Below are 125,449 nucleotides of genomic sequence, written 5' to 3' on the forward strand. Positions count from 1 at the left end.
GACAATGCTGCATGTATTGCTCAAATGAAAGAAGGATACATCAAAAGTGACAGAACAAAACATATACCCCCAAAGTTCTTTGCCTACACTCAAGAGCTTGAGAAGAATAAAGATATTGATATATGTTATATTCAATCAAGTGAGAACTCATCAGATCTCTTCACAAAGGCACTTCCCACGATGATATTCAGAAATCATATATACAACATTGGGATGCGCAATCTGCGGAATATGTGAAGAATCACTCATGTTAACATGAGGGGGAGTTTACGTGGCTGCACTCTTTTTTTCTTACTATGGTTTTTATCCCACTGGGTTTTTCCTAGTAAGGTTTTTAACGAGGCAGTATAAAACACGTAATGAAGACATTCATCATATCACGATCATCATCACAAGGGGGAGTGTTGAAAAATATTATTATTATTAATATTATGTTGAATATTGAATGTTGAATGTTGAATATTGAGTTGTAAAATGTGAAAAATTAGTGTGTGATGATGTAGATGATGATGTATTTATTTTTGGACTAATCTCAAATGTAGATCTATAAATAGGTCTTCATTTGTGATGAAAAATACAATTGAGTTGAGAGAAAAATATTATAAAGTGTAGAGTTTGATAAATTTTGAGTTTTGGAGTATTTACTTTTTACCTTAAATTTTTACTTTTTCACAACAACAATGACAATCTGTATCTAAATGCTTTTAAAATTAGCCTTTAATTATATTGAAGTCCAATTATATCCTTTAGATAATTTTTTTTTTTAAAAAAACCTTCTATATATACTTGTAATTACTTGTATTTGTATTTACATGCGGATTTATTTTATTTATTTTTTATTTAATTTATATTATTAATAGTAAGACTTTAATAAAATTATAAATTTTTAGTATGAATTAATGTGTGTAAGATTTTTATTTTTTAGAAAAATAAAGTAAATGTCATTCTCATTTTGTAAAATGTGTAATTATCATCATTCAACAACTAAATTTGGTGAAATCATTTTTTGTTCTTTTGAATAAGTTTTTCAAATTAATAATAATAGTCATTCTCGATTATCATACCAAAAAATTATTTAAATGAGCTCACTACAATATAAATATGTTAAACACTCTTATTTCTATTATTAACAATATTGAAAAATAATATACTAGCTTATTAATTACTATTTTCTATTATTCGGTAGATTCCTTAATAAAATTATTATTATTATTTTATGATTAATAATTTATGTCTTATCATTTTGTATTTTACGGAATATATAACTATTAATTTATTTTTAATTTTCTGCATAAATACAACTATTTTTACATCCATTATCAATAATATTATTAATTTATTTATTATTATTTGAATGGTACTATCATATTATTATCATCAAATAATATTTATTAAGAAAATAAATAATTCTTAATGAAATGAGTATGTATTACTTATTTTGAAGTATAAATCTAGTTTTACTAAGTTATAATAGTTTATTGAGACGGATAAAAATGATAATTAAGGAAATGATATTTTAGGATTATTAAATTATAAAAGACTATATTGAATAATATTTAATAAAGAAGGATATTTTTAAAAATAAGTTATTAACATAGGCTAGAATAAGTAATTTCTCTATTAATAATATAATATCATATTGCAAGAGAGTCACATGTTAATCTTTTTTTATCATTTTATAGGAAGCACAAAAATATTCCTATTATTTTCATTAAAAATACAGTAAAAATTCAATAATTAATAATATTGAGATCGTGAAATTTTATTAATTTATTGATATTAATTAATCAATAAATTAATAATTTATTATTTTAAAGATTAATTTTTTTTATTCAACTAACATGAGTTAAAAAGTCGTCGTGTTTCACTAATACTTCCATCATATTATGTGAATTAATGTATAGATAATGGATTACATACATATGTACATTTATATATTAAAAAAATGATACTCATTATTTTTTCAAAATTAAATCATATTCATTGTACTGATTAATCATATTAAATTCACCATATAAACAAAAACAATAATTAAATTAAATTCATGAAAATAAAATTAGAATCATACTTTACTAAATTGTGCTTGTTATTTTTTGTAATTTTAGTGAAAAATAGAAATAGAATCATATTTTATTAATTTATAATATTGATGAGACTGTGAGGAAGATCTTATGAAAAAATTTATGTTATTAATTTATCAAAATTAATTTATAATTTATCAAGTATCAAAAACTAATATTTAATTAACATGGTTCCGCTCAACTATTTTTACCGTGTTTTTCTAACCCGTCTTGCATAATTGGAAAGCAAATCATCTATACATATATACTAGCCACTTTGTTGCATGCATTGCGTGCTAATAATCCATTTTTATAATAAATTTATATTTCAAATAAAACTGCCAAATAAAATTATTATATTATATATTAAATACAAAAATTGGTGAAAAAATAAAAAAAAATAGTTAGATGAAAAACAAAAGAAGAAAAAAATCATAATTGAGGGAAGAAATGATGATTATGTAATTATAGTAAGGTCATTTTCATTATATTCTTTTGCTTTTTTATGAATATTTACATATAAAAATATCATTTCTTTTATTTCACTATTTATTATTATTATTTAATTTTCAGTTAAAAAAATAGACAATAGAAGGCACGCATCGCGTGCATCAGGGTACTGGTATATATATTGAGGGAGATTTTGGTACGTTGGTATGACCTTCCTCATGTTTTTTGCCCTTTAATGCCTATGTAATTACTGAAATATCAGTTTCACTATATTTTTTTTTGTCTTTTATTGATATTTATTTACAAAAAATGTCATTACTTTTATTTCACTATATATATATATATATATTATTTTCAATTAAAAAAATGGATAATAGAAAGCATGCATCGCGTGCGTCCGAGTACTAATATATATTAAAAAAGAGCACTTTAGTTGGTCTCTTGTATGCTCAACAAATTGCACAAAAAAAAACTCATAAAAGTTTCAAATTACAAAAAATATATATCATATTAAAATCAAATATTTTAAAAATAAATGTTATATAATATACATACAACACATAATATGTATGTATTACGTTACACATGCAATACATGTGCGTTACCGCTAGTATATATAAAGAATCTACTCAATAAAAACAAAATGAGACGCTATATTTAGTTGCCAAAATTGCCCTTATATGATATAAATATTACATTATTGTTTTTTCTTTTTTAAAAAAAATCAACATTTAAGTTGCAGTTTAGCCTCTCGATGATTTTTAAAATTATGGTGTGATCAAATAAATATTATCAATTCAAATGACAGTATGACTTTTATTATTTTTTACAACTATGATATTATATTTATTTGAATACAAATAAAATTAATTATAAAAAATAATTCACAAACACGCAACATTGCGTCGATGCACCAGTATTAATAAAGAAATATACTATTTATATACCCACACAAAATATTTATGTATTGTATTGCGTGTGTTTTTCTCATAATATATATAATACATGGAATCATAAATAATAAAGTAACATTTTATTTTTTTTGTTTGATATTTTTATTTTATCATAAATTTAACTATATTATATCATGTTGACATTCAACGAATTCAAGGGGACATGTGTATGGGAGAAATTAGGAAAAGGGTCTTCTTTTCAAGATTAATAATCAGACAGAATTCAAATTTTTTTTACAAAGCAATTCATCGGTCAAACTGGTGTGGCCGTTAATGGGGCCACGAAATGTACTCGCTTGGTATTGGTTGGTTTAATGCCTCATCATCAAATAAAATGAAGGGAATCATTTGGGCCAATCATAGTGTATGAAAATTCTCGGCAGGGTTCGGAAACGTTACGTACAACGTGCCCATTGTCAACTTTTTATTTTATCGTAGATGAATTTTTTTTTGTCACGGTTTTATGAATTTTATATGTGCATGACATGACAGATTAACTTGCTTGTCTAGTGTGGTTTACCTGGCTAACGTAGTTTGCAGGCTATTGCGTTAGTACGAGGGTTTATCCAATGCGCACCAAAAGTAGCGGCTGCGGATTCCCACGTCACAAAAAAAAAAAATACACTAGTATTTTGACAAATTTATGCACTCATTTATTACAATTGTTCTAAAAAAATGAGAACGTACGGAAAATGAAAAGAAAAACTTTGATTCGGAGAAAAAGAGTATTATATATAATTGTCAATATAAGTTTGACTAGATAGACTAAATAAGTATGAACTTTTTAGATAATTTTTTTATGTAATTTAATTTTTTATTTATTTTTAGTTGACTTTTAATTCCTTTAAGAAAATTTTAACATTTAATTTTTTTAGTATAAATATCTGAATTAATGTAAACGTATTAAATTAAAAACATTAAAGATATCGAAAATGTTCTTTTAATGGTCAACTCTTGATAATAAATTTTTAAAAAATAAATTAAAGATTTATACAATTATAATTGACTCCATAGATACATATAATTAGAATTACAAAAAAAAAATAAAAAGGTTTTCACACTTATTTCATAATAAGAGCCTATAAAACTTGAGATCGATCTTGATGTTTTGTCACACTTCAGGTTTTTCGAAAACATATTTTATAACGTCCCACAATATTTTACAGTCAACAAGAAGTACAAAATCACTGTTTGTAAAACAAAATAAAAATACTCATGTAAAAGAGAACATACAAAAAGGAGCATAGACTCCTCCTGCTGGTACATACATTCTCTGCTTTAAACTTCTAAATAAAAAAAACACAAGAAAGAAACACCATCACATGCAGCAACGGCATGTGCAAATCCACAATAGATCTGTGCCATTCTCCTCCAGATCCCCTAGCTAGCTAGCTAGCTAGCACCCGAAAGCGCCTTGGAGTTTCCGGTGTCGGCTTGGTTACGCACCTTGTCATTCAAAAACATCCCAAGGTCCTCTCCCACATTCTTGATCATGGGGGCCAAACTCTGGAACCACTTCTTGTGCACCTCCACGACCTTATCGGCCTCCAGTTTGTCCCTCCTCAGCTTCGTTATAGCAAGATTTGCTTCGATAGTTTGACGACTCAGTTTCTCCACGATCTGAAAGGCCTGGATGTTTTGTCTCTTCAGTTCCTGCACGCCCTGATGATCAGTTTCCGGTAATTTGCGCTTCATCCTCTCCATAGTCACTCTCATCTCAAGATTTTTCCGAGTCATCTCCTTCATAGCCTGGCCGGACTCGATTAGTCTGCGCTTCAGCGTCTCCTCGTTCTGATGAGCTTCAAATAGCTTGCCTCTCATTTGTTCGTTGATTTTCGCGGCTTCGGATCTCTTCTCCCACAGCCTGAAAAGCTCCATGTTCAACTGCGTCACCTTCAAGTCGAAAAACTTGATCTTCTCTTGATACACGTTCAGAGTCTGTTCCTTCTCCGACACTTTACTTTTCAGCTCACAAACAATCTTATCGTTTTCGTTTATCTTAACGATTAAATCTTTCGTCTCCTCTACCAACTTTGTGTTGTTGGCCTTCAAATCTTCGCGTTCCTTTTCGCTCGCATCTAACTTCTCTTCAAGATAGATATCCTCTGGATCCCTTTTAACGCTTTCGATCCCCGGCCTCATTTTCTTTTCGATGTTCATCAGAAGTTTCTGGACATCGTCGAGCCTGTCTTCGCGAACCAAGCGATCGATGAGTTTCACCAGCTGCGGGATTGGTGATGATCTTGAAGGGGTCGTAAGCATCAACTTTCCGGGATTCGATGTGGTCATTTTTATGTTTTCTTGCAGAAAAAACTGAGATGGATTGAAAAAAAATATATATGTAGGTTTAGGGTTTTGGAGAAGGATGAATGTATGCTTTGTGTTGTGTGGATAGAAGCAGTGTTTCACATCAGAATATTCTCTGCATGCATCACTGTGTATGACAGATAGAGAGATGGATGTGCTCCAGAGCCTGCGCCGGAGGGCGATTTATACTGCAGTCGAAGCACCACGCGTCGATGTGGGACCCGCATATGCGAAGGGTGAAACAACTGTAATAATAGTTGGTGGATTATGCGAATCCTTACGCGTAGATTTGCATGATTTTATGTAATAAAAAGATCTAAATTTTTTTTTCATTATGGTTATAAGAGAATCAGGACTTTTAGATTATGCCATCACACCTAATAAAATTTTGTTTTCAAAGAAAAGTTTGGGCACAAATATATGAGATTTGCATCATCTCTATAAAATTGGATTTTTTTTTAAAAAAATTCAATTACATCTACTGTGAAGAAATTGTTTGAATAATGGCAGATATTTTGTATCTCCCCAAATTATTACAAATATGTAGATTAATAGGGATTTTCAAAATGGGAATTGGGAAATAGATAAAGATGGTTAATTTCTATTACTTTAATTTGGTATAAGAACTGAGATGGATTTGAAATCAATGAATTTCAATTATAGTTTTATTATTAACAATGAAAATATATATCATATCTTAAAATTACATCTTACTTATTTACACAGCATTGATACAAAACACAATGAATTTCAAATGACATCATTATTAAATAAACGTAAAATCATTGTAATAAATATAAAATACTATATAAACATGTGGGGTAATGAAATGCTACCCTACCCTACCCTCTAAATGTTCATCAAAAGACGGACATTTATCATTTCATATGGGGTCCATTGACTTTTTTAATGTTATTTCATATTTATTGTTAAAGTAATATTTGCAACCTTTAAAAATAAGTAATAATATGATTTTTTTTTAAACAAATTTGTTAAGAAGAATTTCATAATCACTTATTTTTAGATATTTGCAAACACTACATAAATATTCACCTTTGGATGCACCATTAGGCATCACTTGACTCATTGATATGAGATCGATAATAGATAATATAAGGATGATAAATCAATTTATTTTGATAAGATAATCATGAATGATACCAATCATTTGTATAACTTGAATCAAATGTTAAAAAAATGGATGAGTAGTCAATAAATGTTTTAGGTTACGTTTGTACATGTACTTTAAAAACTTTTTTGGTGTTTTATAAGTGAAAAAAACTTAAAGTATGTATTTGGACTAGATTTATGTAAAATATTTTTTGAAAAATATTTTTTAAAAAAAAGATTCTCCAAATATATTTTTTAAAGAATAATTGAGATCTGTTTTTAGATTTTTTTTAGAATTGATGAAAAAACAATATTATATACTTTTTGAACGATAAAATATTTTTATAGAATATTTGTTCAAACACATATGTATTATTAAATAAACTTTTAAAAATATTTTATACTTCTATAAAAATATTATATAAGTACTTGTTCAAACAGAGTCTTATCCTATATACCAAGCGGTACTTTAGGACACTAGCTACCATAAAGTTGGCATGAAATTCTTTATAAATTAACATGTAAATAGTATATTTGAAGTCTATGGTCTCACTTCTATAAACCACAAACATATATTTGAAATTCATTAATCTAAATATAATCTCTTCTATATTTAATTAGTAAATCTTAATGATTAAAAATCATCGGACATTTTATTCACCAACAATGATAATTTACGTATTATATATTGTTTTATTTGAACACAACAAATAATTAATTCTCTCTCAAAAGAACCCAATAATTTACAAAAATTAATAATGATATGTTTTTCAATGTTTGTGTCGTAAAACTTATACAGTTCTGGATGTGTTCCAACTTCCATGCAAGATAAAACTCGCATAAAGTGACGTTCGAATATTAAACAAATAATTGAAAAAATTATAGTATTAATAAAAACAATTTATATTAAAGTTGTGTTTATTTTTATGATATCTGGCTGTTTGTAGTTGTCAAATAAGATATCACCAAATGTTAAACGAATAGATAGGAGACCATTGAATGACTAATTATAGATTGAACAAATTTACCAGAAGTCAACTACTACTATAGCTTTTTTTTAAAATGTAAATAAATGTGGCTTTTTCTTTCAACCAATTGCATGAACTCCATTGATGACAAATGTACAATTTCAATTGTTTCTAGACACGAAAAAGTTATATATTCAGTTCAAATTGTTTGATTTCATTTTTCCACGATTTATGATAGAATTATGATTTAAAAAATATTATATGCTTGTGGGAACTTTAATGTGAAAATTAACAAATTATATAGATGAAATTTGCATGATTAATATAAAAGTATAATATAATATATATAATATGTATATATATATAATTATGATTACATGGACAACCACCATGGGCAACTACGTGAGCAACAACTGTTATAATTGAAAATAAGTCAAAATAATATAGATAAAACGTTTTATCTAAATATATAATTGAAAAGAACTTCAAAGCGAGATAAAATTTAATTTATATTATAGTAATTAGGACCAGTTATAGTTTGTTAATTAAAAGAAGAATGTGTGTTTCGTTTTCTTTTTAGTTGGAGAAGCTAATTGTTATAATTGAGTTGTTCGGGTCTTCGGGATACTGTTCTTAAAATATTGTAATTTGTAACAACCCTATATTTATTAATAAATTATTAATAAAAGTGGCACTCATGATTATCGAACATATTTTTTTGATAGCAAAATTTCTAGTTTAGCATGAAATATAAACATAATTTTTGAGTAATATGCACCGTGATCACCTACTAATCAAGAGTTTAAACATGTATTAACTTAATTAAATATAATAAAAAATTAACCAGCGAAAACTAAATAGTTTAAACAACCTAAAAGAAAAAAATCCGAAATTATTATACAACCATGCATGTCGAATAAATGTATCAACAATTCAAACCAAATACTAAAAGTCAACACTGGAACCTATGTCCACCACTGCTAGGGGTGAGCAAAATTTCGGTTAAACCGAATTAACCGACCGAACCGAATCAATTCGAAAATTTGATTTGGTTAATTCGAAAATTCGGTTTTCGATTTTCTTAAAAAAAATCGGTTAATTCGGTTAACCGAATTATAGATAATTAAATTTTGATTTTTTTTATTATGCCTTATATATAATTTATAATATATTTTTAATGGGTTTATATTTAATATTTTACTTAATTTTTCATATTTTAATTTTTTTTAAGCTTAATATATTTTTATAATGACAAAAAAATCATATTTAAATTATTAATTTTATAAAAAATTTTATTTTTTTTAAAAAAAATCGGTTAATTCGGTCACCGACCGAATTAACCGATTTTTAATTAGGTTCGGTTAAATCGATTTTAATATAAATTCGATTCGGTTCGGTTAACCAAAAAGAAATTCGGTTAATTCGGTTCGGTTTTTGACCGAATTAACCGAATGCTCACCCTTAACTAGGGGTGTTCACGGTTCGGATAATCGCCAGATCCGAACCGAAACCGAAAATTCGGTTCGATTTTTGGATTTTCGGATTTTCGATTTTTCAGTTCGGTTCGGGGTTTTTTTCGCGGTTAACCGAACCGAACCGAAAAATCGTTTTTTTTTTTTGCTTTTTTTTTTTGTTTTTTTTTTTGAATTTGAATTTTTTTACCAATTAATTAATATGTACATCAATATTGTGTGCCCATAAAATTAATTTTATTGAAAAACTGAAAGAACAAAAGTCATCATTCGTTCTTTAAAAAAAAAAACATAATTGGTTTAATTACTTATCTAATTATTCAAACATACTTGAATTGTGGATTCAACTTGAAAAATGTATTGATTTAGTGATTTTAAAAAATATTGATTTTTGAATATAAATAATTAAAAATTAATGAAGTTATTTTATTATATTATATATACACATATTTGCATTATATGTTACATTATTTTTATAAATTCATAAATTATTATTATTGAAATTAAAAACGTTAGCAATTTTTTTGTACTAAGTGTAGTTATTTTCAAATATATTTTTCGAAGTATTAAATCACAAATATTTGATTTTAACCATTAATTTTTTCCAAATAATTATTCTAATAACTAAAAATATTTAGTTTTTTTTTTTATCAAAAAACCGATTTTTAGAGAAATTTTTTATTTTTTAAAAAAAAAACCGAAAAACCAAAAAACCAAAATAATTTCGGTTAAAAACCGAACCGAACCGCCCAATTTGGTTCGGTTTTCGGTTTGGCTTTTCGGAGAACCGAAATTTCAGTTCGGTTCGATTCGGTCCAAACCACCCGAATGAACACCCCTACCCCTAACCACTGCTGCTATCTCGCAACTATGGTCTCCCTGAGCCTCCTGCTCCATCATGTCTGAGACCTGACCGATGAAATAGGGTGTCCAAAAAAATTCGATGACGTGAGCATAAAACGTTCAACACGAGAATGAGTATACAAATATTATATGAGCATGAATGCAAGTGTACGGGTACCAAGACACTAGGTCAAAAAATCTTGCTCACTGACTCGGGCCACAGGTATATAGTACTCTGTGCCGTCGCACCAAGAGGTGACTCATATATCAAATGTGGATATAAGTGACCTGATCACGAGCCCACGTGTCCAACCATCCACTACACGTGAGCGCCCTACTATCGATTATCTCAAGAGTACAAACTCAATATGTTAATGCATGAAACATAATATCATGATAGGTAATATGGATAAAATCATGTCATATAATAATGCAACACATAATATATGCATACTCAGTCTGGATATCTCGAACAGTATTTTCGTAGTTTAATTCTATCTGGAAAGTTACACCAGCTCTATAATCCAAGCCTCCGTCCGCCGTGAGGCCTTTGCTGTCGAATGCCCCAGAACTTGGGCCAACACTTCTACGACTCCGGAAATACCTCGCCGAAGCCCCGGCCACGCCCAGGAAGGTTGAAAACACCCCCAAAAATTCATAAAAAGAGGGAAGAGCTTTTATTTGGTGCAAGAAATCTAATTATGGATGCCCTATTTATAGGCGGAGATCGGATGATTCGATCCCCTACTTCGGACGATCCGATCTCGCAAGCAAGCCACATTGCAGCATGCACAGTTCAGACACTACGATCTCACCTTCAGATGATCCGAACTCCTGTGTGTCCCAACAGTGATGACACCTCGACAGATGCATGGCCTAACTCAGTTCAGATGATCCGATCTCTGGTTCGGACGACGATCCGAACTCTTCAGAGCTTCCGAACTCCATCGCCTCATGTGAACACTTCTGACCATCCGATCCCTTTAAGCTTTGTAGTGCAGACCATCCGAACTACTTGAGCCCACTAACCATTGTTGGACATTTTGGATCCGATTTCTTGGTTCGTGTAATCATATAAAAATCCATTAATCATGTTTTATTAATTCTAAACATGTTTAGTCAAATTAATCTTGTAAAATGAGACCGAGTTACTATAATTTTAGTATATCTAAGATTTATATATATATATATATATATATATATATATATATATATATATATATATATATATATATATATATATATATATATATATATATATATCAATTGACGCTTCTTCTAGTTAAATAAAATATTCCATTATGAAGAAGATTGCACTTCCATATTTTTAGTGAAGCAATAATGACATTAATAGGTTGGATAAATTGATTATAAAATTTAATTATTATCTGATTTATTAGAGCTTTTAATCATGGGTTCGTGGTCCCAGAACGCCTTTTTAATAAATGACGGACTATAAATGTAATTTAGAAATCAAATGTAAAAATAAACAAATGTTTACATATCTTCAAGGGCTTGTAAATAAATGTAATTAAATGTGAGATGTTTATCATATTTAAATTATATATAACTATGAGATGATTGTATATTTGGATTATTATGGTAATATCCAACTAATATCAATAATATATTTTTTATATTGAGAATGTATATTATATGTATTATTTGATATGTTCGGATTCAAATTTGAAGTTCTTGAGATTTTTTTAAATTTGAGAAATCCTGCAATATTAAAAGATAAGATAGTCCATTTGTTATAGATAATTTTTTATTGTAGATGATTATATTTATATATGTAGATTTAAAATATTTGTGATCAAGATAAATATGTCATTATAATATATGTAAATGTTTGTATTATATTATTTTTCAGGGATAATTGAGTTCAATGAACATTGCACTTGAATATTGACTCACATAAATTCTTCATTCTCTCATTAATTTTTTCTACTCGTATCCCTATTTCCTTTATGATTTATAACACGTTATCAACACGATGCTGTAAATTAAACAACTAAAACTAAAACAATTCTTATTTCACTGATGCTATTAGAATAACACGTGTTGTCAATACTCATATTATGAGAGATATTCATTCATGTTTCAGAAGTAGCATAGTGATAATTATTCGTATATTAGTGCCCTTGAAATCATGAATATGTTGATGACTATAAAGTAGCACAAGATGATTATATTGATAATTTGAATAATTTATAATCATGATATAATATATTGAGAATATAAAAGATACATGATTAGGAGGGAAAATATTTTTTAACTTGTCCATTTTTTTTGTTTTTGGTCCGTTAAATTTTTAAAGTTTTTTTTGATACACTAACTTTTAATTTTTCGTTATTTTGGTCCAACGGATGATGTGATACCGGAAATGTTGACGTGAGATCGAAAAATGCTGACATTTCAAGCTGTGTCACATCAGCAATTGGACAAAATAACCAAAAATTAAATGTTACTGCACTAAACCCAAAATTAAAAATATAATGGACCAAAACCAAAAAATGGATAAGTTAATGGACCAAAAATATATTTTTTCTTGATTATGATATAATATACTGAGAATTTTAGAAATTTATGATAAATATATGATATATGATTTCGTATATTATAAAGCTGAAAAAATCATTATTAATATTTGATATGATATCCAACATCTATAAATATTATTAATATATATATATATATATATATATATATATATTTTTTTTGAAGATATTATGATTTGAGAAATTTGTTACAATTTCTTAAATAATATCGATATGTGATCTAAAAATTTCAGTATAAAAGGTTATTAAAGATATGAGATATATATTTATATTGATTTGATATCGATTCAAACATATATGTCTTTATTGCTTTAAAAAAAAATATTATCTATTATTTATGACAATTTTTATGAAAAATGACTTATTTTCATGATGAATTGCATAACTATTGTTTTTTTTTTAAAAAAAAAATCATGAAAATGCGACAGTTAGATCACAATGATATCAACTGAATTTGAATTAAAACCATTGTCTATATTGGTCTACAACGATGAATTAAGGATGGATGGTAGCTTATGCACGATGATGTGAATGAGTTGATTTATATATGATTAATTTAAATTATTTTATTTTATTATTATTTAACTATTTTATTTTGGTAATAAAGTTTGTATTTTGGTTTAAACAAAATTTTGAAAACTCTAGTACGTATTTTATTTTGATTCACATAGCTCATTTTGATGACATAAAATAATTTAACATTTTGTGAATATACTCCATTAGTCAATATATTGCATGCGATGTTGAATTAATTTATTATGAATTTTGATGATAATGTTTCTGATTTGAGAACTTTATAATTTAAATACAAATTGGGTTGTTAGATATTTATTTCCTAAATTTGAATCGTGGATTTTATATTTTCTAATTTTGATCATTGATTAATTTGACACGTCTTAAAGTTGTTTGATTAAAACTGAATTTTAATTTTAAAGTGATATTATTTGAATGATAAAATATTTTATTACATGCAGTCTTATATGTTTTGAGTATATAAAAACATAAATTTAATGTGAAACAATATTTATTATGTATATATTGAATATTATTGTTAAAGATAAAAGATCTAGTACTTGATAGCCATAAAAATTTGAAAATGTACGTTTAATTTCTCAATTTCAATTAAATATTAATCATTGTATTTTATTAAATCAAAACAAATAGAGAAAGACAATTGTTAAAAGTTGTATAATTAATGTGACACGTTCTTTTAAGTGAATGTGACACTGTCATTGAACACAGTTGACATCTGTGGTTGATTAATTATTCAAAGAAGAATATGGTATCTCATATGAAGCGAGATATGAATTATAAGATTGAAACAAAGTATTGAGATACACGTCAATCGTCATAATCAAGTTTTGTACTAAATGCACATCAGTTTTCTCATATCAATATCGTACTGGAAAGTACGTAAAGTGATTTTATTGATATTCATCAAGAACGATATAAAGTTTGTGGAGGATATTGATGTCTACACAAATTATATTTTTATCGTACATTGATATGAATTATGAAAGATCTAGCTAGAAGATCGTTTGATTACGATGAAAAAAATGATTACATGCTTGATATAATAAAATAATGATAAACATTGACGTATACAGATTTATATTGATTTGATTTTTGATAGTATATTCCAAATCAATAGTTTTATGAGAGTTAATTAAAGAGATCCAAAAGTATCATTGAAACAAACACTTTCAAAGTTTGGCATAATCAATTGGATTGAGCATTCAAATTATATAAATAGTTGACAAACTATTGATATTGCACAAATGTATAAATGAAGAATCCAAAAATTCATGGATAGATAAATATGAAGATTATTGAATAAAAGATCCAGAAAATTATATGAATTATTTTTTATGTTGGAAGTAACATGGATATCATAATCAAGTATTTTGGAAAGTGATATTTTTATGACTCAATTGCTCATTTGTTATTATAGTAAAACAATATTTCCAACACTTAGAAAGAGAACATATGAAAGCTAAAAAAATAATTTTGAGATCGATCCCAAGTGTTATGAAGAGAATATGAAGTTCAAAGTTTAATTTTCAAAATACAATGATCTTGTTTATAAGATTGAATATATTATTCAGCTTCATTAATGTTCAAGTTCAACAATGTATACAAACCCTGATTCGCTCATCAGCTTCATTAATTTTCAAGTGCTTATAAAATCGATCTTGCAGGTCATCCCCACATTCGCGATGTCTTGTTTCAAGATCCCATTCTCCATTAGCAAAGAGATTGAACAATTGTGTGAGACCCCGTTTCTAATCTTCTAAACTCGATTAATTAAACACAAACGAACACGAGGAGCTGCAAAAAAGAAATCAATTTTTTTTAAATCCGAACTACAGGCGCGGGCGCGCCGGAATTTTGCACAATGCAAAATTCCAAGCCCCGGGGAGGCACGGGCGCGCCTCTAGGTGGCGCGGGCGCGCTGCCCCTTCGACCTCCACTGAGAAACACTCCCAAAAAGCAAAACTAAAGCTTGGGAAAGTGCAAAACCATAAACCAACTTAATCATAAACATGCATTGATATATCAGACTGTCAAAATACAATACATGAAGTTCTAGAGTTGTACAATAACCAATCTAGTAGAACATGCATAACTTCTAAGTTCTACAATCAAAATACAATAAGTACAACCGATTTCGAAAAAAAAATCGATTCCTACAATAACGAGGCCTCACTCTATCAACTCGACCACCTAGCCATGCGATCTCTGACTCGATCATGTCCCACCTGCCGTCAAGTACACATACAAACAAAACGACAGCCGGATAATTCGGTGAGAATACAATTCCCAGTAAAAGAGACAAAACATGCATATCAAATAATATATCAAATGCGATATATGAAATAACCAAACAAGAGTTCCAATAGCATGTCAATAACTCCAAATCAATTGCATAAAGTGCAATGCATGTCTTTAAAACAAGGATTATCAAGTCTGGATAATCACAAGGTAAAAGTTCTCTTTTCTCAATTGGGATCCCGAGGACAATATCACCAACACACCGACTCTCTCGATCGAGGTGGATGGTGCATATTTTTCTCCTCTAGACTCTGGGCACATATAGAGAGTGTTTCTCGATAATTGGTAAAAATCTGCTAACCAATGTCACTCAACTATAGTCCACAGAACATCTAACTCTTCTGGGCCTCTCTTGCCCGCAAAACAAAGGTAATTGGCTCAATATGAATGCAATGCAAATCAAAACTCATTCAACTGATTCCAGTAAAACAAATAACATATAATTCAAGTAGCATGCAAGTATGTGATTTTCCCTAGGATACTTGAATCATTCCGGATTCGAGTTAATCGTCCTATTCCATTCCAAAGTCGTCTTTTACCTCTTCTTTGATTGACGTAGCTGAAATCCGGACAAGCTACAAGCACAAAAGGCTCAATCAAACATCATTCGATTCAAGTCAAATAATAAAGTAACCTCGATATCAAACCTCGATCAATTCGTCAACGATTCGAATTCTGTAATTTCTGGACTCCAAAATCTGCAACTGAATCTGAAAGAAGATATAGAAGAATTCCAATGTCAATCCATCCAAATCAACCATTCAAACTCAATTCCAACTCCTAAATCCAAAATCTCATCAATATAAACGATTGATATTCCAAAACTCAAACTGGCGGCATAACGGCTATAACTGATCAAACCGGAAATACAGACAATATAATATCAATCCAATAAACTCAAATCAACCCTCAAACAACCAAAAATGGCTCAAACCCAACAAATCTCCAAAACCCAAATTTCGAATAATCTTCCAAAAATCAAAACAATTCCGAACGACGTCCAAATTCAAAACCGAAAGAGAATAAACAATCAGAACTCTGCCAAGAACAACATACCCAAAACCCAATCGATTCTAACAATATCCAAAAAATGGAAAGTGTCCGATCGAAGATAAACTTACGCTAAAACGGAGTTTTCGTTGCCGTGATCGTTAATCTGCCTTTAGAATTAAATTCCAACGGACGGATCGAGTTCGAAGTGAAATCTGAAAGCTCGAAGGACTAGGGAATCGTCTTCAATGGTGGAGGCGGTTGGATGGGAAGGGAATGGGGTGAAGAAAAGTCAAAAGGGCTTATAAATATCTAACAAAACCCATTTTTGCGTTTTAGTCCCTGAAATTTCCAAGATTTGCAAAAAAGACCTTGATCAAAATCAAGTCGGCTCTTGAACTTTGAAATCTCTAATTAACTCAACTAAGCTTAATTAAGATAAATTCGGAGCGTTACAAATTGTATGCTAAATTTTGTTGGCGTCCTACTGTTGGTAAAAATTTATGAATTGGGCTTCATGGACTGCGTTTGTGTCAACCGAACAGAAAGGAGGGTTTGGATTTCGGAGTTTGATCTAATTCAATAAAGTTTTACTTGCAAAATAGATATGGCGAATAATTCAAAATCCTGGTTCGCTCATGGATCGGATTCTAAAGGCTCGCTACTTTAGAAATAGTGATATTATGGAAGCACAAAAGGGGTCGAATCCATCGTTTATCTGGCAGTCTATAATTTGGAGTCGGGAACTCATAGACAAAGGCCTCCAATGGCGCGTTGGTGATGGGCAAAACATCAATGCATTTAGAGATGTTTGGATACCTGTTTTAAAGGGGAAAAGAAGTCTGGTGCCTCAAAATGCACCTCTGGACACGAAAGTAAAGGAATTTATCTATCCGAATGGAGTGTGGAATGAAGAAGCTCTTAAGGTATCCTTTCTTAAGTTTGAGATGGACATTATTTTAAATATACCCCTTAATCCTCTTGGGGTGTGAATAGGTAGTTTTGGAGATGGGATAGGAAGGTGCAATACTCGGTGAAATCAGTATACCAATTAGCGATGGCCGGTGTGTATGATCCTCCCACTAACAGTTCATCGTACAAACTACGAGGATGGTGAAATCAGTTGTGGAGTCTAAAAATCCCTCCTAAAGTGAAGATTTTTAATTGGCATGCTATCTTAAATCATATCACGACTGAGTTTAATCTAGCCAGGCACGAAGTGCCTACCTCGAGTTGTTGCTTAATGTGTAAATATGCTATTGCTACAATATGCCACTCATTGATGTTCTGCTCGGCTGTAAAAGCAGTTTGGAAAGAGGGCATCTTCTGGTCCTACATTTGTCATAAACGTGATTCTTCCTACTTTGATATTATTTATGATTTGTCATGTTGTTTGTCCGATGAGGATATGGGCTTGTTTTGTGTCACTTCATGGGTTGTTTGGAAAGAACTTTGTCGCCGTAAACATGATGTTTCGGTATGTGAGCAGCCTATACAAGTTAATTGGTTGCAATATCATTTACGAGAGTTTATTAAGGCCAATACTGTTGAGATGCTGATGAGAGTTATTAATGGAGATCAAAGTCAGTTAAGGTGGGTAAAGCCGAGGGTAGAACACTTTAGATTGGATGTAGATGCGGGATTTGATGATTTTTTGGGAAGATATTCGGTCAGGGCTATTATATGCGATCATTCTAGGGGCATCATTGTTGTCATGGTTGAAAAGATCTGTAATCCATGTACTCTATTTGGAGCAGAGCTTTTGGCTATTCTAAAGGGAATGTAACTGTGCAAGCGCCTTTTGATTAACCCGATAGGGATATTTTCGAACTCGTTGGTTGTGGTTCAAGCAGTGACAAATCCAATGGAGTGTCTTGGTATCGAAAACTCCTTAGTAGACCAAATCAAAGTGTTGTTGCTGGACGGGTCCTTTGAAGGCATTCGACATGTTCGACGTCAGGCGATTTCGGTGGTTAATTTGCCAGCTAATTTTGGTTTTCTATTTCTCATGTTGTAAGTTGGGACATTGCTACTGGTTTTTCTTCTTGGTTACAAGACGGTGTTTGGATGAATGATTGATTAATGAAAGTTTTTTATCTCAAAAAAAAAAAAGAGAAACGATACTTTGTAAATTATTATTTTTTTTGAAAAAAAAATAAAAAGAAGAATAAAAGAAGATTGACACCTCACTGATGGGTCCACACATGCTCAAGCTCAATAAGAGCCCGTGCCCAAAAAAACCAAGGATTGAGTCCATCTTTAAGGACTAAGGTAGGCCCATGAGAGTAAGTAGGTGAAACAAAAACAATTTATTTAACACAAAAATTCATGTGAGATTGTCTCACAAGTCAATTTTATGAGACATATTTTTTATTTGGGACATCGATGAAAAAATATTACATTTTATGCCAAAATTTTATTATTTTTTATTATAAATATGAGCAGCGTTGATCCGTCTCATGGATAAAGATCAGTGAGACTATCTAATAAGAGACACACTCTTCATTTAGATAGAAAAAAATCCTACTAGGGCATTGGCACCAAGGAAGGGAGCTCACCCCCAACTGATGATGAAACAACTCGAAGTAATAAAATGCAGAAAATTTTTTTATATATATAAGAATAATAACTATACATATACGCCCATACATATATGTAAATACATGAAAAATAATACTACAAATAAATTATTTTAACAATAACTTAAATAAATAAAAATAAACATTAATAAATAAAAATCTCGAGACATGCAATAATAATTTTTATATGTAACTCCAAAATCCATAACTCATGTATGCGAAATTAATCATAAATAAAGATTCGAAACTTTTTTTAAAAACCCTGATAAAATAACTCAAAACAATAAATAACTCTCTACTGCGACGGTCACGGGATCAACTGCCAATGAACTCGTAGGTTCCCACCACCAGTAGGAGCTACAAAAGAATCATCATGCTCACCTGCACCATATAAGCGTAGTGAACCTAGAGGCTCAACATGTCTAATCCTTTATAACAAGGGTTAAAATAATGCATCACATAATCATACTAATACATATACGTGTGCATGCATGCATGAATAAAAATATTGCATAATCATGACATAAACACCACTGATCCTGATTCTTAAACATAAGCATAACTTGCCATCATACGCATACTTAATATAGTTGAGCATGATATTTTGAAACAGTCTATGGTCTTATCAGTAAGTGTGACTAAATCTGTGCGGACTGATCAATCTCCTGAATTAACGTACGTGGCGGTGATAAATCATCGGCCTCTTACTGGTAGTAAACTACCTCTTAACTTAAATAGTGGATAACCACCTCTGTTCTGTCACACTACTTCAATTTCCATCATAAAAATATTTTATAGCTCAACAAGTACCATAATCATAACATGTAAAATTTCATGAATGCATGCACTGAAAATATGTCCGTAATATATATTTAATTGATTTTCATAATAAATATACTTATACTTAAAAATAACTTTCATGCATAAAAAAAATTAAATATATATTCCGAACTTGGTAATTTTCATGGGTTGGTCCAGACTGCTGATCCCTCACTCTAAGCCCATAAAATCTTAAATAAAAGCTCAATATCAAATAAATTCTTAATTAAAAGTCATTAATCATAAATGGGCCTAAATAAAAACATTTAAGCTCATTAACTTAAACTAAGCCCAAAAATCATATTTTAGTCCAAATAACTTAAACTTAACTGGGCCTAAATAAAAATATTTAAGCCCGTTAACTTAATTATACCCAATAAATCTCTAGACTGGCCCAAAAATTTCACGAAATGGCCCAAAAATTTTCATGGGCTTTCGAGCCCATAAAAATCATTGGGGTTACTTAAATAAATTATTTAAGGCCCAAATAAATTTATTTGGAGGCCTAAATAATTTTTTAATTAATTTAAAAGCCAAAAATACACTTAAACTATTAAATACTTAAAAATTAAAATACCCGAGCCCAGCTAACCAAACCCTGATCCGGACCCAAAAACATTACCCATGACCCGAATACCCTGACCCGAGCCCCAAAAACCAGCCTAGCCCGGTCCAGCCAGAACCTCGCAACCCGATTCCCTCTTTGACCTTGCTCTCAGCCGTGAGCAGCAGGCTTTGTGGCCTGCTGCCGGCCGGATCAGGTCACCCCCTAGCCAAAGCGCCACCCCCACTAGCTAGGCCACCTCTAGAAATTTCCAACAAGCTAAGAAACACTTCAAATCATGCTCTGTAGGTGAAGAACGAACCAAATTATCAGCCCTCATCTGTTCTCGCGCGTGCAGGAGAGCAGTCTTACCAAATCCGTTCGTTCTCCCTACTCCGGCCATATTTTTTTTCCGTAAAACCACTTCTCATTCATAGCCAGCAACTAGAGGTTTCTAATGCATCCAACCTCACCTCAAACCATGGCCTGAGGAAGGAGAACAAACCTCTTTTCCATAGTACCCTTGCACTGCGCGAGTTAATGCATCAGAAAGGAGAACGCTATGGTTCCAGCCTATTACACCTTAAAAATCCGATCTAGCTTGATTCTAAGGAACATGATACACTCTTTCAACTTCGAGCCAGCAGCCTAGATCCTCACCATGATAGAAAACGTGAGATTCATGCAAACAAATATGAAAACATGAGCAATCAAGGTAAAACTCCAAATCTTCAAACCATTTCATGATCTAACATGATGGATCAAAAGTTTTTGATGCATAAGCAATTATGTAGCTTATATGGTGAGAAAAAAGAAGAATTAAACATGCCTTTGTGAAGATTTCAAATCGAAAAACGATATCGATGCGTAGATTGTGACTCGGAACGAACGGATCGCCTTTCCTCTTGATTTTTCTCCAAATTTGTGTGATCTGTATGAAAGGGTGGAGATGGACTGTAAATACGTCGGACAAACAGGAGTTTATTCAGCTATTCTTAAGCTTCGAATTACAGCTTAAAGATGGTCTAAAGTCTCCAAGAACGAAGCTGAATTCCTTGAAGAAAATCAGCAGAAAACAGCAAGCAGAACAGGTTCTGAAAGTGGCTCGACCAGGACACAAACGAGCATCAAAAATAGCGATTCATGGCTCAAATCGAAGCTACGGATGTAAGGAAGAAAACCCTTCAAACGGATCGAAGTTTGGACTCCGTACGAAATATTTATGAGTGAAAACCCTTCAAACGGATCGAAGTTTGGACTCCTAGACCACTCCTTTTAATGTCCAATTAATTTGTTAGTTGTTTGTCTCTTATCCCACACGTCCCCTAATACTAAAAATATAAATATTAACTTACAAAAAGCCTAATGAGAAATATAACTTAATATTAAATCCACAATTTTAAATACTAGACCAAATAATGTAAAGTTTTCCTACAACTTAAATCTTTAAATTTCAAAACAGTCAATCTAAAACCATGCATGTGATCAGGTTGGCCACTTAAATTTCGGGGCGTTACAGATGAGCCCATAGTCATAAGATTACTATGGATGACAAGGAGGACATGATATCCTCAATGAATGCGGCAAGTAGTTGTAGTTTGTAGAAATGTGATAAATGGTGTGGGGGAATGCGATTTGTGAAGTGGGAAAGAAATGAGATTGATGCGGATGAACATAAGTATGGAGCTTGTGCCCTAGCGGGCAAACTCTTAGTTGTTGTATCGTTTATGAGCGAGCTCCTTTCTAATTTCCATTTCCATAAGGAGCCGAGCTCTGGGCTGAGGAGATACGTGATTTACACGTCTGTGGTCTCTTACCAAACACGTGTTCAAAATAATTTTTTAAATATAAATACAGGGTTTGAGAATTTCATTGTGAATTCACTCAATATATTTCTTTAGCTCATTTTACTGTTTCCATGGTTCACGGATTTGACTTAATTGTCGAAGAGAATACGCCAGGACAGTCTCTCCGCCCTTTTTAATTAATACTTTTCTCATTATTTGAGGCTTGCCTTGGTTCCAAAGTCATAACTTGGAACAACTCCTTGGAATGTCAATTCTAATCCCCAGAGGAACATCATCTATTTTTAACTACCAGTATCAAAGAAGAAAGAGTAATTTTAACCTTGAAATCAATAAAAAAAAATATAGACACACTTGAGACTGAAGTCTGAACTCGTATCTCATGTCTGTGGGCCCATGCACATAACTAGCAATAAGCCCAATACCTTGTTTTTTGCAAATTATTTCATTCTTCATTTCTTTATTAAGCAAACGGTTTCGAGTGGAGTTGTTTAGTCCCTTTCAAATTGTCGTCGGAAAAATCCAAACAAGAATAGTCGGTGGTTTATTTCTAATGTAAAACTAAAACCAAAACTCTTCTCAAATTGTTGCACGAATTAATTTTATGAGATAGTTCTCTTACTTGATTCGATTAATAAAAAACTATTATATTTTATGTCAAAATTATTATTTTTCATTCTATATATGGATCGAATCGGACCGTCTCACAGGAAGCTTAACCATTAAATAAATAATCTCTACGATATCAAATAATTTTGAGTATTATTATTATTTATTTATTATTTTTAATTGACTTAATTATTTAATTAACTATCGCTTCTAAGTTCTAACGACATACCAAATTTAATATATCATTCATTTAAATATTATTATTACCTTATCGGAATTATTAAATATTATTATTACCTTATCGAACCATAATTCCTTTCCTATTTTGAAATATTAGTTTTTAAAAGCATATATTGTCGATTGAGAGTTGCCACTATATATACATTTTGATGCCCCGGAAAATTATTTTGACCCGAACCCGTTCATTATGGGTTGGCCTAATTTTGGGATTATTATTATATATCAGGTCCAGCCCAATTTTCTACCAGTTAGGGCATGTCAAGACCTGGGCTGCTTATTACTGGGCTGACTCGAGCTGGGGCCCAATAGGGCTTGGTATGTTTTATAGGTCAAGTGAAACTTGAATACATTGGAGATAAGCTTGACCATTGTACAGATATGAATGAGATATGGATAAACTCAAGGGTGGACCAATGAGTGAAGAGTCCTACTCCATGACATGTTATAATTCGACTAGGTAACTTACTCTATTTTTCCTATAAATACAGGTACTGTTATGGTATTCATTCATTCATTACTTACTTTTACTTTCACGCACTCATATCTCTCAATTTTTGCATTAATCATACCATCTGCCTTCAAGACACTGACTTAGGCATCGGAGGGGTCACGCCAAAAATACTTTCGGCGCCCCTTGACCTAGCTGTTGCTTGTGCAGAACTTGGTGTACCCGACCCGACCTGCTTCACTGGAAATTTGGAGGATTCATTCTACCAGACCGAACCCGAGGTAAAATTTTGACATCATCAATTGGCACCGTCTGTGAGAAATTGAAAAAAAAGAGTTTCGATGGCTGATCAGAATGGAGATCACCCAAATTTAGAGGTACTAGTAGCTCAGGCTATTCAGAGGGCTTTTGCAGAAAGAGCAGGGGCCAATCCACTGCACATTGATCATAATGCCCACCTCGATGAAATCAGAAAGTTAAAGGAGGAGATGGAGCAGTTAAGGAAAAAATAGTCCGGGTACCTAGCTACCACAACAAGAAACATTCCTTTTACTCAGGAGATATTGGACGCCGACCTCCCCAATCAGTTCAAATTGCCTCATATTGGGGAGTATGATGGCAAAGGGGATCCTGAAGACCATTTGGCACGTTTTGAGAATTCAGCTCTGTTGCATAAATATTCTGATCAGATTAAGTGCCGGTCTTTCCTTACTACTCTCATAGGACCAGCCCAGCAATGGTTCAATATGCTACGTCCTGGGGAAATCAAGGAATTCAAGGATTTCAGCAAATCCTTTTTGCATCATTTTGCTAGCAGCAAAAAGCATCCTACCATTACTTTCAGCCTCTTTGCAATCAAGCAACGAGAACATGAAAATTTGAGAGCATACATCCGCAGGTTTAGTGCCTTGGCTCTCGAGGTACCCATGGCTACTCCAGACCTGCTCATCAGTGCCTTCATGCAAGGGTTGAATACAAAAGATTTTCTTAAATCTCTAATAAAGAGGCCGCCAGAAACATATGAAGAATTACTTGCCCGAGCTGAAAAATATGTCAGCATGGAAGAGATACAGGCTTCGCGGGCAGCTGTGAAGAGGGAACGGCCGAAAAGTCCAAAGAACAATAGGGTTCCAAACAATAATTCAGGGATGGGACAGCCATTCCGACCTGCGTTGTTGAGAGAATTCACCTCTTTCACTCCTTTACGCATGAGTAAAGTCCGAGCCCTACAAATTTGTGACGATCGAAAACTCACACAAAGGCCTCCGTGGACGGAAAATGGACCCCGAAACAGGCAATCAGATAAATATTGTCATTTTCATAATGAGTATGGGCATACTACATACGACTGCCGACAATTAGATCAGGAGATTGAGAGGATAATACAACAACATTCTGAAATAAAAAATATATTGATCCGACAAGAGGGGTACCATCCGAACAGGAAACAACGAGGAAGATCGAGACAGAGAGCCAAGACTACTCCTCCTCATGAGGATTTCAATCGCCCAAATCAGGACCAGCCCAGGGATGACCGAGCTCATCAAAGACCGGCTCTGCCTGCTCGGGGAATTATCAATATGATTTCAGGAGGCCCTACTGATGGAGATTCCAATCGAGCTAGGAAAACTAGCAGCCGAAAATTAATAAATATGGAGATTGACAATCAAACTATCAACACTGGCCCGACCCTCTCTTTTGGGCCGGAAGATTTAAAAGGGGTTGCTAACAACCATATGATGCACTGGTAATAAGGGCCATGGTCGCGAATTACGATGTGGCTCGGATATTTGTGGATTCAGGCAGTTCTGTCAATGTTCTATTCCAAGAAGCTATCAATCAAATGGACCTGGGACAGTACAAAATAGAGCCCGTCGTCACATCACTCTTTGGTTTCACGGGTCATGCAATCCGGCCTGTTGGGTTAGTACATCTACCCCTAACTCTTGGGAAAGGCAACGGTCGCAAGACCAGGATTGTGAGCTTTATTATAGTAGACGCTCCGTCTGCCTATAACGCCATACTGGGTAGACCTGCCATGACCACTTTCATGGCCGTCGCATCAGCTCTGCATCAGAAAATTAAGTTCCCAGTGGGTAATGAGGTCGGTGAGGTGCAAGGTGATCAAGTTATTGCACGAAAGTGTTACGTGGAGGAAGTCAGAATAGAGCAAAAAGTAGCCAGGACTGATAATGTTGACAGACCAGGATTTGCTGGCATGGAAAAATTCAACTTGATAGAAGACACATCTGTCACTGCTGAAGAAGAAATTGAAGAAATAATGATCTCCCCTCCTTCGGGGATGGTAAAAATTGCCCGTACCCTTGAAGCAGAGTTGAAGCAACTACTACTGGAATGCTTGCAAAAAAATAAAGACGTCTTCGCGTGGTCAATTTCAGACCTGGTAGGGGTCCATCGGGAAGTAGCAGAGCACAAGCTCAATGTAATGAAGGGTTGTCGCCCTATTATTCAAAAGAAAAGGCACTTCGGTCCTGAAAAAGATGCAGTAATAAAGGAGCAGGTGGACGAGCTACTCAGGGCTGGGCATATTGAAGAAATCCACTTCCCGACCTGGTTGTCTAACATAGTCTTAGTCCCGAAATCTACGGGAAAATGGCGTATGTGTGTAGATTTTCGAGATTTGAATAAAGCATGCCCTAAAGATTGCTACCCCCTGCCTAGAATAGACCAGCTTGTCGATTCCACTGCAGGGCATGAATTTCTTAGCTTTTTGGATGCTTACCAAGGATATCACCAAATTCCCTTGGCAAAAGAGGACAAAGACAAGGTCAGTTTTGTCACATCAGCAGGAACCTATTCCTATGTGGTCATGCCGTTTGGACTCAAAAACGCCGGGGCTACATACCAAAGGTTGATGGATAGAGTATTCGAGCAGCAAATTGGAAAAAATATCGAGGTCTATGTAGATGATATCCTGGTCAAGACCCGAACTGTGGACCAGTTCATTACCGACTTAACTCAAACTTTTCAGACTTTAAAGCACTATCGGCTTAAGCTAAACCCCAGCAAGTGTACCTTCGGAGTCCGAGCTGGAAAGTTTCTGGGTTATATGGTTACAAGAAGGGGAATCGAAGCTAATCCCAAAAAGGTCCAAGTCATCATTACTATGAGCTCCCCCAAGAATATACAGGAAGTACAAAGATTAACAGGAAGAATTACAGCACTGGCCCGGTTTATAAGCAGATCAGCAGATAAAAGCCTCCCTTTCTTTAAGGCACTACGAAAAACGAAAATTTTTGAATGGAATGATGAAAGTGAGAATGCTTTCCAGGACTTGAAAGCTTACTTAAAGCAGTTGCCCGTGCTGAATAAACCTATCCAAGGGGAAGAATTGTTCTTATATCTGGCGGTGACCAACCGAGCAGCCAGTTCAGTCCTAGTCAGGAAGGACGGAATAAATCATCAACCTGTGTACTTTGTGAGTCATGCCTTGAAGGGAGCTGAACTCAACTATTTAACGCAGGAAAAACTAGCCTTAGCTTTAGTTATCACTGCGAGAAAATTGCGTCCTTATTTTTTGTCACACCCCATCACGGTGCTCACCAACAGCGTTCTGGGAAAAATTGCAGCTAATCCAGATGCATCAGGGAGACTTATCGGATGGATTACAGAGTTGAGTGAGTATGACATCAAATTCGAGCCCCGGACAGCCATAAAAGCTCAAGCCCTAGCTGATTTCTTAGCGGAGACAGTACAACTAGAACAAGAAGAATTATGGAAGATTTTCGTAGATGGGTCATCATGTCAGTCCGGGAGCGGAGCTGGAATTGTGATAATCTCACCTTGGGGAAAAGAAACTAATATTTCAATCAGGTTAGACTTCAAGGCCTCAAACAATGAAGAGGAATATGAGGCATTATTGCTTGGGCTCAAAGCAGCACGAAACTTGGGCATCTCCCGAGCTAATCTGTATTCCGATTCCCAATTAGCAATCCAACAGAGCAACGGGAGATTTGAATGTAAAGATGAGAAGATGTTGAGATATATCAAAGCGTTAGACAAAGCCAAAGAAGGGTTCACCGAGTTGAACTTAGAGCTCATCCCCCGGGCTGAAAATATGAAGGCAGACCACTTGGCCCGCTAGCCAGTGCTCTGAGTAACCGATCTGATCCCATTGTCGCAGGTCGGGAACTTGTTTCGCAACTAGAAACTCTGGATGAAATTATAGCTTAGGTACCGGAAGGAGACTGGCGATATGATATGCACAAATATCTAATCAAGAAAGAATTACCGAGTGATAATAAGAAAGCAAAGGAAGTTAAGAGAAGGGCTCTCCGCTTTGTCGTGATCGATCAAATTCTGTTTAAACGATCTTTCTCTCAGCCTTTGTTAAAATGTTTGGGTCCTGATGAGGCCAATTATGTCTTACGAGAAATTCATGAAGGGTCTTGTGGCAGTCACCTGGGCAGTCTGGCCCTAGCTCGAAAAGCACTTTTGGCAGGATTCTTCTGGACAACCATGCGGAAAGACTCAGCAGATCTGGTTAATTCTTGTTATAATTGTCAGAGACATGCTAACCTACAATGGAGACCTGTAGAATACATGAAGGCGGTGGTGGCCGCTTGTCCTTTTGATCAATGGGGAATGGATATTGTGGGGCCATTCCCTGTTAGCACAGGACAAAGAAAATTTTTGTTGGTCACAGTCGATTATTATTCCAAATGGGTTGAAGCCGAGCCCTTAGCCAAAATTACAGAAAATGAAGTGCTCAATTTTATATGGAAAAATATAGTGTGCCGCTTCGGAATCCCTCGCAGGTTGGCATCAGATAATGGGAGACAGTTCTGTGGATCCAAAGTTCGGGCATGGTGCTAGGAAATGAAGATCGAACAAGTTTTCACCTCTGTAGCATACCCGCAAGGGAATGGAAAAGTCGAAGTTACCAACAGAACGATAGTCCAAGCCCTTAAAACACGATTGGATGCAGCCAAGGGCAAGTGGGCAGACGAGCTCCCTTCAGTATTGTGGTCTTACCGAACTACAACTCGATCCGGTACGGGTGAAACCCCTTTCAGCATGGTGTATGGGACTGAAGCTGTTCTCCCAGCAGAGATCGGACAAGAGAGTGCCAGGATCATGGCATACGGCCCAAACAATCAAGAACTGCGAGCAATGAATTTAGATTTACTTGAGGAGCACAGGTCCCGGTCTGAAATTAGGCTCGCAGCCTATCGCAAACGAATGACTCAGGCCTACAACAAAAGAGTATACCCTAAGGTTTTCCAGGAGGGAGATCTGGTTATGCGAAAGATACAACATCCAGGGGAAAGAGGAAAGCTAGAGGCCAAGTATGAAGGCCCATTCAAGGTGATAGGAAAAGCTGGAATAGCTGCATATTACTTGGAAGATGCCCAAGGTAAGAGGGGTAAATGGCCATGGAATGCTCAACACTTGAAAAAAATACTATCCCTAGTAGCTCAGCTCGGGCCTCATCAAGCTATAGCTCCCTAAGCTGGATAACCAGTTAGTCATTCTTTTTGCGTTATTTATTTCTCAATATTTTGCAGAAGTCAGTCCTGGTTTATTTACTTTATGGTCAGTCATGTTTAGCGTCAATTTTTGGAACAATTTAAATGCAAAAGTCAATTTTGTTTTATGGAACTTACCATACAAAGTCCACCTCAGTGGCCCACATCAGTGGAATTCAAAGCCCAGGCAGGTCTGGCACACAAAGTCCACCTCAGTGGAATTCAAAGTCCAGGCAGGTCTGATACTCAAAGTCCACCTCAGTGGCCCACATCAGTGGAATTCAAAGCCCAGGCAGGTTTGGCACTCAAAGTCCACCTCAGTGGCCCACATCAGTGGAATTCAAAGTCCAGGCAGGTCTGGCACACAAAGTCCACCTCAGTGGCCCACATCAGTGGAATTCAAAGTCCAGGCAGGTCTGGCACTCAAAGTCCACCTCAATGGCCCACATCAGTGGAATTCAAAGTTCAGGCAGGTCTGGCACTCAAAGTCCACCTCAGTGGCCCACATCAGTGGAATTCAAAGCCCAGGCAGGTCTGGCACTCAAAGTCCACCTCAGTGGCCCACATCAGTGGAATTCAAAGTCCAGGCAGGTCTGGCACTCAAAGTCCACATCAGTGGCCCACATCAGTGGAATTCAAAGCCCAGGCAGGTCTGGCACTCAAAGTCCACCTCAGTGGCCCATATCAGTGGAATTCCAAGCCCAGACAGGTCTGTCACTCAAAGTCCACCTCAGTGGCCCACATCAGTAGAATTCAAAGTCCAGGCAGGTCTGGCACTCAAAGTCCACCTCAGTGGCCCATATCAGTGGAATTCAAAGTCCAGGCAGGTCTGGCACACAAAGTCCACCTCAGTGGCCCACATCAGTAGAATTCAAAGCCCAGGCAGGCCTGTCACACAAAGTCCACCTCAGTGGCTCACCAGTGGAATTCAAAACCCAGACAGGTCTGGTACTTAAAATTAGTAATGAGCAATACTAACACCCATATTTTGGTGGGTAATTAAAAATCCAAGTATGATTCAATCTCGAGGGTCACAGTAGAGCTTAAAGAGCTTAGAAAAGGTACTAATTTGCATTCAACCAGTGCAGGCACCCTTAAAGGTCGGAATTCAATTCTCACTCATCCAGTCCGGATACATGTAGCTCGGGTTTTAGGGATACACTGGATTAATTATGACTTGATTCAGCCAGTCCGAGTGCATATAGGATGAGTCCTTAAAATTTTTAAGGTTGTGGTTTTGTCATCCAGCCAGTTCGGGTATATTTAGTACGGGCTTTCAGTAATTTACACGGTAAAGTTTGACTCAACTGGAATTCAACCAGTCCGGGTATATGTGTAGGTTGGGCCCTTAAAGGATTTATACTTGATAAATTTTGTGGCTGGATTTTCATGCACATTTATAACAGTAAAACCATGTTAGAAAAGGAGAATTCTTAAATAAACCTGAACTGGGCAAAAACATTCATATGTGAAAGAGTAAACAATGTATCAGCCATACCTGGGCAACAACCGAAATCAATGACCTCGCAGGGTCTACCATTTAGATCATGTTTTTAAACAATATTTATACAAATAATCAAGGGGCGGGGGCGTCCTGTGACTTTGAGCTCTGGTCGGGATCTTCTGGCTTCTCTTGCTCGGCCTCCTCCGAGTCTTCATCAGGCATGTCATCAAGAGCCTTGGTACAATCTAGGAAAATGGCAGGGTGCTCGGCTTCTGAGTACCCATTAGCCCTGAACTGGGCTAAGCACCCCTTGAAACCCTCATCAAAGAAGGTAGCCGCCTTCTCAGATACGGCATTAGCAAAATCGGCGGAATTCAAGAACTCCCTTTTCCCGACCTCCTTCGCAGCCTCAAGTTCCCGAGTCAGGGCCCGTACTTGGTTCTTTAGCTCAATCTTATCCACTTCCAGCTCGACAGTATTTTTATGAGCAGCCTCCAGAGCATCCTGTGTGGATTCAATCTCCACCCTCATCTCGGTCACTTTTTCCTCATGATCAGCCTTTATTTCCCGGGTTTTTCGTGTGAGCTCAGAAATCCGAGCAACGAAGGCCTCCTGGTTCAGGTTGTGTTCCTCCCGGTCTTTGAAAGCTCGGCTGCTGATCTCCCCTCCCCAAGCTAGAGCCTGTGAAAACACAAAGGGTAAAAACCAGCTCGGTACATGACAGCTCAGTATACAAGGTAAGATCGAAAAATGCAATATACCTGCAGGGATGCCAGAGCGAAGTTCTGTTCAGCTTCCAAGGTAGGCACTCCTTGAAGGATTTTTAAATCAGAACGGGAAATCAAGTTCTGCATTATGCCTAGGCACCCTTGGGGGCCGGGCTTCGAGAAAAATGACATCTCTGGGAGGGACCCGAACTCTATTATGGGTTCATTCCCACGGGCTCGGGACGAGGAAACAATGGACGGCTGCTCAAGTTTGGGAAGATTAGTGCTGGGCTTTTCCTTGGTTTTGGAAGCTTTCTTTTTTGACTGTTCAGTGGGAGGAGGTTCGGGATGAGTGCTGGCCTCACTGTCCTCTATTTTCTTCCTCTTCAAGTTCTTCAGTGCAGCTCTGAAGTTGGCAGGCATAGCGGCAGATTTGATCCTGTCGTCTAAAAAAAATAAAAAAAATAAAAATACGGTAAATCAAAGGCATAAGGGGAATCGGTCTAAGATAAGGATAGCACGGGTACAGGGGTACTACCTACATCCCCTTGGATCTCTACTCCCTTTCCACTGAAGCCATAATGACAGAGCAGATCCTCCTCAATCAGGCTCTCAATATCAAAAGTTTGTGCGGACATGGTGTTGATAAAATTGGTAAAGTTCTGAGTAGGCAGGGCTGGGGGTTCAGGACTGGTAAAGTTCATAGCCCAGTTAGACCAGCATTCCCATGGCTGGTTGGGGTTGACAAAAAAGTATCTGTTTGTCCAGCCTTTGTGTGAGCTAGGCTTACCCTTCAAAAAGGGGTATTCGGGTCGCATGGAAATATAGAAGCGGCCCGGGGCGGTTTTTTTAATTTGAAAAAAGTAAATGAAATTTCCTATGTCTAAGGGAATTTGGAAGAAACAAAAAAGTACACCTAATGATAGAATTGAACTAAAAGAGTTCGGGGATAATTGACTCGGGCACACACAAAAGTATTGACATAAATAGGAAACGCAGTTCGGGACTGGAAACCTTAAACCCATCTTGATTTGATCTAGGCTGAAGCTCAAGAAATTAGGGGGGGGGGGTCTGTGAGCCCGGTCTTTACGGCCCGGGATTATAAGATCATAGGTATTGGGCATTCCCGATTTCTCCCTAATGAGGGGACCTAGGTCTGGACTTAGATGGGATGCCAGGACTTCATACCATTGTTTCCCTTTGGCAGATAATCGGGCCTCATCCGACCTGAGTTTGTGCAGTCGCTTTAATTTTTCTATACGAGTCTCCGACAGATCCAGCTCTGAGCTTGGATTATTGGAATCGAAGGGCTCGGGGTTGTTAGAGGGAGAATTGGATGCTTCAAAAAAGGCTACTATTTCCCGAACAGAAGTCTCGTCTGGGGAGGACATATTAATCAACCTAGTGTAAGGACGGTAGGACTTACAGGTGAAAGAGTTGTAGCTCGGGAGTGACACAAACAAGACAGACGCAGTAGTCTGGGTCGAGTGAGCTCTTGAAATTTTTGCAGCGTAACAGTACAAGAGTGAAAAGTGAAAAAACAAAATTTTTACCGCCTAGTATATATAGAGGTGGTGAATCGATCTGGACCGTTGATTTTTAACATGATCTACGGCTTGGGACGGGACAAGCCATGTTTTTTTTTTGGCTTCGGGAAAAGAACCGTCAGAGGACATCTGAGCCGTTCATTAAAAACACATCACGCGGATCCTGATCTGGACCGTCCAAAAGAAACACATTGCATGAATTAAATTCTGAACCGGTCGAATGACACATGCGTAGTTCGGGATCCGAACTGAATTCTTAGTCTAACTTCATTCTTCTTTTAGACCAGTTAGGGAGGTACTATTGATGCCCCGGGAAATTATTTTGACCCGAACCCATTCATTATGAGTTGGCCTAATTTTGGGATTATTATTATATATCAGGTCCAGCCCAGTTTTCTACCTGTTAGGGCATGTCAAGATCTGGGCTGCTTATTACTGGGCTGACTCGAGCTGGGGCCCAATAGGGCTTGGTATGTTTTATAGGTCAAGTGGAACTTGAATACATTGGAGATAAGTTTGACCATTGCACAGATATGAATGAGATAGGGATAAACTCAAGGGTGGACCAATGAGTGAAGAGTCCTACTCCATGACATGTTATAATTCGATTAGGTAACTTACTCTATTTTTCCTATAAATACAGATACTGTTATGGTATTCATTCATTCATTACTCACTTTTACTTTCACGCACTCATATCTCTCAATTTTCGCATTAATCATACCATCTGCCTTCAAGACACTGACTTAGGCATCGGAGGGGTCACGCCGAAAACACTTTCGGCGCCCCTTGACCTAGCTGTTGCTTGTGCAGAACTTGGTGTACCAAACCCGACCTGCTTCACTGGAAATTTGGAGGATCCATTCTACCAAACCGAACCCGAGGTAAAATTTTAACATCATCACATTTGTATATGTAAAATTCACGCACTGAAAAATTTAAATTCTACGATTCAATTGATTTTACGAGAATTTGAGATTATTTTTTCAGAAAGTTTGTTTACATTTTTAGAGGATCAATTTATATCAATTTCTTCAAAACGAGAAATGGTTTCTATTATAGAGAAAATGAAGTATATTAGTCGGCAGATTAATAGCGTGAAATTATTAAATTGATGAATATAAATTTGAATTAAAAAAAACATCCTTTATAATTTAATTTAGGTCAAATTTATGTCCCAAAATTAGGTAGACCTCAATGGTTTTATGTGTAATAATTCATATTTCGAGTGTTTTAGGTGACAAGAGGCCTAGCGGTGCCTAATGGAACACAGCACAATACTACCTTTTTTTGTCTATAATATATATATTTTCAAATAATGAAATAATCCTGTTTCATTTGGGTAATGACAATTAAAAGTGTATTAACCAATTATGAGTCAATTGTGAATAAATCTCTAAATCCAAACCTAACTTTTTTTATAAATTCCTACAATAAAAATTCTTTCTTAAAACTCCCTAGGACCACCAAACTTGGTCAAATCCAATGTTTAATTTTTGTACTCAATTTATGCATTTATGTACTTCATTTATGCAATGTTTGTGCTCAATTATGGTACTTGAATTATCCGCAAAAATGGTATCAAAGCTTTAGGTTTATTATTCAGACTTTATATTATTCGTTAATTCATACTTTTCTTTGTTGAGGAGAAGATTTTTACAAAAAATGACTTCAAATGAAGGTTTGAATCAAGAGAATTTTATTCATATGAAATCCTATAAACAAGTTAATCTATTCACAATAGATTACTTACAACAGGTTGTGATTAATGCTCTCAATTTTAAAGGGATAAAGAAAGATGATTTCTAACTCTCAATTTTTAGAGATTACCCCAGATTCCTCTAAACTCTCCGGAGATCTTAGAGAAATTCAAAAGACGGTACAATATTACAGCAATCAGCTGTATAAAATTGTAGTAACCCGGACTTCATTTTAAGATAATGATATGTTAAACATGATTAAGGGTTGGTAATTAACCAATTCCAGGGCTTAATCAGACTTCAAAATTACCAGATGGATCGCTGCATATAAGGGTGATAGCCAAGTTCCACTTTCCATGCTATGATATGGCATATAATTTTAAATGTGGCAAAACATGATTAAGTATTCCTTATTTGGTAAAAATAAGTGGAAAATCAGTTCCGGAACGTCCGAAAATGGTAGGAAGGGTCCTGGGGGTCTCGGACAGTTCGGAGGCACCGAAATGAGTTCGGACCATCCGAACTCAAAGATCAAGTTCGGACCATCCGAACCTGGGTTCGGAGGATCCGAACCCAGCACTTCGGAGGCTCCGAACCCAGTTCGGAGGTTCCGAACTCCCCCAGACAGCAATGCTAGATGACTAATCCGCGATTTTTGACAAGTGTCGTACATGTAGGTTCGGAGGGTCCGAACCCAGTTCGGAGGCTACGAACTCCGACGGATTTTTGGCTATAAATAGGGCTCTTCGGAGTCATAATTTGAAATATGAATTCCCGAGGTTCCTGCTTCAGTTATATAGTGTGAGTTATACACTTGAGGGCCCTATCGATTATAATAGAGGTTCTGGAATAACCAAGGAGTGGTTATAGTCATCCGGGACTAGCGACTCCAAAGGGCTATCTACGGACGAAGGTATGGTCCGGAAATCTATTTAAGTTTTGGGAGTACTTATTAGCTTAGTTAAGGCTTATAAAATTTATGTAGTGATACGGTGAACTTTTAAATATAGGCTTGGAACCTAGGATCCTACTATACTTGAACTAGCCTAGAGGTACGTACACATTGACTGAGATTGCCAGCGAGTATACATGTTTATATGTTGCATTTATTTGGCATTATTATATGGCATGATATATGATTTACCGCTTTCTATATTCATATGTCATGTGCATATACACGTTGAGCCTATACCTTGTTATACCTGACTATAGAGCCGCTCAGCTCTATACTCGATAGTCTGTCACTGAGAGTACCACGACGGCGGGGGCATTTATGTCTGTCTACTCTGGTGTACTAGACGAGTGTGGTTGCATCCAGAGGTTGATCCGTGCAGTGGCAGCACTCATGTGGCGCGGGTACTGAGCATGACTTTTCAGATGACCCTTTACCAGTCATCATGTTACATGCATTATATACATATGTTTACTCATGTCTATGTACTGGGCGTTAGCGCTCACGTCCTAGTTGTTATCTTGGACACCCTATTCCATGGGGCAGGTCGCAGGATGGACGGAGCCGGTAGTTCGAGGCAGGACTAGGGAGCCGGAGCTTTTCAGGGGAATTTATACAGCAGGATTTGTTTTAGCTGTATAATGTTTACTTTTAAGTTCTTCGATTTGGTTGTATCACTACAGATTTAAGCCTGGATTATGTTACTAAGCTGATATGTAAATTATGGTTAAGTTTCCGCACGTTTTTACTCTGTTAAGTATTTTGCTGTATTAAGTTTAATGCATGCTATTAGTTGTCAGTTAGTAGGTGATTCCATGCAGGGTCACTACAGAAATACCTCGGCAGATTGAATGAATCCTTAAGAAACAAGAAGAAATTCTTGTAACTCTAAAGGATCTTCAAACTAAAATCACAAATCTAAAACAAACTTTTGGTTCTAGAAAAGGAAACACAGGAGGAAGGTTACCACTTTCGCTTGGTACCGAACCTTTGTTACATCAGAAAGGTAAAACCAAAATAGTTCAAAAACCTTTAACTGATGATGAAATAATGATTAATCTTATAAAAGCAATATCAGAAAAAAACACTATCTGATGACTACTTTAGAAAGATTAAATCTCGAAGATCTACAAGATCTTGCGGATTCTTTTGCGAATCTCAAAGTAGTAGATCTAAAAATGAATTCTCCTGAGGGTGAACAACCCATAGGGAATCCCCCAAGATATATGGTTAAAACAGAAGAACCACATAGTGAGTTTCATGTTTGAGAAAATTCACATCCAACAAGAACCAGATCAAGAAGGAGTAAGATACCACTACATCAGACTCCTTATGGAAAAACTGTTTTAGACCCGATACATCCTTATGGGGTTATGTTAAACCTTGATGTTCTGGACTTCAAAAACAGAGAAGATCTCATAGATGATTGGACATCAGCTATGAGAATAGCAGCAGGAACATTAGATCTCAATAAAAAAGGATTCATTAAACTTCTAGAAATGAGTCTAATGGGATCTGTCAAAATCGCTTGGGAGATGACTATGCCAGAAACTAAGGAATCAATCTTAGCAGGAGAATCCCTCAGCGAAATTGAAGGAAGAATGGCCTCCCTATTTAAAGCACAATTCATAGGGATAGACTATTTCAATAATCAAGATACAGAAAAAAAAAAGAGAAGATATACTCAAGCTCTGTATAGCCTCGAATTACATGATATCTGTTTAGTTGATGAATACATTATGTTATTCACTAAATACAGATGAAATTCGGGAGTCGAGGAAAATGTAGCTATTCAACTATTTTTCGCAAAAATGCCAAGTCCTTGGAGAGAAATGCTGATTAAAGAATACGTTCCAGGTAATTTTGATGCATTGGCAAGACGCGCCTCCTTTTTGAAAGGAAAATTGGTAGAATGGTGCCACATGGCAGAATTACAGAAGAACTATAAAAAAATAAGGGGTATAGATAAACGTACACCTTTATGTTGTAAAGAAAATGATCTTCCAACGATCATTAGAAACAGATCACAGGGATTTAAAAGGAAAAAATTCAGAAATAATCTCTATAATAAAAGAATAAAAAGTTCTTGGAAACCAAGAACATTTGGGTCCAAACAAAAGGCCAGATCCTATAGATCGGGTAAAAGAAGTGGACCTACAAGAACATCCCTAGCAACAGACTCATCACAAATCAGGGAAAGAACACCATCTAGAAGAACTTTTAGAAGAACTGTAGTGACCCTGCATGGTATCACCTACTAACTGGCAACTAATAGTATGCATTAAACTTAATACATCAAAATAACTTAACAGAGTAAAATATGCGGAAACAAAACAATAATTTACATATCAGCTTAGTAACATAATCCAGGCTTAAATCTGTAGTGATACAACCAAATTAAAATCTTAAACAGTAAACATTATACAGCTATATCGAATCCTGCTGTATAATAAAATCTTCAAGGCTCCTGCTCCCTAGTCCTACCTTGAACTACCAGCTCCGTCCATCCTGCGACCTGCCCCATGGAATAGGATGTCCAAGATAACAACTAGGACGTGAGCGCTAACGCCCAGTACATAGACATGAGTACACGTAAATATATGATGCATGCAACATGATGACTGGTAACGGGTCATCCGAAAATCATGCTCAGAACCGGCGCCACATGAGTGCTGCCACCGCACGGATCAACCTCTGGGTGCAACCACACTCGTCTAGTACACCAGAGTAGACAGACATAAATGCCCCTGCCGTCGCGGTACTCTCAGTGACAGAATATCGAGTATAGAGCTGAGCGGCTCTATAGTCAGGTATAACAAGGTATAGGCTCAACGTGTATATGCACATGACATATGAATATAGAAAGCGATAAATCATATATCATGCCATATAATAATGCCAAATAAATGCAACATATAAACATGTATACTCGCTGGCAATCTCAGTCAATGTGTACGTACCTCTAGGCTAATTCAAGTATAGTAAGATCCTAGGTTCCAAGCCTATATTCAAAAGTTCACCGTATCACTACATAAATTCTATAAGTCTTAACTAAGCTAATAAGTACTCCCAAAACTTAAATAGATTCTCGGATCATACCTTCGTCCGTAGTTAGCCCTTTGGAGTCGCTAGTCCCGGATGACTATAACCACAACTTGGTTATTCCAGAACCTCTATTATAACCGATAGGGCCTTCAAGTGTATATCTCACACTATATAACTGAAGAAAGAAACTCGGAATTCGTAATTCAGAAATGAATCTGAGAAGCCCTATTTATAAGCAAAATTCCCGGCCAGGATCGAAACTTCCGATTTCAGGATCGGAGCTTCTGATCCAGCTCATTCCATGCATGTGTGACACGTCGGATCGTAACTTCCGATCGGGCGATCGGAGCTTCCGATCTGCTCTACGTTCAACACTTGTCAAAACTTGCGGCTGAGTCATCGAGCATTGCTTGCAGCTGGAGATCGGAACTTTCGTTCCAGGATCGGAGCTTCCAATCTCGGTGCTTCCGCTGAGCTTCCGAAGTGGCTGGGATCGGAGCTTTCGATCCGGCCCAAAGTCAAAAGCCCAAATTCTCTTCCGAAGTCCAATAACACTCCGAAATTACTAACCCTTAATTATGGTTAACATATTATTATCTTAAAATAAAATATGAGTTATTACATTCTCCCCACCTTTAGATTTTTCGTCCGCGAAATAACATCTAAAGATAAAATCAAGATAACAATATGAAATATCAAACCATGTTTTATTACAACAACTGTAATTACATCTTACATGGTAAATCAAAAGTACAAAGCAAACAACTCAGGATAGTCCGCTTGCATATGACTCTCAGTTTCCCAAGTTGCTTCTTCAACGCCTCGGCGCTGCCACTGTACCATCACAAGTGGTATCGTCTTGTTCCGAAGAACTTTCTCCTTCCTGTCTAGGATACAGATTGGTCGTTCAACAAAAGACAGATCTGGCTCTAGCTGAATATCAGTAGACTGAATCACATGAGATTCATCAGCTATATACTGTCGAAGTAACGACACATGAAAAACATTATGTATACTGAAAAGATTTGGCGGTAAAGCCAAACGATATGCAACATCTCCGATCTTTTCCAGTATCTGAAAAGGTCCAATGAAACGAGGAGACAACTTGCCTTTCACGCCGAATCTCATCACCTTCCTGAAAGGTAATACTCAAAGGAACACATATTCACCAGGCTCAAACTGAAGTGGCCTGCGACGAATATTTGCATAACTGGCTTGTCTATCTTGAGCAACTTTGATCCTATGCTTGATCAAATCTATCTTGTCTACAATCTGCTGCACCAATTCAGGACCCTCGACTTGTCGTTCCCCGAATTCATCCCAGAATAACGGAGTACGACACAGTCGATCGTACAATGCCTCGAAAGGTGCCATATCGATACTACGATGATAACTATTATTGTAGGCAAATTCGATCAAAGGTAACTGATCCTGCCAAGATAAGCCAAAATCCATGACAGAAGAACGTAGCATATCCTCCAGCATACGAATCGTCCGTTCTGACTGTCCGTCAGTCTCCGGATGATATGCAGTGCTCAAACTCAGAGTGGTACCCAATGCCTCCTGAAAACTACCCCAAAAACGTGAGGTAAATCGTGGGTCTCTATCACTGACTATGCTCACTGGAATCCCATGTAATCGCACTATCTCCTGTATGTATAAACGTGCCATGCGATCATAAGAATACTCCCGGTTGTAAGGAATAAAATGTGCTGATTTTGTCAAACGGTCAACGACAACCCAGATAGCATCACACTGACGTGTAGTAATAGGTAAGTGGGTAACAAAATCCATAGTTATGTGCTCCCACTTCCATTCGGAAATCTCAAGATTCTGCAGTAATCCACCTGGTCGTCGATGTTCAGCCTTGACCTGTTGACAAACCAAACATCTCGAAATAAATTAATACACACTCCTTTTCATCTCTTTCCACCAGAATCTAGTTCGCAAGTCCTTATACATTTTCATGCTACCAGGATCAACTGATAATCGACTCCTGTGAGCTTGAGAAAGAATATTATTCCTGAGCTCCGCATCATTAGGTACAACCACTCGATTAGATAAGCACAATAAACCATCTGCCTGAAAATGGAATCCAGATATATTAACTCCATTGGCTAGACGTGCCAAACGTTGAGTCTTAACATCAGATATCTGAGCATCTCTGATCCGAGAATACAATGCTGGCTCAGATAGAATAGTATACAATCGAATCCCATTTCTCCCTTTCTTGTGCTTGAGCTAAAACTCAATGAACAGCACTCTTGAATCATATGAGATATTTCATTAGTCTGAAGTGCAGAAAGTCTCACCTGCCGACTCAAGAAATCAGCAGTAAGATTAACAGAACCTGGATGATATTTGATTTCACAATCATAATCCTTCAGAAGATCCATCCAGCGTCTCTGTCGCATATTCAACTCCGCCTGAGTGAATAAATACTTCAAACTCTTGTGATCCGTGAATATCTCAAATTTCTCGCCATAAAGATAATGCCTCCAGATCTTGTCGCAAATACAATGGCGGCCAACTCGAGATCATGCACTGGATAATTATTCTCATGCGTCTTCAACTGTCGAGAAGCATAGGCAATAACATGTCCATGCTGTGTCAGAACACATCCTAACCCCTGACCAGAGGCATCAGTATAGACAACATAACCTCCTGATCCAGAAGGTAGAGCTAGCACAGGTGCAGTAGTAAGACGTCTACGCAGCTCGTGAAATGACTCCTCACAATCCGAGGACCATATGAAGGCAACATCTTTCCATGTAAGCTGTGTCAAAGGCCTTGCCAACTGTGCAAAATTCTCGATGAACCGACGGTAATATCCAGCTAGACCCAAGAAACTACGAATCTCAGAAACCATCGTCGGACGAGACCAGTTCAGCACTGCCTCTATCTTACTAGGATCAACAGATATCCCTTCATTAGAAATCACATGACCGAGAAACACTACCCGATCAAGCCAGAATTCACACTTGCTCAATTTCGCATACAACTGCTTATCTCGTAACGTCTGTAAAACAATCCTTAGATGATGTGCATGCTCATACTTGTCATGAGAATAGACAAGAATATCATCAATGAAGACGATGACAAATCTATCCAGATACGACGTCTACCCTCATGATGACGATGGTGATCATCATGATGATGATGGCGATGATGATGATGACCACCTCCCTGGCCAACACTACCGTGACTCTCGTCAGCCATATCCTGAAAAGAATTGCACATTAAAATCCCAAATGCGCAAGAATTACTCAAAACTAATTCTAAATCCCAAGTACTAATCCCAAAATCTATGCATGCTCTGGTACAAAAATGTAGTGACCCTGCATGGTATCACCTACTAACTGGCAACTAATAGTATGCATTAAACTTAATACAGCAAAATAACTTAACAGAGTAAAATATGCGGAAACAAAATCATAATTTACATATCAGCTTAGTAACATAATCCAGGCTTAAATCTGTAGTGATACAACCAAATTAAAATCTTAAACAGTAAACATTATACAGCTATATCGAATCCTGCTGTATAATAAAATCTTCAAGGCTCCTGCTCCCTAGTCCTGCCTTGAACTACCAGCTCCGTCCATCCTGCGACCTGCCCCATGGAATAGGGTGTCCAAGATAACAACTAGGACGTGAGCGCTAATGCCCAATACATAGACATGAGTACACGTAAATATATGATGCATGCAACATGATGACTGGTAACGGGTCATCCGAAAATCATGCTCAGAAACGGCGCCACATGAGTGCTGCCACCGCATGGATCAACCTTTGGGTGCAACCACACTCGTCTAGTACACCAGAGTAGACAGACATAAATGCCCCCGCCGTCGTGGTACTCTCAGTGACAGACTATCGAGTATAGAGCTGAGCGGCTCTATAGTCAGGTATAACAAGGTATAGGCTCAACGTGTATATGCACATGACATATGAATATAGAAAGCGGTAAATCATATATCATGCCATATAATAATGCCAAATAAATGCAACATATAAACATGTATACTCGCTGGCAATCTCAGTCAATGTGTACGTACCTCTAGGCTAATTCAAATATATTAAGATCCTAGGTTCCAAGCCTATATTCAAAAGTTCACCGTATCACTACATAAATTCTATAAGCCTTAACTAAGCTAATAAGTACTCCCAAAACTTAAATAGATTCCCGGACCATACCTTCGTCCGTAGTTAGCCCTTTGGAGTCGCTAGTCCCGGATGACTATAACCACAACTTGGTTATTCCAGAACCTCTATAATAACCGATAGGGCCTTCAAGTGTATATCTCATACTATATAACTGAAGAAAGAAACTCGGAATTCGTAATTCAGAAATGAATCTGAGAAGCCCTATTTATAGGCAAAATTCCCGGCCAGGATCGGAACTTCCGATTTCAGGATCGAAGCTTCCGATCCAGCTCATTGCATGCATGTGTGACACGTCGGGATCGGAACTTCCGATCGGGCGATTGGAGCTTCCGATCTGCTCTATATTCAACACTTGTCAAAACTCGCGGCTGAGTCATCGAGCACTGCTGGCAGCTGGAGATCGGAACTTCCGTTCCAGGATCGGAGCTTCCGATCCGGCCCAAAGTCAAAAGCCCAAATTCTCTTCCGAAGTCCAATAACACTCCGAAATTACTAACCCTTAATTATGTTTAACATATTATTATCTTAAAATAAAATCTGGGTTACTACAAGAACTCATACAAGAGCAAGTAAAAGTTTCAAAGATTGCAACTGCTGAAAGCATATACGAAGAAGAGATGTTGTTTAGCCAAGAAGAATCTGATGATGAATCAGAATCAGAATCAGAATATCCAATCCGTACGGGGAGAATTATTCAGCGCACTAAAATCCCTAACCCTGGGAACCGGGGTTTCGACATTAAACAAATGAGAGTTTGGCTGGGTTCTTTAGTCCAACAAATATATCTCATAATATGGTCCAAAGGATTATGAGAGAAAATCCAATGTTACAGAAGTACCAAGGATTTTCGGCAGGACAAGTAGAAAGAGTCTTAGGCAACCTAGGGCTTAGACAAAGAAGACATCATTTGATTTACAAAGTATCCATAAGGGAAATGGCAATCCCTTTGGAGTTAACAAGTAATCAAATAGAGATGCAGTTAATTTCTTTTGAAGAAATATGAGAGGAATTGCAAAAGCTGAAAAGTGATGTAGCAAGGACGATGTCTTGGATTCATATTGGAGCAATCTAAATAATGATTAAGGCAACTTTTAAGAAAGAAATAGATTAACTCATAGATATCATAGTATGTGATAAAAGAATGTGGAATATTCAAGATGTTGTACTGGGTACTATCTCAGGAAACCTTTGTGCAGGAAAAATTGTAAAAGTTATTTATCCAAGAATAGCCTACAATTTAGCTGACAGGGACTTTAGTCGAGCCTTCACGTTGCATCAAAACTTCAAGGAAAAAAGACTAATAAAGGAAGGTAATAGACCATATTCTATTACATATCAAATTTCATATGTTCTTTCTAATACTCATCATTCTGAATTATTTATTAAAAATGAGTTCATTGAAATTTCAGAGATCTTTGGGAAAGTTGCTCAAGCAATATACCCGGAAAGAATCGAGTTTCCTTTAATTCAGGAAACAGACATTCAAATTCAAGATAGACCAGTTCTATATAAAGACCTTAAAATAGAACCCCGAAGGTTATCTTTCCAAGAAAACCGAATGACAAGTAGGAGATGGGACAAATCTCCTATTCAAGAAATTCCACCAAAAGAAAAAGAGTTTTCTATAATAGAAAAACTTAGATCTCCAGAAGGATGGAAAGAAGTGAAAATAGTATTCAAAATTACAAGTCATCGGAACCAATTCCCTTGTAACTCGATTTACTATTTGGAACAACATGAAAAAGGAACTTACCAAGGAGTGATAAATATTGGAGAATTGGAAGTTCAAATCTGGGGAATTTCAGGAAAAGAAGTGGATCAGCTCATTCTTGGTCTAGAGTTCCTGGAGGATCATAAACCATGGAAACGCCTTGAAAAGGGAATAGAGTTCATGGCAAAAGAAAAGACTTGGAGGATTCAATAAAAATTCTACGAGATGAAAAACCAAGAGAATCGGATAAGGGACAATCCCTTAATCAAATTCGAGAACTCTGTTCACAAACAGAGAAAGAAGCAACTTTTGAGATTAGTAAATCATGAGCGTGATTTACTAGAACGCATTGAAGATGTAGAAAAGAGTAACAATACTTTACCTACTGAGGTCTTAGAAGTATTAAGGCTATATAGTCTTAATCGGATTACTGACTTACAATGCACTTTACTAAAAATGGCAGGACCATTTAGTAATCCCTTTAAGTAAAATAACAAGTCCTTTCTCCATCTACATTCCAATTGGGATGTTATACGAACAATATAAGGCTGAATACTTTGCAGCTTATATTAACTCGGGAGCAGGAATTTGTACATCAAAAAGATGAGTTTTTCCTGAAGAATGTGAAGAGGACTTGCCAAAAATTACTGGACGAGATTTCTCTCGAAGAATTTTAATTCTTTGCAAAGGAATAAAACAAGCAGAAATCCTTGTGGGAAAAGCAGGTCAAACACTTTGGTACAAGGTAAAGACACCACCAATCTATTTCCATGATACAGGAGCTGATATCCTGTTAGAAAATAACTTCTTACAAATGTTTAAGAAGTACACACAAGACAATGAGTCAAGAAGACTTATGTTCACTACAATTTGTGATCATAAAATTATCGTTCAAAGACTCAAAGTTTCTTTTTATTGACAATTGCCGATAATATTTCGCAGCCAGCGTGGTGATAAATGACAACTTTTTCACCCAAAAATGAAAGATCCAAGAAGGTTTGGAGAAACCATGTTGAAAATAACAACAGAACAAGAACACCGAATAGAGGATATGGAGCTTATCAAGGTAACTCTAAATCACAGAGATATAGAGTTAGAAAATAAGGTATCCCTTGAAGATGTCAAAAAGAGACTCAAAGAAAGTTATAATGAGCATCCTTTTGCATGGTGGGATAGAAATCAACTCAAAGCCAGCCTTACTCTAAAGGAAGGCAAAGAGTATGAATTCGTCAGATATAAGCCTATCCCGATTAACATAACAGATCAAAGGGATATGAGAATGATTATCAAGGAACATATGGACATTGGTCTAATCAAAGAAGGAGTTTCGCCATATAGCATCCCAGGTTTTCTGGTCAGAAATCTGGTAAAATAAAAAGAGGGAAACCCAGGTTAGTTATTAACTACCAAGGTATTAATAAAATCCTGGAGTTTGATGGGTACTTCATACCTAGTAGAAAACACCTAATTAGCTGTGTAAGAAATGCTAGAGTGTTCTCAAAATTTGACTGTAAGTCTGGATTTTACCAGATTCGAATGGAAGAAGGCAGTAAAAAATTCACAGCCTTCTCTACTCCACAAGGACACTATATTTGGGAAGTTATGCCTATGGGATTGGCCAATGCACCCCAAATATTTCAAAGAAAGATGGATAATCTTTTTAAAGATTATTTCAACTTTATGTTTGTTTATATTGATGATATTCTTATAGCATCAAAAAATATAGACGAACATGTTAAACACTTAGAGATTTTCTCTAAAATTTGTAAACTAGAAGGACTCATTTTATCTGAAAAGAAAGCAGTCATAGCAACAAGGAAAATTGAATTTCTTGGTATTGAGATTGATGAAACTGGAATAATTCTACAACCCCATATTGTGGAAAAGGTAAAGAATTTTCCAGATAAACTCAAAGATGTAAACCAACTCCAGAGTTTTGTAGGAGTAGTTAATTTTGCAGGGATGTTCATAAACAACCTAGCAATGTACAGAAAGGTGTTCAGTCCTTTGTTAAAAAAGGATGTCAGGTTTATATGGGCCGATGATCATACTAAAGGGGTAAACCAATTAAAGAAGATATGTAATAATCTCCAAAAAATGGCTATACCCGTAGATGAAGATGATCTGGTATTATTTACGGATGCCAGTGACGAATGGTGGGCTGCTGTCCTTACCAAGATCACCCCGGATGGAGAAATACCATGCAGATACTATAACGGTCTTTTTTCAGAATCTGAGGCCATCAGATGGCATATCAACGAGAAGAAATTTTATGCAGTTAAAAGGGCTTTTGAAAAATGACCATTATTTTTACTTGCTAAAAAATTCATGTTGAAGGTTGATAACACCCAGGTAAAAGCTTTCTTAAGAAATAAGATTGAATCCAAACCTGAGAAAGCCAGGTAATTAAGATGGCAAGCATTATGTCAAAATTATATTTTTGATATTGTTATTATTAAATCTCATGAAAATATTCTTGCAGATTTCTTAACAAGAGATGGAATGCAGTGATGTGGATTCCATCATAAAAATGCAGAGGCATCTCAGGGAACACCTTGGGTTGCTTCAAATCGAGTTCAACCAGTTAGTCATTAATGTTGAAATGGCTGGCAAGTTACAGTAAGCTGATCGGATCAAAATATCTAATCGTATTACTGGATGTATGCAAGCTCAAACTCAACTATGGGCTGCTATTCAAGGGCCAATTGTTAAGGCTATAGAGAAACCATTGGTTTCTCATAAACAGGAAATGTTAAAACCATTGGTTTTACAAGAAGAAAAAATACAGCCACTGGTTGTAGAACAAAAGGTTGAGGATTCCAAAATCCAAGAAACAAGTGCTAATCTATAATCAGCTTTTGATGAATTGGATGAAGCAACAATTGATGAAAAATACTCATCAAGTCAACCCTCCGCCTCTGGGGTAAAAGAGGAAGAGATCAATCTTAGGCCCAACACTGACAAGGGTAAATCTAAGATTGATACTAATCCAGCTATTATTTCTCCATTCCAGGTTTATCAACAAAAGTGGGAAAAATTGAAGACAATGAGTGAAATCAATCTGAACACTTGCAGGGTTGATGTTGCAGGAATATATCCAAGGGTTTGGCTAAAAAACAATGTCAATCCTAAGGATGTAAAGCTCTGGTATGAATTTGGGGTTTTGGCTTCAGTTTATACAACGTCGCCAAGCTTTCCGGAGATATCACAGTTACCAAAATGGATCCAGGAAGCAGTTCAAGAAACATGGGCAAATAATGATCATTTGTCCAGAGGAGATGTGCTAGAATTATATTTCTTCAGTGCAGCTCCAATACCAACAGGGAAAGGATCACACGAACCCTTTCATTTCATCAAGCTAAGGAGACCTGATATGACGAGCCATAAATTTATCAAGGATCCTAAAGCTGAAGAAATACCCTTGGTATCCACTTTTGGAAAAAATGAAATCTCAACCATAAAGGCATGGGGTATTTGGGTCTGTCTCACCGAGATGGACAAAGTCAAATTTTTGTTCAAATTCTACCAGAATTCTGTGAATGGATCGTTCCTGTTAAACACAATGACAGGAAAAACTACAGCCTTCGCGGAAGAACTCTTCGAAAAGAAGAGAAACTTTTTGTGGAACAACAAGCTGTCGGGGAGTAAAAAAACTCGCCGAAAATTTTGTAACATGGCTCACATAGGAAGGTGGTCAGAGGTTATCTGCCCAGAATGTCCTGATCAGAAGGAGCCAGAGTTCGGAAAAACATTCAGACCCCGAACGGATCGAAAAGATTTTTTCAAGACAAGCAAAGGTGGACAGGGACCACCAAAGATGCATTTTTTCAGAGGGCCACTGCAAAAGCAGAATATGCCCCGACAAGAATAAAGAAGACATGTGAGGAGGATAGAGCCGTCCTTTCACCAACAAACGATGCCATCAATAATGGCATAACAAGACAAGGTGAATAATTCATCCACTAGCTAAAGATGCCATTAATAATGGCATAGAAGAACAAGACAAACAGCTGTAAGATTCCCTGAAGTTTCTCGGTGAAACGAGTGGAACCTCAGCTATAAATACAAGCGTTCAAGGAAGCTGAAGACATCGATAATTCCCTTCAGTTTTCTTACAAATAAATTGTTGTAATATTTTTTTTTCTAAGTTTGTAATAAATTTTCTTTTTATGTATTTCAAGTACAAAGCTACCATGAGTAGCTAAACAAGTTATTTTTTCCTCTTCAAAGGAGTTGATTTATGTAATAATATTATGTCTGAATAATTTTTCTAAAGTCTCTTGTTTTTTCATGCTCATATTTTATAATTAAATTCATATATCATACGCCTTAAGGTAGAAAACGAATTAAGGCTGTGCTGGGTGTCGTTGAAGGAGCTTGTGCAGAAACCATCTGTTGCGACTGCGTGGTTGGAGTGTGAGGAGCACTTCGTAAAACTCGGCAGGTATAACCCGACGACACTATGGTCAAAGAGATTTTTGAATTTAATTCATCTTACGGAAGCATGTTGGACCCTAATTCAGAGTATATCGGCTGGAAACCTAACGTAACCGATAGTTCTGCTTTGCCTGAACTGGTTCGATATGTAAAACAATGTCACGTACAAATGATTAAATGCTAAACACTTTGTTAAGACAAATTTGGGGACCATTAGGGAGTTGAAACAAAGAAATTTGAGTGTAGAAATTTAAGAGAAAGAAATGTTTGGGTTTGGGGATTTTAAAATAATTTGTCCTTAAATTATTGTTAAATATTATTTATTTATTTGAAACATTCTTTAGTGTTGTCGGTTAATTAATTATTAACAGTAATATACTATTAGATTATCACGGGACAACAGAGAATCCAACCGTTCCAGTCTCGCGGAGAATGAGCTTAGACTTGAATAGTCTGAGACTTGAAAGTCCTCCGAAATGGTTAAGAAAATGTACGGTTGGAAATCTTGGTGGCGATCTGTTAGCAAGAACAATTTCTTTGTTCTAAAGTTTGGGGCTTCAATTCTTCTAGTGGGTCTTGGATTTGCGCTGCTTTGCAATCGATCCTCGGATTTTTTGTCAGTTTCAGACACCCCTTTTCTTGAAAACGCCGAGGTTTCACCTGCTCCTGTTGTTTCTCTCAATTCCCAAGAAAGTGGAGATCAGATTCCTTCCCAAGGTTAGTTGCCTTTATTTTGGTTTATATGATTTGTTGGTCGAGTACTGTCATTGATCACGAATTGCAATGAATATCAGCGAGCAAGACTCAGGTGTTAACAAAAAGAAAGAAACTTTATTCTTTTTACTACTTGATGAAAGAAATTTGGTGTGAATTAGAGTAAGACCTTTTACATTATTACCTTGACGTATGTTCAGTGGATTGGAAGTATTGGATTTTGCTTCACTTACGAAGTATTTCTTGTTTCTGTTTGTTTGTTGAGTTATTGTGCTATACCAGGTTGATTATTTACCACTATGGTTTATTGGTTTTGTGCTTTCAGTTTTATTTATTATACCAAAATTGTTTACAGGACATGAGGTAAAATCCATTGATAGTTCAGGGAAGTGTAATCTATTTGTTGGGGATTGGATTCCTTATAGGGGAGAACCTCTTTACACGAACAACAGTTGCATCTTCATCGAAGAACACCAAAATTGTATGAAAAATGGGCGGCCAGATGAGAATTATCTTTACTGGAGGTGGAATCCTCTTGGTTGCGAGTTGCCTAAGCTTGAGCCGGAGAGGTTTCTTGAGTTAATGAGGAACAAGAGTTTGGCATTGATTGGTGATTCAATATCTAGAAACCATGTACAATCACTCCTCTGTATGCTCTCGACGGTAAATCTTGATGAACTTGTTGCTATTTTAAACTCTTTTCGTCGAAATGGATCTTGGTATAAATCTAGCCAAAGGCCTAGTATTTTTATCTTGGTTCTACTACGAGGAGCAGCGATGTAATTTTGAGTGCTCTAGCATTCATGTTTACTTTGCATATTTGTAAATAGCTTTGCAATTTGTTTCGTTATCTAATTTTGTATGATCTATTTTTGTTTTCTTGATGTGGTACCTTCCAACACTTATTCTTATCTCTTGCTTGCTTATTTTTCATTTTGAAGCTGAGGCTTTCTTGATTCTTTTTGGTGGGGGAGATTGAGTTGACTTTGGAAACACAATCATAGGCGTTGATTCAGAACAAGTGAAAAAAGTGAAAAATAAAACAATTTAACTGTGTCTTGGATGAGATTTTTTCTTTCCCTGTTCTTTTCCTACTACTTGGTCATAATAATTTAATATGAGGGTATGCACTCATTCCTCAGCTACCTCACATGGGCAGCAGTTATGGTATGTCCTTTTGTAGGTTAGCATGTTGTTGCAGTAATAATTTTAAGTTCCTATCATACAAATCTTGTTCCCTTACACATGTCATCCACCATTCCATTCTATCGTATAGTTTAAGCTTCAATAATGATTGATGATGCGATTATGTTTCATCATTTGCACCAACGAGATCTAACAGACGATGCTAGATGATTATTTCTGTTGTTTATCTTGCAACTTTGTCTAGTCTTTGCTTCTCAAACCTGTTTGAACCAAGTTTAATAATATCAATTGAAGTTGCTCTATGGCTCCTACCTTTTCTTTTTAGGTTGAAAATGCTGTTCAAGTTTACCACGACGAAGAATACAAATCCAGAAGGTGGATCTTCCCCTCGTACAATTTCACTGTTTCCGTTATCTGGTCCCCTTTCCTTGCCAAAGCTCTCATCTTTGAAGACATGAATGGTGTATCCACGTCTGAAATCGAGCTCCATCTTGATGAACTTGACCAAAGCTGGACCAAGCAATTCGATACCTTCGATTACATGATATTTTCTAGTGGCAAATGGTTCATCAAAGGAACAATCTACTACGAAAACAACCACATACTGGGTTGCCACTACTGCCCCAAAAGAAACTTCACTGAGCTCGGGTTCAACTTCGCCTTTCGCAGAGTCATCAAGAACGTCTTTGACTACATCATTCAATCGAAGCACAAGGGCATGATATTTTACCGGACCTTGACACCAGATCACTTTGAGAACGGCCAATGGTTCAGTGGCGGGACGTGCAACAGATCATTACCCTCAAAGGCAGGTGAATTCGAGTTAAATGAGATGGACAAGTATCTGCGTAACATTGAGCTAGGTGAATTTGAGAAGGCGTTGGATAAAGCTTCTGGAAACGGCGTAAATCTTAAACTTTTCGACGTCACCAATCTTTCGTTGTTGAGACCGGATGGGCATCCGGGGCCATACAGATTTTTTCAACCATTCACGAAGGATAAGAACGGTGAAGTTGTAAACGATTGCCTGCATTGGTGCCTGCCTGGCCCTATAGATTATTGGAATGATCTTTTGATGGAAATGGTCAAGGATACCGATGTATGAACATGCGAACACCAATATACATACATCCATCCTCTTATAATGATTCATTCGTTGTATCTTAGGAAATATGAGTAAAGATTCAGTCCCTATCACCTCAAATCAAATTGAGTACAAAATCAATAACGGTAGGCGAGTGTATGAGTTAAGAAAAGCGAAAATGAGAATTCACGAAGAAGGAATAGATGCAGAGAAAGCTGTAATTCATCCCATTTGATGATTGAACGGTACATGTGTTATTTATATCTACAATTACCATGGGTAAAAGAGAGAGTAAATACAAAAAATAGAATCAAATTTGTCTTATGGTTAAACCACACCAGTATAATAGAGGAAAAATCCACAGCTTTCTAGACGATGAACTCATAATCTACTGTCTGAGTGATGACATTCACACAGCCTTTTTCCGCACTCGCTTGTTTGATGGGAAGGCCTAACCGTGTGACTCGGGTTTCACGACTAGTCAAAGAACCAGTTGCATTACCTAAACTAAGAGTAGGTTGATTCGTTGATAGATGAACAAAATCACAAATACAAGATTATAGTTTCGTCGGGACGAGTGCAGAGTCTTTCACACCTAAAAGCCCAAACTATAAAAAGTTAAAAACATCTTTCCAAATCCAATTATTGGTAACTAGCCACAAGTGGTTGGAATCACATCGTGGTTGGAATCACATCGTTATTGACTTGAGCAGCATATTTAGAATATTAAAATGGAAAAACAAATCTAAACGCTACAAACTTTGGAATAACTTTTCTCGGGTCATTTCGATTTGAAACCCGTAATGAGAAAGTGGGCATCCCATTCTCTCCGCCGAAAAACAAATAATATCTTCTTCTCTTGTTTTCTCGCCAATGGATACCTCCTCTTTAGCAGCATCTCTTCAAAGTGAAAACGACGTCGCGTCATCTGCTCTTTTACCAAATACGAGGATGCCATCCCACAGTGATCCCCCTTTCTCAACACCTCCAGGTATGTACAAATTACAATTCAAACTGTTTCTTTAGCATTGGATTTGGATCCAGAAATTCAATTTAGAGTGTCAATTTTTTTTTTTTAACTTTTTGGTACCTTTTAGAGTTTCTTTCTTTCTATTCGATCAAGTGAAACAATCGTATGTGGGATAATAATATGCAGATGGTGTCGTTGGATAGCGATTCTTGATAATTTTATAGCTTTAATGAAAAGAGAGAAAGAAGCACAATAATGGTCTAAAATAAAAACTTCTGCAAAACGTTGTAACAAATCGATTTTACGATGCATATATTCGACTCGAATAGAATATCTCATGAAACCAATTTCTAAAAAGTAAAACTTGTTTACATATCACAAAAGCATTGACTTCAAATTTTATGCCCACTAGTGGTATTACACCCAATTTACCTTTCATGATAACACTTAATAATCGAAAGGATCGTGAGAACGTGTATATAATAAGGAAAAAGATAATGGAGGGGTGGAGCCCACTTCTATTTTAGTAAGTTATTTATTATTATGCATCTTTCAATTAAATTTGTAATTAAATATGAGTTAAGAAGGGTATCTCGATACAAAATAAAAATTCAAAAATTAGTTAAGCACGAAGGATAAGCTTGTAATTTTCTCCTAATTTATCCCTCCACCAGATTTCTTAGTTTGCAGTATTTAGATGCATGCATTTATCTCCATTCCCCCGCACGCATCATTTGGCGGACAGGATTCTTCCTTTACGCCACTGTAATCATTTTTCTGAGAGTATATTTCAATGGCAGAGGTTGCGACGAATGACCCATTTCACGAAATCCGCCGGGAAGACGACGCCGGAGCTGCTTTTGTGTTAGAATCCAAGGGTAATATTAGTTTTTTTTTTCTTCATTACAAATTGCTTCAACGAATGGATGAGCGGGGTGTTTTTCGAAAATTTGTTGGTCGATTTGGATTTGGAACTATATGTTTGAATGATTGAGATTGTATGGTATGAAACAGGGGAATGATGGAAGTCTGTGGTTTCATTATTTTATGCCAGCGGACTTTTACGTGATCGCTGCATAAATTGATTTTATGAGTGAGTTATAGGTGTTATTCGAGATTTTGTGACTCGATTTGAAACCAGAATATGGGGGATTGAATGATTTATTGTATGGTGGTGAACAGGGGAATGGTGGCATGCTGGGTTTCATTTGACGACGGCGATAGTGGGTCCCACGATACTGACTCTGCCATATGCGTTCCGGGGGCTCGGATGGGCGATGGGATTCCTGTGCTTAACTGCCATGGGGGTGGTTACTTTCTACTCCTATTATCTCATGTCGTTGGTGCTTGATCACTGTGAGAAGGCGGGGCGCCGCCATATACGATTCCGGGAGCTGGCTGCAGATGTATTAGGTTAGATTATATAACTTTCTGCATAACTATTTTTTAACTGGGCATTTAATACTTTAAGAAATCGTGAAAACTATTTTTAGCGCTTTGCTGCCTAAACTTACAAGCTGCAGATTCGTGATACCATTTTTTTTATTAAAAAAAATCATATCATAATCGTGGAAAGTTGTTTTTTTTTTTTGTAAGGTGTCAGTGAAGAAAATTTATAGGTAGAAGATTTTAATTGCTGCTTGAAATTTTTGTGGAGGAAGAGGCCAAAATATTTATCATTTGTTTCATGTCAAAGACTCAAAGCACTTCGTTTCACTTTTGAGATGGCAATGTTCCAAAATCTAGAATTCTTTATTTGGATGTGGTAGAGAGGTGCCAATACAATTAATTTTCGTTAGGAAAGACCCATTCACCCTATCACGTTGTCCTGAAATTTTTGTAATGTAAGATCTTCTGTTGCAATATCATTGGATAAAGTAATTGGGAAATTCTTAAGAAAATTCTATGAAGATAGAAAGAAGTATGCTGAATTGTTTGTTTTCTGGTGGTGAAAAAATGTACCTAGATCTCATCTGTACAATACAGTTCCTATATTGAATAAAGAAATTGGTCCAATTTTCTGTAATGTGTTTTTCCACATGATAATCATGGCTTTGTGCCTTGATTTCTGTTAGGATCCGGATGGATGTTCTATTTTGTGATTTTCATTCAAACGGCAATCAATACGGGCATCAGTATTGGAGCTATCCTTCTTGCTGGGGAATGCCTTCAGGTATAGAAATGTAGGTATCAATTTGCTTTATATGAGGCATATAACAGCCAATTCTTTATTATACTCTATAGCTTATAAAAACAAATTTATGCTGGAACTGGTACTACAATTGTTTGCAGTTATCATGGGGAATGGAATTTAATTTACAAAATCATGCATATCTATACAGATTTATAGCTTCATAATCTAAACATTTATATAAAATGCTAGTTTCATTTTTATTTTATTGATATTTACATATTTTATCTACTGCTGGGCAGTGCAGATCATGTATTCGAATCTCTCTCCTAATGGGCCGCTGAAATTATATCATTTCATAGCAATTGTTACAGTAGTTATGATACTCTTGTCTCAATTCCCAAGCTTTCATTCTCTGAGGCACATTAACCTGGGATCACTGCTTCTTAGCTTTGGCTATACTTTTCTCGTGGTTGGTGCTTGTATTAATGCAGGTAAAAAAATTTATGCTCTGTTTTATGTTGAATTCTAGAATGTAGCATATTTTTTACTAGGAATTTGCTGCATATGTAACCAAGGTATGGATAAAATAACCATCGTTTTCTTTAATTGCTATATGGATCTAAGTTTAATTTCTTGAAACACTCGATTCAATTCAATGGATAGATTAGTCATTTGGAAAGTACTTGGACATGTATAATGTTGGCCCAGAGCTTCCACTCTCATGAAAACTGAAACGAATAAATGCATTTAATATAGCTTTTCATGATAAAATTATATGTTGCTGCTAGCTTTTAAATCAACATATCTGGATCATGTTTGTGATCTTACAGTTTCCAATATGATGCAGGCACCTCTAAGAATGCCCCTCCAAAGGACTATTCTTTAGAATCCTCTGAATTATCGAGGGTTTTCAGTGCATTCACTTCTATATCCATATTAGCCGCCATATTCGGAAACGGTATACTACCTGAGATACAGGTAACATTTATTTAGCTCTAGATTTGAATAATTTATGAATTTTCTTCTTGATTCTTGTGTGAAACAATCGTACAAAGGCGAGTCTAATAGCATTTGGAGAGGATGAATGAGGCCCAGCAGAAAACGTTCATGATGAGCATCTTCATAAAACATATTGCTCAAGTTCCCTTATATGATAATTATCATTTTTTCGTAACATTACCTTTTAAACGAATACAGGCAACACTGGCTCCACCAGCCACAGGGAAGATGACGAAAGGCTTAATAATGTGTTATACTGTAATTTTCCTGACCTTCTACTCCGCCGCAGTTTCCGGATATTGGGTTTTCGGGAATAAATCTAACTCAAACATTCTCAAAAGCTTAATGCCGGATGAGGGACCTGCCTTGGCTCCGGTTTGGCTTTTAGGTCTCGCAATTATATGTGTTCTCCTTCAACTTCTTGCCATCGGCCTTGTAAGTTTTACCAATTACCCTCAGTTCTATTTTCTTTATCAAAATCTTTTTCATCATCAAAGTCTTGAAAACCCCCAAGCTATGTCATGATTTTATCTTTTATGTTGTGGCCCTGACAGGTATATTCTCAAGTAGCTTATGAGATGATGGAAAGGAAATCAGCTGACGTGAACAAACCAATATTCTCCAAAAGAAACTTGATCCCGAGGATTATTCTTCGCTCCCTCTATGTGATATTTTGTGGGTTCTTCGCAGCTATGCTACCTTTCTTTGGTGACATCAGTGCTGTCGTAGGGGCCATCGGCTTCATCCCCCTCGATTTCGTCCTACCGATGCTTCTTTACAACATGACTTACAAACCCACAAAATCATCCCCTGCATATTGGATCAACAACTCAATTATCATCATTTTCACATGTGTTGGCTTACTGGGCTCGTTTTCTTCTATAAGAAAGCTGGTCTTAGACGCCAAAGAGTTCAAACTTTTCAGCGATAACGTCGTTGATTGAGTAAGAAATTGAGGTTATTGCTATCTTACTCCTAACGCGAAAGTTATGTTCTCTGTTTTACGTAGGAATTTGTTGTCATCGATGATAATAACGTTCGATATGTGTCATTCGACGAAAGAGCAAGCAACGTGGAGATAATGTGTGCCTTTTTGTCCCAACCTAGTCGGATGGAGTCCATCGCCATGGTCCCGATGGCCGAAGTACATGGTATGTTTATGAGAAGTGTGATCCAATCCATAGATTTGTAGCAAAGTTCGAATCAATCTTGAGGACGAGTAATTTGTATGCCACTTAAATTTTATAAAAGATTTTCCACTTTCAAAAAACAAGCATTTATGAAAGATATACTCTTTTGAAGATTTTCTGTGGCGGGGTCTAATTGTTCTTTCATTTTTTGGTATTTGAAAAATCTTGAATTTTTTTTTTTTTTGAAAAAAAAAACTTTATGAGATATTTTTTTAGATAATAGTATTTGGAGGTATACAAGAATAGGGGACCATAAGAGCGTGCAGACTTGGGGGACTTCTTCCAAAATGCACACCAAATGAATTTCAAAAAACCCGAGACATTTTTTACATGCTCAAAACGATCGAATGTGAACAAGGAATGCATTTGAACACTATTTTGAAAAAAAAAATAAAATTAACAACACCATTTTATAAAAAATAAAAAATTTCAGGGACCACAAACATTTTTCAGTCAATTAATACACAGTGTTTTCCGCAATCATTTAAAAAACATATTTGATTATTTGAAGAAGGTGTGGACCCTATTCAGGGGCAAGTTTCCTTGTAAAAAATTTCCAAGTGTTGCACATAAATTTTCAGAGAACTTAGGAGTTTATCCTTATGAAATATATTTAATATAACAAATGTATGTTAGAATTCATGATTAACAAAACTTGCGATGAAAAAGAAGAATTAATGCAACAATTTGGAAGAAATTTGTCTGGTATCATATGAAGGGGAATAATATTGAGGATAAGCAAAAGTGTTTGTTAGTATTTTAATTTCAGTTGGATTATGAAAAAAGGACAAAAAAAGCTACGTATTCAAACAGCTGTTCATATGAATCTGCTATTCAAACTACATAAAAATGATCCTTTCCAAAGAACAAAAGATGCTCCCACAATCTTTGCTATCCCATCTAAAATTTCCATGTAAATTAACTTACCAAAGTGTTTAACCAAACTCTATCCACAGTGACAACTTAGCTCGAAATATAGAGTAATTCGAAATCGTTTTAAATTACCTTCAATATGTGATATATCTTTCCCACATGAAAAAAATTAAGGATTTAAAATAAGTTTATAATGGGCAACAACTTGAGTTAGTCATTTTCATAAATTGATGACGAATACGAAATATTTGCTATAAAAACCCATTGTGCAGGAGTACGCCTAGGCCGAGGACGTAACACAATACATATCAGCTTTTCACGAATGCATATTTTATAACTTGAAAAAAATTTATCGGTAGTTTCACTTATTTGTGTTTTGACATGAAAGGTTGATAGTACATGGAGATAACCATTTGGTTAAAATATCCTTTGTTTGTTCTTGATTAAAAAAAATTAATTTTCTATAAATCCAACCAAAAAAAGTAAATAAAACTAATACAAGTAAAAAAAAATGTCATAGTATTCTTGGATTCATAAAAATAAAAATAAGACTTTATTATCGATATTAACAATATCGATAAAAAAAACAATTTTTTTAAAATCATGATTCCGAGTCGAATAATGCTAGATGTGCAACCAATATATCGTACAACGATATATACAACAATTATGTCGTGATATTTTGCTATTATCTCGTGAGATTTTGATATGATATCGTGAGATTTTACATTCAATGTATCGTGAAATTTGATAAATTAAATTTTGTACTGATTTTTTTGTGGTGTAAAAATTATTGTAAAAATTTGATTCTACATGCTACTGCTTTTCCGAGTCTCTGACTTGTAGGACAATACGTACATTATCCTAATTCCAAACTCAAACATAAACTCGAACGTTACAAGCCTGTTCAAAGTCTAAGTAGAGCAATCAAGCTCAAGATATTTTGGTTTTCAGTTTTGAACAAAAATGATATTCTGACTTGATTTACATTTGTAGTCAACTATTGTTTAGAAATTTAGTCCCGTTTGCGATCTTTTCCATTTAAAATAGAGTTAGTTTTCTTATGAAACTCACTATATTTATAGTAGAAAATAATATTTTTAACAAAAAAAAATTTATGAGTAGGATCATGTTGAAATTCTGTCTCACCTGTGAATCATACTCATACATTTTTTTAATTACAAAAGTATATAAAAATAAGGATCATAATATGAATCAAATTAATTTTTCTTTGACGTACCAAATTTTGTCCAAAGTCAAGACATCACTTATAAGGCACAATTTTTTTTTTTTTCCGATCGACCTCTTCGACCTTCGTAATAATAGTCCGATATGGTGTACCAAAACCAAATTAAATAATCAATAGATCTGACCAAATATTTATATTATATATATATATATAAATAAATCTAAAGACGTTTGACCAAAGTAAGCGCATTAATTGGGCTCAAATTTATTACTTGCAACACATACTAATATTTATTTATTTTAAATTTGCGTGCTTTTCTTAAACCCAAACAGTCCATAACCGCGTATATTCCGCATATCGTACGTAGGATACTCACAGTTTTGTGGAGAATGAAGCAACTGTCCACTTGTTTAGTTTGCTTATAACGTTTTACTTGTGATAAATGCAAATTAATTTGCTGAATATTGTTCGAATTTTGCAACACATCGTACATATATATATATATATATTTTTGTGAGACAATCTCATGAATCTATATGTATAATAATTGATACACGTCGATCCGATTCATATATAAAATAAAAAATAATATTGTTGAAATGAAAACCATTATATATTTTCATACATCATGTCAAATATGAGATCTGTTTGACAAAATTAACCAATGAAATCGTGGTGCTTTCTATTGTAATCTTGAGAATGAAAATAATTTTCATGTCAACTGACTTGTTCTATCTTGGTTTTGTACAACCGAGTATTCAAGTTCCGTTTTTATTTTTTGACTTAATAACTTTTTTCGATCAAATTTCATCAAAATGTTGATATGACATTAAAAAAAAAATAGAATATCGTAAATATTTGAAATGAAGTATCATCGACATGTTCCATATCATGTGAGTGTCACACCAAATTAACCAGAAATTAGACAAAGATTGCCATGAATAAATATATTGATGCGATTGAGTAGTCGGCCACATAAACCAACAATGCACGAATAATTACGTGATATTAAAATAAAAGAATATAAAATCTGTAATTACTTAATAAAAATATTACTTGTTTAATGAGCACTTGCGCAGCACGTCACATCTGCAGAGCAGAGCCATCGTATCGGTTAAATTAAATTACACGGTGACTAATGCAAAATCAATACGCGATAATATCGTGTTCCCTGTTTGTTTGTGTGTTTTTAACACAATTCATCCCCTTTCCTCACATTTTCTTGGACTCGTGCAATAAAATTTGCTGCATTTTATTTTATTTTTAAAAAAAAATGAAATTGACGATTTTTTTAACTAACATTTTTTACGTGTTTTAATGGAATACGAAATAAAAAGGGTAAAATGCAATAGACATATAACTACGTACTCCTATAATAATGTTCTCTCTCACACACACACACGTTAAATTATGCGCATTATGGTTAAACTTCTTCCACGCCATGTCCTATATCTACCATATCAGCATCTCATTAATGCAAAGTTTACTCGGTGAAACTGACTCGATCACATATTCACGTTCTAGTCAAATGTCAAATTTTACTTCGTCTGAAATGAATTACCAAATGATTTTTTCCGCATGTAACAATCATTTACGTTCATATACTATACTAAAAAAAGTAATTTGTGATAAAATAGATTAATGTTTTACAAATAGTTGGGACTCCGATTCTTGCTATCAATTTCCATAAGATGGGTCTTTTATAGATTACTCAATGCATTTTACTTCCTTATTTTGATTTGCAGATGTTAAAAAGTTAGTGGATTTGAACTTAATTCAACCCCAAAAACTTGCTTAAGGCTTCATTTGGAAGATGTGATTTGAAAGAAAAAGAAGAGAAATGAATTAAAATTTTAAAAAATTGATTGTTTAACATGTTTTTTTAAGGAAGGAAAATAAAGAAAATAAATTTAACTCATTTTCTTTCTTTTCTTTCTTCAACTCTCAAACAAAAAAATACATCATTTTTCTTCTATATGTTTTCCTCGCCTTCTTTTCTTTTCTCTTCTCTTCTTTTGCTTTTCAACTTCAAAACTAAGCCCAAATGAGATATTATTTTTGTCCATATATATAATTTGCAGAAATTTTATCCAATCGATACGAGACAAATAACATCATATTAGGCTGCGTTACTTTAAATGATGGGATTGAGACAATGATAGATTAAAATATGATTACTAAGATAATTTGATAGGATGTAGAGTGGTTATGGACAGGGACGGAGCCAGAAAAATCAAATAGGGGGCGAGATCATGGTTCGCAGTTGCGGTCGCGGAGGCTGTCGTTCCGATTCATGGTTCGCAGTTGCGGTCGCGGAGGCTGTCGTTCCGATTTTATTGGAATTTCACGGAACGGTCGCGGTTATTGTCGCGGAATATTTCTATAATAAAAAATAAATAATTATATAATTTGCTAAAATTTTAATATAAAAAATTACCTAAAACGTTCCGCGACGGCCGCGAAATCCGTGAAATTGCCGTTTCATTCCGCGACGTCCGCGAAATTACCGATATTTTAAAGAAAAACAGTGTTATATTAATCAACCGTTTTCCCCCGTAACTTTGTCGCGACAGCTGCCATTCCTGTTTCAGAATGGCTGTTCCACCCGTTCTGTGATCATTTTTGCGAACCATGAGCTAAATGAACAACACATAAAAGATAATTATAGGACAAAATATTATTTCAACAAAATAAAAAAATCGTAGAACAAAAATTAAATAACTTCGATAAAAAATAAAAATTTCAATGTACAATTTTTATTTTTATTTAATTTAACTTTTTAATCCCTGCCCCCACCACCGACTCCCTCTACCCCTACCCCTTTGTTAAGCCGAAAAATTGAGGGGATTCAGTTGGTTGGATAAAAAAAAAATTTCACTCTTTCACCTTGTAAAGATTTATAATCCCATGAAAAATTTAGGATTAAAAATCATCTGTAAATCCTATCATTAACGGGTCGAAAGATTTATACTCATTTTCAATTTTTCAATGATAGATTAAAGTATTATTATTAAGATAATTTGATAAGATATAGAGTGGTTATAGATACATATTAATATGTTTAGTTGGATGGATAAAAAAAATTCACTCTCTTACCTTGTAAAGATTATAATCCCATGAAAAATTTAAGATTAAAAATCATCGATAAACTTATCATTAACGGGTCAAAAGATTTATATTCATGTTCAATTTTGCAAGTAAACATATGATTAATTGATATTAATTATATAATCCTTTATTTATACAAATAAACATAGATTAATCAATATTAATTATGTAATTTTTCATTTATCAAAACACGTAAACAAAACTTTATTATATTAGCACGAGATTTTAACTACTGCGAGTCTGCGAACATAAAATATGTAATTTTTGAGTGAATAAGCAGAAATTATCCAATACGTGGATTGGTTTAATTTATTGGCTTGTGGCATATATTAGGGAGACGTGAATTTTTGCAGTCTCGTAGCCTTTTTATGCTTGAAAATCTACAGGCTCTCAGGCTCAAACCCACCATAATTAAACTTCACCGGTGCCGCACAAGCTTCGATTCCATCTTCCCCAATCGATCAAAATCTTCTCGATTCTTGGAAAAAAAGGGAGAGAACAAAAGATGGAGAAAATCACGAAAACGAAGCGAGATCAAGCAGAGTCGAAGCATTTGGTGTGGGACTGTGGCAGTTCTCTCTACGATTCGTTCGAGTTGAGATCATTCGAAAAGCAGCTCAGTTCCGCCATAGCTTCCAGAACTCTCTCCATGCCCCACCTAACCGACGGCCACCGCCTCCCTCCTCCTCTTCCTCCGCCGCAGCCGACAAAGAAGAAACCCACATCTAAAATCATACGCTCCGTCCACCGGCTCATGCGGTCGGTTTTCAAACCCAATCACAGCAGCAAGATCAACAACAGCGAAAACGACCCATTCGCCCCAGGATTCGCGCCCAAGGAAGGGTTTTACGTGATTTACGACAAATCCGGCGCACTTTCCACGATCCCAGAAGCCCCGGAGCGTGAAGGGCACTCGCCGGAAATCAAATCTCTGGTCAGAAGAAGTAAATCCGAAAGACTCAGTGGTGCTGCTGCTGTTACTAAATCTGTGGGTGTCTATTGTATGTGATTTTGATTACAGATAAGTTTGATCCCTCCTTCCCCACTGCTCCACACATCTCCTCCCAAAATACTGTTGAAATCTCTCTCTCTCTCTCTCTATATGTATATTTGTGATTTTTGAATTAGCTATATATAAACATGTAATGACCTGCATAAAATTTGCAATTCTCTTTGTGTGCTTTGAATGCAACGATTGAAGATGTTAGGATTAGAAACATGTGCAGATTGCAATACATGGTTTGCGGAATAAAGAATTCATTAAACATAATCTCAGGTCTTGTTGGTGGGTTGGATGAATTTTCTTTGATTTATTTCTTCGGACAAAATTTAATTTCATGTCAATAACAATTACGATAGATTTCAAAGAAATCCGAGATGTTTGTCACTCCACTTTAATGAATTTTAAATTTGTGTGATCCATCATGATGATGGATAGAGTGGAATTAATTATGAAGCCATAATTGTACTTCAATGCTTGGAATTCTTGGTTTTTTATGGATTTCAATTTTGGCATATCGTATATGGCCCTATTAAAAATGGGTATCCTTGGCCAAAATTTGTTGGGAGTATATGGGATTCGAGAGAATTACAAATGCAATGGAATTACATCTTTGTCAATAGGGACATTTATTTATTAATTAATAAAATAGCAATTTTGGGCCAGAATTTGGTGGTTTCATTAATTGCTCACTTATTGTGAGTTAGCCCAACTCGTGCATAGAGCCAATTGATCCACACTTGGACACAGCAAGGAGTGTATACTGATGGATTGGCGGTATTCTTTTTAAATATTTTTGCCCCAAATTTTCAGGGAATCTTTCTACATCGAAGTTGTTTTTATGTAAAAAAAATGACAATATTTGTGGATAAATAGCATAATACTTCGAAATTCTAGAAAATTTACAGATATATCAATAATAAGTTGTTGAAAATAATATTTGATCAAGGGCCAATTTACATCATTCCCAGCAGCATAATTATACCTGTGGGTAATAATGGAAATCTTCGGGTTATATAGGGAGAAGAATTATGGTAAAGGAAAAGTACAATTACATATCCACCAAGTGATTTGTTATATTTTTTTCAAAAAAGAAAAACAATAATGTGATATTTATGAACTCTATGAGGGCAAAAATTTGAATGATTTTCTCCGTACCATAAGATCGACCTCAGTCAGTGACACAGTCAAAAATTTAATTCTTGAGTTTTTAAGATAAAAAATTCAAAACTTCACTGCGAAGTTAAAAGTCGTGCCAGTTCATTGATTGAATTTGTTTTACTTGTATTTTATATGTTATAGTTTATGCATAAACCTCAAAAAATATTCTCCTTAAATTTTTGGATATTTGGCCTATTTTCTATCTCTGAAAAATCGTGATTCCACCACCACTAGACCAGCAGACCAGCAGTTGTGCAAGTACTTTTTGAGCGCTAATTTATATGACAAAATACATTTCCTTTTGATGAAGTTCGAGACGGTATCAGTAATAGTATGACACAGTTATATTTATGAGATAGGTTGACACTACATATATTTATAATAAAAATTAATATTTTGATTTAAAAAATAAAAAATTTCAGAGATTGAATAAAATAAGATATTGGTCTTGATGATTTATGACACAATTTGACTTTCTCTCGGACCCAAGCCTAATGACTCAATCTATTTGGGTCTAACATTATTTAGATATTTATTTAGACACTTTATCAATATCCATAAAGTTTAAAAAGCCGGTGAGAGGTTCAAGTCCATCAAACTCTCCGAATATCTATAATAACTTAAGTTACCTCATTTTTAAGGTACGATCCCTATAGTCACATGCTCTAATTTTCTTGAACTTTTATTGGGTAAATACTGACTGAGCGTCGAAGTGTTTTCGTCGGACAACCCTCGACGCACTCACTTTTTTGTGTGATGTAGGTAACAACTCACGAAATTCATTCTCTGAAATTGTTCGAGTATTAATCCAGCCACCCGAACTTTTACGAATTACCCGGATTTTTTTCAATCGGATAACTTTATTTTTTGGGTACATCACGTCTAAAAAAATAACACGCGAGTATCTCATATACAAAAATTGGGCTAATTGCATTCACACCCTCTGTAAAAAGTCTAAAAGGCATAAAATCCCCTAAGAAATATTAATAGGCTAATGCATCCCTCAGTTTTTTAAAATATAGCACATTTCACCCCTATGTTATACAAACTCGGGCACATTTATACCCTCTCATAGGGGTTTTTATGCTAATTTTTTTAAAACATAGGGTCTAACATGCTATTAATTTTACACAAGGTGTTTTATGTCTTTTAGACTTTTCACAGGGAGTGTGAATGCAATTAGCCCTACAAAAATTTTGTGCTTCCTTTTATATTTCGGTGGAAGGCTGTTTTCGATGTAAAACATGAATCAAACCAAACTGTTGAGCATGGTTCGATTTGAAATATATATTTTAATTACGGGTATTTTAATGTAAAATTAGATGTGAGATTTTGACGATTATGCATTTTTTTTTTCAATAAAGAGAGAACGACCAATAAATACAAAATAAAAAATTATATTATTAAAACGATATAGCCAGAAATTAAATTAATATAAAATATTAAATGAACCTATAATGTCATTCTGATTTAAAAATATACAGTACAATTTTATTTTTTTTAGAGATCAAACAATAATCAACATCTATAACCATGCTATCTTATCATTCAAAATAATAACAAGTTGCAACGAAGAAATGAATGTTCTAATAAATAAATATGGAATAAAGTCATTAGATTTTATTTCTTTAATAATTTCACACAGAAATGGTAAAAAGCTAATTATTCTTATAACTATGTGCACCAAGGGTGATGTTTTTTCATTTAAATTGTCATCAAAATGGGCTCATTCTATGCTTCACCCGATGGATTATAGAAACACCTCCAAAATATTAAGTGCCTTATGTTTTGAACTTCTCGTTTTCAGTCACAATTTGGCCAATAAATAGAATGTGACGGCGTGATGTGATTTGATTATGTTGATATTGATGGTTTTCCATGAAATTTGATTACCTAGCCTTACGTACATATTATGTTGTGTTAAAAAATTTTTTGTTAAAATCATTAAACAATAAACTGATGCCACAATTTTCACACACGTACAAACTCATCCTGAACGATTATTTTTGGAATACAAGTAAAAAATTATTTTTGGTTGTAAAATAAAAAATTGTGAACGATTTATTTTTATAATGAAAAAGGTTTTATCAAGTCTCGTGTCGTGGATTGACCGGCACTTGGCGCCCATGTCAATGGAGATTTTGGGAGCTAATTGCATCCACATCCCATGTGAAAAGTCTAAAAGGCATAAAACATCCTGTGTAAAATTAATAGCATGTTAGATCCTATGTTTTAAAAAAATTAGCATAAAAACCCCTATGAGAGGGTATAAATGTGCCCGAGTTTATATAACATAAAGGTGAAATGTGCTGCATTTTAAAAAAATGAGAAATGCATTAGCCTATTAATATTTCTTATGGGGTTTTATGATTATTAGACTTTACACATGGGAGATTAATGCAATTAGCCCATATTTTGGATAAGAAAATTTGGTTAACTCCTATATGAAAATGTTCCGACCTGGAGTAGCCATTAGCCTCGGGTTAGTCTAATTTTCATCCAGTGTAATTCTCCTTATATTTCAATATCAACATATAAATTATGTGTCCTTCATATTTTAATTAAAATTGACAACATGTGTTAATGATCCAATAACTCTACTTCCACCACACAGAATACTCCAAGTGTAGTATAAAAAAATTCCTATAAACCCCACTTGAAATGAATTAAGCCTAAAATGCTCATAGAGCTTTCTTGATCAGATATAAGATTCCTTAAAAAAAAATCAAGATACATTTGTGATTTTATATATCCTCAAATTATTTATTAAATATTGGCGGCTGAATATTGTAGACAATAAATTATGCTTTTGTAGAAGTGATTAAATTTATAAATTGTAAAAAAGTGAAAAAAAATCAAAAGTTCGTAGTGTTTGATAACAAAAGTGAAAATCTAAAAATCAAAGTTGAGTATTGTTTGATAAAATAAGTGATTATAATGATTTTATAACTAATATTTTTATTAGAATCACTTTTAGAAAATCATAATCATCATATGGCTAGCTTGTGGATTTCAATTAAGTTAAACATAAACTAACACATAATTTAGGTATAAGAAACACATAAAAGTGATTTTTTAAACCAAAATCTAACAATCACTTTTTTTTAGTGATTGCAAATACTCCCTTAAAAGACCTTGATTTGGTGTAATAGTATTGAACAACATTGAAAATGTAATGTGATATACTCCATGATGTATTTGATATGTTGCTTGACTTCATTATATGAAAGTTTTTTTTTTTTAACCAACTATGTCTATATGCTTTAACATAACTGAAAACTTCGTGTTTTTAAGGCCTTTGTGTCATTGTGTTTATAATGCTAAAATTTGTGAATGATGCGCCGCTTATTATATAATATCATATATTAACAAAACATACTTTTATATTAGAGATCGCTACTCTCTTTTTAACATTTTCGCATATATATCATGCATTTTTTTGCTATCATATATGCATATTTGTGTACCATTTTGATGTCATTTGCTTTGAGATAAATGAAATATTTATAATATATGAACGATCAATAATTCCATATATATGGATAATATAATGATTTATAGCTCTGATCATTTATAAAACTTAAATCAAAAGTAGAATGTAATGAATATATGTGATCAATTAATGTTTTATTCTTCATAGTAAATGATGGTAGAATATATAAATATAATATGATTCTGAAAAAATATGAATTTTCAAATATACAAGTTGCGGTATCAGAACCCGAGGTATTATGTGCGTAAGATTTTAAATATGTGTGGTATCACTTATTAATTATTATATGATTACATCTATGCCCGTTTCGCAATCTGGGTTATGTTACGAGTTGTCGTGAAATATTAATAGACCTGTACAAATTCTGTTGTTTTAATTTTTTTAAGAAAAGAAGTAAGCTTCACTCCACCTAAAGGCTAAAACTCCTCTTCTAAATGGACCATATGTGTGTTGATCATGGTGGGCCTTTGTTTTTGAAAAAACAATTTAACGGGCCTAATTTTATGACTGACCCAAGAATCCAATCTTACAATCACGATGTTACAATACAGAGGATGGGCCTTACCTCTTCTTGCTTTATGGGCCTACTTCGCCCAATACAACTGATGGACCTAAACGTGACTGCGATGGGCCGCTCAAAAATCTCGAACGTCGAAAATATTTCGGCTCATTCGATAAAAAATGTCGAGCACAAATCTGTGGTGGTTCATAATTCTTGCTTCAGAGTAACTTTGAGTTTTTTGGGGAAAAAAATGGAAGTTTCTGTTCGAGTTCAGTGTCTGTTGAAGTCTCCCGTGTTAACTGGTTCTTCAATCCTGTGTAAGAATAGAGGTTGGCAAGTAAAGCCTTGGAGCTACAGCAGAGAAACAATTTCAACTCCCAAGAGATATGAATTCAACTGTTTTGGTGAAACTGAAATGGGAAGAAGGATAGTTTATAGGAAAGGAAAACAGATGATTTGTCATGGGTTTTTGTTTCCTGTGGATCCATGGGCACCCAACGTTGATTCTCAGAGCATAGCTTCGCAGCTTTTTGCATTCTCTTTGTTTCCTTACCTGGTATTCTTGTATTTTATCACCAAATCCAAGACTGCTCCAAGACTCACTCTTTTTGGGTTCTATTTCTTGCTTGCTTTTGTTGGTGCCACAAGTAAGCTATTTGATTGGTTTCATGAATTGTGAATTAGTGCTCGGTTTGATATTGATGTTGATTAGATAATGCTTAACATTTTGATTTTTTTTTTAAAATTTCTGATGAATGCTGTAGTATCTGTACGCTCTTATTGAAGATTAGTTTGGTAAACTGAGAGAGTGAATTAATTATCACTTTAGATGGTTTTGGAAAAGTAATGTTAATGCACCTTTCATATATACTTCAACCTTTATTTTTCAGCACTATTCAGTGTGTATTTTATTCTTTTATCTAAAGTACGAAGGGTAATTAGTGTGCACATGGTAAGGAAGGTGGGTATGTTTGGCGCCTCCCTCATCAGTCTTAATGCTGCATTCTTGAAATTGCTTTTCTTTTATATTGATCAAATGGTTGTTTAAATGATAATGGAAGTCTAAGGCTTGTTTGTTGAACTTAATCGTGACTTAGGCTTGTTTGTTGAAAATGATGATTGAGTTCATAAACCGATAGACTCTAAGAGTGACTTCTGGGATTAAGTTCTTATATTTGTATGGCATAAAACTTGATATCCAACCTCGTACTAACTCCTTCGTCTTCTGGTCTTTGCTACATTGCCTCTCACTGAGCAGTACCTGCTGGAATTTATGGTAACTTTCTGCTGCAAAGCATCGTGAAGTTATCTTTTGAAAAAAACTTGCACATTTACTCATTATCGAATTTACGATCTTCACACAGCAAAGGTTCACTATGGAACATCCTTGTCCAATGTCGACTGGTTGCATGGTGGGGCTGAGTCACTGCTTACTCTCACCAACCTGTTCATTGTGTTGGGTCTTAGGGATGCTATTAGAAAAGCTGGAGGCGAAAATGGAAATACATCAGAGTTTGCCTCCAAAGGTAAAGAAGAGGATGAGCCATCAATCTAGGTGATAACAGCAGATTATGGTGCTTTAATAGTCCTCTCCTGTCCATAAGGCAAAATACTCCAGCCTCGGCATTATTTTCATTAATTATCAAGAGAATCTGTACATGTGATTCCTGGCATATAAAGTTCATATCTTTTGTGATTGGCCCAGATGGGTTCGTATTCGCATTGGAATTTCCAATTTGTCTTTTTGTGTTTAATCTCCAAGTATTTGCACTTTTACAGGCAGCTGGATATTGTAAATTTTATACATTGTCTTGGTCTGTATCATCGAGAGTGTATTTTCACTGGTTCATTTTGCCTTTTATATAATTTTACTTGATCTGGAGCTTAAATTCTGAACTGATCATCTTATCTGAGCGACAAGATTATCTAATGATCTTGTTTGTTTCAAAAATCTCATTTGCAACACTATCCTCCTTTTTCTTGTGATTGAATAATATACTGTTTGAGTTTAACTTAAGAGGCTATTCTGGAAGTTTATAGGTTATTGCCGTCTACTTGAACTGCCGGTAAACTCAATTTAGTAACTTAGATGTTTGTTCTTGTTTGTGCTTGATGGAAATTGGAATGACAGAGTTGAAAAGCACTTCTTCTCATAAAACTTATGTAGATTGGCTAGCATCTTTACACATCGATTTAAATTTCTGCAAGATCTATCTATATCTGATTTATAACCGCAAGGATCAATCATCAGATTACAAAACCACTCTATTTCCTCTTATTGTCCATGTTCAAAATTTGAATATGTGAAAAATTCTGGCATGTTGAATGCGAAATTTGGATCTAGATTTGTGGGATCAATCAAGAACTCCATGCCTCCAATTGGAGAATTGGTTGTGGATGTTTGGGCTGAGATTATATCTGCAGTATCAGCCTCTGAATGCTGAACATTAGGAATCCTCACGTGGGTTGATGCTGAGAAATAATTGGATTCTGATGTGGCTGGAGATATTAAATGTTGAGATATTGTGCCCCCTTGGTGGTGGTTTTCATCAAGAAGAGCCGAGGTCGGGAAATAGTGGTTTTCTTCATCATGGAATGCAAATGTTGGTTGAAAGGAGAAGTGGGCAGGCATCTCCTCATTAACCAAGTCCTCGGTGCTGTAGCTGAGGGAATTTTTAAAGTATGGAAGGGCTTCACTGTGTTGGCCCTGAAGATTGTGACCGTAGTTAAGTTTCAGTTCCTGTTTTTCAGGAGATGCTGGCGGTGGAACTGTGTTAGTGGAGGACAGGTTACAAGTATGGCTTCCTTTGTATGTGATATCGAACATGGTCAGGTCGTCATCAGATCTCTGCACTTGCTTTGTCGCCCAGCAATTTTGAACATGACGGTATGTACATCGGTAATAGCTCCTGCAAACGTGGACAAACTCGTGTTATTTTCGTTGTGGTCTAGTGTCTATATCAAATACTAGTCCTTGTACACGCTCGTGTGAGAGGGAAACACAAAAGCAGTGCAGGGATTGTGGTGCCTTATTTTAGTACAGAAAATTTTGATTCTTCAGACTTTTTTTCTTGCATGTTTGTTTCTGGTGTTGTATTTAAAGAACTAGTGGTCTCCATGTCAGAAAAAAGTGTCTACCTCGGATATTTAGCTCCCAAAATGTATTTTTGCCCGTATTTTCGCCAACTAAATCCATCATCGGTAGGCCCTTCGAGTCCATTTTCAGAATCAACTCTCACTCGCTCTGTCCACGTGTGCTGCATCTTTCTGTTACACCAATCAAGAAACAGAGTTAGCACAAAAAAAACACCTTGCAAAAGATTAAGAGTCCCTAATCAATTGTGAGAATTTACCGTTTCTTTGATGCATTCATATTATCCTGATTATCATTCACACTCTTGTTCAAATCTTCACTTCTTAGACTTCCATGCACAGATACCGAAGTCTCCGGTGTACTCAATGTTGCTGCTCCATTTGATCCACCCCACTTGAGGATCAATAAAGCCTTATCATATGAAGACAGTATCTTCTGCAGCATAAAGTCCTGAGCTTCCGACGGGGATGTCGACCACAAATAACTCCGAAGCTGGTTGGTTTTCTCCATCCCCTGTGTTAGTTCGTTGATAAGTGTATTGTATTGCCAGGTTCCAACACTCTCCATATTATCTTGGCTTAATTCAGAGCAATACTAGATTCATACAAGTATTGGATTTGATTCAGAAACTGGACTCAAATTTATTGTGGTGCAAACTTATGTGTGTGCATGTATAATAATGAGAGGAATAGAGAAACTGAAGGATGAAGTAGAAAGAGTGGGGGAATTTGAATTTAAAGAAATCAGAGTTGAAACTTTGACTGAGAAACCGAGTGGATCAGAGTGTGGTCTTAATCATGTTTGTTAGTGTTTAAGTCCATAAGCTGACCATTTCAAACCTTCTACAAGGTGTCCTCTCCTTCATCCATGGACAAGCTTTTCGAGCCCACGAGATTGAGTTGCCATAAAAAATCTTAGTAATGTAGGCGCAAAACAAATTAGATATCCATGTATTTTCTTTAGCCTAAATTTCTGACTTTTTTTTTTTGTTTTTGCATTTTATTTTTTATGTGAAATATGTTTCATTTCTGTACTGATATATTTTAATTCAATCTTTACCACGATTATATGGATATTTGGTTTTAAAAATAATTAACCGAACACAAAAACTTATGGTCATAAGTTAATTTGGTGAGACGAATCTTTTATTTGATCGGACCTATGAAAAAAATATTAATTTTCATGACAAAAGTATAACTTTTTTCTTATGAGACTGACTGAATTATGAGTTAATTGGATTCGATCCGGTAATTAAGATGGATTCAACTTTTGGAAATGCCAGCATCTTGCATTATGCATATGACCCATTTGACACTTCATTTTGAGTGACCAGTCGACATAAACTCGGTAAAACTACACATGTTTTGCGATTGATGGAATTTCTGTAAAAGTGAGGGAAGCTTCACGTTGTGACCGGTTCAAACGCTCAAAAAGAACCAATCATATGTTGTTCGGATAATAATAATAATTCGGTTCTAAATAAGAAAGTGGAGGCAATAATTCAAAGGAGGACAATAGCGAGTAATTAAAAAGTACAGATCAACATCACCATCTTCAAACTACGCGTTTTTTGGGTAATGATTGAGAAAGAGACGATGTCGTATTTCCATTTGAAAAATCACGAGAACACGAAGGAAACTTATGATTAGTATTTATTTAATGAATGAAATTATCATTATTAGTTGCAAAATCCATTGGGGTTTTATAATATACGATGTTTTGCTCATGTCCATGCACAGAAAGTATGTCGAGCTATTTAATTTCTTGCTATAATATTAACATTTGCCTTCTCAACACAGGATTCTTGTACCTCGGACAACCGGTAGATTAGATATTAGTACAAGGACCATCGCACTATATCCAATGGTCTAACTTTTTTTGGCATAAGGAGGCTCGTAAAAATTTATAGATTTTTACATATTCAAATCAATTTTCAATAACTGGATTTAACATTATTACACCACAGTCATATGCTAACATGAACTCGACCCAAATAACCAAATGTTCTCGATTCATGTACCATCTCCATTAGTTTGATTGTTACAGAAATAATAGGGATCCTTGAGTTATGACATAAAATCAAGGAATAACAAATAACTACAACCCTAATATCAGTTACCAACGAAGTATTGCAACTGAAATCAATTATAAAACCCACCAATCCACATAAGATCTTCCAAGAAAGCTTTGATGATTTCTTAGTCATTCGACTCATTCCTAGCTAAAGAGAAGGAAAAAAGTAGACCAGCCACGAGTTTTATTGATAAGATAGTTTAAAACTTCGCACCACCTAGCCAGGAGCTACTTATCAATGCACAGGTAGGAGCGCGATGCCTATATTACCAAAAAATGTTGATGTATGATGGTTGACCATATACCACCTCCCATTCTGGAATTCATAAACGTTGGTCACATTAAACGGATCGTTTTCCATTTCAATATAAGCAGTCATGGTAACCCAAGCCATATCTGTCAGCACCCGAGCTTTTACATCTCGGATTTGGAAATCAGTAACTTGGTCCCAGGCAAATGCTAGCTGCCAGTTTTCCATAACTGCATCATAACTAAAGTAGAGGAAATGAGGAATACATAAAGCTTCTGGATTCCGGCGGGGAAATCTAAAACAATGAGATAATAACAGTCTAACATAACTAGTCATAGTGGGACACAATTCCAAATAGTTTCAATGAAGGAATCACGTGTTGATTTGTCCAACATTTCTTATCCAAATCATGCATATGATCGAGCTATCAACTAAGAATAATCTCCTTGGGACTTTATACCCACGTAGTTATGAGATCAACAGCCACAAGAATCGAGCAATCTAACAAAGATAAATAAGAATCAAGCAAGACGATTTCATTGTTTAACCCCTTGTATATAATAAATCCTGTCATAATCTTCATGATAAGATAACATAACATATTCCGGGAAGATTATTTGTAAAATTATTATTCTAAAACAGAACATATTCCGGGAATGAAAGAAAAAAAACCATAGCTTATGTTTGACGATAGTGTATAATCAATCATATACACATCCAAAAAACGTATATGAACTATCAAATCAAATTCTTCAATGATTTTCCATATTTAATGTTTGAATCCTCGAATTTATGTTACAAGACTCTAAGGTCAAACTCGATGCGAGGTTACAAATTACAAGTATCAATAAAAAAATTTCAACAAAGAGCCAAATACAAAAAATATTATTTTATAATACCCTATCGCAGTGATCAGCAAAATACATCTGTTGGAGTCTAATTTGATGAAATAGTCAGAAGCGAATTTAGAATTCAAATAAAGGCCAGGAACAATGACCAGAGGTATAATTCCATGAACATTTTAAACCATGACAAACAACGTAACTTGAGAAAACTTTGTTTACAAACATGGGAATATAAATCAAATACTAGTGATTAGCATGAATATGAAAAATTTTCATGCAAGAGTAGAAAGCCACATACCCACTGAATAACTCGCCAGTCGCAAGAAAACACTTCACATAATCTGCATTAAGCCAAAACTGGCTCATTGCTGGAAATGACCTTTCTCTAACAATCCTAAAAAACTCAGCATTAATGTTTACTATGGTTCTCGTAGCTGCATAATAAGCTTTCCATCCATTTGGTGGTCTTACATTATGTTGTTCTAAAGTGAAATCCTAGAAGGAAAAAAAATAACAGAATTATCTTACAATTCAGAATGACTGCATGTAATATTTCAGAAATGCAACAATAGAAATTCAATATTTTATCAAGATCAGCATGATGGTCAAGTGTTGTATGAGATTGAAATCCCAAAATTGAAAACATAATAGTATAAGACATTGTAGAGGAATCATGGATCAAAAAAATAATGAAAAAACCATAAATGCTTTCTATCATTGAAAATAATTCAGGAATATATGTACCAATTAAATGGGTATTCATCTTTTTTAGCAATAAAACCATTCTAAATTGCTGTCCCCTCGGAGATGGATCACATCCATTCTAATGAAAACGCCACACTAAGTACATAAGTCATAACAATCAAATGCAGACGCTATTTACGAGACTTCAAGTAATCAAGCCTCAATTTCTAATATGTCAATCTCCCTTCTTGCACTACAAATATCATTTATACTTTACACACCCAAGTCTTATCATGTATCACATGAACTAAAGCTAATACGAGAGTAACCAAAAATTTTCTAACCCCATTGAAGCAAAAAAAAATTGGCATGCTATCTCTCGTCTGATAAACCAGAAACTAAAACACTGTGAGTACTAAGTACAATAGCACACAACTGAATTCTCAACTCAATAATGCCTGGACTGATTATGTGAAAAAAAAAAAGAAAAAAGAAAAGAAAAATATTGACTAAAACAAAAATTTTAAGAATTTAAATGAAAAAACACACCTTATGATATAGGGCCTTCCAAGCATTATCATCATTGGCAGCTTCCCGCATGCGAGAATTCGTCATGGAGAGCCTACAGAGGCTAGGGTAATCCAAGTAACTGAGGGCATGCGTTGTAATCTCTGGCACTAATTGCTCCATCATGGACACCCCTATCTGCTTCTCCACCGCAATCTCCCTATTCTCACTCCCATTCAAAAGCGCCATCATTCTCTCACCTCTATCAATTATTACTTTTCTTGCTTCCAAGTACGGAATCACTAGATTCATAAGAGTGAAAATTGACTTAGTTTAACTGCCCCTCCCGGAAGATTAATAAAACACTCGCGAGGTAGATACAGACCCACAGTCAAGAAGAATTACGAATAAGCCGCAAATAAAACGTTGTAAATCGTAAACTCCATCGTAATTCATGAAATCACAACATCAAAAACGATCGCATTAACTCTCACAATTCATCAAATTAACGAAAAAATACAGGGAATTTCAAAAGTCAAACAAAATTCAGTTACCTTATTGTGGGGAAAAACCTGAGCGAAAGTTGAATTCTATCACCTCTGAAACCCTAATTGAGGGGTCGTGGGTTTGATATATTGGTTTGATATATTATGGAGATGGAAACTATCTGTAGTAAACGGAGTTGGTTACGAGAAGCAAACCCCACAAAGGGGGGGAGTTGGGGAACAGGTCGGATGCACATATATATAACTATGAGGGGTTAATTGGAATTACTATAATTCGTCCAACCCCTCGAACTATCCTTAATTCGCATTTTTCCCCTCTCGTCTCTGTCATCAAAGTTTAGGAATAAATTGAAAAATGAAAATTGATTTGGGTTGGTTTGAGGGGCAACCCGTAAAAACAAAATAAGAAAATAAAAAAAATGTTAAAAATTAAAATTAAATAAATTATATTTCAGAATTTTAGTCAAATAGCGATTTTGAATTTACATGAAACACTCTTCATCTTATCAAACTAACTATATGAGTTTATTGTATTATGGAGATTATTTTTTATACTAATTATCGTGGCACACGTGTTGTGTGCGTTAAATATGAAAATGTCGAAAATGAGACATTTAAAAGTATCTATGTTTATGATTATATATGTATGTTATAAAATATAATTAAGTGAATAAGAGATGTATTGCTACTTAAAAAAATGAATGTATCAAGAGGTTGAAACTTATAAATACACAAAACATAAATAAAAATAAATTCAGAAAAATATAGTGTAAAAAAATATATGGAGTCCGGTGTGCAGGGTCTAAGTAGTGGAGAGGAAGTTTGGAGAGAGATGGAGGTTGTTAGAAGGAGTAAGAAGAAGTGAGGAGAAAGTTTGGAGAGAGATAGTGTATGTAACAGTATAAAAAGAATAAATAGGTGAAAATTCACCATGATACCATAAACAGTTTGTATAAGATGCTTAGACTTAATAATTTAGTAAAAGATTTTATTTTTTTCTTTTATTATTTCAATTTCAAAAATTAATAATTTTTATTTTAAAATTTAAAAACAACATATTTTAGGGGTGGGATCGGGTCGGGACCCGTCCCATAACCATCTTACCCGATTCCCGTCCCGATAGGAATTAAAAAAAATTTTCTTTCGATCTCGTACTCGAAAAGTGTCGGGACCCGAATGTTCGGGATCCCGCATCCCGCCGGGTCGGGAGAAGGTAATCCCGAACAATATTTTTTTAAAAAAAATTATATGAAAATATTTTTTTAAAAAAAAATTATGAAGAAACTCAAACAATTTATTAGTACATTACAAATAAATTAAAATTTCTTTGTATATAACCATTAAAAAATTAAAACATCTTCTTAGTATATTACAAATAAACTAAAACAAATACTTGATTAATACAATAAAAACATATAATTATCATAATAATAAAAAAAGTAAAAATTTATAATTCAATGTTAATATTAAAAATATATATATAAATATAAAAAATAATTATATGATAGATAATTATAAAACAACAAAAAATTATAAAAAAATTATTTTTTAATTAAAAAATATTATTTATATATTCGGGTCGGATCGAAAATTCCGTTGGGCAAAGGTGCCGATGCCGATGCCGATCCCGTAATTGATCGGGTCGGAAAAAAATTCCGATCACTCAGGTCGAAAAAAGTTCGGGACGGAAAAAATTCGGAACGAAAACTGATTGGAAATCGAGAAAGGTCGTGATTTTTCTATTGCCAGCTCTAACATATTTCATTCTTAATTTTTTTAATGTTTTTTTACGGAACACCATCGTGTGGCACGATCCGCTGGTATATAATTCAAAAAGGAAGACAGATATAACGCAAGAGTTTTGGGTTGAATTTTTTGACAAGAAGCCGATCTTCGCTAATATATCATGATAGGGCTACTTGGTCACATTCTTCACCACAATAGACCCCACTTGGCTGCACAAAACTAACTATAAATCAATGGAATGAGCATTGTCAAACTACAGCTGATGAGGATCAAAGTCCATCCTCTAGACTGGAAAGCCGAACCATTAGGCATTGGCGCAATGAAGAATTTCAGGATCCAACCCAAAATTAACTTGATGATCGCAATGCATGCGAAGCAAAAGCTCACGGTTAGCATCGCAAGCTCTTTCTTTTCCAAGCTTGATTGATCATCTGAAACTTTTTCGACCTTTAATCTGCAGAAGGAATTTACACAATGAAGAGTTCGAGCCCATAGAAAAGAACCATAAACAAAGAGATACAGTAACTATAAGTTACAATCTGTACCAACAAATGCTTTTACCAACCTGAGCATGCTATTTTCTGTAGCCAAGTGATCCATTCGACTTGAGACAGCAGTTCTCCAGGACTCAAGATCAAAAATTCCTTGTTCCTAATCAAAAGAAAAGCAAGTCAAAAAACTAAGCGTGCATCAAGTTCGTGATTGTTCCAAAAATTAAGAGTAAATACCATTATTTTTTTCCATTCCAAGAGATCGTTTATCTCCGATTTTCTTTTTTCAATAAGGACAGAAAACTTTGATAACTCTTGGTCAAGTCTGGGCAAAACATCTCCTTGTCCTCTGTTTAGCTCTTTTATGTACTCCTCAAGCACAGATAAGTTCAACTCTAGCAATCTAACCTTTTGTAACAATACCTTAAGGGCTGCATCAGCATGTAATCTGTTGTTTTGATGTTGCCGAGTTTTCAACTTAGGATCCGAATTGCTACCCAAGGTCGTCGGTTTCTTGAGCACATCCAAGTTAATCTTTTTCCCCTCGTGTATAGTTTCAACTTCATCTCTAACAGCCTCGACCACATTACGAGCCACACTATCTACTTCAAGATTGTTAGAACCTTGTTCCAGTGGTTTCAAATGCATCACTGTTGTATTAGGCTTCATCAGTCTATTCGTAGAAGACTCCTCCGAAGAAACAATAAGATCCTCAAGCATCTGTTCTATTGCATCAACACCATACACCTCTACAACACTAAGTGTGCAGTAGAACTCCGACCCATAATGGCTAAGTAAATTCACTTTCAAATATCTAGCCCATTTTGGATCTGGTAGCTTAAAGCATTGAGTATGCTTTACATTTTCCGCGACAAATGTCCCCAAACTATACCATGAATTGGTCGGATATACCAAGCTCCCAGATAACTCAAATTCTTTAAAATTAGAAGAGTAATGCTCAAAATTTGCAATATTGACAGCATCCACCAATGTTTCATCAGCAAGCTCGATGATAAAGAATTTCCCCCCCACTGAACAAGGGTTCCTCAGATACTTATCGTGATCCTTCCCCAATACATTTCTAGCTCCCTTTGCCTCCTTGTTATGAGCAATCACTTTCGCACCCTTTGACTCGGAGGCATAATTATATGCTGTCCCATCAGGCTCGAGCCTGTGGGTGATGTTTAATAGCTGGTGTGGTGAACTCCCACTTTTTTCTTGTCTGGTAATGTTTTTAAACTCATCAAGGTTAGGATAAGTTAACTGAGTTTTCCAATCCTGCGGTTGTTCGTGCGTGCCTTGCTCCGCATCTTCTCGTGGTTCTACTCGACAAGTTAATGAATTATAACCTAAAACAACTGTCAATAATTCCTCTAATTGACTTGTACCTTGGAAGGACACTTCGGGTTTGGAATAACTATCAAATGAACTTGGATCATTACTAATCGTAGCCACATTCAACGTCATCACAACTGCATTTGCCTGGTTCTCGTTATCATCTTCTACAACAGAAGCCATATTGTTGGATAACTTTCCATAATTAACACTAGAGTTATTCACGCTCTCATTATATGCATTGGCATCTCCTGCAATTTTTTCGTTGAACAGAGGGAAACATGATTAATGTTGGAACCATCTGGCAAAACTTGTTCGAGTAATATGTACATAGTAAGTTCTAAAGCACCGAATAGTACAATTGTCAACTATTAATTCAATGGCATTCTTCAAAGTGGTTACCGGCTATCTTTTACAAATTCAAACTCGTGGACTCACCATGATTAGCCTCATCATGGAAATTCATTCAAACAAATGCATCTACCATATTATTTCTTCTTCTTCTTTATATGTGTAAATGTAAACTTCAAAATTAGGCCAGGTGACTCTAGCAAAATTACCCAAAACAAAAAAAAATCCTTAAACAGTATCCAAATTAAGTTTAAACCTTAATTGCTTCCGATAAACGAAGAGTTAAGATTACCAAGATAAGATTCCGAGATGAACAGTGACTACACATATAATCTCCACTATCCAGAGGTTAATGAGACAAATGCAAAATATACACCAAAATGGAAAGAGGGCGTGGCGTATACCAAGGGAAAAAAAACAAGAAACCGGGCATTAAAATGAGGAAAAATATTACACAAGAAACCAGATAAAAATGGGGGAAAAAACAGATTATCAGTGAATGCTCACCTTTGTTTCCATTGGTGAGACCAAATTTAGCATGAAACAAGATAACAGCACACCACACCGTGAAGAACAGAGGAAGAGAGAGCCCGCAATAGCTTCTCCTAATTTTCTTCGCATCGTCCACTTTTTTCACGCAGTCTTTTCGAAACTTGGGATTTGTTTTCGTCGGCTCACCGCAACGAGATTTCTTCATCTCTCATCGTTTTTCCTGTTCAATTCCACGGGCTTTTCATGGCGTTTTCATGCAATAGCGTAGCGATCATTATGCAGCTGATTTTTCAGGTAGGAAGAGGGATGAATAATTCAACACATGTGGTTTCGAATCGTAAATTATTCTTTCTTGCTTCAATCTATTTTCACCACTGTGTGTTCTAGCGTGTTGGTGTGTGTAAATTGTAAGTCATGGCACGCCACATACATAATTGCTCTGCTTTCCTTCCCCACCTACCCATCATAAACTGCCTTATTCTTCCTAACATTCGGTCCATTAGGCCCACACGTGTGCTAATTCAATTCTTAATACTTCATTAATTAAAATAAACTAAAATTTAATGCGAATGTGGATTGGGTTCATTATATAACTTCGATTAAAATTGTGTTTAAAAGTAGGTTGAAGAGTAGGGATGCAAATGAGCCGAACAGTTCGCGAGCTGTTCGGGGCTCGACTTGTTAAAAGTTCGTTTGAGCTCGTTTAATGAGGTTCGTTAAGGCAAACGAACCAAACTCAAGCTTTACAATATTCGGCTCGTTAGCTCGTGAACGTGCTCGTGAACATGTTCGTTAACAAGCTCGTAAGTCATTCCTTAGACGAAAAAATAATAGTATTGATATTTAATTTATAAATTTACACTTTACTTATGAAAAATATTGAAAAATCTATAAAAATTATTTTATTAGAATAAAATTAAAAATTTTAATAATAATATTATATTTTTTTCAAATATATAATTTAGTTTTTAATTAATTTAATGAATATTTAAATTTATAGTTTAAATATATTAAGCTCGTTTAGGCTCGATAAAAGCTCGAATAAGCTCGTGAGCCATGAATATATTCGTTAAATAAGTTCGGGCTTGACTCGATTATAAATGAACCGAGCTTGAAATGTACATGAGATATTTCAAATCTTTTCTCCCAATTTTGAGACAAATGGATATTGTCGAAGGTAAGATGTGAATTCGAAATCAAATTCATCGATCTAAACGACTTCAAATATGTCCTATTTGTTTATTTTATAATTATTATCATTGCAATGAATTTCATATAACTTCAATATTGTATGGATTCAAGATGCACTGTGGTCTGTGATTAGTGTGATCATTGTATTAATAAATAAAATAGGACTGAATTTGAATATAATTTGTTTAATATATCTTAACAATAAAAATGCATTCGAAATCTTGGATTTAAACTCATATAAATTCTAGTGTGTTTGGATGCCTAAAAAATAAAATTTAAAATTGGATTTAGATTTAAAATTGAAATTGAATTTTAAATATATGGAATTGGAATTTCATTTTGGTGTTTGACAGAAAGTTAAAATATATTTTAGAATTTGATAGTATAAATTTTATATAAATGATATTTTGTAAAAATAATTTAAAAGAAAACTTAAAATTTATAATTAACGTATATACATTTATTATTAAAAAATAATTTAATTATTTTTATAAACTCAAATCCCATGAAATCCGACCAGTTTTATAAGGATTTCACTTAGTTAAATGAAATCCCATGAAATCACATCAAATACCAATTCCGTTTTGAAATCCCGTTTTGCCAAACACTAAAACGGTATTTTCAATTTCAAATCACATCAAATCTCATATAAATATGTAATTCCAAACACAGTGAGATTTAGATTTGTGAGAGGATTTCAAATCAATTTATTTAAATACATGAATTTTTGAAATCCATTCAACAAAAATTCATCTAATAAATGAATTTGGAATCTTAGTTTCAAATCCAATTATCCAGCAAGAGTTCAATTTTTTTTTAATAATTATAATTATAATCTGATAATTTCGAGAAGAACTTTACACTCACTCCATTCCATATATATATATTTGATCACCTGCATCCTAGGGTGTAGGAAATTCATGTGCGACCACTAAAAAAAAAAAACACAACCCCGGTACCGGGTTTTAGTGGTCGCACATAAATTTCTTGCGCCCTAGGGTGCAGGTGATCAGATCTGTATATATATATTTTCACGCATATTAAAAAAATTGTTGAAAAAATAAAATTTATAAACAAAATTATCATTTTATCTTTATTTAATGAATATTTTAACAAGATGAAAAAAAATTGTTAAAAATAGCTTATGTATTTAATGATTGAAGGTAAATATATTTAAATATATTAAAAGGTGAAATTAGAGTTGTAAGATAGGTAAATTACATGTTGGTATCATATAGTACTTGAATCCATAAATTTGAGCCGCAAGCGAGAAATCCTTTCCCGAGGCACTATGCAGCTAAGCACAAACTTGCTGTATCACTCGCTGTTATCAAGTGTAGGAAATTAATAGTCTCTGGCCATAACTTTAATGTTGGCGTATATGCTCAGCTGTGTAAAATACAAAAATTAGCTAACCTAGTCAGAATTTCACTAAGCAATCTAATCAACCACCACCAGGGATGCTGAATTCTTGCATTGTGTAAAAATCACGACCCAGGTGCAATGATCTTTAACCTCATAATGTAGGTAAACACGGTCGTTTCCGAGCCTGAACTTAAATGAATCCAGTTTCAGCAGTAATGGCTTCCAGGTTTTCTGCTAAATTTGGGAGGTAAATCATGAAGTTAACATGGTATACTCCAATTCATTCTTCTGCGCTTGCTTCTCTTCAAAGAAGGGAAGGCTCTCTGGATTTCTCTCCTCCAATACCAGACTCGGAGGGGTCTCTGCGGGATAGTTGTCAAGGATAAAATCGATTTCATCCCCACTAATCTCTTTCTGACTAAGAAGAACCTGCAGCACCGGAAAAAAAAATGATAAATTTCTGGATGCTCATTAAACCAGTAGGTAAATATGATAAACCACTCCCGAGGTGGTTGCGTTCCTGTTTTTAGATGGCTGGTTAAAGCATGGATTCGACGATACTGTTTTAATTGTCAGTTCAAAGTTGCACTCAAATACGAATTTTCACTTCTACTTGAATCTTAGATGAACGTAGATATTGAGGGTGCAAGCAGGAGGAGTTGCTTAATTTGTGCTCACCAGTGGCTCGGCTCAAACTCTGTCCTCACAGATCTTGAGTCGGCCTCGAGTAGCTAAGGCATGGATCTAGTTTAGAACGAGTAACTATAGAGCTACAGGAGTCTGAGCTTGATTGATGTTTGTTAGAATCAAACTCCTCGAACTCGAACTCAAGTAACTTGGTAGTAGAACACAGCTCAAATATACCCCTGATTTGAAAGAGCTTATCCATTTTCGTTCTAGCAATTATAAAGCAAACAGAACAGGTCCCTCCACGTCAGCGCAAAAATTGTAAAGCCGTCCAAGCATTTAGCAACAAATTTCTACTCATAAAGAAATACCAAAGAACACTCATTAGCCTATGCTCATTTCACTTCCAGACATTCAAAAGAGAAACTGAGAAACGGAAAGAGGGTGTACTTGATCTGAAAATTCACCGCATACCTTGACAGTTTTAAGCAAAGCTGCATTGTGGCGTCTTAGCAAAGCAACCGTATTTTGATACATATCACGCATCAATTTTTCCGTCCTTTTTGCAACGTCATCATCTAATTTGAAGTTAAAAGGTGGCTCAATCAAATCATAGTCATCATAAAGGGAACCCTCAAAGTCGAGCCGGGGACCAACAAATTTAACCTTCTTTCTCCACGGTGGAGGTTCTCCATGCACGACCATTGGATTCTCCATATCCCATCTTGATAACCAAACAGATAACTTCAATAACAACATAAGAAGCAACATAAAACGAACCAAATGCAGACAGATAGAAGACCTACACTGTGATGATCTTACGAGCAAGCCAAGATGCGTCGGCAAGATAAGAGACTGATGCTTTTGACGTATCCCGCCCAAAAATAACCTCTTCGGCCGCTCTGCCTCCAAGTAACACCTTTATACAAAGACGGTTTTGAACCATTTCATATCTCAATTTGTAATTGATTCAGAGAAAAAATATGCTGAACGAGTCAAACTCAAAGTTTGTACCTGAAGACGGTGCAGTAATTGAGGTCTGCGCTCAAACACATAGCACTCATCATCTAGACGATGAAACACAACTTGAGACAGTGTCTGCATACAGCATTTTAGCATCAACATAAAAAATGAGGAAAAGGCTATTGTCAAAGCACGTGTAGCACCGAAAAATGCATCCCATACAAAAAAACAAAGAAATTCAAAGAATTACATGTCCACGAGGATGAATTGATACGCGATCACAACGCTCGACTTTTGCATTCTCGACACGCCTAAGCAGGTGAGAAGTCAAAGCAGTCCCCACTTCTGCTGTAGCTCTGCGACATTGGCCTTGTTGACTCAGCTCTATTCCGACTCGCTTCGGTCCCACTGTAAGTCGATCAACGGCATTATCCATATCTGACTGAAGAATTGCAGCATGACCTTTCCGCACTGCCACAAGAGCAGCTTCTTGGAGAAGTTGAGCTAGCTTTGCACCTGTCCATCCTGATCAACATAATACAGATGTTGCACAGCAATAAGGAAAGCATCTCTGAAATTCAAATAATAAAAAACTATTAGACATTTTGGTGTGAAACAAGAAAATTCAAATGCATACCTGGCAAGTTGTTCGCATAATTAGACAAATCGACCGTGCTTGACAACTTCACCTTACGAGCATGAACTTTTAAAATTTCCAATCTTCCTTTTGAATTTGGAGGGCGAATTCTGATCTGCATTGTAGAAACATAATCATCATTAATCTTGGATATATAATGCTCGTACAGATATACTAAAGTAACTGAAAAACCTTTGATAGCCCACTACTTGAATTCAAAGGAGCACACCTTACGATCAAATCGGCCAGGACGGAGAAGAGCAGGATCCAGTAAATCCATTCGATTAGTGGCACCCAAAAATATAACACCTTTACCTGTATCAAACCCATCTAATTCTATCAACAGCTGGTTCAGAGTCGTCTCCCTTTCTTGAGTCGCAGCATTATATAGCTGGTCTTTTGACTCACGAAATATCCCTTGCCGCCTGTAGACCAACAAAATTCAAAATCAATCATTTATGTTTTTTTCATTGTACAAAATACAGGAAAACATTATACAGACACCAAATCAATTTTTGGCTTGACATCTATAAGATAGCAAACTGATTGAATAGCAACGATGCTGTAGAACTAATCAACTTTTATTATTCAGTATCTAATGAAGCCAAAAAGTTCACGCCCACTGTAAAACCATATAAGATTAACAAACTCAAATAAATCTAAAACAAATACATAATGCAGCATAAAAAATTGTAGTGTACCTAATAAAACCAATACATGGACATTTTAAGGCGGTCCAAACAAGATAATATCCCTCATCCCTTGTGAGTAAACAAGGAAACTAACAGCGAGACATACAAATATAGTTCTAGGGGAAATTTTCCTCTTACTATTTATTGTCAAACAGAGTATGCATATCACAGTAAATAATTTCATTCAAACTTGAAAGGTATAATTGAGGTACACGTGGATATCCCTGAACTATACCTTGTTGGACAGGAAGAGTGGGAAAGCTGCAGTGGTTTAGGTTTATATTCAACTTAAACAGAGTAAAAGATTTCGATTTTTAACCCTTTACTAGCAAATGTTTAAATGAATACCAGTGGAAAGAACAAGAAGCCTGCTAAAGCATTCATACCTTGTAGCCAGTGCATCAATTTCATCAATAAAAATGACCGATGGTTTATTGACCTGTAACATAAAATCATACATCTCAGATATCAAACTTATAATCTGAAAACCCTAACATTGTCATATATTTTTTTCCTATTCGCATTAATTAACAAATTCCATTTTACCAGCTAAATAATGAGGGCATCCATGGTTGGGTGGTAACATGTGGAAAACAACTATTTCATTTGTATCGGTAAAACCAATTAACTGAATTTAAACCCAAGAGAGGTTACTGACTAGGTATAAGAGTAAGAGTGCCATCAATTCTGACATGATATATGAAACATTTTACCAAATATTTCAACACCAACAATATAGCGTCGTGAAAAGCTAAAGCTTAAGTTACACATACAACATGAAACAAACATTTTTGTCAAAACACATTAACCATAATTAATGCCCAGAAATATTCGCTCTAAAAAAAATTAGAAGTACCAAATAGAACTTGTATTTAAGTCTCGCAACCAAGAAAATCAACAGCCAGATACCTTTGCTCTCTTGAACAAATCCCTGATTCGAGCAGAACCAACACCAACTAACACTTCAACAAATTCTGATCCCGCCATTTGGTAAAAGGGAACGCTGGCTTCACCAGCTATGGCCTTTGCAACTAGTGTCTAGTGACAATTATTGCGTAAACGTAAATCATTTTGTAAACTTTCAATTCTAATGCGCATTCAGAGAAATCCAGCCAAACCTTGCCACATCCAGGAGGGCCCTCGAGAAGAACTCCATGTGGGGGCTTTATCCCCATTTTATCAAATAGTTCAGGATTCTTGAGGTACCTAACCAACTTTTAATGGCCACAAAACGATCAGAAGAAAGAAAATGTAGCATATACAGGAATTATGATGCCTCTGTAAATCACTTCTTATAAATGCCAGAATGAGAAATGCAATAAACGCAAGTGTATATAGACATCATAATATAACAAACAAATGGAAACACATTTGTCAGTGGCAAACAAGTCACCCAAGAAAATGATAGATAGTCTGACAGTTATGAAAGTCAAAAAAGTTTTAATTATACGATAACCTTAAAAAGTCAGTGTGATAACAAGATATTGTCCCCAGCTGGGGCTTCATGAGAAAAAAAGTATATGTAATCACTTTTTTAAGTTGTTCCTGGAAAAGCTCTCACTTAAAACAAACAAAAAACAAAAGCAAAACTAATTGCATTTTAACTAAGGTACAAAATTGCACAATGCACTTCATGTAATGAATATGATACCTCTTGAAGTTCCTCAACAGCTTCCTCGATCCCTGCTACATCATTAAACAATACTCCAGTTGAACCCTGAAGAGAGGTAAGTACATTATACATGAATAAGATCATTATACAAGACAAATCTGGAAAACTGAAAGACGTATACAGGAAGAAAACAAGGAGTTGAACTAACATCAACACGAGCTTGTGGCTTTGACTGAGAAAATTCAATGCCTTGCCATATATCCTACATGTGGTAGAAAAGTTGAGTAAACTGCTTGTGATATATTAATTTGTAAGCCTGCCATAAGAAAATAAAGGAAGCGATGCTCACCCATTTTCTAAAATTTTTAGGTCTTCTAGAAAGTGTAAAACGGACAAGTAGCACCATTGTCAAAAAGACCAACATGATTGGTTTTAGCATTTCAATACTGGCAGACACTCCACCAAAAGTGTAAACTTCATATAATTTTGACGTAATTCCTCCATCACCAAACAAATCAGCAAGATTTTCCCAAACCCTTTCCAAAATTCCAAAGATGAGACCCAAAAATAGCTTGATAAATGGTTTTGTCACCGGCCAGATGACATAGACAGCTGTTGCAAAGACAAAGCTAGTGACAGCAAATACTGCTGAAGCCAAAAACCCACCAACAACAGCTGCAGCAGCAGCCATAGCGGCAGTTAACACTCCAAGTTCAACCATCATTCTGCTTGATATGTTTGATGCTATGGGATGAGGATATTCTGGTAATTTTCCTACAAAGGACTGCACAGGAAGTTCAAGCAGTCAGAAAGGAAAAAGCTAAAAGAGAAAATAAATAATGTATAAGCAAATTCTAACCAAAATTACTATCCTCGTACCCCAGATGTGGAATATTATAAAAGAACTTCCAGCTGACGTGAACATTTCAGAACTCAATTTAAAACAAATAAACAAGCCAACTAATTTGAGAACTAGCACAATCAATTTCATAGTAAAATGATTCTGTTTTATATGGCCTTCTCACACCTATCAAACTATATTTGACTTCTTCCTTGACAACTTCAGACAAAGATATAATCAATTAACTCCAGATTCTTGTAAAACTTAGCACATTTTACGGTGTTTAGTATCTTTTCTCCAAACTAATCAATAAGTTTCACTAAATAGCAGAACCTATAATTATCTTTAGAGTCTTACACTCAACTACAATACAAATATAGACCAAAAATTGCACGAGCAAATGTTAGCTAAGGGAAAACATAAGGAAAACATTTCTTAGCCTCCTACAATTTTGGCCAAAGATAACCACGAATACGATGTTTTAGATTTGATTTATTTGAGGAAAAATTTATATTTGAAAACAAGGACAGATGGACAGACAAGGACAAACGAACAAAGCATGGATACATTCTTGCACTTTTTTGGAATGAAATCAATGAAATTGAGCCTGATACTTGCACACGTTTCTCAAATCAAGTATTATTCCATTCCGCGCTCCTCATTTTCGGATGGCTTCATTGAGTCGGTGTCTTATACCCGTCACAACACACATCTGCCTCAATTAGCATACCATTTCGCACTTTCATGAATCCATGGCAAAATACAAATACAAAAAACAAATGAGAAAAAGAATGCATACCATCATTTGTCTCTCTATTTCGTTGCGAGGTCCAGTGTATGTCTCCAAAAGATCTTTCACTTGGTCCACGCCAAGTCTCATAATCCTATTATTACAATTAAAGAGAAGTCAAGCAAACTATACTTACTATCGATAAGAAAGTGCCAACAATGTTTCATGTGATTAAAATACAGACCATTTAGTTCTATGCAACCTCTTTTCCCCTGGAATTTCTTTCAAATCAACAACAAAATCCCGATACTCGTCGTTATCATAAGAAACACGGCCCTCCTTATAAGTCACCAACTTTACCTTATCACTCTGACTGTACTTCTGAAAATCTTCATAGCTCACTACAGGCAACTCTTTTACATTCTTATCGAACTCTTCTTCTTCAGACAAATTGGCCCCAAATACTTGTTCTGGAACATAAAGCTTCCCCTTGTACTCCCTCAATAAATCCTTCAAATAAACCTCTCCATCAGGGTTTGCTGAGTCACTGCCCTTGACATTCTCTTTATCACTTTGCCCTACCAGAGCCTTCAAATTTAAACTCCTCAGTATCTTCACAACCCTATCACTAAAACCTTTTCTGCTCAGACTCTCCTTCTCTTTCCATGTATACAACCTGTCACCAATCAAGTATTTGGGTTCAATTTGGCTAGGGTTTTCCTTCAAAACCCTTGTTACGAAATCATCCTTCTCAGCGGAAGGACTCGAATCTGAACTAGCTCTCCGGCAAAACACTCTCGGATTGCTACAAATGTGCGGTCTTTCGCGACGTCTGATTGAATATATAAATTTAGTTTGTGTTCTCTGAAATGGGGATATCCCAGGAAAATTATTTAAAGCTGTAAGAGTGCCCAATGAAGCCGAATACATGATATTCTTTTTCCCAGCTAAAAAAAACTGAGCTTGATCAAATTGCAGATTTCACCGAAATCAAAACTTGGCATCCCACTGAACTAGGAATTGAATTGAAAATAGTCATAAATGTAAACTGAGAAAACCGAAACAGCGCCGGATTGATACCATCACCGCAACTTGGAGTGATCTTGCACCATGGGTGAATGGGATGGGATAACATGGGAAACGAAGAACAAGAAATCGTTATTCAAATAAGCGATTCTGTGAATTTTCGCAGGTAGCGCTTTTTTCTTTTTCTTGGTATCGATTAAAATAAAATAAAATTCCCTTGAAATAAAATAAAATATTATTTCCGTAGATGGAAAATATGATTGAACCATTCATTAAATTTAATTTCTTTTCATATTTCTAGAAAATATCAAGTAATTGATATGAAACTTTTCAAATCCAATATCAGTTATTGAATTTAAACTAAAAAGTAAAAACATCTTTTTTTAGCTTTACATATATCTATGCAAATTGTTGTTTCGCACGTTCTTTATTAACATACTAATCGAACTCAGTGGTTAGGAGACATCATGCCCACTTTATTGATTTGATCGATGATTATTGATTGCTATGTATTACAGTATTACTATATATATTTTACGGGTTATTTTATTATCTAATCTCGATCAAATATTTTAAAAAAAAAATTAACCTTTCCGGGTGTTTTTCAAAAATCCCTATATTTATTTTACTCATTAGATTAGAAAATAAATTAGTTTAATTCATGTTTTGGTTTTTTTAGATGATGAGTAGAATGTGATGTGTGTGGGAATTTTATGTTGAAAGTAATTGAAAATCTCTTAATATGAGATATGATTAGGGATATATACAAGTCGAGTCGAGCTCAAGTATGTAATTCGAACGCAGGAATCACTACCCTTGCTGCATGGAAGCAAAAGAAATATATTTTTTTCTCTGTGGTATGTTTGGAGTTATGTTTTTTTTTATCTTTAACTTGTGTGATATATTATATTTAAAAATATTTTTTTTGCACTATTTATACGAAAATAAAGTTTAAAAACATTTGAGACAGTCACATAAATCTATTAGACACACTACTTTGATGTGCCGGTGAGATGTAAGAACCTTCATTAAAAAAAACCCTAGGTTTTAAAACTTTCTTATTTTTCATGTAATCTGTTGCTATTATTATTTTTTTAAAAAAAACTTATAAATATTATTGCGATGAATAGTTCGTTATAAGTTCTTTCAACTAACGAGAAAACTCATCATTCTCCCAAATAAAAGATGAAGAAGAGAAAGAAGCAAAAAAAAAATAAAAATGAGTAACACTCATGTGAGACGGTCTCATCCGTAAAACGGGTCAATCCTACCCATATTTATAATAATAAGTAATACTTTTAACATAAATTGTAATACTATTTAATGGATAACTCATATAAGAGATCAGTTTCATAAAAATGACCCTTGAAACCGTCTCATAGGAGTTTTTGCCAAAAAAATTTATATGCTACGCTATTAGCCAATCTATTCTCGTGCACAAGCTAAAAAATAATAGGTTCCTTCAAAATTTCTCTAATTTTGAAGACACAAACTTCAACCTAACCCAAATCTTTTGCCATTATCAAGTGCGACGATAATTGAGACAAAACTTGATATCAATGGTCTGTTTTTGTTTTTGTTTTTTTCCTTTTCCCTTTTTTATAGTCATAATTAATATCTACAATTACGATATGATCCCATATAAACATAATCAATTCAAATTATAATGTGACATTTCATTATTTTTTACAGTTAATATTAGTCCCAATTTAGTTAATTCAAGAAACAAATAAACTAAGTAATATATGTATATATATACACACAACATTATACATATAATGTCTAAATTATTATATATTATATAACTTAAATAATATTTTAATTTGTATTTATTTTATTTTTCTAGGAATTATTGGTGATAATATTTGTTAAAGTCAGGATTGTAGTTTTTAATGTATAATACAGTATAAATTAAATAAGGTCTATGGTCAGTGGTCACAAATGTGCATGTCGGTCATAATTGTGGCAATTTGTTTAGTCTTCTCGGAAGCGTCCTCCCTCATTAATCATTATTAATATACAGATATCTTTTTTGTGTTATGGATGGACGAATGATATATATGTATAAATATAATAAAATATGATTGATACTCGGAGTAGAAAATCACCTTAGCTTTTCGATGACCTTAATATGAAAGCTCGTCCCTAATCATCTAGGACCAGCTCAGGAGCTTGGGGGCCTCGGGAGCTCGGGAGCCTCAGGAGCTCGGCCAAGCTCCCCTACTATCATTACCAGCTCGGCCTCGGGAGCTCGGCCAAGCTCCACCCCTATGATTACTAGCTCGGGTCGGGAGCTCGGGAGCTCGGTCAAGCTCCCCACCATAATTCCCAGTTCAGGTCGGGAGCTCAGCTCGCGAATTTGGAAGCTCAGCTCAGCCCTGATGTTAGTAGGGAGTTAGCTTGGTAGATTTGTTCGGCAGCCTTGGTGAGCCAGCTAGGATGTTAGCATCAGTGTTTAAGGTGAGTTCAGGGGTTCAGCAACAACTCACTCACCCCTTCCTATGTGACTCCAAGGAGAGTAGCAATATTGAGTCTTATGAATAGTAGTTCAGCTCAGATTAAGTGTATTATTATTTTCTTTATCAGATAAGATTCAGGCGAGATCTTAGCCTAGATATTCGGGATCGTGATCTCGGGATTCTTGGGTTCTTGATAATGAAGGTAGGCATTAAATGCGGAGCTCTCTCCTATAAATACTAGGTTCACTTTTATTATTTAGATCCTAATTCTCACTTGTGCGCACACATCACTCTCTATATTTTGTTATCCTAGCATCTGACTTGAGCGTCGGAGGGGATACGTCGGAGCACCTTCCGGCCCCCCTTAACACTCTTGTTCGTGATTTCAGGTCAGTAGCAGTTCATCTTCTGTTGGAGGAGTTTCATCAGCTCATCCAAGGAGATCACTTTATTGAGGTATATCAATTGGCACCGTTTGTGGGAAATTGAAGTTAAGGCATAGATATGGCAGGAAGAGGAAGAGGAAGAGGTAGAGGAGGAGGAATGAGGAATGTGGCAGACATGGCTGTGGATCAGCTTAGTCAGTTCATCACTCAAATGGTACAAGCAGCCATGGGTCAGAACCCACCACCTCCTCCCCCTCCAACAGGAGGTCAGCCGAACCAAATGGATGCGATGTGGGAGGAGATTAGGAGATTGGGCCGGCAGGTTGGAGGTCAGCCTGGGCCTATGCAGAGGGAGAGCCCCTTTTCTCGAGCTATTTTAGATGAGGAACTCCCTGCAAATTTCAAACAACCTACTTTAGGGGAGTATTATGGGAGTTCAGATCCGAAAGAGCATTTGGGAAGATTTGAAAATGCAGCTCTGTTACATAGATATTCGGATGAAATTAAGTGTCGGCTTTTTTTCATTACTTTAGTGAGATCAGCTCAACAATGGTTCAACCTCTTACAGCCTGGTAGTATCCAAAGTTTCAACGATTTCAGTTCAGCTTTTCTACACCAATATGCGAGTAGTAAAAAATATTTGAAGACTTCCCTCAGTTTGTTTAATCTGAAGCAATCTGAGGTGGAACCCTTGAGGGAGTACGTTCAACGCTTCAACACAGCAGCTCTGGAAGTGCCTGCTGCCACTGGTGACACCTTGGTTAACTCTTTCACTCAAGGGTTGAGGGGAGGAGAGTTTTTCAAATCCTTGGTCAAGAAACCTCCTTTTACTTATGATGAGCTCCTTGGTCGAGCTGAGAAGTATGTGAATTTGGAGGATGCACAGAGACAGAGAAGGCAGGAAGGAACATCTGGAAGTAAGTCAGGAAATAAATCAGGACTAAAGGCAGAAGGTAAAGTGGAAGTTGGGAGAAAGAGGAATGTGGAAGAATCAAGCAGAGGTAAAGGGCCTTATCCTTATGTACCTCTTTCAGTGAGCCTGGAAAAAGCAATGCAGGTATGTGAGGAAAGGCAAGTGCTTGCGAGACCCCGGAATGCTGAAAGAGGCCCGCGTTTGCCTCCATCTAATAAGTTTTGTGATTTTCATCAAGAATATGGGCATTTCACTAATGACTGCCAGAGGCTAGGGGAGGAGGTGCAAAGAATTATTTCTGAGGATGCTCGAATCAGGGCTGAGCTGACTCGGAAAGCAAATCCTCCTCATCAGGGCCGAGCTCCACAATGGAGAAATAAGAGGAATGAAGGCGGGGAAAATCAAGGTGATCGTCAAGGAAGAGCTCCTCAAAACGGTCAAGAAGAGAGGGTTCAGCAAATTGCGAATCACCCTCATAGGGGTATGATCCATATGATTTCAGGGGGCGCTACGGATGGAGATTCAGGAAGGGCTCGCAAAGCTCACGGGCGTAGGTTGTAAAACTTCGAGGTAAATTCTCAGCTCAGCTGTCCCAATGATCCGAACATCAATTTTGGAAGGGAAGATTTAAAAGATGTGGTGATACCTCATAATGATCCTTTATTGGTCATGTTAGAACCTAATGGGGGGGATTTAGGTTCTATTGGCAACTTTAGCAATTTAAAGCAATTATGCAAGTACGCAAGCGGAAGACATAAAACAATCAAATATAAGTGCAGTAAATAAATGCGTAATGTAAATAAAGTAGTAAAAGGGATAAAAGATGTTTATGGAAGTTCGACGATAAATCGTCTACGTCTCCCCTTCTTGGTTAAGATCGATTAACCAAGGATCCACTAGCACTTCAACTCTTGGTCTTGATGGCTCCAAGGATAGCCGTACAACTCAACACGATCACCTCGCCGATACAACTCGAATACTTGGCCTTAAGGGCTCCAAGGATAGCCTCAACACAATACATTTGGCTTCAAACTCAAGTGTTTACAAAGATAGCACAACACACTTGGCTTCACACTCAAATTTTTACAACAATAACACAATCAACTCACAAACTATTTTTACAAACACTCTCAAATATTTGAATATATCACACACATACTTTGATAGAGAAGATAACTTGCAAATAAGAGAAGAAATGAGTTGGGATGTCTCCAAATGACCTTAGAAGACCTCTATTTATAGTTGGCAAAGATTTGAATCTGATTTTGATGCATGGAGCGTGTGTTGGGAAGTCAAGGAGTGACAAAAAGTGTTCGGCGCCGCTGTCCCCTTCAAAAACAGCCCTGTGCGGATTTTGTGGAAAAATCATATCTTTCAATCTAACCGTCGGATTGAGCTCAAATTTTGACAAACGCTTTCAAACATCCTAATCTGCATTCTGAACGGTGGAGATGGGATTTGGAGGAATCAAACATGCCCAGTAAATTCCGGAAGTTGATTCATCATATTTTCGATTCTTATTATGTGCAACACTTTTGCAAAATTCATATCTCACAATCCATCCGTTGGATTGATTTTAAATTTGGACATAAGATTTATAACATCTTGATCTCAAGTTTGATCGGTGAAGATTTGATTTGGATGTCTCAAACACGTCCAGTAATTTTCGGAAGTTGATTCTTCATCCTTCGCTTCATGTTCTGCAGAAATAGGTAGTGCGCAGCTTTTGTGGAAAAATCATAACTCCATATCTAGCCGTTGGATTGACATGAAATTTTTATATAAGTTTGAAAACATACTGATCTTGACTATGACTGGTGGAGATCGGATTCTGAGTTTTCAAACGTTTCCAGTAAATTTTTGAAATTGCCTCTTCATGGTTTCATTCCTTGCAGGAGTAGGTATTGTGCAGCATATTTGAAAAAATCATGTCTCAATATGGCCATTGGATTTCTCTCAAATTTGGACAGAAGATTTTAAACTTCCTCATCTAGATTATGACCGGTGGAGATCGGATTTCAATGCATAAAAAATTCCCAGTAAATTTCTGAAGTTGCTGCTCCATACTTTGGCTTCTTCTTGTCCCTTTCTTCATATCCTCATAACAATGTTTCATGGCATCCACATAACATTGTGTCCATTATATGAGCAATATGAGACTTCATAAATACATTGATAGCTTCAAAATAACTTTCAATAATTTATTTGTCAATAAATCTAATCTGCAAAATCTCACTTTAAATGGTTAGTAACAATTAATCGAGTTTTGTAATCATCAAAACATAATATTACGAGACTTGTTAATGCATTAAAAACATTAATCTCATAACACGAGATTTGTATGCATTTAAGGCGTAACAATCTCCCCCTTTTTGATGATCACAAAACTTGGTTAAATAGGAGAAATAAATGTACAATATTAAATAAACAATTTAAATTTGCACAATATAATTGCATGAATAAAACTCCCCCTAAATTAAACAATTAGCTAATAAGAGAATTAAAAATTTGTTTATCAAATAACCAATTTTATTCTCAATGCATTTAACCGAACTAACTCTCCCCCTTAGTTAAAGTATTTAACCAAACTAATTCTCCCCCTTTTTGTGATAATCAAAAAAACTGGAAAAGTAAATGCAAAACAAGAGAATTGAAATATGATTTCTAAAAAGCAACACAAAAATTTCACATAAAATGTGAGCTTTATAACTTTGAATAAATATAATTAATTTGTATTATCCAACATTAAATTGCTCGAATTTAATATTAAGCTCCCCCTTAATATGATATTAAATTTAAACTTATGTCTACAAGCATTTATAACTCAATCATGCCAAGTTCACCACACAAATGAATAAAATTATTTTCATCTAGTGGTTTTGTAAAAATATCAGCAATTTGATTAGTTGTGTCAACATATTGAAGTTCAACTTCATTTCGTTCGATGTGGTCACGAATAAAATGATGACGAATGTCAATATGTTTGGTGCGTGAATGTTGAATCGGATTCTTTGTAAGACATATGGCGCTAGTGTTGTCACAGAAAATAGGAATTTTTGAAAAAATACACCATAGTCAAGCAATTGATGCTTCATCCAAAGAATTTGCGCACAACAACTACCGGCAGCCATATATTCGGCTTCGGTCGTTGACAATGCAACACAATTTTGTTTCTTTGAAAACCAAGAAACTAAACAATTTTCTAAAAAGAAGCAAGTTCCATTAGTGATTTTCCTGTCCACCTTATATCCACCAAAGTCAGCATCACAGTATGCTTTTAAATCAAAGAAAGAATTTTTCGAATACCACAAGCCGAGATTTGGAGTATTTGAAAGATATTTAAAAATGCATTTTAAGGCGAACAAATGTGATTCCTTTGGACATGATTAAAATCGTGCACACAAGCAAACACTAAACATAATATCCGATCTACTAGCAGTAACATAAATTAAGGAGCCAATCATACTACGAAAGGAAGATTGATCTACAGATTTACCATTTTCATCCTTGTCGAGTCTGATTGCTGTGCTCATCGGTGTGGATGATGATTTTGTGTTCTCCATCCCAAACTTCTTTAGAATCTCCTTGATGTATTTTCTTTGGTTCACAAAAAAACCAATCCTTGCACTGTTTGATTTGCAATCCGAGAAAATAGTTAAGTTCCCCCATCATGCTCATCTCAAAGTGTTCCTGCATAAGCTTGGAGAAATCTTGACAGAGAGTTTCGTTAGTAGAACCAAAAATTATGTCATCAACATAAATTTGCACAATCAATAAATCATCTTTGACATTTTTGGTAAATAAAGTAATGTCAATCTTTCCTCTCGAAAAACCATTTGAAAGAAGGAAAATTGATAGTTTTTCATACCAAGCTCTTGGAGCTTAGTTCAAACCATACAAAGCTTTGTTTAGTCTATACACATGATCAGACAATAATGCATCAACAAAGCCATCAGGTTTTTCAATATAAACTTCCTCTTTTAGTTCACCATTCAAGAATGCACTCTTAACATCCATTTGAAATAACTTGAAATTTTTAGAGCAGGCAAAAGCAAGCAACATGCGAATAGATTCAAGTTGAGCAACAGGGGCATATGCCTCATCATAATCAATGCCTTCTTCTTGACTATATCCTTTAGCTACAAGCCTAGATTTATTTCTAGTGATAGTACCATGCTCATCAATTTTATTCCTAAAGACCCATTTAGTACCAATAATAGATCTATCATGCGGCCTAGGAACAAGATTCCAAACATCATTACGCTTGAATTTATTTAATTCATCTTGCATAGCAATTATCCATGAATCATCTAATAAAGCATCATCAATGCACTTAGGTTCAACATGCAAAACAAAAGCAAAATGATTGCAGATATTATTAAGTGAAGAGCGAGTGGTTACTCCCTTCGAAGGACTACCAATGATAAGATCCATCGGATGATCTTTGTGAAGCGTCCAATCCTTCGGAAGTGGTGTTTCCTCAACAGAAACATCTATATCATTTAAGCTTGATGAAGCCATCTCTTCTTCGAGAAGTTTGATAAGTGCATTTTTTTGTGCATTATTTCATGTTATTTTTATGTCTATTTTATGTGCATTCATATTGCTTTTATGTGTTTTTATGTGTTTTAGTTCATGTGTGTGTATTTCACTCATCGGGTTAATTTTGTAGGAAAATGGATTTTTGAAGAGTGAATTACGGAGCAGCCTTGATCGAAAAATCATATTTAATTTTAGAGAGATCCAAATCCGATCTATACCATTCAGAATGAATTCATGATGTTTTAAAGCTGCTGTCCAAATTTGAGCTCGATCCGACGGCTAGAAATCAAGATATAAATTTTTTAAAATCGTCGCGCGGTGCAGAAAAATTTACTCGCTCGAGCGAGAGTCTATGCTCGCTCGAGCGAGCGAGACGTCCAAAAAAGCATCCGAGACAGAATGTTGCTCGCTCGAGCGAGAGGCTATGCTCGCTCGAGCGAGCAAGATGTGGAAAATCACCTTCGGGCAGAAGATGGCTCGCTCAAGCGAGACCCTATTCTCGCTCGAGCGAGATACGCGTGCAGAGTTTTTTAAAAAGGAAATTCTTGCTCGGGAAGGATACTAACTTTTGAAGACCCTTGGGCATATAAATACCAATCTAATCATCAGAATAAGGGTTCCAGTTCCAGATTTTCAGAGACGGCGGCTACTACAACTTGGGAGAGAAGATTTCTCGTTTCTTCTTCTTTTCTTATTTTTATTTTCAATTCATGATCAAAAACTTTGTTTGAATTATGAAATTGATTTTTGAGTAGTTTTTTCTTTCGATCAAGACCACGTGATTGGGCCAGACAATTTATGTAAAAAACTCGTTTGTTTGTTTGAGATTTTTAGACTTAATTTGAATTTATTGTTTATCGAATTTATATTTGTCTTACAAATTTCTTGGCCAGTTATTTGTTTGCTTGTTAATCGATTCCAAGTCGACAGAGGAGGTCTCGAATTCGATCACTTTGATATTCAACATAGTGTAAAACTGACTAGAAATAGAATTCGGTTTCATTATGCGGTTTAGGTGTTTACTGAATTTTCACAGTTATTCATGCATTCAAATTTGATTAGAATTACGAAAAATTAGTTCATCAATATTTGAATAGGTTTGATTGTTCTAGAAATAGTCCTTCGAACGAATTAGGAAAATTTTCGTGAATTAAGATTAAGTCTGATGTCTTAGATCAACTTCTTGTTACATGAGTTGTCTGGTACCTACGCGAGTCCATGATCGAACTTTTCCCAAATTTGAAGTAATTCAAAGTTTTTTGTTGCGTTTTAATTAATTTAATTTTAATTGAAATTTTATTTATTAGTTAAAAATCTGAATCATCTTTATTCATTAGTCTAGATTAGGTAGAAATAAATATATTTTGGTAATCATTTTTATACAGTCCCTGTGGGTTCGACACTTGGACCTTTGTCCACTATATTATTACTTGACCTGGTACGCTTGCCAGTTGAATTTATTCACACCGATTAACGCGGTCAAAGTTCTACATCATCGTTAGTATTACGAGAAACTATAGACATAAATTCATCAAATATAACATGCATAGATTCTTCAACAAGTAAAGTACGTTTATTAAATACTCTAAAAGCCTTACTTGTGGTAGAATATCCGAGAAAAATACATTTGTCGGATTTGGCATCAAATTTGCCAAGGTTGTCCTTACCGTTATTATGTATGTAGCATTTGGAACCGAAAGCTCGAAAGTATGAAATGTTAGGCTTTCTCCCTCTCCATAATTCATATGGAGTTTTCTTGAGAATTGACCTTATTGATACACGATTGATAATGTAACAGGCAGTGTTCATTGCTTCAGCCCAAAAATATTTTGGTAGAGAATGCTCACATATCATGGTCCTTGCAATCTCCACAAGTGTCCTATTTTTTCTCTCAACGATCCCGTTTTGTTGAGGAGTCCTATGATAAGAAAAATTGTAACCGGTGCCTTTCTCTTCACAAAAATTTGTAAAACTCTCATTTTGAAATTTAGTTCTGTGGTCACTACGGATCTGTTTTATTGAAAGATTTTTCTCATTCTCAACTCGTTTGACAAAAGTTTTAAAATAATCAAAGGCATCATTTTTGTGGGCTAAAAACAGTGTCAACGTGAAACGTGAAAAATCATCCACAATGACAAATGCATAAAGCTTCCCTCCTAGGCTAGCGTTCCTCAAGGGACCACATAGATCTAGGTGAAGAAGTTCAAGGGGCATAGAAGTAGATACAAAATTTTTGCTTTTAAAAGATTTCCTTGTGTGTTTGTCAAGTTGACACGCATCACAAACAAAATCTAATTTTAAATTGAGTTTTGGCATACCAACAACTAAATCAAGTTTAAAAAGTTTTTCAATGGTACTAGGACCAACATGACCTAGTCGTCTATGCCAAAGAATGTTGTCATCAATATTCAAAGATACAAGGCTTTTGATATTTGATAAAGATAAATTATTTAAAGAAACCTTGTATACATTTTCACTTCTATATCCTTTGAAATTTATGGATTTGTCAGATGTGAGTGATATAGTGCAGTGTGGGGGAGTGAATTTGACTTCATAACCTCTATCGCACAATTGAGTTATGCTTAGTAGATTATGCTTAAGCCCTTTCACTAGGAGTACATCATCAATCAAGCAAGATTTAGAAATACCTATTGAGCCGATTCCTTCGATTACTCCTTTGCTGTTGTCTCGAAAGGTGACAGTTCCCTTCTCCTTTGGTTTGACTGATTGGAGTAGCTCCTTGTTCCCTGTCATATGTCTAGAACATCCACTGTCTAGATATCATATGCTAGGAAGAACAGTTTTCCTATTTCCCTACAAGAATTTGATTTTTGGTACTCTTTAGTTCTTATGGGTCCATAGTGTTAGAAAAGAGAGATACAAAATGGACTTCTAAGAGTTCAGTCTCTCATAGCAACATCATCGCCACTTTCCAAAAGTGCTCCCAGTAGTAGGTAGGGCTATGGCCTCTTTAAAAACCTATTTCCTTGGACAGAGCAACGTTCATCAAGAAGACCAGTCGCAAGTCAAGGCAGTTTAAACCGGTCTATGATGAACTCCCTTAGATCATGATCTCATAATGCCAACTGATGAGTTGTTAAGTACTCTTAGGCCTCCATTTCATATAGCTCTTTTGAACATATTGATATTTTAAAGATCTACAATTATGTCTAGCATGACCTATTTTACAACAGTAAGAACATGTAGGGGGTGATCTCATTTTTGCTTTAGCAATAAGGCTAGTAAAGTTTATAGATTTCTTACCATACCCTATTCCACCCTTATCAAAACTACATTTCTGCATGCTAAGTAGATTATTCAATTTATTACTACTAACATTGAATTTATCAAATGATTTTTCTAAGTGAGCTATGTCATCCTTTAATCTTAGGTTCTCATGCCCCTTACTTTCTAATTCATTTTTGAGGTTTCTATTTTTCTTTCTAAGTGACTTAGCCATATCAAACATATATTTATATGCATGTAGTAATTCATCATAGGAAGGTACCTTGTCATCGTCGTCGGAGACGATGTCATCACTTTTAGCCATGAGGCAGATGTTAGCTTCCTACTCGTCATCGTCACTATCGCTCCAAGTGGCTATAAGTGCTTTCTTCTTTCCCTTGTCAACCTTCTTCTTGAGAGGACACTCATTTACATAGTGGCCTTGTTGTTGATAGTTGTAGCAAGTAACTTCCTTGTCCGTCTTCTTTTTAAAGTTGTTTTCTCGCATAAATATTTTGAATTTTCTTGCGAAGAGTGTCATATCATCATCATCTTCTTCTTCGACTTGGGTAGATAAGGCAATCCCCTTTGCCTTGGTATTTTCATTATCCCTCTTTGACTCTTTCCTTGTAGATACTTCCAACTCATGGGTTTTTAGGGTCCCATGGAGTTGATCAAGATCATACGATGCGGTGTCGCCTTTGTTGGACTCAATGATGATCGTCCTCTTGGCATCCCACTCCTTGGGTAAAGGCGCATAGAGCTCTCCTCCAAACTTGCTTGGATGGATATTGCTCTCCAAGTTGAGCTAACTCATTGATGATTTGAGTAAGCCTTCGGAACATTGTGTCAACATCCTCATTGGTTTCCATCTCAAATGTTTCGTATTTTAGTTGGAGTAGATCGATCTTCGTCTCTTTGACTTGATTAGTCCCTTCATGGCATATCTCCAACTTGTCTCATATCTCTTTAGCGGATGAGCACATCGAGATCCGATTGTACTCGTTCATATCTAAGGAACAATGAAGAATATTCATAGCTTTAGCATTTTGAGATATCAATTTCATATCCTCATTTGAAAAGTCGTTCATTCCCTTAGGAATTTTGACTCCCTCAACCTCTTTCGTAGGTATGTAGGGACCTTTCACAGTTACTTTCTAAAGATCATAGTCTACGGATTGGATATATAGGGACATTCGATTTTTCCAATATCCGTAGTTTATGCCGTTGAAAAGAGGAGGACGATTTGTTGATTGCCCTTGAGCATAGTCGCTCGCTAGATTTTCCATAGAGCCTTTTTGAAAATATTTTGTAAAAAGGTGGCTCTGATACCACTTGTTAAAACCTAATGAGGGGGATTTAGGTTCTATTGGCAACTTTAGTAATTTAAAGCAATTATGCAAGTACGCAAGCGGAAGACTTAAAGCAATCAAATATAAGTGCAGTAAATAAATGCGTAATGTAAATAAAGCAGTAAAAGGGATAAGAGATGTTTATGGAAGTTCGACGATAAATCGTCTACGTCTCCCCTTCTTGGTTAAGATCGATTAACCAAGGATCCACTAACACTTCAACTCTTGGCCTTGATGGCTCAAAGGATAGCCGTACAACTCAACACGATCACCTCGCCGATACAACTCGAACACTTGGCCTTAAGGGCTCCAAGGATAGCCTCAACACAATACACTTGGCTTCACACTCAAGTGTTTACAAAGATAGCACAACACACTTGGCTTCACACTCAAGTGTTTACAACAATAGCACAACCAACTCACAAACTATTTTTACAAACACTCTCAAATATTTGAATATATCACACACACACTTTGATAGAGAAGATAGCTTGCAAATGAGAGAAGAAATGAGTTGCGATGTCTCCAAATGACCTTGTAAGGCCTCTATTTATAGTTGGCAAAGATTTGAATCTGATTTTGGTGCATGGAGCGTGTGTTGGGAAGTCAAGGAGTGACAAAAAGTGTTCGGCGCCGCTGTCCCCTTCAAAAACAGCCCTGTGCGGATTTTGTGGAAAAATCATATCTCTCAATCTAACCGTCCGATTGAGCTCAAATTTTGACAAACGCTTTCAAACATCCTAATCTGCATTCTGAACGGTGAAGATGGGATTTGGAGGAATCAAACATGCCCAGTAAATTCCGGAAGTCGATTCATCATATTTTCGCTTCTTATTCTGTGCAACACTTTTGAAAAATTCATATCTCACAATCCACCTGTTGGATTGATTTTAAATTTGTACATAAGGTTTATAACATCCTGATCTTAAGTTTGATTGGTGAAGATTTCATTTGGATGTCTCAAACATGTCCAGTAATTTTCGGAAGTTGATTCTTCATCCTTTGCTTCATGTTCTGCAGAAATAGGTAGTGCGCAGCTTTTGTGTAAAAATCATAACTCCATATCTAGCCGTTGGATTGATATGAAATTTTTATATAAGTTTGAAAACATACTGATCTTGACTATGATTGGTGGGGATTGGATTCTGAGTTTTCAAACGTTTCCAGTAAATTTTTGAATTTGCCTCTTCATGGTTTCGTTTCTGGCAGGAGTAGGTATTGTGCACCATATTTGAAAAAATCATGTCTCAATATGGCCATTGGATTTCTCTCAAATTTGGACAGAAGATTTAAAACTTTCTCATCTAGATTATGACTGGTGGAGATCGGATTTCAATGCATATAAAATTCCCAGTAAATTTCGGAAGTTGCTGCTCCATACTTTGGCTTCTTCTTGTCCCTTTCTTCATATTCTTATAACAATGTTTCATGGCATCCACATAACATTGTGTCCATTATATGAGTAATATGAGAATTCATAAATACATTGATAGCTTCAAAATAACTTCCAATAATTTATTTGTCAATAAATCTAATCTGCAAAATCTCACTTTAAATGGTTAGTAACAATTAACCGAGTTTTGTAATCATCAAAACATAATATTACGAGACTTATTAATGCATTAAAAATATTAATCTCATAACACGAGATTTGTATGCGTTTAAGGCGTAACAAGTCACTTTGACCATAGCCAATTATGATGTGGCTCGCACCTTCGTGGATACTGGGAGCTCGGTGAACATTATCTTCAAAGAGACCCTTGATCAAATGAAATTGGAAGGATTTGAGTTGGATCCAATCACCATGGAGTTGAATGGGTTCACGGGTCATGCTTTACAACCCTTGGGACAAATAGTGCTCCCATTATCTCTTGGAAATGGGGAGCAGAGAGTAACCAAAATGGCTTGTTTCACTGTGGTGGATGCACCATCCTCTTTCAATGGAATATTTGGACTCCCGGCCCTGCGTGATTTCCGAGCCGTGGCATCCACCTATCATCAGAAGTTGAAGTTCCCAAGTGGAAGATAGGCGGGGGTCGTTCGGGGTGATCAAAAGGCAGCTCGGCTGTGTTATGTGAACGAAGTAAAGGTTGATGCCAAGAGAAGTAGGAGGGAGGTAGGAATGGTTTCAATGGGCCGTACACCGAGGATGTTTGGTCAGAAGGTGCTTCTGATGTCTGAAGAAGGCCATGAGAAGGTGGAGTTAAGCCCTGGAGCTCAGATTGTCAAATTAGTTGTTGATCTCAACCCGTCGGTGAAGCAAAGATTGGTTGATTGCTTGAAGAAGAACAAAGACGTTTTTTCTTGGTCTATATCAGAGCTCACAGGGGTTAGTGCAGAAATTATGGTTCATCAACTCAACACTCTTGTGGGAGTACGGCCGATAAAGCAGAAGAAGAGACACTTTGGACCAAAAAAGGATAAGGTCATTAAGAAAGAGGTGGATGAGCTCCTTAAGGCAGGACACATTAGGGAAGTGCAGTTCCCTACTTAGTTATCAAATGTGGTCTTGGTCCCTAAGAGCTCAGGAAAGTGGAGGATGTGTGTTGACTTCAGGGATTTGAATAAAGCATGTCCTAAAGATTGTTATCCACTACCCCGAATTGATCAGCTGGTTGACTCTACAGCAGGTCATCAATACTTGTACTTCATGGATGCGTATCAAGGGTATCACCAAATTCCTTTGGCGGAAGAAGATCAGGACAAAGTGAGTTTTACTACCTCTCATGGAACTTTTTGTTACAAAGTGATGCCCTTTGGTTTGAAGAATGCAGGGGCTACTTATCAGAGGCTCATTGACAGAGTGTTCGCCTCTCAAATTAGCAGAAATGTGGAAGTTTATGTTGATGATATCCTTGTGAAGTCTCAAGATGATGTGGGATTGGTGGCCGATCTTGAGGAGACTTTCTCAACTTTGAGGACTTATCGGGTGAAACTCAATCCGGAGAAGTGTGTATTTGGAGTCAGGAGAGGAAAGTTTTTGGGATACATGGTTACTGAGAGGGGAATTGAGGCTAACCCGGAGAAAGTGCAAGCCATCCAGTCCATGTCTCCTCCTCGCAATTTGCAAGAAGTTCAGAGGTTGGCAGGAAGGATAGCAGCTTTATCCCGATTCATATCAAGATCAGCTCATAGAAGTTTACCTTTCTTCAAGGTGCTTCGTAAAGCCAAGAAATTCGAATGGGATGATGAATGTGAGAAAGCATTTGATAACTTAAAAAATTACTTAGCTGAACTCCCTGTGTTGGCTAAGGCAGTTCCGGGTGAACCATTGTATATCTACTTATCAGCTTTAGAAGGGGCAGTCAGTTCAGTACTTATTCGGCAAGAGGGGAACCACTCAACACCCTATTTATTTCTTCTCACATGCCCTTAAGGGTGCTGAACTCCGATATTCAGAGGTGGAAAAGTTAGCATTAGCTTTGGTTATGACAGCGAGGAAGCTCTGGCCTTACTTCTTATCGCATCCTATTGTGGTGCTAACCAATAGTCCTATTGGGAGAATATTGACTCGAGTTGATATTTCTGGTAGATTGGTAAAGTGGACTACGGAGCTCAGCGAATACGACATCCAATATGAACCCAGGTCAGCCATTAAAGCTCAAGCATTGGCCGATTTCCTGGCCGAGACAAGACATATGGAAGGAGAGGATTTGTGGAAAGTATATGTGGATGGATCTTCTAATAATGAAGGATGTGGAGTGGGGGTTCTTTTGATCTCTCCCCAAGGAGATGAGATTAGATTGGCAGTTAGGTTGGATTTTCGAGCTTCCAACAATGAGTCTGAGTATGAGGCTGTATTAATAGGTCTTCGGGCAGCTAAGCAAGCTGGGGCAGCTCGGGTGCACCTTTAATCTGATTCCCAGTTGGTGTCTCAACATGAGAATGAATCATACGAAATCAAAAATGAAAAGTTGAAGGAATACATGAGGGCGATAGAGGAAGCTCGGGGTCTCTTTGATGAGGTAATGTTTGAACAAATTCCGAGGGAGAGCAATGAAAAAACAGATTATCTTGCCAAGATGGCTAGCTCACTTCATAACTGGAAAAACAGAGAGGTAGTCGTGCAAGTGGAATTAACACCTTCTACTGAGCTCGCACCATTAGCTCAGGAAGAGAGTGACTGGAGAAAAGAGCTCTTGGAATACATGGAGAAGGGCGAGTTACCAAAAGATCCAAAGAAGGCATATCGGTTGAAGCAGAGGAGTCTTCGCTTTGTGGTGATGGAGGGAGTTCTTTATAAAAGGTCATTTTCTGGACCTCTTCTCAAGTGTTTAGGCCCTAAGGAAGCTCATTATGTCCTGAAAGAGATACACGAGGGGTGTTGTGGCAATCACTTGGGGTCTTATTCTCTAGCCCGTAAGGTTCTCTTAGCAGGATATTTTTGGCCTACTATTTTGAAAGGTGTCATAGCTTTGGTGACTTCTTGTGACAGTTGTCAGCGACATAGAAGACTTCAGCATCAGCCAGCAGCGTTAATGAAAGGAATCGTGGCAGCGTGTCCTTTCGATCAGTGGATAATGGATATTGTGGGTCCTTTCCCTCCAGATCCAGCTCAGAAGAAATTCTTGTTGGTCGCTATTGATTACTTCTCTAAGTGGGTGGAGGCGGAGGCCTTGGCTCGAATTACTGAAGGGAAAGTGCTGAAATTTCTATGGAAGAATATAGTATGCAGATTTGGGGTACCTAGGAAGCTTATTTCTGATAATGGAAGACAGTTTCAAGGGGCTCGAGTGCAAGCTTGGTGTAAAGAAATGAAAATTCAGCAAGACTTCACCTCTGTCCATTATCCTCAGAGTAATGGTCAGGTAGAGGTGACTAATAGGTCTTTGGTGCAAAGCTTGAAGACACGCTTGGGGAAAGCCCAGGGAAATTGGGTGGAAGAGCTCCCTAGTGTGTTATGGTCATATCGTATCACACCGAGAATTGAGACTGGAGAGACTCCATTTAGTATGGTGTACGGAAATGAGGCCGTTCTGCCAGCAGAAATTGGAAAATATTCGGCTCGGATCATTTTCTATGATGAGGAAAATGGAAAAAGGAGGATGGAAGACTTATAATTTTTGGATGAAAAGAGAGAAGCTGCTGATATCAGAATGGATGCATACAAGAACAGGATAGCTCGGTCCTATAATCGTCGGGTGCGCATGAAGGGTTTTCAGGTAGGAGATTTGGTGCTCAGGAGAGTTCAGGAGGTGGCTGTAGGGAAGCTCGACCCTAAGTGGGAAGGACCGTATAAGGTGGTGATGAGGCTCAGTTCGGATGCTTTCTACCTGGAAGATTTAAAGGGAAAGATGTTGAAGAGGCCTTGGAGCGCTTACAATTTACGAAAATATTATTCTTAATGTTGCAAGTACAATTTTCCTTTAAGTTGTAATTCATGCAAGTGACATTCTATTTTTATCTATAAGCAGTTACTTTTTTGGAAATATTGATGTAAATGTGCCTCAGCTCATCACCTTAGTCACGCCTCTTAGGCCCCTGACTTTGGTTCAGCTCATCACTTTAGTCACGCCTTTTAAGCCCCTGACTTTGGTTCAGTTCATCACCTTAGTCACGCCTCTTAGGCCCCTGACTCTGGTTCAGCTCATCACCTTAGTCACGCCTCTTAGGCCCCTGAATTTGGTTCAGCTCTCCACCTTAGTCACGCCTCTTAGGCCCCTGACTTTGGTTCAGCTCATCATCTTAGTCACGCCTCTTAGGCCCCTGACTTTGGTTCAGTTCTCCACCTTAGTCACGCCTCTTAGACCCCTGACTTTGGTTCAGCTCATCGCCTTAGTCACGCCTCTTAGGCCCCTGACTTTGGTTCAGCTCATCACCTTAGTCACGCCTCTTAGGCCCCTGACTTTGGTTCAGCTCTCCACCTTAGTCACGTCTCTTAGGCCCCTGACTTTGGTTCAGCTCATCACCTTAGTCACGACTCTTAGGCCCTTGACTTTGGTTCAGCTCATCACCTTAGTCATGCCTTTTAGGCCCCTGACTTTGGTTCAGCTCATCACCTTAGTCACGCCTCTTAGGCCCCTGACTTTGGTTCAACTCTCCACCTTAGTCACGCCTCTTAGGCCCCTGACTTTGGTTCAGCTCATCACTTTAGTCACGCTTCTTAGGCCCCTGACTTTGGTTCAGCTCATCATCTTAGTCACGCTTCTTAGGCCCCTGACTTTGGTTCAGCTCTCCACCTTAGTCACGCCTCTTAGGCCCCTGACTTTGGTTCAGTTCATCACCTTAGTCACGCCTCTTAGGCCCCTGACTTTGGCTCAGCTTACTACCTTAGTCACGCCTCTTAGGCCCATGACTTTGGTTCAGCTCTCTACTTTAGTCACGTCACCTCGACCCTGATTTTTGGGCTCAGCTCAGTTACAGCACTTTGATGTCAGCCCTTAGCTCATTTTAGATACTCAAGTACAAATGGTGTTAGCAGGTTAATTAAACACGCACTTGGTAATTATGAGGGATCACTTCACATTGCTCTCATTTAGATGAGCTGGTAGTCAAGGCAATTTGGCTTGGGAGCTCGGGAGCTCGGGAGCCCATTTAGGCGATCTGAGAACATATGTCAGGTCAGGTAGGAAGTTTGGCTCCTGGCAGCTCAACTCGGCTCTGGAAGCTCAGCTCAGCTCCGGTAGCTCAGCTCGGCTCCTGAAGCTCAGATCAGTTCAACTGTGAGACCTCGTTTCTAATCAACTAAACTTGGACAAACAACCAATTATTTTTTTTTAAAAAAAAAGGCTCGCGCGCCCGCGCCTAAGCTTCGCTAAAACCAGTGCGCCCGCGCCGACGCTGCGCAAAGACCAGCGCGCCCGCGCTCTAAGTAAGAGCGCCCGCGCCCTTACCTCGCAAAGAGGCCGCGCGCCCGCGCCGCCCTCTCGCCCATAAATGTTAAGGCACCGAAATAAACTCAACAAAACCTAAACACTTGCATTAAAAGTATTTGACATGCCAATAACGATACAAGTAAGGTTTAGGGAAGAGAAACATTCAATACGGTAGTACCTACATCGATTCTTGCTTACAAAACAAATACGAGAAGTTCGAATGACTAAACATGTTCGCAAAACATAACTAGGTTGACATGCTGATTCGACTTCTAAACGAGTCTCACTTCTATCTCTTGCTCTGGACGCTAACCAGGTCTATGCTGACTTGATCCTGCCCTTCCTGTTTCCAAGTACACATACAAAACAAAGCAACAGCCGGATAAACCGGTGAGAATGATAATCCTAGTAAAAGCAACATATCAAGTAATACAACCATAAACATGCTTTCAAGACAGCAACACAATCAATAACAACGTAATGAAATGCATGTCTTTAAACCGGGATATCAAATCTGATAAACGAAGGATTGCTGCTGTGCTTTTGGGATCCCGAGGATGAGATCATGGGACGACTCATCGACTCTCCCGATCGAGGTGGTGCCACATATCTCACTCCTCTAGACTTTGAGCAACCATAATGAGTATGCTAGCACTAGGCAATACGACTACGACCTAGGCCACTCAATCATAGTTCCCAAACGTCCAAACAAAAAGGGCGGTTCTGCCCGCTGAATCAACGTAGGCTCAAGATGAATGCATAACAGAAACATAAAACATAAGCCACATAGTCAAAAGCAAATTCAATCAGCAAGACACAAGTTCCTCATGCTAGAACAAGTGTAGATGCAATATGTGATTTGAAAGGGAAACTCGAGAACCAACTGTCCCGAGTATGCTATCCGCTACGATGACTGCTTTTACCTTTCAATGTCGTAGATCCAACTCCGAACAAGCTACAACAAAAGATTGTATCAACAACTATACAACTTAAACAACAAACAACGGTTCAAGGAAATCTCTTTACCGTTCTTCGTCCAACTCTCGACGAACAATGCTGCTAACACAGGGATCGACAAACTCCAACGAATCTGTAGGAATACAAGAGTTGATCAACAACCATGATCACTCACAAGCCAAAGCTTCAATCAATACGAAAATGGTTCGAAATCTCCAAGACTCAAACCGACGGCATAACGACTATAAACTGAACAAACCGAAAACGCAGACAGCAGTTCAATACCGATATAACCTCATAACAATGCCCAAAACAACAATAACAAAACAAACCCATCAATCTCAAAATCCACATTTTTGAAAATGGCTTCCAAAAATCATAACAAATCCGAACGTCGCTCTAATTCAAAACCGACAGATAATAAACGATCTGAACTCTGTTTAGAACAACATACTCGAATCTCAAACGATTCTAACAACATCCAAAAACTAGAATGTATCCGATCGTAGAAAAACTTACGATATAACGGAGCTCTCGCTGCAGTGATCGCTAAACTGCCTTCAGAAATGATTTCTAACGGACGGATCAACCGGAAACCGAGATTGGAAAGCTTGAACTTCACGTTTTACTCTCTAATGGAGGTTGAAGGCGTGGAGGAGGAATGGAGAAGGTGAAGGAGACTACTCCCAAGTCAAACAAGTTGTAGATAATATATCAAACTCACAATTTGCATTTTAGTCCCTAAAAAATCCAATTTTTGCAAAAAGGACCCTAATCAAAATCAAGTCGGCTCGTGAACTCTGTAATCTCCGATTAACTCAAATAAACTCATTTAAGATAAAAACTGGGCGTTACAATTCTCCCCCACTAAGAAGAGATTTCGTCCTCGAAATCAACGAGAACCACAACTCATAAGATAGAATAAAGGACTAAAGACAGTAAGATGAACTCACGTCATCCGAATAAATCCGGAAATCGCTGTCTCATGTCAGATTCTGTCTCTCAAGTCGCTTCCTCGATGCCGTGACGCCTCCACTGTACTTTCACCAATGGAATCAACTTGGTTTTGAGTTGCTTCTTCTTCCGATCAAGGATCTGAATCGGTCGCTCAAAGTAGCTCAGAGTCTCGTCTAACTCGGCTTCGTCAGGCTAAAGAATATGAGAAGGATCTGGATGATACTTTCGCAGCATAGAGACGTGAAAAACGTCGTGAATACCAGATAAAGACGGAGGAAGTGCAATTCGGTAGGCAAGATCGCCTATCTTCTCGAGAATCTCGTACGACCCGATGAATCTCGGAGATAACTTCCCTCTCTTACCGAATCTGACAGTGCCTCTGAACGGAGAAATCTTCAGAAAGACTCGGTCTTCCTGATCAAAACTCAAAGGTCTACGCCTGACATTCGCATACTTTGCCTGTCTATCTTGAGCTGACTTCATTCTGGTCTGAATGATCTTAACCTGCTCTGTCATATCTCTAAGCATCTCCGGTTCCAAATCTGGTGACTCGGACAAATCATCCCAAAACAACGGAGATCGGCACTTTCTACCATACAAAGCCTCAGAAGGCGCCATACCGATACTTGCTTGGAAGCTGTTGTTGTAAGAAAACTCGACAAGAGGTAAAGAATCCTGCCAACTAGTGCCAAAGTCTAGCACTACCGCTCGCAGCATATCCTTTAACGTCTGGATAGTCCGCTCTGACTGTCCATCGGTCTGAGGATGATAAGCTGTACTCAGATGCAATCGAGTACCAAGTGCCCCCGGAAGACTGTGTCAGAAGTGAGAAGTGAATCTAGGATCTCTGTCTGAAACGATCGACTTCGGCACACCATGCAATCTCACAACATTGCTAACATACAACTCAGCCATCTGATCATGATGATACGTCATCCTGTACGGAATAAAACACGCAGACTTTGTCAATCGGTCGATCACTACCCAAATGGCATCGCATCCTCGAACGGATCGTGGTAGCTTCGTGACGAAATCCATGGAAATGTGATCCCACTTCCATTCAAGAATAGATAGACTGTGCAACAGACCTCCTGTTCGCTTCCGTTCTGCTTTTACTTGCTGACAGTTCAAACACCGAGATACAAACCTCGCAACATCGCTCTTCATTCTCTTCCACCAGAACTGGTTCTTCAGGTCGTTGTACATCTTACGACCTTCAGGATGAATACTAAACCGACTGCAATGAGCCTCTCAAAGAATACGCTGTCTCAACTCCAAAATATCAGGCACAACAATACGGTTATTCACAAACAAAACATCATCTCTAACCTGGAATTCAGACTGATGCCCAGATCTGACTTTCTCTACTGCAACCTGAATGCTCGGCTCAGACTTCTGTGCATCTCTGATTGCAACAAACAACTCCGGTTCGGCTTGAATAGCAAATACTCTGATAGTCTCCCTATCTGTTTCAAACTCTAAACCAGAAGTGCAACAATCATCGATCAACTGAGAAACATCAATAGTAGAAAGAGATAAAGAACAAAGCTTTCGGCTCAAGGCATCTGCAACTGCATTCGACTTTCCCGGATAATACTTGATTTCACAGTCGAAATCCTTCAACAGATCTAACCATCTTCTCTGTCTCATATTCAGCTCTGCCTGTGAAAACAAGTAATTAAGGCTCTTATGGTCAGAAAAGATCTCGAAAGACTCACCATATAGATAGTGACGCCAGATCTTCAGCGCAAAGACGATCGCAGCTAGTTCAAGATCATGAACCGGATAACGAGTCTCGTGCGGTTTCAGCTGCCTCGATGCATACGCCACCATATGCTTATGCTGCATAAGAACGCAACCCAAGCCTCGGTTAGAAGCATCACAATAGACTGTGAAACCTCCAGTACCCTTCGGAATAGAAAGAATCGGAGCACTGGTCAGTCTCCTCTTCAGATCAACAAAGCTATCCTCACAATCTGCAGTCCAGACAAAAGGCGCATTCTTCTGAGTCAGCTGGGTAATAGGCTTGGCAATAGACGAGAAACCCTCGATGAATCGGCGATAATAACCAGCTAAACCCATGAAGCTTCGGATCTCAGGTACTGATGTCGGTCTAGGCCAATTCATAACCGCTTCAATCTTGCTGGGATCGACAGAAATCCCATCTCCAGAAATTATATGACCGAGAAAGACAACTCAATCCAACCAGAATTCACACTTAGACAACTTGGCAAACAACTGCTCAACTCGCAAAATCTGCAGTACGGTCCTCAAGTGCTCTGCATGGTCAGTACGGTTCTTCGAGTAGATAACAATATCATCGATAAAGATAATGACGAACTCATTTAAATAACGCTGAAAGATACGGTTCATCAAACCCATAAAAACCGCTGGAGCGTTAGTCAAACCGAATGGCATGACTATAAACTCAAAGTGACCATACCTCGTTCTGAATGCGGTCTTAGGAACATCTTCCTCTCGCACTCTCAGCTGGTGATAACCTGGCCTCAGGTCAATCTTCGAATAGATAGAAGAACCCTGCAGCTGATCAAAAAGGTCATCTATTCGGGGTAAAGGATACCTGTTCTTAACTGTAGCCTGATTCAACTGACGATAGTCGATACAAAGCCGCATAGAACCATCCTTCTTCCGAACAAACAGAACAGGAGCACCCCAAGGCGATACACTAGATCTGATGTATCCCTTGGCAATCAATTCTTCAAGTTGCTCCTTCAACTCTCTCAGTTCAATAGGTGCCATACGATAAGGAGCTTTGGAAATAGGTTGAGTACCTGGCACCAAATCGATGCTGAATTCGATCTCTCGAATAGGTGGCAATCCAAGAACATCTTCCGAAAACACATCAGCAAAATCTCTAACCACCGGTAAATCTACCAAAACTGGGCTAGATTTCAGTACATCAACCGCATAAACCAAAAATCCTTCTGCACCTCTCTGTAACAAATGAGTCATAGATAATACTGAAATCAAAGGAATTCTAGAACGAGAACCCTTACCAAAGAATTTCCACTCGTCTGCCATTTCAGGTCTGAACCTGACAACCTTCAGAAAAAAATCAACGGTTGCCCTGTACTTGGTCAAAGCATCTATACCGACAATACAATCAAAATCTGACAACCCAAGCACAATACAGTCGAATTCTAACAAATTTCCCTCAAAACAAAGTTCACAGTTCCTGACTAGTCTGACAGAAACAATTCCTCCACCCAACGGTGAAGTAACAGCTACTAAAGTAAGCAACAACTCAGTAGGCAAGGCATGCAATAACACAAATTTCTCAAAGATAAAGGAATGGAAAGCACCTGTATCTATCAAAACATGAGTAGAATAACAAAAAATCGAACAGTTACCTGTTATAACATCATCAGGTGCTGCCTGAGCCTGATCCTCTGTCAAAGCAAAGACTCGTGCCTGCTATCTCGGAGGCTGGTTCGCACCAGAGTTACCTCCCTGTCTGTTCTGCTGCTGAGGCTGGAAAGAGTACACTGCAGAAGACTGCCTCTTGGGTTGAGCTGCAGGTCAAGATGAACTTCCGCTCTGAGCTCTATCTCTGTTACGCTGAGGGCACACCTTAGAGAAGTATCTCGGTTGCTGAAAGGTGTTACAATTACCAAAGACTCCCACACACTGATCCGGTGAGTGTCTTCCCCCACACTTGCTGCAGTACATGGCTGAAGATCCAGAACTCTGTCCTGAACCGAATTTCTTGGAACCACTGGAACTAGAAGAACTGTTCCCATGCCTCTTGAACTGTTTACATCTTGCTTTGTACTGATCCTTTCTGTTTCCCCCACTGTTTCCACCTTCATACCTTTGCTGTTGGTTCTGGTGCTGAGGTGGCTGATTCTGATACTGAGATGGTGGGTTCCGATACTGCCTCTATTTCTGAGGTGCTACCTGGTTACCTTTTTGTCTCCACAAGCCTGCTTCTGCTCCCTTTGCGTGATTCATGGCATCCGCAAAGTTGTTAGGCCTGTTGGTTTTTACCAACGTGAAGACGTCGGGGTTCAAACCATTGATGAACTAATCTGCCTTAGCTTCTTCATCTCCGACAATTAGCGGTGCAAAACGCAATAGACTATCAAACTTAGCCACGTACTCTTCAATGTTCAGATTCCCTTGCCTCAGGTTGGCAAACTCTGCTCCCTTATCTTTGCGATACGAGATAGGGAAAAACCGCTTATAAAATTCAGATTTAAAAAGAGTCCAAGTAACTTCCGTACCTCTACTCTCCATTGCTTTCTTTGTCATGATCCACCAGCTCTTAGCAACCCCACGTAGCTGATGAATGAATAACCTGATTCGGCGGTCATCTGTGTAATCAATGGAATTGAACAGCTGATCAATATCATCCAACCAACTCTCGCAGTCAACTGGATTTTCTGAACCCATCAATAACGACGGATTGAACGACTGAAACCTCTTCAGCAAGGTTTCCATAGGCGTTGCTGAAGCATCCAACTAATCAACTTCAGTGCTAGCTTGCTAAGTCGCAGGGATAACTGGCCGTGTGTTTTTGTTTATCACTCGACGAGGACCCATCTGAATAACAAAGGTTAGGGCACAAGATATCTCAATCGCTACAACCGGTGCCCCTTTACAACCGCTCAGAAAAACCGGATACCAGTCGATAACATAAGCAGTTATATCTCAAGTAGATCATGCTTATAAAAGTAAATCACATAACCATGTAATTCAAATAATTCTCAACAATAAAGCATGCTCGCATGGAATTAAGTATACAATTAAAATAATTCAAACACATGCGAGGAGCCAATACACACAGACTCGATCTACCCGCTCACTCTAGTTCAACCAAGAATCTTATCTCTCTGATACCACTTAATGTGAGAACTCGTTTCTAATCAACTAAACTCGGACAAACAACCAATTATTTTTTTTTAAAAGAAGGCTCGCGCGTCCGCGCTGACATCAGTGCGCCCGCGCCTAAGCTTCGCTAAAACCAGTGCGCCCGCGCCGACGCTGCGCAAAGACTAGCGCTCCCGCGCTCTAAGTAAGAGCACCCGCGCCCTTACCTCGTAAAGAGGTCGCGCGCCCGCGCCGCCCTCTCGCCCAGAAATGTTAAGGCACCAAAATAAACTCAACAAAACCTAAAAACTTGCATTAAAAGTATTTTACATGCCAATAACGATACAAGTAAGATTTAGGGAAGAGAAACATTCAATACGGTAGTACCTACATCGATTCTTGCTTACAAAACAAATACGAGAAGTTCGAATGACTAAACATGTTTGCAAAACATAACTAGGTTGACATGCTGATTCGACTTCTAAACGAGTCTCACTTCTATCTCTTGCTCTGGACGCTAACCAGGTCTATGCTGACTTGATCCTGCCCTTCCTGTTGCCAAGTACACATACAAAACAAAGCAACAGCCGGATAAACCGGTGAGAATGATAATCCCAGTAAAAGCAACATATCAAGTAATACAACCATAAACATGCTTTCAAGACAACAACACAATCAATAACAACGTAATAAAATGCATGTCTTTAAACCGGGATATCAAATCTGATAAACGAAGGATTTCTGCTGTGCTTTTGGGATCCCGAGGATGAGATCATGGGACGACTCACCGACTCTCCCGATCGAGGTGGTGCCACATATCTCACTCCTCTAGACTTTGAGCAACCATAATGAGTATGTTAGCACTAGGCGATACGACTACGACCTAGGCCACTCAATCATAGTTCCCAAACGTCCAAACAAAAAGGGCGGTTCTGCCCGCTGAATCAACGTAGGCTCAAGATGAATGCATAACAGAAACATAAAACATAAGCCACATAGTCAAAAGAAAATTCAATCAGCAAGACACAAGTTCCTCATGCTAGAACAAGTGTAGATGCAATATGTGATTTGAAAGGTAAACTCGAGAACCAACTGTCCCGAGTATGCTATCCCGCTACGATGACTGCTTTTACCTTTCAATGTCGTAGATCCAACTCCGGACAAGCTACAACAAAAGATTGTATCATCAACTATACAACCTAAACAACAAACAACGGTTCAAGGAAATCTCTTTACCGTTCTTCGTCCAACTCTCGACGAACAATGCTGCTAACACAGGGCTCGACAAACTCCAACGAATCTGTACGAATACAAGAGTTGATCAACAATCATGATCACTCACAAGCCAAAGCTTCAATCAATACAAAAATGGTTCGAAATCTCCAAGACTCAAACCGACGGCATAACGGCTATAAACTGAACAAATCGGAAACGCAGACAGCAGTTCAATACCGATATAACCTCATAACAATGCCCAAAACAACAATAACAAAGCAAACCCATCAATCTCAAAATCCACATTTTCGAAAATGGCTTCCAAATATCATAACAAATCCGAACGTCGCTCTAATTCAAAACCGACAGATAATAAACGATCAGAACTCTGTCTAGAACAACATACTCGAATCTCAAACGATTCTAACAACATCCAAAAACTAGAATGTATCCGATCTTAGAAAAACTTAAGATATAACGGAGCTTTCGCTGCAGTGATCGCTAAACTGCCTTCAGAAATGATTTCTAATGGACGGATCAACCGGAAACCGAGATTGGAAAGCTTGAACTTCACGTTTTGCTCTGTAATGGAGGTTGAAGGCGTGGAGGAGGAATGGAGAAGGTGAAGGAGACTACTCCCAAGTCAAACAAGTTGTAGATAATATATCAAACTCACAATTTGCGTTTTAGTCCCTGAAAAATCCAATTTTTGCAAAAAGGACCCTGATCAAAATCAAGTCGGCTCGTGAACTATTTAATCTCCGATTAACTCAAATAAACTCATTTAAGATAAAAACGGGGTGTTACATCAACACCTCCGGGTGTTAGTTTATTTTAAATAAGTACTTTGCTCCCCTTAAGGAGCTCAGCTCAATTCAACACCTCCGGGTGTTAGTTTATTTTAAATAAGTACTTTGCTCCCCTTAAGGAGCTCATCTCAGTTCAACGCCTCCGGGTGTTAGTTTATTTTTAAATAAGTACTTTGCTCCCCTTAGGGAGCTCAGCTCAGTTCAACGCCTCCGGGTGTTAGTTTATTTTTAAATACGTACTTTGCTCCCCTTAGGGAGCTCAGTTCAGTTCAATGCCTTCGGGTGTTAGTTTATTTTTAGGTGATAATCTCACCTCCCTTTAGGAAGCTCAGCTCAGCTCGACACTTTTGGGTGTTAGTTTATTTTTAAATGTTAATCTTATCTCCCTTCAAGGAGCTCAGCTCAGCTCAACACTTTTGGGTGTTAGTTGAGCTTAGCACCTTTGGGTGTTAGTTCAGCTCAGCTCCTATTTCCCATTTGTAGGTCAATTCAGATAAATAAAAGAGAAACAATGTAATAAATGAGTTTGCATAGTAAAGTGAGAAGTTAAATGTTTACATCCATCATAACAAAAATCAATACTCATTCTCTCCCTCCCCTTCACCCTGCTCAGCCTCGCCCTCACCTTCCTTAACTGCCTCTCCTGAGGTGAGGGAGAGGGAAAACCCATCCAAATCCAGAAAATCTACAGGAACCCTTTTAGGAGGGTAACCTGCCGCCCTGAACTGCTGGGTACAGCCCTCGAACCCTTTCGATAAGTAGCCATAGGCTTAGACATCAACCTCGTCCATGAACTCGTCCGACTTTAGGAAGCCTTCTTTGAAGCCTTCAGCTCCCTTGGCCAGCTCGGTTCGGGACAGCTCTAGCTCTTGGAGGGCTTGAGAAAGCTGATCCTGGGAACCTTTAAGTTCACCCTACAGGGCTTCCTTCTGCACCTCGGAGACTCGGAGGTCATTCAACTGCTTCAGCCGGTCAGCCTAGAAGCCCATCCGTATCTCCTCCATTTGAGCTCAGAGAGTGGCCACCTCCTTGTTATGAGACAGCTTTAGAACCTCAAGCTCTTGGTTCAGCTCAGCAAGATGAGTATCAAAACTCCTTGTGTCCTTGATGAGTTGCTTCCGAGCAATCGAAGCTCGAAGGGACACCTCGGCATTCAGTGCGGCAGCCTGGCATAGGAAAGAGATTGTTTTGAGCTGAGTATAAAATGCTGAGCATAAAGTAAATAGAGTATAAATCACCTCAGCGGAAACGGTGTTGGAGCGATGTAGGAGCTCAGCCCAGCCAAGGTTCTTCACAAAGTTAGCATCGGCTTGAGAAAGCATGTCCCGAAGGACTGAGCCTGCTGCTGCGGTAGGACCTACCCCCACTATCTGAAGCTCATCATGGTACATGTCAAAGAAATTGGAGCGGCATCGGACCACCGGGGTTTGAGGCTTCTCCGACCTGAACTGCCGAAGAGGCACTACCTCGGGAATGGTAGATTTTCCCGAATCCAGCTCTACAACCTCGGGGTGGGGGCTGGATACAGCACGTCTCTTAGAGCCTTTGGAAGGGGCAGAGGATGGCTTGGAGGCAGCAACAGCACGGGGCAAAGCAGCTTAGGATTTTTCCGAGGTAGCTTCAGCCTTGCTCCCTGGCTGAGATGGTGTCTTCTTATTCTCTAGCATCCTCTTCATGGCAGCGTTCATGACTCTTTTTTCTGAGAAAATGGGAAGGAGGTCAGTAAAAAAAATAAAAAATAAAAAATAAAAAAGATCAAGGGCGGGGAAGGGCCATACCTAAGTTTCCTCGGACCGAGACATCGGCCGAGCTGAGCCCATGGTGACAGAGCAGATCTTCTGCCAGAAGGGCAGAAGTATTGAATCACCTTCCCCCTATAGCCCTTAGGGTTCTGGTAAACAGCTCCCCCTGTCGAAATCCCGGGGCAGGAACAGGCAGGAGGGGGAGAGTTTCCCTCCAAGATGAGCATATGTCCCAAGCATCGGAGGGATGAACAAAAAAGAAAGAATTTTTCCAGTTTTTGTTTGAACTGGGACAGCCCTTAAAAAATTTACAATTAGGCTGGCAAGAAAAGTAAAAAGGGCCCTCCTCAGAGCGTTTGGGGAGAAAAAAATTACAGATAGTAAAGCAAGTTACTTCGTAACCTAATGTTCTAAAGAGAACTATAAAACTGCACAAGGTTCGGAAGGAGTTAGGGGTGAACTGCCCTAAGTGAAGCTCATAATAACGGCTGATCTGCTGAAAGATGAGGGGCAGGGGAAACCTAAGACCAACCTCTAATTGATCTACGTAGAAGGTGTAATATCCCTCAGGGGGATTGTCAGCTCGGTCATCGAGGTCAGGAATAATGAACCCATATTCCTTGGGGGCATGGTATAGAGCTCTTATTTTGTCCTCGTCCGAAGCATCTAGCCCGGAAGGATACAGCTCAAACCACAGCACCGCGAGGACATCAGGGTCATTGCCCGAGTCATCACCCTGAGCTGAGGTGGAGGGGTGAGTAGGGTCCTGGCCTATAGGCTCTCCTGCGGGAGTAAGAGTGAGGAAATCAAATTGATCCACCTCACGGAACACTTTGTCTGAGCTTCCAGAGTGAGCTCGGGAAGAAGTGGCCATGAAAGGTATTTACTTACTTAGGAAGCTCGGAAACTTGGGAGAAAGGGAAGAAAGCAAAGAAGCTCAGAAAAGGAATTCAAGAGAGAATTCACAAAATCAAGAAGTGGAAAAAGTAAAAATGAAATTTTTTACAACAAGGGGTTATTTATAGAAAGCTCGGGTCAAATTGGACCGTTGGATGTAAACAGGTGTACGGCTCAGATTCTCGGGAATTCGAAAGTTACCGTTACATAGTACTTGTCAGAATGACAGCTGGGCTTGGCGGGGCACTTCAGCTTGGCATTCGCTCGGGGTCATCTCAGAATAAGAATAACGAACTTCGAGTCTTTGACCTCAGTTCGACTTTTGAGGGGGGGACTTGTGATACCCGGAGGAGGAAATCACCTTAGCTCCTCGATGACCTTAATATGAAAGCTCGTCCCTAATCAACTAGGACCAGCTCAGGCCTCGGGAGCTCGGGAGCCTCAGGAGCTTGGCCAAGCTCCCCTACTATCATTACCAGCTCGGCCTCGGGAGCTCGGGAGCTCGGGAGTCGGCCAAGCTCCACCCCTATGATTACCATCTCGGGTCGGGAGCTCGGCCTTGGGAGGTCGGGAGCTCGGGAGCTCGGTCAAGCTCCCCACCATAATTCCCAGTTCAGGTCGGGAGCTCAGCTCGGGAATTTGGGAGCTCAGCTCAGCCCTGATGTCAGTAGGGAGTTAGCTTGGTAGATTTGTTCGGCAACTTTGGTGAGCCAGCTAGGATATTAGGATCAGTGTTTAAGGTGAGTTCAGGGGTTCAGCAACAACTCACTCACCCCTTCCTATGTGACTCCAAGGAGAGTAGCAATATAGAGTATTATGAATAGCAGTTCAGCTCAGATTAAGTATATTATTATTTCCTTTGTCAGATAAGATTCAGGTGAGATCTTAGCCTAGATATTCGGGATCGTGATCTCGGGATTCTCGGGTTCTTGATAAGGAAGGTAGACGTTAAATGCGGAGCTCTCTCCTATAAATATCAGGTTCACTTTCATTATTTAGATCCTAATTCTCACTTGTGTGCACACATCATCCTCTATATTTCGCTATCCTAGCATCTGACTTGAGCGTCGGAGGAGATACGCTGGAGTACCTTCCGCCCCCCCCCCCCCCCCCTTAACACTCTTGTTCGTGATTTCAGGTCAGTAGTAGTTCATCTTCTGTTGGAGGAGTTTCATCAGCCCATCCAAGGAGATCACTTTATTGAGGTATATCAATGATAAAATATGAACGATTAAAATATTATGTATGACGTGAATGTAATAGATTATATATTTTTTTAAGTATCTCAAGATATGTGGTGATTAATATCAAAGAACAAAGATCCCAAAACATCATATTTTTTATCATAAATTGTTTGACATCACATAATCAAAATATTAATTTTATCGATAAAAAAGAAATGCTCATTTATATAACTAGGATAGGAAAAGACAAGGAGAATACTTAAGAGTTGTTAAAGAAATAAGGTGAAAATTGATTAACTACAAATAAATAAAACCAACAAATTTTGGAATTTAAATATTCTAGAATTAAGATTTTCGTTTAAAAAAATATGTTCAATTTATTTATCTACAAACAAATAAAAACCAAAGAATTTTGGTATTTTAATATTCTTGAAAATTGGATCCTATTTAGTATGCACGTAGTTTGACAATTTCGATCTCATCATAATAACTAATTTTACAAAAAACATCATTGTCAAATGTCTCGAGTATGTATAAATAAAGGATAAAGTCAGACAATATATAATGTAAAACTTTGACATTGTTTCACATTTTTATAATTGATGATGATGATTAATTAATAAATTGATATAGATTAACCAAATATATTACACTAAATACTATTTTAGACAAATCTAAAATTACATCATAATTTTATGCAGTTATCCTACCTTCAATGACGCACTATTATAATATGCTAGTGTATTGATGTACGTGTTGTGTATTTATATAATATTTTTATAATTAATTTGATTTATATTCAAATAAGAGTAATATCATAGTTGTAAAAATCATCGAGAGATTAAACTACAATTTGAAATATTGAAATTAAAAAAAACAAAAAAAACAAATGTGTAATATCTATATCACATAAGAGCAATTTGAGTAGAAAAAAATGGTACTGTCTAAGGAGCAGATTCTTTATATATAGGGGAAGATAAAATAATAGAAAGAGTGAATATATATATAGTGTAAAAATTAATTTGGTACACGAACTATTGGTTAAAAGTCAGATTGATACACGAATTTTTGTTAATGACTTAATTGGTACATGTCCACCTGATTTTGACCAAATTATTTTGAATAAAAGGGTATATTTGTCTTTTGATAGTATAAATTAATTAATGTAATAATATTATTTTTTTTAAAAGCTAGATTCATCGTTTTTGTCCGCCAGAAAAACCGATAACGACTTCAATTTATTCTTAGTCATGTTATCTTATAAATTATTGTGTTTAAATAAACTTTTAATTTTTTATTTGTTGATTAAAAAATATGTGACATGCTATGACGTTGTTTAATTAGTGATTTGACGAAATTTTATTATAAATATAATTTTAAATTTTAAATTAATTTTTGGTAGAACTTAACCAATGTTTTTATTAAAATAATATATTCAATAAATATTTACATAGTTAAAATATTAAAAATATTTTATCACTATCACTATTTATTTAATATTTTTAAAAAATATTAATGAAAAAATTATGTATACAAAAATCAGAATTTTAGCTAAAAATAATAATTATTTATTTTTTTGCTATCAATTTATTTATTTACAATTCTTTAGATATTGTATGACTTAATATAATTTATCTAATCTTTTTCGTTGAAATATAAAATTTATTTAATATATCTAATATAATAAAAATTATGTACAAATAAAAATTTTAATCAAATCAATTTTTACATCTAAAATATAATATACAAATACTTCGAATTAAGATTAAAAATAAAATGTGTTTGTAATAAAGGGCAAATTAGACATTTTACATAATGTTACCGAAAATTGACCGGAATCCGATGGACATATACCAATTAAGTCATTAACAAAATTTTGTATACCAATTTAACATTTAACCAATAGTTCGTATATCAAATTAATTTTTACTCTATATATATACTGTTCTACGCTATTGTATATATTATATACTATTATTAAATTTGACACATTTATACTAATTAATTAAATTTTATATCATCCGACCTGCATAAAAAAAACTTTTACACCATCTTATTTTTTTTATTTAATTAATATAAATAATATAATATAATTTACATTTTATTTCTTTCATGATTAAATATTGAAACAAGCTCTAATATTATTGTAAATTCTTGACATACAATTATCTTGATCTCATTAAAGTTTAAATTCAATAATTTTTAAAGTGTAATAATTATAATATTATTTCTTAATAAAAAATAGTACAAAACACAATAAATTTTTTAATAGAATTTCAAAAATTATACCCAATTTTAAATATATACATGGCAGGACTATAGATCAGGATATAAAAATAAGTATTAATTATTATTTTTATTTTTATACAGAAAAATTTGTATTTTATGAAGAGAAATCATTTGTTACAAGATTTATCAACCAAAAATGAATTCCTCATTCACACATGATAAAGATAAAAAATAGTAAATCATAAAACGAACAATAATAGTCATGAGCTACACTATTAGCCAATTTATGCTCATGAATAAAAAATACAGATATTGACTGTGCCACTAGCTAGTTAATTTAAAGAAAGCAATAACTTTAATAAAAATAATAAAAAGCAATCAAGGAGTATAATAATGCCAAATGTCAACCATAGGAACATTGAGTCATGCAAACCATAACTGTACAAGCTGACTAAATGGATGGACAGTAGTAGACTAGTGGCTTTAACTAGCTAACACAACCATACAAACAAAAATAAAAAAAAATT

At 36.4% G+C, this 125,449-nt stretch overlaps 10 protein-coding genes across 13 annotated transcripts; 6 read left to right on the forward strand and 4 right to left on the reverse strand.

Annotated features, from left to right (window-relative positions):
- Positions 1 to 23,931: 23,931 nt before the first annotated feature.
- Positions 23,932 to 25,341, forward strand: LOC140871786 (uncharacterized). Its single transcript, XM_073274487.1, has 2 exons — positions 23,932 to 23,967; positions 24,148 to 25,341. The coding sequence occupies exons 1-2, from the start codon at positions 23,932 to 23,934 to the stop codon at positions 25,339 to 25,341; spliced, it is 1,230 nt and encodes a 409-aa protein (XP_073130588.1).
- Positions 25,342 to 49,171: 23,830 nt separating this feature from the next.
- Positions 49,172 to 51,801, forward strand: LOC140874954 (protein trichome birefringence-like 23). The gene is made up of 3 exons (XM_073278457.1): positions 49,172 to 49,506; positions 49,859 to 50,166; positions 50,975 to 51,801. The coding sequence occupies exons 1-3, from the start codon at positions 49,266 to 49,268 to the stop codon at positions 51,752 to 51,754; spliced, it is 1,329 nt and encodes a 442-aa protein (XP_073134558.1). The 5' UTR covers positions 49,172 to 49,265; the 3' UTR covers positions 51,755 to 51,801.
- A 580-nt stretch (positions 51,802 to 52,381) lies between these two features.
- LOC140883334 (probable GABA transporter 2) lies at positions 52,382 to 56,815 on the forward strand. 2 transcript variants are annotated; one of them, XM_073289765.1, is made up of 8 exons: positions 52,382 to 52,724; positions 53,504 to 53,581; positions 53,886 to 54,116; positions 54,779 to 54,876; positions 55,142 to 55,328; positions 55,685 to 55,815; positions 56,035 to 56,271; positions 56,391 to 56,815. In XM_073289765.1, the coding sequence occupies exons 1-8, from the start codon at positions 52,607 to 52,609 to the stop codon at positions 56,778 to 56,780; spliced, it is 1,470 nt and encodes a 489-aa protein (XP_073145866.1). In that variant the 5' UTR covers positions 52,382 to 52,606; the 3' UTR covers positions 56,781 to 56,815. The 2 variants fall into 2 exon arrangements, with proteins under 2 accessions (XP_073145866.1, XP_073145875.1); XM_073289774.1 differs by lacking the exon at positions 52,382 to 52,724 and adding an exon at positions 53,718 to 53,796 and having other exon boundaries at positions 53,428 to 53,581.
- Positions 56,816 to 62,475: 5,660 nt separating this feature from the next.
- On the forward strand, positions 62,476 to 63,466 carry LOC140875251 (uncharacterized). Its single transcript, XM_073278901.1, has one exon. It carries the CDS (start codon positions 62,702 to 62,704, stop codon positions 63,203 to 63,205), a length of 504 nt encoding a protein of 167 aa, XP_073135002.1. The 5' UTR covers positions 62,476 to 62,701; the 3' UTR covers positions 63,206 to 63,466.
- Positions 63,467 to 68,560: 5,094 nt separating this feature from the next.
- LOC140877210 (uncharacterized) lies at positions 68,561 to 70,201 on the forward strand. Its single transcript, XM_073280742.1, has 3 exons — positions 68,561 to 68,999; positions 69,611 to 69,628; positions 69,717 to 70,201. The coding sequence occupies exons 1-3, from the start codon at positions 68,603 to 68,605 to the stop codon at positions 69,905 to 69,907; spliced, it is 606 nt and encodes a 201-aa protein (XP_073136843.1). The 5' UTR covers positions 68,561 to 68,602; the 3' UTR covers positions 69,908 to 70,201.
- A 284-nt stretch (positions 70,202 to 70,485) lies between these two features.
- LOC140877206 (probable WRKY transcription factor 53) lies at positions 70,486 to 72,160 on the reverse strand. The gene is made up of 3 exons (XM_073280737.1): positions 71,706 to 72,160; positions 71,491 to 71,619; positions 70,486 to 71,261 (listed from the first exon to the last, which is right to left on the reverse strand). Exons 1-3 carry the CDS (start codon positions 72,011 to 72,013, stop codon positions 70,628 to 70,630), a joined length of 1,071 nt encoding a protein of 356 aa, XP_073136838.1. The 5' UTR covers positions 72,014 to 72,160; the 3' UTR covers positions 70,486 to 70,627.
- A 1,280-nt stretch (positions 72,161 to 73,440) lies between these two features.
- On the reverse strand, positions 73,441 to 76,530 carry LOC140886583 (F-box protein SKIP8-like). Of its 3 annotated transcripts, none has more exons than XM_073293245.1 (4): positions 76,360 to 76,529; positions 75,848 to 76,107; positions 74,913 to 75,109; positions 73,441 to 74,010 (listed from the first exon to the last, which is right to left on the reverse strand). In XM_073293245.1, the coding sequence occupies exons 2-4, from the start codon at positions 76,055 to 76,057 to the stop codon at positions 73,755 to 73,757; spliced, it is 663 nt and encodes a 220-aa protein (XP_073149346.1). In that variant the 5' UTR covers positions 76,058 to 76,107; positions 76,360 to 76,529; the 3' UTR covers positions 73,441 to 73,754. The 3 variants fall into 3 exon arrangements, with proteins under 3 accessions (XP_073149346.1, XP_073149352.1, XP_073149358.1); XM_073293251.1 differs by lacking the exon at positions 76,360 to 76,529 and adding an exon at positions 76,191 to 76,349; XM_073293257.1 differs by having other exon boundaries at positions 73,806 to 73,999; positions 76,360 to 76,530.
- Positions 76,531 to 78,055: 1,525 nt separating this feature from the next.
- Positions 78,056 to 81,143, reverse strand: LOC140874488 (SUN domain-containing protein 5). The gene is made up of 4 exons (XM_073277781.1): positions 80,742 to 81,143; positions 78,786 to 80,134; positions 78,623 to 78,708; positions 78,056 to 78,511 (listed from the first exon to the last, which is right to left on the reverse strand). Exons 1-4 carry the CDS (start codon positions 80,929 to 80,931, stop codon positions 78,277 to 78,279), a joined length of 1,860 nt encoding a protein of 619 aa, XP_073133882.1. The 5' UTR covers positions 80,932 to 81,143; the 3' UTR covers positions 78,056 to 78,276.
- A 1,931-nt stretch (positions 81,144 to 83,074) lies between these two features.
- On the reverse strand, positions 83,075 to 90,561 carry LOC140878601 (probable inactive ATP-dependent zinc metalloprotease FTSHI 1, chloroplastic). Its single transcript, XM_073282222.1, has 15 exons — positions 89,629 to 90,561; positions 89,454 to 89,538; positions 88,163 to 88,597; positions 88,022 to 88,075; positions 87,853 to 87,918; positions 87,320 to 87,415; positions 87,111 to 87,239; positions 86,588 to 86,640; positions 85,739 to 85,934; positions 85,510 to 85,624; positions 85,123 to 85,397; positions 84,924 to 85,007; positions 84,716 to 84,828; positions 84,384 to 84,633; positions 83,075 to 83,711 (listed from the first exon to the last, which is right to left on the reverse strand). Exons 1-15 carry the CDS (start codon positions 90,312 to 90,314, stop codon positions 83,535 to 83,537), a joined length of 2,814 nt encoding a protein of 937 aa, XP_073138323.1. The 5' UTR covers positions 90,315 to 90,561; the 3' UTR covers positions 83,075 to 83,534.
- Positions 90,562 to 93,373: 2,812 nt separating this feature from the next.
- LOC140871811 (uncharacterized) lies at positions 93,374 to 105,316 on the forward strand. Its single transcript, XM_073274537.1, has 2 exons — positions 93,374 to 94,649; positions 104,979 to 105,316. The coding sequence occupies exons 1-2, from the start codon at positions 93,374 to 93,376 to the stop codon at positions 105,314 to 105,316; spliced, it is 1,614 nt and encodes a 537-aa protein (XP_073130638.1).
- The last annotated feature ends 20,133 nt before the right edge of the window (positions 105,317 to 125,449 follow it).

This window comes from Henckelia pumila, chromosome 1, assembly GCF_033568475.1.
Source record: "Henckelia pumila isolate YLH828 chromosome 1, ASM3356847v2, whole genome shotgun sequence".
NCBI classification, from domain to species: Eukaryota; Viridiplantae; Streptophyta; class Magnoliopsida; order Lamiales; family Gesneriaceae; genus Henckelia; species Henckelia pumila.

Excerpts from the sequence above, each read along its gene's own strand:
- LOC140886583 (XM_073293245.1), bottom strand. The coding sequence starts at position 76,057 with ATGATGGCGCTTTTGAATGGGAGTGAGAATAGGGAGATTGCGGTGGAG. Across the intron at positions 75,110-75,847 it reads GGAAGGCCCTATATCATAAG|GATTTCACTTTAGAACAACA; the intron begins GTGTGTTTTTTC and ends TTTTCCTTCTAG. Across the intron at positions 74,011-74,912 it reads ACTGGCGAGTTATTCAGTGG|TTATGATGCAGTTATGGAAA; the intron begins GTATGTGGCTTT and ends CCTCTACTTTAG.
- LOC140877210 (XM_073280742.1), top strand. The coding sequence starts at position 68,603 with ATGGAAGTTTCTGTTCGAGTTCAGTGTCTGTTGAAGTCTCCCGTGTTA.
- LOC140874954 (XM_073278457.1), top strand. The coding sequence starts at position 49,266 with ATGGTTAAGAAAATGTACGGTTGGAAATCTTGGTGGCGATCTGTTAGC. Across the intron at positions 49,507-49,858 it reads AGATCAGATTCCTTCCCAAG|GACATGAGGTAAAATCCATT; the intron begins GTTAGTTGCCTT and ends AATTGTTTACAG. Across the intron at positions 50,167-50,974 it reads TCCTCTGTATGCTCTCGACG|GTTGAAAATGCTGTTCAAGT; the intron begins GTAAATCTTGAT and ends TTTTCTTTTTAG.
- LOC140877206 (XM_073280737.1), bottom strand. The coding sequence starts at position 72,013 with ATGGAGAGTGTTGGAACCTGGCAATACAATACACTTATCAACGAACTA. Across the intron at positions 71,620-71,705 it reads ATGAATGCATCAAAGAAACG|AAAGATGCAGCACACGTGGA; the intron begins GTAAATTCTCAC and ends TTGGTGTAACAG. Across the intron at positions 71,262-71,490 it reads TTGGGAGCTAAATATCCGAG|GAGCTATTACCGATGTACAT; the intron begins GTAGACACTTTT and ends CCACGTTTGCAG.
- LOC140871811 (XM_073274537.1), top strand. The coding sequence starts at position 93,374 with ATGGCAGGAAGAGGAAGAGGAAGAGGTAGAGGAGGAGGAATGAGGAAT. Across the intron at positions 94,650-104,978 it reads TGCGAATCACCCTCATAGGG|CCAATTATGATGTGGCTCGC; the intron begins GTATGATCCATA and ends CTTTGACCATAG.
- LOC140878601 (XM_073282222.1), bottom strand. The coding sequence starts at position 90,314 with ATGTATTCGGCTTCATTGGGCACTCTTACAGCTTTAAATAATTTTCCT. Across the intron at positions 85,625-85,738 it reads CTGGCCGATTTGATCGTAAG|ATCAGAATTCGCCCTCCAAA; the intron begins GTGTGCTCCTTT and ends TCTACAATGCAG. Across the intron at positions 85,008-85,122 it reads CAATTCATCCTCGTGGACAT|ACACTGTCTCAAGTTGTGTT; the intron begins GTAATTCTTTGA and ends TGCTGTATGCAG.
- LOC140871786 (XM_073274487.1), top strand. The coding sequence starts at position 23,932 with ATGGCTGATCAGAATGGAGATCACCCAAATTTAGAG. Across the intron at positions 23,968-24,147 it reads GAGATCACCCAAATTTAGAG|GAGATATTGGACGCCGACCT; the intron begins GTACTAGTAGCT and ends CCTTTTACTCAG.
- LOC140883334 (XM_073289765.1), top strand. The coding sequence starts at position 52,607 with ATGGATACCTCCTCTTTAGCAGCATCTCTTCAAAGTGAAAACGACGTC. Across the intron at positions 55,329-55,684 it reads TGGTGCTTGTATTAATGCAG|GCACCTCTAAGAATGCCCCT; the intron begins GTAAAAAAATTT and ends AATATGATGCAG. Across the intron at positions 55,816-56,034 it reads GTATACTACCTGAGATACAG|GCAACACTGGCTCCACCAGC; the intron begins GTAACATTTATT and ends AAACGAATACAG.
- LOC140875251 (XM_073278901.1), top strand. The coding sequence starts at position 62,702 with ATGGAGAAAATCACGAAAACGAAGCGAGATCAAGCAGAGTCGAAGCAT.
- LOC140874488 (XM_073277781.1), bottom strand. The coding sequence starts at position 80,931 with ATGAAGAAATCTCGTTGCGGTGAGCCGACGAAAACAAATCCCAAGTTT. Across the intron at positions 80,135-80,741 it reads TCTCACCAATGGAAACAAAG|GAGATGCCAATGCATATAAT; the intron begins GTGAGCATTCAC and ends AAAAAATTGCAG. Across the intron at positions 78,709-78,785 it reads TGGAATGGAAAAAAATAATG|GAACAAGGAATTTTTGATCT; the intron begins GTATTTACTCTT and ends TCTTTTGATTAG.